Here is a 142,498-nt window from a genome sequence, read left to right as displayed (position 1 = left end):
ATGTATCAAAATGCATATTTGGTGTTTTTGAGCTCGAATTTCTGGGACATGATCAAACCATCTGGTACCACACCTCGTCCAGACAAAGTGCAAGAAGCTGTACTCAATTTCAAACAACCGGAAACAATAGAGCAATTGCGTAAATTTTTAGGTCTCATAAATTTTTATCGCCGTTTCCTACCACATGCAGCTGAGACACAAGCGCCACTGCATGATCTATTGAAAGGTTCTACAAAAAAAAAAAGAAAGACAAAACAAAAGTTGTGTGGTTGCAACGTAAGAATAATATTGCATTCCCGGATTCATATCAGATCTGAAGGACAGCAAAATGAAAACAAAAATCATTTCTAACAAAACACTATTTTTCCACTATTAACAATTAAATACCTTTAACATTAAGGATTAAGTTCATTGGTTCGCTCGACAATTTTTCCGATATAAACATTTTATGAATCAAAGTTTTATTTCAATTAAATTTTCCGATCTCACCCAAAAGATCCAGCAGTCCATAGTTCTCAATATAAAATTGAGCATTTCAGTCGTCTGTTTGATGCTGCAAGAATCATCAGCTTTCCTCAGGAACCGGACTCGTCAGTTATGGACGCAAAGCTACGCCGTAGATGATTCAACAAAGTTCCACGAGTGGTTGTCCACTGGTAGTTTTGGCAAACTACATCACCTCGAAGCCTTAGTGTATTGTCGTAGAAGATCGCCCAATATCCAGTCTTCATCGGACGTGCTCGATCACCACAATTCGACATCGTGTCAACGTTAGAATCAACAATGACTGCCTTAGGCAAAGGACTCTTATTGACCTCAACGAGATCGCCCCCACTTGGTCTGCAATAGAGCTCAAAGTAAACATTATTTTGTAAAGTACCAGCCAGTAGGAGTGCCTCGGCACGATCAATTAGCAATTTCACATCATGTTATCTTCAATCGGAAAAAGTAGCAGACCGCAACTGACTTGACACAAGTATTTATACATTAAGGAACCAGTATTTTTCACGGCATAATCGGATTACCTGTACCTTACGTCTCAGGATACAAGAAAATATGCCATGGTCGAGATATCAGCGAAATTTACATATTTCAAATTGAAATAATCGGCAGTCCAAAATGACGACAAAACAACCGAGATGAGTCGTTCACAATCGCCAATCGTACGGTAATCGCGATCAACCTCCGGGAAAACAAAGGTAATTATTTATACATATTCTGATAACCCAAACCACCGATCAATTGAATCAAAAGGTGGATTTTTACGCTGGGGATCTAATGATACGTTACATGGTCTACATCAACTTTGCAAGCATTTGAAGATTGTAAAAAGCTACTAGCTGATTCCGCATTGTGCTGGCACATCCATCCCCATCTGCCCACTTAGCTCTACACGTAGATGCTTCCAACTATGCTATAGGTGGTGCACTGCACCAGGTGACGAACAATGGTCTTCAACCGCTTGGTTTTTTCTCATGTAAACTTTCATCCACCAAAACACGGTATAGCGCATACGATCGAGAACTTCTTGCTGCATATTCTTCCATACAATTTTTCAGATACATGCTCGAAGCTCGTGAGTTTATACTTCTCAGTGACCTTAAATCACTGTGCTATGCGTTTCAACAAAAAAGTGAAAAATGCTCACCTAGACAGCTAAGACATTTAGATTATATATCGCAGTTCACAACGAACATTTGCTATATTCCTGGATCGCAAAATATTTCCGTTGATATCTTATCACTCATAACAGCCATTTCAGTTCCTGGACCTCTCGATTTTACTGCTATCGCTGAGCAACAAGAGGAGGGATAAAGAACTAGAGGAACGTCTAAAGAGCAAATCAGCTTTGCAATTGAAGAAAGTATTTCTTCCCGACGCAGCTAAAGTGCTCTGCTGCGATTTATCAACAGGTGCAGTTCGACATTATATTCCAGAAAAATTTCGATATGATGCGTTTTGGAATATTCACAAACTGTCACACCCAGGAATTAGACGTACCGTTGATTTGGTCTGAAAGCAATTCATTTGGATATGTCTAGCTAAAGACTGTGCTAAATGGACAAAAGTGTGCATACCATGCCAACGATCTAAAGTGCACAAGCACATGAGATCCACACTTCAATCGTTTTTGTAACCTTCCCAATGCTTTCAATTCATCCGGATATCATTGGCCCACTGCCCATTTCCAATGGATATTCTTATTGCTTAAAAATGATAGACTGGTTTTCACGATGGCCAGAAGCGGTACCTATCCGTGACATAACAGCAACCACGGTAGCTGCAGCTTTTCTTTCCACCTGGATTTTTCGATACGACACGCCTTTAATGGTAACAACTGATCAAGGTCACCAATTCGAATCGCAGCTATTCCAGGAGCTGTCTAAATTCATTGAAGCAAAACGGGTTAGGATAACTGGATACCATTCACAATGGTATGTTGGAAGAGTGGCGGCGCGTTGAAATGCCATCAAACCCATAAATGGACTGAAGCATTGCCTACAGTTCTTCTCGGTTTTCAGTGCTCTCTGAAACAAGATTTGGGGTGCACACCTGCAGAACTACTATACAGAGAAACTTCATGATTACCTGGTGAGTTTTTCCAAGCATGAGCTAATTCCAACTCAACTGACGCTTCAGAGTTTCTGCAAATGCTGAGAACTCACATCCAATCTTTCCAGCCACGACCAATCAAATGGCATGGAGGACATCCTACATTTGTTCACCATGATTTGAAAGCTACTTCTCACGTTTTTGTAAGAACTGACATTGTGAAATGTCCTCTGGAACAGCCATTTGAAGGACCATACAGAGCGATCAGCCGGACCGATAAAGTGTTCAACGTGGACATAAGAGGAAAAACAGTGTCAGTGTCATTTGATCGGCTTAAACCGACATTTCTCATCAATCCGACTGTGGAGCCGGTACCTGTATCTCCAGATGTACCAACTGCAGTTCCGACTGACAGATTCACAACTGATTCTGATGTGAAACCAGTCAGGACCACTCGTTCTGGACGTACTGTCCACTTTCCAGATCGCCTTGTGATCACTGATGCTACTCCATAGTACGCGATCACCTCTTACTACTCATGATCACTGGGGAGGGAGTGTGTGGTGTCCCACACAGAGGACCCCCAAGAGTCAGGTCAACGACCTCGAGTGTTTCATGTGATCCAGAGTACTGGAGACGACCGTCGTCTGGAAAACTGAAGCAGAAAGTCACTACACACGAAAGCGTGAGGTTCAAAATTTCTATGGCTGTTTTCCTTTTTATTAAACCATATAATCATGTTTCGTCGTAATAAATGTTTATTCTGAAGCAGTGACTGTCAGTGACTGTGTGTGGTGACTCCGCACCTTCAAATAGCATTGAAATTAACAGAAATTTATTATAATAACATGGAAAGGGTTTTTTTCGAATTTTTTTTCAAATATTTTTGCATTAAAAATAAATTTTTGATTGTCTGGGATGTACCATGAGCCCCCTTCCATGATCCACGAATGTCTCTGATCCTACCAATATGCGTTAGGAGGTAGAGGCCAGAGCTGATGAAATCTTACGTTTTTTTATGACAGTTTATGGAGAAATGTTTGTAAGCGGGATTCACTTGTAATATTTAATCTAGGTGCTTATTTATTCACACCTGAACGATTTCAAATTATAAAGGCTACAAACTATTGGATGATGCTGAGGCTTATGTTTTCAGATATTATAGAGAGGCTATGTTCAAAAGCCCACCTTCTGAAGCAGGAATCAAGAGCTAGGGGGCTTTGCTCAATTTTTCGTATTTTTGAGCACTACTATAGTGAATTTGTAGACTTAAAAATAAAAAAATGATGAGAAGCCCTGTTTAGCCTCACCCTGTGGGGGCCCCCTGCAGTGGCATATTTATATGGGATTTAGAGGGCCATAGCCCAGGGTGGCAAGTTCAGAGGGGCATCAAATTTGAAGAGTGATTGATTGGTCAAGAAAATTGGGAGAAGAGAAGAAAATTTTATAACCTTCAATAAATCCACCTCTGTCTAGATAGCTACAGTGACCAAATAGTTATCTAGAGAATTTGCAAGCTCGTGAGTGAGCAAAAGAGTTACCTAGTGTGGCGTGCAAGCATGTGAATGACCAAAAGCGTGACCTAGATAATGTGGAAGCATGTGAATGACCAAAAGAGTGATCTAGAGCAGTGGTTCTCTCAACCTTTTTGGAACAGCGGCCCGATGAATCAAATTTCTATGAGTCAACGGCCTGGTCTGGAATAGCTTACTTGTTCATAAGTTAATAATTAATAAACAACCAATTACCTTTTGATTACGAGCTAATTATTTAATGAATTAATTAAAAACCCATTTAATCAATTAATTAAACCCTTCTTTAATTGAATAATAAATTTAAACCCTTCTTTAATTGAATAATAAATTTAAACCCTTCTTTAATTGAATAATAAATTTAAACCCTTCTTTAATTGAATAATAAATTTAAACCTTTTTAATTAATTGATTAATTAATTTAATCCATTTTAATTAATTGATTAATTAATTTAATCCATTTTAATTAATTGATTAATTAATTTAATCCATTTTAATTAATTGATTAATTAATTTAATCCATTTTAATTAATTAAAACCCATTTAATAAATTGATTCCATTATTATCTTGCGGAGTGATACAACATTTTTTTCGGTAATGTATTAATAACGTACAGAAGTCAAAACATAAACGAAGCATTTCATCAGCAAATGCAATAAACATCCTTATTGCTTAAGCGCTGGAACCTGGGTACTGAGGCTGTTTGAGAGCCCAAATGTATTTTATGAGGTGGCTGAGCCACCAATAATATATGTAAAATGCAACGCTCTGCTCCCTCTCCTGCATAAGGGCTTGAGCCCGTATATACGGGACAAATGGCAACTTTCAACATTTCGGCACCTTTACCTCATTAAAAAATTCAATTGATCACAAATAAATCTAAACGTCTTAATATTCAATTTTATAGACTAATTTCGCATGGTGTGTAAAAATATGAAGTTTTCATTCACAGTGGGCAATGGAATTTTTTTGTGCTGACATCGACGCAGCACTTATTTATTAGCACTTTCTTAATAACTTAATTAGTGTAAAATATATTTTAAGATCAAACTTTGTATTTAATCTTAGCTAGAAAGAAGGTAATGATAAAAAAAATTGTCTACATTGTAACTCACCATAAAAGTCAGCTGAAGAGCAGAAAATTGATCATTTTTGGGCGAAACACTTTTTGGTATATTCACGATAGATGCTTATGTTAAATTGTGTAACTTGATAAATTTCAAAACTTTGATCACGATTTTTCTACTCTAAAACTTAAACTTTTCTCTATTTTTTAACAAACATTTAGATTTGTGAACCTATCACACTAGAAAAGAAAAAACGAAAACTCGCAACGTAATTCACTGCGTTTTTGCAAAGAAAACAGTATTTGAGTTATCGCCAGTAGTTATGTGCACCTTGATGACCAATTCAAAATACACCATTTTCTGTATACAGCAAGTGCTTCACTGATTAGTCGCTGGCATTTGCCACGCATATGTAAAATACTTTGTTCATTTCTGAGAACACATACTAAATTGTTATGATAAGACTGCTAGAGGTTTTTACCACTGGTCATAAATAACGGGTCCAATGGTCGAAGGTGGTTTTCTATTGCCCGGAAATTCCTAATCACTCACAATTATTCCCCTTTGAAATTATGCAGCTTGGTCACTGGTGAGTAGCACAGATGTTTCTCCAAGAAACGTGGGATATTCAGTTTTCTCATGGCATTATTGTCTTCAGGACATTTTCTGTGGTGCCGACAATGGCAAACTGTGAACACGCAAACAACAGGATCATCTGGTTGTCAAGAGAGAGCCCTGAAGCAGTAGGATATTTTCGGGGAAAAGGGACAGAGAGTATGGAAAAACATTTCCCACTCCTGCTGTATTGTTTGGGTCTCATGAAGACGGATACTCAAAAATACGAAAAGAAAAAAAAATACAATTAAAAATACTTGTTTCGAGCGGGAGGGGAGGACCAGAGACATGTTTCCCTTCCTTTGGGCATTGCAACAAAACGAAGGATTTTCAGTGCGATAATGGGAAGAGGGATGCTCTAAATTCTTATAATTTACTATTGTGCAAGCCTTTGTTCTGGAACTCTAGGAGCGTTTTTCATCTTTCCCCTTGTATGATTTTTAGACTGAAAAATTAAAATAATATGTACCATAATAGTGAAATAAACCAATTAGTTATTCGTGGAAATGCTTTGAAAAATGAAAAGGTAATGAATATATTCTCACGGCCTGGCGGTTGAGAAACACAGATCTAGAGCATGTGCAAACTTGAGAATGACCAAAATAGTGACAGAGTTTGTGCAAGCATGTGAATGACCAAAAGAATAGCCTACAGAGGAGGGAACAGGTCAATGATTGACCTAGAGCATGTGCAAACTTGGGAATGACCAAAATAGTGACAGAGTTTGTGCAAGCATGTGAATGACCAAAAGAATAGCCTACAGAGGAGGGAACAGGTCAATGAGTGACCTAGAGCATGTGCAAGCTTTTGAATGACCAAAACAGTGACCTAGAGGGTGGAAAAGCATGTGAATCACCAAAAGAGTGACCTAGAGAGTGTGAAAGCATGTCAGTAACCAAAAGAGTGATCTGGAGCGTGTGCAAGCTTGTGAATGACCATATGAATAACCTAGAGCATGTATAAATGATCAAAAGAGTAACCCAGCAAGGAACCATGTCAGTGAGCAATGAAAAAAGTGACCTAGAGCATGTGCAAGAATTGGAATGACTAAATGAGTGACTTAAAGAGTGTGTGAGCATGGGAGTGACCAAGAATGACTTAGAATCACAGATGTACTTGCAGGAGTGGAGGGAGGCCAAGTGGGTTATTGCACAGGGTGGCAAATTTTAGGAAAGTGCAGTCAAGAAAATTAGACTAGAATTGGGGAAAGAGGTGGCAAAATTTGTGTAGCCTGCAAGCGGTAAAATCATAAATGCATCTCTGGGCCCCTGTTAATGTCATTATCAGTGAATCCACAAGAGAATGCAGCTTCATTCCCTGGGAAAATTTCAGATATGCTACAAAAGTTGTAGAATTTCTTTTCTTCACCCACCTATTTTTTAAAACTTTAAGATTTTCACTTACCAAAAATAGCTTCTTTTCAAAGATCTACTCATTTTTTGGTCCACTTCAAACTTGCATGTTTCAGGATTGAAGCCAAAAGAAAGACTAGAAACGGATGATTCATATTATTCCATGCCTTGTGCTTCATTGTGCGTTACCAAGAAAATTGAAGGGTGTACGTTTTTGCCACTCTCCCTTGCAAAAAATTACATGTGCCTTTAGGTGCTAGGGGTATGTATGGGTGAGTTGAACCGGAAAGGCAGTGTGACGGCCAAATCGCATTCCTACACAACCTTTTTGGCGGGAATACAACTGATCCTCCTCTGGCTATGGCTTCTTTTGTTCTTTTAAGACTTTACCACCAGAAGGAAGCTCATGGTCACACCTCCTAGGGTGCACAAATTTGAGAAAAAAGAATAAAAAATGAGTTAACCAGAATTATTTTTGTTTGAAGGCTCTTGGGAGAGGTGATTGCCCCTGCCCGGATTCGCCACTCGCCACAACTCCAAGGGCCATGTGTGTTTTAAGGCATACTAGGTTCGTGTTTATGCTATTGACGACTGTCGTCGTCTTTGAAAAAAAACAGACATGCATGAACATATGCAGGCCATTCTAATCGTTGTATCCTTCGGATGTAATGTAACTCCAGGAGATATTTCATAAAGGGTGTTCAACATTCAGTAGAGTGTGGGCCATTTCATTGATTTTGAAATGTGTCACGGGTCACTTAAGCTGACCTGTAAATATGTCTGGGTCAATTGAGTACTCTAGAACTGTGCCGCGGTGATCTATAAATTTTATTCGGGTCACCTAAATGATCTGGGAATGTACCGCAGCACACTTAAACATGGTTCGTACGGTCCTTGAAAACCTTGAAAAGTCCTTGAAAAAAAAAGTTCATTTTCAAGGCCTTGAAACTACTTGAAAATTGATAAGTCCCCTTGAAAAAAATTTTTTTTTTAAGAATTCTGTGTAAGTCCTTGAAAAATTTGTTTTTTTCTGAAATAGTTTTCGCCACTTTTTTTTTTACTCCGTAAGTGACGTCCTATAAGGCTTTTTCCCTGTGCCTTGCACAGAGAAAAAGCCTTAGTGGCCAATAACCCTGGATAATTGGATTTAAAGCAAGTTTTTTCCCATTATTCTTAAGCTGGGTTTTCGTAGGAGCAGGTTCTCTGTACCGCGTGCAAAGTGAATCACCCAGCGTGACACGCCGTCCACTCACCAATGATATAAGTTCGACTGTTTTCCTAGAGAGCGCAACAAGCCTCACTGCAATTTTACGTCGGGTGTGATTGGCCGACTGCTTCTGGAGGAGTCAAATGCGTTGTGTGCCACTCGTTTTACCGATCTTCTCTTCATTTTTGTTTTCTTTCACTTCCCTTCATCGAGCTCGATGCTTCCCTTCAAGCCAGAGTATGCAAATGACAGAGTAGCTGATGCGCCACGGTAGAAATACACAAACGCGTAGTGTGATTATGTAACACGTTTCTGTCGACGCGAAATGATCCAGTTCGGTTTATGCGGTGCCAAAAGCCTATGTTGGAATGTTTTTCCCTTTTTATTCTCTGTGCACGTGGAACCGCTGGGCCCGACGCAATATGTAAATCGCGGGCGGCGTGCTCTCACCCTCACGGGAGCTCGGCTTTATACTGTAGGCTGGTTATTTTCCGCATGTATGTCGGGATTGTTTTTTTTTTCTCTCTGAGATTGCCGGTTGTTATTTGTCGGCCGTTTTATTTATTTTTTTTATGATCGTAAATGATCTTGTTTTTTTCCTTGCAACTTTTTGGAATAAAAGCTGGAGTTCAAAATGAACTTCCGATCGTTGTTTTTTTTCTTCAGCTCAGTCGGCACGCTCTGGCCCCCAACAACCCACTTCTAGGAAAACCCGGCTTTATGGTAGCATGTATCCTGCGATCGTATGTAGACGTATTTGAAGTCGTTGGAAGTCATTAAACTTTTGTACTAGGTATTTTTTCTGGAGGACTTGAGAAATCAATATCTTAGAAAAAAAAGTTTCCTAATTTTTGCCGAAATAATTTTAGCCTTTCAGTCCGTAAGTGAGCGAAGCTTCCTCTGATTACTGTCAATCATAGGCGGAGATTGACTTGGAAGTCTGGGGGGGGGGGCACGATGATGTCAATTCATATATGCATATACCGTATACATTAGATCAGTCAACTTCACGTTTCACGCTAGGCCCCCCCCCCCGTATCTCCGCCCATGCTGTCAAGAAAAATATTTATTTAGGAGTGATGTGAAGGTTCTTTAAAGAAAGAAAACAAAAAATGAATAGCAAGTGTGTGTACTTTTAATTTTTCAATTACTTGTGGCTGAAAAATCCCTTCTATCAAGATTGGTTGCTGAGTGTGCCAGACAAAAATGCCGCCAAATGCGAGCTGTTCTTCAATGGGTGAATCGGCGCTGAAATCCATTGAGCTTATATTACTGGAGGGAGTATGACGCAGGGCCATAACTAGGATTTTTGTATTGTCTTGCCGCTCCCACCAATTCGGAATTCGATAATTTTATAACGGTGTTCACCTAAAAATTGCCACCCGGGGCAGTTGGTCCCCCCCCCCCCCCACGCCCTGTAGTAGAACTCCTTAATACACGTTGATGTCGCGGTACCCTGTACTACCGATGCTGGTATGACGTCAGTGGCCTACATCATTCCTTGGAAGATCACGTGACGCGTTCATTGAATGTCGGCGCATCTCCGTTATTTTCTAATGGCATCCATAGTTGTTTAAAACAATAAATGAAAGAAATAATTTCAGTATCGATGATATGATTCCAAAATTAATGAAAGATAATTCCAAAATTAATGAAAGAGATAGTTCCAGAATTAATGAAAGAGATATTTCCAGAATTAATGAAAGAGATAGATCCAGAATTAAAGAAAAAATTACAGAATTAATGAAAGATAATTCCAAAATTAATGAAAGATATATCCGAAATTAATGAAAGATAATTCCAAAATTAATGAAAGATAATTCCAAAATTAATGAAAGATAATTCCAAAATTAATGAGAGAGAATTCCAAAATTAATGAAAGACAACTTCAGCATTGATAAAAGAGATTATTCCAAAATTGATAAAGCAATAATTCCAGAATTAATGAAATAATTTTAGAATCAATAAAAGAAAGAATTTCAGCATTAGCGAAAGAAACAAATCCAGAATTGATGAAAGAAATTCAGAATTAATGAAAGAAATAATTTAATCTTTTTCTATCTTTAGAAGTTCTTTTTTTTAGTCTTTAAAAGAAAATTAATTACAATATTTAGAGACTAAACTACGTTTCAATGGGGAAATTGACAGGCACGAACTGTGTTATTCAATGTGTCATATGTTTTGTATGATATATATGTGTATGTGGCCTCCTTTATTCATTACAGATGACGTGAAATAAAGTAGGTAGAAATGTAATCTCTGAAAGTTTTAATCAAAATTAAATATGTGCCTATTCATGTAAAAAATATGCATTTGTTAAAAAATTCCTTGAATTTTTAAGTTATCTCTTGAAAAGTGCTTGAATAGTCCTTGAATTTTTTTTTCGTTGGAAGAGTACGAACCATGTTAAAAGAATTTGGAACTGTTGTGCAGGTTACTTCAATGATCTTTAAAAGTTTCATGGGTCAATTGTGTGTGAGTGCTCTGGAACTGTGCCGCGGTAAATATGGTGCGACGTATTTACTGATGTACATTAGGGTGGGTCGAAAAATATGAAGTTTTTATTTTCAAATCACTATAGTGCGGAAAAGTTGCCTCCTTTAATAAGAAGGAAAAAAGCGTAAAAAATTTTAAAATCGGTTGATATCTTCCTGTCGCGCATCGAACTTGAAATTTATGGAAATTGACGAAATCGAACATTTTTCTTAATTTTTTTAATATCAGTTAATATTATATGAACAATGCGCAAAAGTTTGTTATGCTTATTTTAAGGTTCAATAATGCAGAATAAATTAAAACATCATTAATATTTCAATGTTTATCGGTCTCGCAACGTGTTCGAAAAATAGGAATTATCCAAATTTTTGCAAGTTTTGTTGTTCAGCTTTTCGCCCTTTTTGTCAGAACAAAATGACCTAGAATTCATCACAAGGAGGTGGCTGTACATCGAGTTCCCCCCCTCCCATCCAAACAACCATCGTATAGGCGTATGTATGTAATTTACATTAAATTTCAAAACTAGTCACCAAAATTGATGCGTTCAATATCTGACTTTTGGGAGAAATCAGGCATAACTGATCTTGATAATAGCATAGATCTGAGGTATACATCTCTAGATGCATGTCTACATGCTTTAGTTGAGTCCTCGATAAAAAATTTCCTACATGTCTCGACTGCCTGAGTCTGTTGGAGAAACTTTCCGATGCCTCTGCTGTGGTTAGTGTCAGAATTGATGAATGATATATCATCATCACATACTCCTGTAGTAATTTCGGAAGGATACAACAGACAATAATTCCAGTGTAATCGGTAGCTTCAAGGTTTGTCTTACGAAGCACGAAGTGTCTAATGGTTTTTCCTTCAGAGGCCGTTTATCTTGCTTTTAACCCTTTATATCCGACATTGTGAAAAGTAGAATAAGAAAATTATAATAAATTTAAAATAAAAGTATAAATGTCATGACAATAATAAATAGTTATCATGTAAAGTATTTGGTAGGTAATTTTAGTTCTAATTAAAGACAAACAAAAACGATGTTTTCGAAACAACAGTCAGTTTGAAACAAATTATCCAACCCGGTACTTCAAATTACCGTCAGGGTATAAAGGGTTAAAGTTCATCTATATGCAAGCTTTCTCGAACGTTTTCTCTGCCATCAACGATCATAGCCAACATTAAATTTTCTGGGTGTGCAAACAACGCATTACGTTCAATTATTGGATTAACAACTTAAAGTATGTCGTCAAATAAATACAGCAATGTTTGAACTGCTGGAAAAACTTATTTAGCGTGTCACTGAAATACTTGTTCTTATTGATGTGGAACCACACCGGCATTTCAAGATGAAGAGAACTTCCTGTTCGCAGAAGGATTTGGCTAACTTGAGTAGGCCTACGCCCTTACCTCTCTATTGACTGCATTTAGCCATCTAGGATGGGACAGACGACCACGATCTCGAATTGATGAATCCTCTGGACAATGTCCCGACTTCATTGCTTTGGATATATCTAAAAACACTGCTGATCTTTGCTCAGCATCTTTCTGTCTATTTATAGAATTCAACAATATACAGATTCGTACTCCACCACAGAGAGCTTTCACATCCAGTAAGCTGTTATCCAATGGGCCCAGAAAAAGATTTTGGTCCTGTGGATGCACCATCTATATCTGCGGTTCCCAACTTTGAGGCGCGAATGTGAGCCTATCCCCTTGTTAAAAAGTCTTGCCATAGAGAGCAACAGACCTACAACGGTACAAATATTCAATCCACTTCACTCACAATTTCACGAATAGAGATGGTAGCACTAAAAATTCCCACACAACACTGCATACAGCTCAGACTGTCAGGTACACACGATAAGACTCTGTAACGAAGCTATACTGGAAGAGATCTCGGCAGGGCATTCTCCGGTGGCATAGTCCTGGCGTTCATTAATTCATTGCACCATTATATGCTGAAAAATATGACAGGGAGGGAGTTCGTTGGAATGGAGTAGATAATAGAACTCAGGCAGTCAAGAGACGTGCCTTACTAGTTACAGAGGCCTCAACTAACACACATTCCGGCATGTGCCGATTCGTTAGAAATTCCGTAGCGGAATGTGTACGAGGTGCATGTTCGGTTAAGTAGTAGTAGTAATCAATTTTTGTAACTAGTTTTAAAATAATTGTAATAAATTGTAAATTACACACACACGCCTACTTTGGATGGTTGTTTGGGTGGGGGTGGAACTCGACGTACATCCACCTCCTTGTGATGAATTCTAGGTCGTTTTGTTCTGACAAAAAGGGCGAAAAGCTGAACAACAAAACTTGCAAAAATTTGGATAATTCCTATTTTTCGAACACGTTGCGCGACAGATAAACATTGAAATATTAATGATGTTTTAATGTATTCTGCATTATTGAACCATAAAATAAGCATAACAAACTTTTGCGCATCGATCGTATAATTTTAACTGATATTAAAAAAATTAAGAAAAATGTTCGATTTCGTCAATTTCCATAAATTTCAAGTTTGATGCGCGACCAGAAGATATCAACCGATTTAAAAAATTTTTACGCTTTTTTCCTTCTTATTAAAGGAGGCAACTTTTCCACACTATAGCGATTTGAAAATAAAAACTTCATCTTTTTCGACCCACCCTAATGTACATGCAGGTTACTTGAATGACACTTAAATGTGCTGCAGGTTACTTGAATGACATGTAAATGTGGCGTGGGTCACTTGAACGACATGTAAATGTGGGGTGGGTCATTTTAATGACGCATAAATGTGCTGCAGGTCACTTGAATGAATTGTTAATGTGCCATGGGTCACTTGAATGGTCTGGAACTCTGCCATGAGTCACTTAAGTGTTGCAGGTCACTCAAGTGATCTAGGAATGTGCCACAGGTCACTTAAGTGAAGTGGAACAGCAGCTCGGGTAACTTGAGTAATCTGAAACTGTGCTGCAGTGATCTGTAAATGTGACGTGAGCCACTTGAAGGATCTGAAACTGTGCCACAGGGTGTCTTGAACAATCTGGAAATGTGTTGCTTGGTTCATTTTTACAAAATTAGGTTTGAAATCGTGGGGAAATCAGATGACTCCGGGGTCACATTTGGCCCATGGGCAATGGATTAAATATGCATGTGTTATATTTCTATGGCACCTTGGACTTTTCAAGTAACAATGGAAATTTGATTAATTTCTTTTTAGTTTTGCTATTTACATTGCTTTTGATCCCACATTCTGTGGAATTGAAAGATTTTTAAATTTGTTAAAAAACTTGAGTTTCTTGAAATATCAATAGATAATACTGTAATTAAATACAATACAAATACAACGCCACAACAGGCAAATTGCCCAACGAGGTGGCTGACTCAAGAACATCATGGATCCCTGAGCCATTTTTTGGAGGCCCTACCTACTACTACTACACCACACATGTGCCCGTCCACACCCCCCCCCCCCAGGAACCCCCCAACAAATCGTTACAAGCGGGAAATGTGCGTGTATGTGTAGTGAAACCTGACGTGAAGTTTTGTTGTTTCTCTGCAATGCTTGTCATGTGTAGTGCTGCCATCTGCCACTAGTTTTTCTAACTATGAGTGAAGTGTTATGATTGAATGATTTATTGTTGTAGGACTGTTGCTCTCTGTGGCGAGACTTTTTAACGGGGAGATCGGCTCGCATTTGAAGTTGGGAACCACAGAAAACCAACTTCAGCCGACCACCACTGTGGGGTTCGAACCCGGATCCTCGCATCGCGAGTCCGTCACTATAAAATATATAAGGTGTGAATCTCAATGGCAGAACATTTTTAAATACCATGGTAATTTCAGAATTTCATTTTTCCCCTTCTATTTTTTTCTTATTTTTGTCAACAGTTCCTTTTTTTTTTTCTTCACATTTTCACTTCTAGGCCTGTATGTATTTAAATCATAAATTGCATAATTAAAATTCAATATCAATCATTTGAAGTTACCAATAATTTTATTTTCAGTTAAAAACACTCATTTTATTTATAGTTTTGATGAATTTTAAGAAAATTGATATTCGGTCAAATCACTATTCATCCCATCTATTTCAGTTGCTCTTGCTTTGTATATTATTCAAACACTTATGAACAATGTGGATTCCTACCAGGAGTCATTGCTAGATCTGAATACTCTTAGGCCGTGCGCATAGTGCAACGACCAAGAGGTACGGGAAGGCATAATAGAGACTAGCGACAAAAAAAAACAATTGTATTGTTTTGTTCTACACCTCACATACTCGAGAAGCAAGAAAAGGGAGAGAAATAGACCACTCAACGAGGTGCGGGATTTGAACAAACATGTTTGTTTTCACCTCGATCTGCTAATTGGTCTGTTTCTCCTTTTTTTTTCTTTCTCTCTTCTACAGAGGGATGATCATCACACACTTACATTTTAGAACCCCTCCTATAATTTTCTCTATCCTCCTCTTTTTCTATGTGCAGATATCCCTTCCTCCACCCATGCAGTTTTTCTTACTATTCTTGTAACACATACCTCTATCCTCCACTATGAGCACAGCCTTAGGCAGTGGTGTATTTACAGTGAATGACCAAAAGAGTGACCTAAAGCAGTGCAAGCATGTGAATAGCTGAAAGAGTGAGCTAGTGTGTGAGCATCTTAATGATCAAAAGAGTGACCTAGAGTGTTAGCAAGCATGTAATTGATCAAAAGAGTGACCTAGAGAGCTAAGAACCAAATCAATAAGCGGTCAAAAGAATGACGTAGAATGCATGCAAGCATGTGAATGAACAAAAGAATGACCTAGAGCATGTGCAATCATCCAAGACACTATGCAAGCATGAGAGTGACCAAGAGAGTACGCTAGCATGTAAGTGACCAAAAGAGAGTATACAAGCATGTAAGTGGCTTAAAAGACAAACATATTTACAGGGGATCAGGCCAAGCGGGTTCTAATTCGAGGAATGGATGGTTAAAAAATGGACAAAGAGTGGCAAAATTTATGTAGCCCACACTGCTCTTAGGGCAGTCTCTAAAAAAAAGAATATGCCTAATCAAACATATGTAAACTTTTAATTATTGGATCTATATTTTAAGAAATACAAATAGCTCTGGAATGCTCTCGGGTCTGGTACTGAAAACACAAAATAAACACTTTCCTTTGCCGGAGCACTCTCTCACAGGTGTAATTGTATTATTCACAGTCTAAGCATCCAAACACATCAACTCTATGGATTATAAGATATAAGAGGAAAGTTTCAAAGATTTTCAAGCTAAAGTGTGAAATTTTTCCGAACATCTTTTTAATTGTCAGTCACCATTAATTATTGATTTATTACAGTTTTAATTTTAAATTGTTGGACATGTAATGGACATGTAAAGTAATTTTTTTATACAAATACCACAACAGGCAAATTGCCCAACGAGGTGGCTAAAAAAATTATGCCCATAAAAAATATGGATTTCAAATATAACCATAATAGGCAGACAATTGAATGAATGACGTATTTGAACCCAATATTGCAATTTTGGGTTCAAATACGTCGTTCATTCAACTGTCTGATCTAACCCAAAAGGTAATTCATTTTCTATAACCAAAATACCCAATATTAAAGCATATATCAATAAAAAAAATTATGTTTTATATGTATAGACACACAGAACGAATTAACTTGTAGTATCATAAAAAAGTGTACAGTTGATGTGATGGAACCGCCAGTCTTCATATGTTGAAGAAAAGCTTGTGTTTGTTCTTTTGCTTATCATTTCTTATTTGTTTACTTTCGTGGGGGGAAGAAAACTTGGTTGGTTGGGCATTGGCTAACATACAAAGATACAGGGTGCATAACAAACAGAAGGGGGGGGGGCATATATTTTACTGGTGAACTGTTGATCCTAGAGGTATACTTTCAACTAGAAAAAGTTTCCAAATAACATGTAGTACTCAGATATGGTCATTCATGTTTCAAGGGATTTTGTATAGTTATTGAATTAAAAAATTAACTTTTTATATAGTCTTTGTGTGCCCCAAAACCCAATTACAAAGTTGTTGCCATGTCTCTCCTGATGCCAACCAAAAACTTCCATGTATCTAAGTGCAATATTCACTGAGATATTTGAATTAGAAAAATGAAGGAAATTTGGGAAAAACACTCTAAATGCGGAAAAATTGTTTTACCCACATTTAACACTGTTTTTTTCCCCAAATTTCCTCCATTTTTTAAATTTGAATATCTCAGTGAATATTGCATCCCTAGAAACATGAAATTTTTTTTGTTGGCACCAGGAGAGTCAGGACAAAAACTTTCTAATTGGATTTTGGGGCACACAGGGACTGTAAAAAAAGTTACAGTCCAGTTACAGTTTTTTTTACTTTAATAACTATACAACCCCTTGAAACATGAATGACATATCTGAGTATAAGAACTGTATATTATTGTTTATGTTAATATCAGTAACTTGTTTGCAATAAAGTGGTCAAATAAAATTCATAGTTTCCTGATCTGTTATTAAAGAGTTTTTTGTAATTCAAAATTTAAATGTTACATCCTCATGCCCAGGCTTAGTTGTTGAATACATTGTATCGAAATATATGTGCTATCATGAATATGATAGTGGTTAAGGCTTGCTTTCATGAGTTATGTATATTATGTTTGCATAATTTGTTTTAAAAAATAAATTTATTCATTTATTGGGTTTATTGCTTGTAATAATTGAACCTAGTTGTTTGTGTGAAACAATTCAGCAGTTAAAGTATACTGAAGAAAATTTTAGTAAAAAATGACAGAAGCAAATGAGCTAAAATCTTCATGGACTGGCAGAAATACATTTCTAATATATAGAGGCATAGATGTATTAATGTTTGTCCTAAAGTTATTAATTGCTTTTTCCCATCTCTGCATCTAATGACTTCAAAGTTATTTGCTTCGTTTAATCCAGTATTGCCATAAGTAGAAGCTAGGGGATCCTATGGGTTCGCTTGAATTGGGGGGGGGGGGTGATGAGAGGAAAAAATTGGAAGTGGCTAGGTTGCCATGCTAAGTCTCAAATGCAATGGTTTTTTTTTTTTTTTTGCTGCTTAGTGTCATTCCCGAGGTAGTATTCAGTGCATCAATCCTGCCATTTAATAGAAGGGGGGGTCAATGGGGCTCGAGTTGATAAGGGAGAAAAATAATTGACGACATTTATTTATTCTGAAATTATATTAGCATAATTTTTCACTTTTGATTAGTTATGAAATACCTTTTTCACTAATCCTGAAATTTTTTTTGATTAATTACTGATTTTAAATTAATTAATTCTGTCTTTCATCACTTCATCACTTAAATTTCATCACTTAAAAGATATTGTAATTATTTATTTCGGTAATTCTGAAATTATTTTCCTTCTCACTGCATTGTATGTATCTTGAAATAATTTCTTTCAATAATTCTGAATTTTCATCAATTTGCTCTGGAATTATTTCTTAAATAAATTCTAGAATTATTTATTTCGTTTATTCTAGAATTATTTCGTTCATAAATTCTGAAATTTTGCATGTAATGTAATTACATGTACATGTAATTTCGGTAATTACAATGTAATGTAATTACATGTACATGTAATTTCGGTAATTACAATGTAATGTACAGGTAATGTTATTACATGTATATTTAATTTCGGTAATTACAATGTAATGTACAGGTAATGTAATTACATGTTATTGAAAGAAGAAAGAAATGCTTCAGTATTTCTTTTTCTTTCATAAATTCTGGAATTATTTTTTTCGTTGAGAGAGAGATTCCAAAATTATTTCTCTAATTTTCTAGAGTTAATCATTTTTCAGTATTTTCAACCATTTTCTGAAAATGATCGGTGGGTTACGACAAAAATCTCCAAGGGCCAATAGCTGGGGGGGGGGGGGGGGGAGAGAACTTGGGGCCTGCCCCCCCCCCCCCCCCCCGAAATGTGAGAATATTACTAAAAAAAGAGGAAAAGATGGTCAAATTGAATGTTTACCCCCCACACCGAAATGCAAGTGGTTCCCCCCCCCCCCCCTCCGAACAAAATTTTTGGTTACGGGCCTGAGCATTTACCACAGCGGTTTCTTTTTTTGTCACATCTTTTACTCTGAAAACAACAGTTTCCCACCTCGTCATTTCTGATCATTGGCGTACGCAATGGGGGAGTTTGGGGTTCTAACTTCCCCGAGCCAAGATTATAGACGTGCGTCTGCAGCCTGCGGTAGACCCAAAACCAGCAACCAATCAAAAGTATCATTTATGACCTCATCAAAAAGGGAGATCCCCCTCCCTTCCTCGCTTAGCGGTGACTTGTCCTGCTTGGCGACTTGTATCAAGGTTTCTAGAATATATAAAGTACTTGTATGTCATGTTGGCGAGAGAAATTTGTGGCGTCTGTAAAAAAGGATTTCAAAATTTAAATACCCCCCATTATTAAGGAAACACGTGAGAAATGCCCACAAAATTTTATGTGAAGGTTCCATTTCTTGCTTTGAAGAGAACCGTTCTGCAAAGTTTAGAACATTTTGTGATTACAGAGAACATTTGAAAGAAGTGCATTCTGTTACGTAAACTTAACATAAAATTTCTGTTACGAGGATATAATACATCAAGAACAAATGAGTTTTCCTTCAAAAAAATTATAAACATGGATTTTTTTTTTAATTAAAAAAAAAAATCTATGAAACAAAAAATTAAATTTTATAAGTCATTTCATATTAGCTATTCATGCGAAATCTGCGTTAAACCCCTTACTTTTTTAGTTTATTAATCACCTTTGCAATTTAAATATTGAAACAATTAAGTTTTATGTTTTTTCTATTTGTACCGCCTGGTCCCCCCCCCCATTTGCGGCCCTGTTGCTACGTTACCTTCTCCTCTTACTTGCCACTCCCTTCTCTGGGGAGAAAAAAAATTCTTTTCCGTGTGTATTTCTTGGATTTAAAAAAAAAAAACTTGATTTTCTATCATATTTATTGTTGAAAAAAACCCTGCAAGAACCTATAACTAGGCTGAGGCAATCGGGGCACTGTCCCAAGGCTCCGAGCCGAATGTGGCCCACAAAAATTTACACTTACTAGGGGTCTGTTCATCCAAAATTTGGGTCCGCTTTCCGGACCCTTCACAAAATTCCGTATCCGAGAAACGAACCCTTCACGAAATAAAAAATAATGAATCCATAAATTTGAAATTTCATTTCTTTTGCTATAGATCAACTAGATTATTTCGCTTCCCACAAAATTACTCATTTCATCCAGGTTTAGGTTCACTTGTATTCAAGGCCATTAGTTAGGGTCCCGACATTTCCAGAGGGGTGCGGGATAATCATGCGCTCAATGCTCGGAAAGGCGGATCAGTGGGTAAAGCGCACTCGGCATCATAGGCGGATATAGAATTGGAAGTCTGGGGGGGGGGGGGGACACGATGATGATGTGTCAATTCATCTATACATCAGTCGACTTCATCTTTGATGCTGGGGGGCAACGCCCCCATGCCCCCCCCCCCCCGTATGGAACTTAATCCATTGAGAAAAAAAACCCGATCCACCAGTGTGGCTCCCCAAAGAAAAACTTGGAAACAACCCCGCCCCCTAAAATTTGCGGACTCGTAGATTGTCACCCACGACATGTAACCTTCATTGACCCATCCAACCCCAATCTTGCTATAACCCATGTCTGTAAAACTTAAGAGCATCATAAGGCCCACCCCCACATCCTGAAGCAGGGCCCCTAGGCTGGGATCTTTCACGGGCCCCTTTATGATGAATTTATAGTTGCAAAATCAAAATGATGAAAATCATCCCGGACCCCAGGGCTGGAGCCTTGTCAGCCCACCCCTTAGGGGGGCCACGGCCCCAGACCGAGTGATGTTATAGGACTCCCACTACCTGATTGCAAGTACCAGAAGTATAGGGCCTAATTTACATAAATACTTTACTTTCGGAAATAATATACCATTTCATATATACCGACCAAATACCATAACCCAATTTCATATTTTCGTACCCCTCTATTTCTCAAACAATCATCACTCGAACTCCTTACCCCCCCCCCCCCCACCTTGTCATTAAAGTCAGCAAACTAGAACAGTACGATGAAAAAAATCAAAAAAATATCAAGTACGTCAGCCTCGCTTGTAATGACTAGAGCCCGGGAGTTTAGGCACTAAAGATGGTCGAAATAGGCAGACAAAAAGGCACTAAAAATGGGCACAAAAAAAAGGCATAATTTTTGGAAGGAAGAAGAAAAAACTATTTATCTATCTATATACATATATATATGTGTATATATATAAAGAGGTATCCCCAGTAGCACATCGATATAGAACGTCGTAGAGATTTCGATACCGTTCGACGTCGTTAACCGATGTCGTTCTACGTAAAAATGCCCGCATACATTTGTCTGTACAGTTCGACGTAGTGAATCCAACGTCGAACTATATCTTATCTGACCCGACACCGTTTGACGTAAGAATGCCATACATTTGTCGGCGAAGTTTGACGTTTACGTTATCACAATATAAAACATATGTCGACACAGTTCTATTTCGAGAAGACGGCCCTTTTTTCATCCTACGGCACACTTGAATTCAAATAAAATAGAAAAATATTTTTTTTTTTTAATTAGTCGCGAAATTGTTTTAAAAACAATTTACTATAATTGGTCACAAAAAATAATAATTTAAAACTCAGCCATTCTGCTGTTTATTTAATTTTCACAGCTAGCGACAAAGGCAACTAAAATTCTTAACGATTTTTCGAATTGGCTTAATGAACATAACCTCAAAATCTCAACAGAAAAAACACAATTTCTCTGTTTCACAAAAAATAAATATCCCCCTAGGATCAAAATTAATGGTAAAAATATTAAATGCGTAAACAATCTCAAATATTTAGGCGTAACCATCCAAAAAGACCTCGGCTGGCAATCATACATCAATGAACGCAAACTAAAAGCGACTCGCTTCCATTTTAAACTAACTAAAATAGCAGGAAAATCCTGGGGCATCTCACAAAGGATTAGGAACACTATCTACAAGACGGTGGTCGAGAGATTCTTGGCCCATCGCGCCTCAGCTTGGTATAGGCATCCAACCAAAAAAACACAACAGGCTTTAGATAGTGCACAGAGGAAATTTCTTTTAACAATAACCGGAGCCTATGACACAACAGCTACGCTCGGACTCCAAGTGATCACAGGCAACTGCCCACTACACCTAAAGCTCCAAATGGAAGCAGTCTACACAAACGCAGTTAGGTTTAGGAAAAACATTCAACCAGAACTTCTAGACTTTGACCCCAATAACTTTGAAGCACGGGAGCATGGCTGGCACCACCACCCCTCCTGCTCAACTATCCCCAATCAAATTTCGATTGACGGCCACGATATAAAACTAGCAAACACCCACATATACACAGATGGCTCCAAAACCGATGAAGGCGTCGGGGCAGCCTATTGTGTACACACAAACAATACAGAAAAGCAAACGTGGCAAGCAGCGCTAGATAAAAACAATAGTAACTTCCAAGCAGAATTGTTAGCGATAGAAGCAGCTGCACAATACGCAACGGGAGCAGAAGAGCGAGTTCTAATAATAACTGATAGCCGCTCCTCCCTTCAAGCACTTCTAGATCCAACAAATAGAAACACAATAGATCGTGTATTAAGGCGGCGTCTATTAAATAACCCAAACATTTTCCTAGGTTGGACCAAGGCCCATGTAGGTAATCTTGGAAACGAGAGAGCAGTCTCACTAGCCAAAGCTGCAATCAACTGTGACAATAAACTTGATAACCCTTTCCCACTAACGCTCCTGAAGCGACAACTTAAACAAGCAACCCTCCAGAAATGGCAGCAAATTTGGGACCAAGGAACAACAGCTAGGAAAGTGCACGAAATTGTCCCTCGAGTCACATACAACACTCTAAACTGGAATAGGGAGGTGACTATCTTCATAACAGGACACGGCCCATTCCCTATATATCTACACGAACGGAAACGCCGCCGAACAGACAAATGTGCCTGCGGTATGGTGGGTACTCCTGTTCACTATGCAACAGAGTGCAAATTTACAAAACATCTACACATGTACAAATATTCCGAAAACAATGGTTCACTCAAATAATCAAAAACAAAAACACAGCAGCAAGGATTACAAGCCTTGTCAGATATATACACGCCAACGAAAAACAAGAAATCTGTCCACCAGATTTATAAAATAATGTTTTAAATATTACAAAAATAAGTGGGAGAAAAAACAGAAATGGATAAAAATAACAACAAAAATCATATCCACATGACTGCCACTACTAATACATGATATAGCATGTACTAACGGGACCCTAACAAGAATTTTTATGACATTCCCGTTACAATGATGTAAATGTGATAACCACAAGTGTCCTTCATGCCGCTATTCTAGCTAGGGTGCTAGGCGGGACGACATGAATGGTTTCATAATAACCATTACACATGTAGTTTATATTATATATATATATTCTTTTTTTTTAAATATAAATATAACCAGCCAGATCGAGTCAACCAAAACACCAAGACCGAAGCTGATCCTTAGCTAAGGCTCTCTCCAGACAATCCCCCATTTAAATCAAGCCCACATTGCTCACCAAAATAGGTTTAGGACGAGACGACTCGACCTGGCAGTTATATATATGTATATAAATGTGTGTATTTCTCTTTCCTCCATTCAAGTTGTCCATGCATTTCATGTCCATAACACACGTGCGTACTCATATTGTCGGATTCATGTTGCTCACCGAATAAGGTGCTAAGCGAGATGCCATGGGTGCTCCCTAATTGTGTATATTCCCCCACACAATACTTCTATTTTGTATATTTTCATTAAATCCACCGGAGCGAGTGTACTCAACCCAATAAAACTGATGCTGGCTTCTAGTCGCAAGTTATCAAACCCATTTGCTCACCAATAAGGTGTTAAGCGAGAAGACTCGCTCCGATGGAAATAATATATATTATTTCACAATAAGATTCTCATTTCTCTTTCTTTTTGTATCCTGTGTATATGGCAAGTGTAAGATAGCAGACGAGATGGCTGGGGGGGGGGGGCTCAATTGCTTTTAAAACATACCACCATCCTAATATGTGTACATTCATCTTAACTAAACCCCGAAACTTCTCCTAATCCCATCTCGTCTGTAATCACCACAAAATTTGTTAATCGCGACAGTACCCAATTGTCCGGGGAAAATATGTTGTAAAAAAGTTTGTATGTTTGTTTTTTTTTGACACTAAATAAAGTGTTCCAGACTCTGCCACGAAGCTGGGCTGGAAGAGATCTCGGCAACGGGATAAGTCCAGTAGCATTGTATCCATTGTAGCACATTTTTGTATCCTGTGTATATGGCAAGTGTAAGATAGCAGACGAGATGGCTGGGGGGGGGGGCTCAATTGCTTTTAAAACATACCACCATCCTAATATGTGTACATTCATCTTAACTAAACCCCGAAACTTCTCCTAATCCCATCTCGTCTGTAATCACCACAAAATTTGTTAATCGCGACAGTACCCAATTGTCCGGGGAAAATATGTTGTAAAAAAGTTTGTATGTTTGTTTTTTTTTGACACTAAATAAAGTGTTCCAGACTCTGCCACGAAGCTGGGCTGGAAGAGATCTCGGCAACGGGATAAGTCCAGTAGCATTGTATCCATTGTAGCACATTTTTGTATCCTGTGTATATGGCAAGTGTAAGATAGCAGACGAGATGGCTGGGGGGGGGGGGGCTCAATTGCTTTTAAAACATACCACCATCCTAATATGTGTACATTCATCTTAACTAAACCCCGAAACTTCTCCTAATCCCATCTCGTCTGTAATCACCACAAAATTTGTTAATCGCGACAGTACCCAATTGTCCGGGGAAAATATGTTGTAAAAAAGTTTGTATGTTTGTTTTTTTTTGACACTAAATAAAGTGTTCCAGACTCTGCCACGAAGCTGGGCTGGAAGAGATCTCGGCAACGGGATAAGTCCAGTAGCAAAGTCCTGGCGTTCATTCATTCATTGTTTATTTAATTTAACGTTAAATCCGAGTAAGTTGATAGTTTACAATGTCTGCTTTTGCTAGGTTGAATTTTGGGCAGGGATAGGTTTAAATATCTTCTTGTAAGATTTATTATTTATTTGTAATAGATTTCTGTATTCCATAGTATCAAATGAAATGAAGAAAAGATTGCTTTCACAAATATAAAAAGCGAGAAAACAGAAGTATTTCTACGCCTTTTTTTTTGTGCAATTCTTGAAAATTCTTCCATTGTGATAACAGAAATGAACCATGGAGAATATTTAGGAAAAAAAATATTGTTTTCTCTCAATTGCTGAGTTTCCTCTCTTACACATACATCTAATTTGTACTCAGTTCACACTGTTCAGTAACACTTCTACACACACTTAAGTACTCAGATACTGTATAATCAATATTTGCGGCTTCAAACTTCTTTTAAAAATTAATCTGATAATTTCATTAAAAAAATTTTATGGCACAACTACAATTCTCACGCAGCACACTACTTCCAGACCAGAATTAAATTTTTCTTCCCGGGCCATCTGCGCGCTTACAAACTGTAGCCACTGGGGCTACGTATGAAGGGAAAGACGAGTTCGTATGTGTAAAAATGTATGTGGAAGGAAAGGGTTTGACAAAATCGGTAGTTATGGTCTCATTCTCAGTCTCATCATATTCGAATTTTCGAAGGGAAAATGCCGGCAGCAACCTTCTTGTGTTAGTACTATTACGATCATGTTTCGCTGAGAAGAAAGCTCGGATGCGATAGGGTATCTTCGCTTCTGCTCGCACGGGATTGGTCGGTGCGGTTCTGCTACATGATTGACTGGACCTGTAATCGATATAATGGTTAACAAGAAGGTAAAAATTAGAAATAGAATTATGGTGTTATTTTTCAAAGTTCAGAAATAAGTAGGAGAAGTCAAAAATAAATTTAAAAATGTTTTTTTTTTTTAAAGATTATTTGAGCAAACTTTTTTGGAGTTTTTTTTTGAATTTTTTATAGAAAAAGATGGTGAAATTAAAAGAAGAAAAGTTGAGAAAATCCGATCAAATAAAATTTCTTGGAATAAAATAAGTTCAGTGAGAGCTCGCTATCGTCAGCCTTTCACTAAGATATTTCTCGCCTCGACGAGAAATTTGTCGATGATAGCTCTCCTGTCTTTTCCAGAGTCATCTTCATGATATCTTCGAAGCAAGACTTCGCAAATTCATACATTTGGAATGTAGAATTTTGACTGACCGCCGAGTCAGAAGTTCCCGTCGTGTCATCTGCGGGTGCTGCCGTAGGGGTCTCGGCATTGACTTCTGCAACCGTCTCGTTGAGCGGGCTGCTGGTGGCTGTCGGCTTCGAAGAAATTTCGAAGTTTTCTCTCACGTCCGTAGAGTTGGACTTTGTTTAGAGGTGGAATTTTTTGGGATACTTTCTGCTGGTTTTATAGAAGTTTTCGTGAAACTCGGTGGACTGAGTGCTGAAGTCCGTAGGGCTGGACTTTGATTTTTTCGTCGCCTTTTTTGGGCGATTTTCACCAAAGTTTTTCTTGGTATCAGCGCTGCTTAGTCTTTTTTGCCGGACACTACTTGACTTGACCTGAATTGAAATTTGCTCGCCGGCTCCATGGCACTAATTCTTAGGCCATTCTTCCAGACTTATAACACGGATGCCCTGCGTACGGGATCTAATATGTATGTGTAATGTGCGAATGTGAATATGTGTGTGCAATGTAAGTGGAACGAAAAAACTGACTTCTCCGGTATACAGAGAATCAAATACAGAACAGATTATGAGTACATACAGTCTTTCAAACACCATGGTATTTCTTACAAAACAGGGGAAAAACCGTTAAAATTACAAAACCAGTAATTTATTTAAAAAACCAATTAAGAACCAATTAAAAACCATCTCAGCCGTCACCAAAAAACCCCAAATAACGAGGGAGGAAAAAACCATCAACTTCACTCGACAGACATAGGCCCATATTGCCCCCCAAGAGCCAACAAGTATTTAAAACCAACAATCAACACCAAAAATTTAAAACACATTTTACCAAAACCAGAACCTCTCATAAAACAACCCACTTAAAAATCAGAGAACCACTAAAAATTTTAAAAATCCCCAAAAAGTTTCATATTAAAATTTAGAAATCCCAAAAGGATCCCTCAACTTCCCGTGTACAATTCCTTTCAAATGTCTCAGCAGTCCCACAACCCCGATCGCGAGTACGGCAAGTTGCTCTGCATTTTTCAAAAAATCATCTCTCTTCAATCAAGAGCCCTAATATTGAATTTCAACACTACGTTTCTTCACCACGGCTCCACTGGCTTTTCACCATATCATTCGGTTTACAAGGGACGAAAGAGCAAATTCATTGGTCTCCCGTACCTGATAATAATTGCCGGGTCGTAATTTACTATTTCAGAGAGGTGTCCAAACTCAGAGGTTTTTAATGCCTCGTACTGTGATTCCGCTAACTTCCTAAACTGTTCGAGGAGCAAATTTTGTCCCAGATCCCTACGTATGTCTGCATTGCGCATGTACCAACATGCACCAGTGAGTCTCCGATAAGTTTTGTTTTCAAATATCTGCAGTAGGCTCAGATTTCCCTTGCGAGCAAATGCCCAAACAAGGGAGGCATAAGTGATTGTTGGCCTAATTACACTATTATAGAGGATTAGTTTATTTTTGAGTGACAATCTACTCTGTGGAAAATATACCCTATTCAGCATACTCAAGTTTTTTATAACCTTCATTTTCACAAGCTCCGCATGTGCCTTAAAATTTAGTTTTCGATCCAAATATTTTATTTGTGGTTTAGGTCTGTTTCGATCTGCCCACCTCAAGCTGGTAATTTGGGCCGGAGGGGGGACCACATGAAGTGACACTTCTCTGAGTTCAGCACTATATCTGAGTCAGCACAATAATCCTCCACAGTTTCCTACAAATTGTCATATGCCTTTTGAAGGTCACGACAGTTTGTCAACAGCAGAACATCGTCTGCGTACTGAGAAATTAAGCCCCGCTGTGGACCAGGAAAATCATTGACATAAAGCGAAAAAAGCTGGGGGCCCAAAACACTCCCCTGGGGAACAGAAGCCCGCACCGGTCTTGAGGAGGACAGGCAATCCCCAACCCTCACCATAAACTTTGTTTTCCAGATAGCTCTCAATAAAATAAATCGTATCCGGAGGGAAACTCATTTCTATCAATTTTGCCAGCAATGTGGGATGATCAGTCCGGTCAAAGGCCCGGGAAAAATCCAGGGCCAGCGCACAAACATATTCCTTGTTATTGACTGCGTCTATTAAGAACTCCGTCGTCCTGAGGAGCTGCGTAACGCAGGAATGCTCTCTCCGGAACCCATGCTGCTCCGGCTTAAGGATTGAGTTTGTATAGCAGAAGGAGACAAGCCTAACATTATAAATCCGCTCAAAAAGTTTAGCAATATTGTTCAATAGGGAGATGGGACGATAGTTTTGTGGAAACAGAGGATTAGTATTTGGTTTATGGATGGCCCTTATCACGGCTGTTTTCCAGCAAGTGGGGAAATAATTTAATTTAATCATATAATTAAAAAGTTAGTAATCGAATCAATTACAGAATTTGGAAGAGCTTTTAAAGCAGAGTTAGATATTTTATCAATTCCTGATGCTTTTCGAGATTTAAGCTTTTTAATAAACTGAGTAACCTCAGAGTTAGTAGTCAGTGGAACAGCATGAGCCCCCGAGGGAGCAGGGAGACACGACTCCCGGAAATGATCAATTTTAGCACGTATCCGCACGGCCGTATCTCTGTCCTGAATCCCATTCGGGAAAAATTGTTTTTCAAACTGATCTGCAAATGCCTCTGCAATATCAGAGGGGGTAAAAACAATGCCACCATGTTCGCTATGAATTCTACTTGCAATTTCCCCTTTAGGTTTACAGATTCGTAGGGCCCTCCAGAGCGACCCATCCGCCAGCTCAACCTCCTCCATAAAATTTCCAAATCTTTCATTTACATACGCCCTAATGCCCTCCTTTATCGCATTTTCCATTCTTGCTAACAATCTTTTGTCGGTGACCCGCCGATACCGTTGCCATCTTTTCCTTATCCTATTTTTCTCCCTGATTCTCAGCAATAGATCGCTCGATAACCCATACTACTACTACACGATGGGGGCATGACACCCACGGTTAATGTTGAATCCAGTAATTTGTCTGTGTTACCTGACCCCCAGGAGGTGACAGCGGATCCTGGGCATGGGGATGTTGAAGGCTTTCGGGCCGTCGCGTATAAAAAACGTAAAAATAATATTCCGCCCATTGTGCTTTCTGAATGGGGTAGTCAATGGTTGAGGGACTTCGGAAATTAAGAAAATATGTGAATTTGTGCCCGAAACAAAATCGACGTCAAATTCGGTGACGGTTAGGGTTTTTTCGGAAAATGATTACAGAACGGTGACCAGGATTTGCAATGAGAAGAAATTTAGATTTCATACTTTCCAGATTAGGGAAGACAAAAATTTGAAGGTAGTGGTCAGGGGACGAAATAACCGAGGATATATCGAGTCAGGGCCTAGAGGTGGTTAAGGTATCAGTTATGAAAAATTACCGCACTGGGCAGACTCTCCCTATGTATTTGGTCGAGTTTACCCTAGAAAATAAGGATATTTTTAATCTGGTGGAGATTGCGGGCATCCCAATAAATATTGAAAGATACAAGGGAAACAAGAACACCCTTCAATGTCGGAACTGTCTCCGCCTGGGACATACCACGCATACGTGTTTCGAGGCACCTCACTGCGCTTATTGCGCGGGCCCCACGCCGGAAAAAATTGTAATAATAAGGGGAACCCTGGAATGAAAAAATGTTTTTTGTGTGATGGAGGACATTGTGGTACTTTTGGGGGATGTCCCGTGAAATTACAGCGACAAAACCAATCTAGAAATGTACGCATAATAATTCCCTCCCTGCCCTGAGACCCAGGGGTGATCTAGACGGTCGAACCTTCTCAGATGTAATAAGGGGCACAAGTTGGGCACCTTCAAAGGAATTAGGGAGTGATAAACCTGAAAATCTGTTAATAGATGATGCCAACTCCGGGATGGCTGGAGCCCCCGGTATGGAGGTGGCCCCCGGAGGAAATGCTGAGCTCCGGAAGGAGAGCGAGAGGATAAGGCCTGGAAGGCATCCACTTGACAGGGGGGACTCCCTGGCTGAGGGAGATTCCGAGCTTGCTTTGTCAAGGTGTATTGAAAATGGACGCCCAACAGAGGTTGAAGGGGCCCTTACTGGTATCTTGGAATTGGTAGAGAGGGCAGTTGTGGAGCACGTGGGGGGGGGGTGAGTTTAGGACTGCTGGTGATATTGTGGATGGGGCGCCCCCGGGCGTCGAGTCCCTTGAGCAGGAAATTAACATAGGTTGCGAGTTGGAGACAATTATTTTATCTGCTACTAAGATTACGGCAGCGTTTGTACTGACGCCTGAAATTGAAAAAAAGCTGGCTCAGCTTCTGAGCGGCCTTACTGAGATTCTCATCGCAGTATCAACTTCAAAAAATTAGTGGACAGGCGAGACTGAACCGCATGGCTGTGGGCCCTTTGACCATAATGTCCTGGAACGCAAATAGTGTAAAGAATAAGATTAGGGAGGTAGAAGAGAAATTATTCGAACTAAATGTGGATGTTTTCTTGATTCAGGAAACCTGGCTGATACCAAGTGATCGAATACGGATAAATAGGTATTCATGTGTCCGGAGGGACCGCTTACACAATAGGGGCGGGGGAATTGCAATTTTTATCAGATCGAATATACCGTTTACGACCTATGACCTGATTGATTCTGCCTCCACGGAGGCTTTGGGGGTCACGATTAGAATTAATGGTATTGATCTGAATTTGGTCTCCCTGTATAAGCCCCCCAATTATAATCTGGATTTTTAATTTGCTGTCTTTCATTTTCCAGTCGAATAAGCCAACTTTGGTTGCAGGGGACTGGAACCTGAAACACGAGGCTTGGAATAGTAACATTTCGACCGCAAAGGGCACGCCACACCTTGTATAGATAAACTGTGAATAATAACATAGATATTAACGCTCCCTTGGGCCCCACGCATTTTCCATCATTTTCTTTGTTCAGACCTGATGTGATAGACTTTGCCCTGTCAAAAAATTTTGATTCGGCCATCTCGGTGGTTACTAAGGCGGCATTGGTTTCCCCCCATAACCCCCTTTTGATCAAAGTGGATTTCCTGATCCCTCGTAGGGTGAAGTATATGTATAAAACGGATTGGGGGTCCTTCTCGGAGGATATTGCCCAAATGCCAATCTTTACCCTGTCGGACCCGACCCCCTCGGGAATAGAGGAGGGAATGGTGGCTCTAACGGATGGGATCAGTGGGGCCATTGGGCGTGCCACAACAAGAATTAAAGTTAAAGAGCACCAGTATGGGTTATCGGTGCCTGAGTGGCATGGTGGTAAGATGCTCGTCTACCATCGTGAAGGTTGTTGTTAGGGTCCCAGGTTCGAACCCAAGGGAGGATATAGATGAGATATTTTCCCTAACGAACTCGAGGCGACCACCGATAGACAGCGCCTTCCTTCCAACCCATCTCACTAATGGCAGTAAATTGCAATATAGCGATAATATGGCCAGAGTTGGTGTTTGGTATTTATCAAGTCTGATGCCACACCGTCCACGGCCTCTCCCGAGCCCACTGCAGTCTCTTCTCCACTCACAGGGGAGGGCTCAAATATTACATTTAGTCCCATATCACTCCTAACATTTTCATCTTTCGCCGGCGAGGGGCTGACTTCATGAGTCGCCCTATTTTTAGATTTATAGCCAGCACTTGCACCCTTGCCCCTTTTATTTGAACTACGTAATCGCATTCCTATGCTTTCCCGAGGGGCCACACCACGGGGATCTCTCATTTTTTCTTTTCTAAATTTTCTAGCCTCTAAATGTACACATAGCTCCCTTTTAACATTTTCTAAAAATATCACAGTACCATGAATAAGTTTAGTTTTAGACACCTCTCTATCCGAATCCTCTGAGTTTATAAAATCAGAAAATGTACTTAACAAAACATCAAAATTTACGGCCGTACAACAATCGGCGTTCTCCACGATCAAGGCCGTGTTCTGCTGAAGGTCATAATAATGACCCAACCAAGGTTGCACGAGATCAAGAAGCGCTTCCCGATCCTCGTAAAAAAATTCCTGGGTTTTAGCGCACAATAAATCAAAATTATTTTGCGGGCCCACGCCCTTAAGGGAGTCTATTGCGGGGCAAATTTTTACCATGGCGCATGAAACAACCAAATGCACTTACCTTAAGAAGATCCCCGCTAATTTTTCTCAGACATCCAGGGCCACCTCAACTTCCCAAGCCGGAGGAGCAGGCGAGCCAGGTCCACCAAGGTCAGTCGCACCGAGATGTCAGTAAATGCCACCACAACCTAAAAAACAAAGGAGGGGGAACCAAGCGATAGGTGCAACCTCAGGTGCCCCTAAAAGAGGCACCTCCCGTAGCAGCACGGCAACTCTTATTCAGCGGAGTCCTCCAACTATCACTCGGCGTCGAAGCAGTCCCAAGTCCTTACGGCAAAATCTCCACCTTCACGGCAGCAACGACGATCTCAGGAGCAGCAGAAAAATGCGACCATCACCAGCGAGATCCGGAGAGCTATATCGTGTTTTTTTCCCACCCGGACACTACTTGAAAAACTCTGATGTATAAGTATACCGAATGCGGGTTTTTGGCAGTTCCTATCTTTTTAGACACTAGCTGCCTTCAAGACCAAGGTGAAGAGAAAGACAAGGGTGTTGATGTATGTTAAAATGTGAAGTGCATGTATGTGTAAGTGGAAAATCAATTTAGAAATTTTACATGGCCTCAATATAATTTTGCCTTAACTCAACATGTCCGGACGAACTTATTAGTACTGTTATTGAAGGAAAAGTGAAAAGGGGCCCCCCGAGAACCGTGATCAACTTCGTGGTGCTCGAGCGCCATTGGTCGAATCAAGACGTTTTTTGATTGGTCGCCGTTTCAGGTTAGATAGGGAAAGAAGGGGGGTGGGGGTGGGAAAGGATGTTAGTTTGGTTAGGGGGGGGGAGGAAAGGTGACATAGGAAAGAAGAGAAGAAAGAGTTTTTTGGTGGGAGAAGTACAAATATATACAAGTGGATACAAGTGAAGTAATGTAGCAATTGTAAATGCGGAACACTTTGCCAATATGATGTCAAATTATTTTTCAGAAGGCCAAATTTATGCGACCACAGCAGTTCGTAACGTTTGGAGCCACGAGACCAGTTGAGATCAATTCATTATCTGGTAGGGAGGCAAACACCAGTTAGATTTATTTTTGAGAGTTTCTGGCTGGGTAGAAAGGGATGACCCATTTTGTTTTTATGTTTCAGAAAAATACAATATAAATCTATCGAATTCAGTAGATGATGATGTATAAGTAAAGTTCTAGTTAAGTTTTGTTATCAGGGGACTCGATCCTGAAGCGCCCAATGAGGACGTTACTATCTCTTTACAGGAAGCCGGGTTCCAGCCAATCACGACTCAGCAGATGCGTCGACGACGAGATGATTAATAAAATTAAGCGTAAGATTAAAATTTAAAGGATAAAAATCATAAAAGGGGAATGAAGAATGATGCATTCAATGAAAAGGGAAACTAGCTCAGCAAAGAGAAAACTAGCCAAGCAAAAGGAAAGTAGCCAAACAGCTAGTGTTCCGGCAACCTTCGTTTCGACCAATCCGGGCGAAGAATCGGGACTCTCGAACATTTAATGCTGATTGGTTAAAAACCGCAAAAAGAGCAAGGATGCCCATCTGTGGAGCATGAAGAGAGTTTATGTAAACTAGAAAAAGCTGTCGCCCAAGAACACTTCCCTGAGGGACCGAAGCAGTTATGTTTCTTATAGATGATAATTTGTCTCCAACTCTCACTTGGAAGGTTCTTCCAATTAAGTAATTGTAAAAGAATAAGATGAAATGTGGAGAGAATCCATAATCAATCAATCCAGGAAAGCCGCTGCAACAAATTCATAGTTTTTAAATGCTTCAGTGATAAAATCGGTAACTCTAATGAGTTGTGTGACACACGAATGCTCACGCCTGAAGCCATGTTGCTCTGAGCGAATGATCTTATTAAGTGTTAAAAAATTTTCAAATCTGGAGGCGATGATTCTTTCAAAAATTTTACTTCCATTTGATAAGTTGCTGATTGGCCTGAAAGAGCCAGGAAGCATCGGATCAGATCCTTTTTTAGGAATTGCCTTAATAATAGAATGCTTCCATGGTCTAGGAAAGTGATGAATTTTTAGTGCAGCATTAAAAATGTTTGTCAAGAAGAAAAGTATGTTTTGTGGAAGATTTTTCAAAGTTAAATTTCCAATGTAGTCAAAGCCACAAGCTTTTTTTGTGATTTTGCTTGGAGATAATCTCTGTGACCTCAATAATGTTAGTTAATTCAATGTTCTGATTATGATGATGCAAGGGCGTAGCGAGGGGGGGGGGACTTGGGGGTCTGGTCCTCCCCCCCCCGAAATGTGAGAAAATGACCGAAAAAAGGGAAAAAGATGACCAATCCATTGTTCTGTCACTTTGGTCTCCCCCCCCCCCGAACGAAATTTCTGGCTACGCCCCTGTGATGATGTAAGTGATAATGAATGAATTCAGCAACTCTTCTTCTGTGACCAATTTGGGTGTTTAAGGTCTGAACATGGTTGGGAGAGAACTGTTGTTCAAAAGTATTTGCAAAAGTTTCTGCAATTTCTTCTTCAGTTACCACGATTTCATTTTGCCCAAGTAATTTATTGACAGTGTGTGTACCTCTGGGTTTGCACACTTTCCACGCTTTCCATATGTTATTATTTTCATTGGAAGCATTTTCAATGAAATCCGTGAACCTGCCATTTACATGATGTTGAACCTCTTGTTTTATTTCTCTGTTTAACCTATTAAGTGTTATCTTATCTGAACGTCGTCCATAACGTTGCCACAGACCACGAACATGATTTTTATGCCGAATTTTTTGCAGGATTTCTTTTGGAAGACCATAATTATGTTCAGGAACAAGGATTTCAGTGGAAGAATTTTCAATCGCTTTTTGAATTGTGCTAGTGAAGTGTAAAACTGCATTATCTACCTCCTGAGCAGTTGCTGAATCAAGAGGCATAACTTGTTCATTTTGAAGAATTTCTTGGAATTTAGACCAATCAGTTCTTTTCATTATACGTCTTCTGCGTGGGTATAAAAAATTTATTTGAAAGAAGATAGGGTATGTGGTGAAGTGGGAATGTGTTTAGTAAACATATTTATTTCATGTAGAAAATTTTTGGATGATCCAAAATCTATGACATCTGGGCGATGCCTAGGAGTGGATGGAATATGTGTGGGAGTTTTAGAGGAGTGAATATTTACGAAATTGTTAAGACAAAACCTCATGAGTAATCTGCCACACCTATTTGACCCAAGGCTGTAAAATATTCCATTTTTGCAATTCCAGTCACCTCCAATGAGAACTGTCAACTTAGTACTGAATATATTATTAAGAAGTGAAATATCTAAATTATTTCTTGGAGGTTTATACACAGAACAAAAAGTCATAGTAGTTCTGTTGACACACAGGTTTATAGCTATGACCTCCATTTGTGTTGAAGGAGGGAGAGAGATTTCATGAAAGAAGAAGGAATTTCTCACATATATTGCAACCCCTCCACCCCGTCCATGTAGTCGATCCTTTCGAACACCAGTATATCCATTTATTTTAAATTGTTGGCTTTGTAGAAGCCACAACAAGTTTCACTGATCATCAAAATGTCCACTTTATTGTTGAAAAGTTCCTCTTTTAATTCATGAATTTTATTTTTGATGCCGTTGGCATTCCACGCCATCATAACTAATAGACGTGGGGGTGCTTCTCTATTTGTACTAACTATATATTGGGCAATAAAAGAATAGTAATTAAAGCTTGTAGAGCTAAATTAATTTTATGTGTTGATAAACCAGCAGCACTCAAGAATTCAGTAAAAATTTCTCTCAGCTGTTTGTATTCAGTGTAGTTCAAGATTTGATTTTTTTGTGAAGTATTATAATCAGATTGTGACCTTTCTGATATATTTTCTTGTACGGTTTCAGTACAGGGTAAGTGCTTATTGTTTACTCCTATACTATTGTCAGAAACATCATCATTTATTTCCATAGGAGTTTCAATGAGTGTGATATTTTGATCAACGTTTTCTTTATCGATTCCTGATATTGAAGTGATATTATAACGATTTGTATGTAGCATGAGTTGATTTAAGACTTCTCTAAATTTTCGCATGAATTTCTGTAAGAGTCAACTTGGCTTCTGATACAGTTTGCACCATATCCTTCCCCGAAGCAAGTGGGTGGATACCATTTCTAATAGTATTGTGTAATTCTTTTTGCTTCTCAATGTTTATTTTTACTTGTTGTTCATCTACAGCTATAGTGGGATTAATAATTTTCCATCTCTTTGTGCGAGAAGAGGGACTAATTGTGAAGATTCCAGTATTTAGTGGTGAGTCCTCTTTTCAAGTTCATTATTTTCAGAACTTTTGTTTGGGAAGTGAGTCTGTCGTTCCACCCTTGATAAATCAGGTGGCACAATTGGAACAAAAATGCGACCTCTATTTTCATTTGAAGTGGGTCTGGATGGACATCCCGAAAAACTAGAGGTATGAGGGCCACCACATTGATAGCATTTTATTTTTGTTTGGTTACCTTTATCTTTGCAAAATCGAGTTTCATGAGAGCCACTGCAAAAAGCGCAAACAGGGGCTTTCCAGAAACTAAAGAAGCGGTGACCGAACTCTTGACAGGATCTACATTGTAGTGGACCCTGTAAACCTCTGTATCTCTCAATTTGAATGCCAATATCAGCTATTTCTGTAATATTCGCAAAATTTTTATCAGATATCGGAATATCCACTAAAAATAAGGGAAGGGCTCTGCCAGTGTGGAAGTTTCTCATATAAGAGACCTTGATTGGTTTAAATTGTTTGGATTCGATGTGTGTTTTTATTTCATCAGGGTAAATATTTGCTGGCAATCCCCTGATGACAAATTTCAATGTACGTTCTCCAGCAGTCTGATAAGTGAAGTACTTAAATTGTTTTTCATCAAAGAATTTTGTAACTAACCTATAGTCGTTTTCAATGTAGACTTGAAAAATTAGTGTGTTGGTTGTTGTCTTGAATTGTGGGGGGAACTTCATATTGTTTTTTAATTATAACAAAATCTGTGAGCCATTGATCACCCCAAGAAGAGAGTACAATTTGAGGAATTCCCCTATGCCCCATCATTCTTGCATTTCCTGGAGCTCTATTTGCAGTATTAATGGGAACATTATCTTTTCCATTAGAATTTCTAGAAGGAAATTTATCATTTCTTTTCTTTTTACACTTTACAGTGATAAAGCTATTGTCATTTGTGATTCCAGACTCTGCATCATTATCAGAGGAGGGGGAATCAGGAATTGAGTTAAAGATGTGATCGTTAGATAAATTCCTATTGTTGGGAATATTTATGTCTAAATTTTGTGTTTCGTCAGGTGCAGTGGAAGTGTGCGTCAGGTGCACCACAATTTGTTTGTTGATCTTCAGGGATATTTAATAGGCTTGTTTCTGGAGAAATTTTATGTGAAGCCGCCCTAGTCATTAGTCCTTGTTTCACTGATCATACCATGACTACCTGATGAATTATCAGAACTGCTGTTGTCTGATGTTGTGGTACTTGAAGAATTATTGCTACCACTTGATGAGCTATTTTTTGACGAAGTATTATCCCCTTCAGATGTATTGTCATGCACAGAGCATGAGATGGAGGGCAGTTGATCATTTGTGTCACTGACTTCTAAATTGTTATCGTTAAGTTTATGGTCATTTACACCTGTGACCTTTTGAGTGTTGTCATCTATAGAATCCAAGGATTTTTTTCCCTTCGTTATCCCTAGAGCTATCAAAGGATTTAGTCCTATTTTTCTTTTTTTTTTTAGCTTTAGACTTTTCAACTCTAATCGAATTGCTTAGGGGGGTAGAAGTAAGTGGAGCATCATCAATTTTTTTTATAAACATAGCTGATTGCTTGTGTTTGCAAGATTCCAAATTCAGAAAATCAAAATAAGTAATTGCATCTGAGAGAAAGTTCTCAAATTTTGGTGATTTGTCCTCTTTATTAGCTGTTACCCATAAGACATAATCTGCCATGACGATAATGTCAAATTCTCTAGCCAAATTGCAATTGTCACCCCAACATGACTAAGTTCATCACCCTCAATTTTCTTTTTTTTGACAAAACCAAGCAACAATTCCTGAAATTTGTTTTTGAACGCCTTAGATTCATTAGCTTCCACGAACATAATTTTTTTACCACATCCACATCAGAGCTTGCAAAAGGGCATATTCGGTCCATATTTTACACGTATAATACCACTTACCTTGTAATTGGTAGATATATCACAAGATATCCAGAGAAGAAAGCACAAGGGGCAAATTTGGGGCAGACATAACACTGTGGGGGGGCGGCACACTGACATCATCAGAAGTGACACCTTGCTGACACACAGACACCAGGCAGGAGGAGAAAACCACTGTCGAACTTTCCAAATAGACGTAGAAAGCACCACAGCAGAAATCCACCGGTCCCACGGTAACGAAGACGTCGAAGTCCGTAGATTGAAAGATGATACAACTCCGTAGCGTTATGATACTAACGCTATCCTTGGAAATCTTCGCAATGGAGATTCAGCGAAGGAGAAAAAACACAACCGCTCTCGATGAAGGCAGCCACCAAACTCCTGTTTCTGTTTATTGCATTTCCTTTTTCTTCCATTTCCAGCAAGTGTCCGCAAACGGATAGATACTACCATAAATCTCCCTTGACTTAACGTGCAGAGTGAAACGCTGATTGGTTAAAAACTTGAAATTCAGGTTTTTTGACTAATCAGTTTTCACACTGCATGCGCTACTTCTAGGAAAACCTGGCCTTAAAGCCGGGTTTTCCTAGCAGCAGGCTTCCTTTGCCGCGTGCAACGTGAATTGCCCAGCGCGACACGCCGTCCACTCACCAGTAAGAAAAGCAGCATGACTGTTTTCCTGCAGAGCGCAATACGCCTGACGACAGCGTTTTACGTCGAGCGTGATTGGACGACTGCTTCTGGAGGAGTCAAATGCGTCGTGCGCCGCGGTTTTGCCGATATTCTCTTCACTCTTGTGTGTTTTCTTTTCCTTCCCTTCAAACCGGAGCATGCCATGGAGGAAAGAATACAAGGAGGTGATGTCAATCACGAAAATTGAAGCCGTTGTGGCAACCCTATGGGCTGACAAGTAAGGGCCCTTTCACACGGAGTGGATGCGGGTCCGGAAGAAGTTTTAACAATTGGAATATACTGCGCCTTTCAGACGAGCCGAAAAATCTCCGCACCTAGGAAATGTTCATGCGGGTCCGGACGTCGTCCGCATGTGTCAAAACCTAAGTGCGGGCTCCGCATCCGCACATAGAAGTTTTGACAATAGGTTTATTCGGAGCTATTCAGACGATGCGGATGCGGAGCGAATTCGTCCGCATCTTTGGCTACTTTTTGAAGGTGATTTTTCACGGAATTTTTTTAATTATTTGCCATAAATACCCTTAAAAACACCATATGATGGTCCCTGCTCATTAATATAATGTACCTACATACGTGTATCCCTCCGTTTCCTTCTGAGATTGAGATATAGAAACTTTAACTGCCTTTTGTCCATATTTCACAATTTTATATAATAAAACCTGTCAACAACGGCTACTGACGGGACCAAAACTATAAGCCGTTCTGTTCATTACGAATATTTAATTGACTACATACTTTAATAACTTTTAAATTTAATTTAAAAATTTTAATTTTTTTCTTTTTAAATTTTTAAAATTATTTAAAAATATGAATATCTGAAATATTATTTTAAATATTTGTTATGTTTTTAAATTTTTAATCTGTTAATTTTTTTAAACTTTAAAAAAAATACTTTTATTAAACAACGTTATCCACGTACGGTGTTCACTCAGGGCCGGATTAAGACGTTTGAACACCCTAGCGCTTGAATATTTTTGGTGGTTCCCTCGATACCTACAAGTATATTTTACTCAATATTTAGTCTGTAAACTAAAAAAAATGAAATTTTATATTTCAGAAGTGACTGATCTAAGGATGGGATTTCACTCTAAAAGGTTTATGAAAGTTATTTTATAAAACTTGAAAAAAGCAACTAATAAATTGCAAGTGCAACCGATAAATTTATTAGTTGCTTTTTTAAAAGAATTATTATAAAATTTTTATAGTGTAATCCGTACTTGAGGCCGGGATTATACTATAATGTTTTGTAAAAGATCTTTTATAAAAGTTAAAAAATTCAACCAATAGGCGCATCGGTTGCATTCAAGCAAATGCAACCGGTGATCTTAATGGTTGAATTTTTCACGTTTTATCAAAGAGCTTTTACAAAACTTTTATAGTGTAATCCCAGCCTAAGACAGAATTGTGATGTGAATATTTCTAAGCACAGACATTTTGAAAGTCCCAACCCCTCCTATTTTTTTATACTTGCAAATTCTTTGATATTTGCTGAATTTTTTTTTTTTTTTTTGGAACATCGAATGTTTTGGATGTTTTTGGATTGGATTTTTCGAACATTGGATGTGTTTTTGGAATTTTCTTTCATATTTTTTCGAAAAGACAGATTTTTTTTCAAAATTTTTTGAAAATATTTTAAGATATTTTCTCCCATCGACTACTTGTGAGGATCGGAATGGAGGCATCTTTAGGCTCAATGATAAAAACCACCAAAGAATGCCTCTAGGCTGCCTATGGGCACTGAATCAGGGGTGAAGGAGAAAAATAATTACAAAAATTGCGAAAAAACAGTTTTTATGCACGATTTTCGAACTAAAGATGCGGGCGATTCGTCCGCATCTTCAGCGCTCGTTTGAAAGGGTATGCGGACCCGCATCCGCATCCGCTCCGTGTGAAAGGGGCCTAAGCCCAAACAAACCACTCTTTTCCCTATACTTAACATGTGTTTTGCCGGATCGAATTCTTTTAAAATATTAATAACTAAATAAATTTAAGCACCATGACTGTTTAATGCATCTTCAGGTAATCTACATGATCCAATAAAGGAGAAAGATAAAAGTTTATCCTTGTATAAGGGGTTTTTATATTTTTAATTTATTTTTGAAAGGGGTAGATCATTTTTCCCTCTCAAATCGTCACAAGTTTTTAGTTCAGTGCCTTCAATTTATTTTAAAAATTCGATGTATCACATTAATTTCTATGGAAATATGATTAATTAAAATAATATGAAGCTCCAATAAAATGCAATTTTCATATTTTTTTCTTTTAGCTGTTTATTTTGCCTTTTTGTTTCGTTCATCATTATCATAGATCCGGCACATTTCGAAAGTGTTTCCGGCCCGTGGGCGCTCGTCTTAAGCTTTACATGAGGAAGTTTGATTTCTGAATCAATCCTGAGGTGCTCGAGCACCTTCTGACAGGGCCATAGCTAGGATTTTTGCCACCCGGGACAAACAGCATTTTGCCGCCCCCGTGCCTCAAAGTACTGGAAGTGCTCGAGTGTCCTCCGCCACTGTGTATTTATGGTTTTGCTGCCTGTAGGCTGTACAAATTTCGCCACCCTTCTTCCGTTCCACTCTCATATTCTTGAATATGTATGATTGAAATATATGCCGCCCATCCGAACCTTCCGCTATGTAGATGTAGTATTGAGAAAAAAAATATTAAAAATAAAAAACTTTTTTTACGAGCCGCGATAAGTCATCTCTCTGGCCTATAGTATTTAGGAAAATAATCACTTGGGCTGTTTTTTCCCCTCTTCATTTTGTACCTATTACTTTGCTTTTAAAGTGGTATGTGTACGAAAATTTGACAAAAAACAGTTTCGAATTGAATTTGAAATCTAAAATTGTCTGTGCTCGAGTTTTTGTTGTTCTACCTGGACTGGAAGTATTTCTACAATATGTTAATATAAACAGTTGAAAGGCATTATGTATGCTAATGTTTTGCATATATAATGTTTTTCGCAAAAAAAAAAGTCAGATTTTTTCAAACACCGCTTGTTCAAGTGTCTTTAAACATTGTGTCTCTCTCAGCACTGAGGTATTACATGCTTTGGCATAATTTTTTTAAAAATTAAAATGCCGAGAAGGAATTTTGGGGCACAAGATATGGGTAAATTTTGATTATTTTTGCAAAAGGTTCCATGTTGTTGAAGTTAATATTCGAAAACAAATAACAACTAAAATTGTAAAAGCTCTCGTTCGATTGTATAAATACATCCATATAATTTGAGGGGAAAAAATCGAGTTCCCAAAGTAAATAGAAAATTTTTAAATGATTTTTAAAAACGGGGATGTTTCTCATAGGAAAGCATGGGAAGCCAGGGTTTGTTTGGGCTTACTTGGTCCCTTTAACAGAGCGATCACTGGCTTCATCTGGCAACCCAGATTCCCCATGCTTTCTCAACGGGCGCGCTGGTCGCGTCACCTCCTAATTGAGTCGCGCAAATTCAGTCACGTGCAGCGTTCGCGGGTGGGCGGGACCCGAGTGAGATGACGTCAACACACCCCACGCGTAGCGAGGGGATGCGCATATTCGAACGCGTTTCAAGTGCACGAGCGTTTTCAAAAGGAAACGATTTCGGGGCCTGCAAACTTGGCATTTGGGAGGTTCCTGGAGCCTGGATCAGGGGCGTCGGAAGTGTTTCGAACCTGTGGGTGCTCGTCTTGAGTTCCATATAGGAAATTTCGATTTCTGAATCAATTCTGTGGGTGCTCGGACCTGTTTTACAAATTCTCGTGGGTGCTCGAGCACCCACAGCACCCCCGGCTCCGACGCCACTGGCCTGGATATTATATATTGGTCAGTAAAGTTTACATTAATGAAGGCATAACATTAATTAAAATATAAAGTACGGGAGTGCGCTGAAAAATATATTAAAATACCGAATACCGTATATAAAAACGTGAACACAAAGAAATAAAAAATCAGCATTGATGACCATTCGAAATTAATGAATAATTAAAAACTATTGAAAATTCAGATTTTTCTGATAAATTATTCCTTAAAATAACATAAATAATGAATTTACATAAATTAATGAAAACTATTTACATAAATTAATGAAAACTATTTACATAAATTAATGAAAACTATTTACATAAATTAATGAAAACTATTTACATAAATTAATGAAAACTATTTACATAAATTAATGAAAACTATTTACATAAATTAATGAAAACTATTTACATAAATTAATGAAAACTATTTACATAAATTAATGAAAACTATTTACATAAATTAATGAAAACTATTTACATAAATTAATCGAAATTGAAAATAGATAAACATTAACGTAAATTTAGGAGGGATAAAAATTTTAATGAAAATTCAGGGTTTATGAAAATTAATGAAAATATAGAATTTAAGAAAATTCAAAATTTAGAATGAATCACAATAAAATTAAAGATTATTATATAATTAACAGAAATTAGAATGAACGAATATTCCGAAATTAATGGAATTTAATTGATGGAATTTTTCCGAAATTAATTTCCGATATTAATCCCATAATGAATGAAAATTTGGAACTTGTGGAAAGTTAAAACAAATGAAAGGATTGATCATAATTAAAAATTAATAAATAATTCCAAAACTGCTGGAAATTCATGTTTAATGGAAAACAACTAGATTAATGAAACACCAGAATTAGTGAAATTAATAATTAAATTTCAGATTTAATGAAATATTATTCCTCTATCGATCGATAAAATATCATAATTAATGAATATTCGAAATTAAAGCCGAATTCAGAAATTTAATGGGAAATATTTCGTAGGCTATTAAAAAAATAAAAGTGGATTTTTTCTCTAAAGACTAATAAAAATTATGGATGCATAAAAATTAATTAAAATTCAGAATTAATGACAATTTATAAAATTTGGAAACAATCACAAAATTAGTGAAAATTCGGTGTATCAATGAAAATCCTGAAATTAATGAATTCCATAATGAATTAATAAATTAATGAATTCCATAATGAATTAAGAAATTAATGAATTCCATAATGAATTAAGAAATTAATGAATTCCATAATGAATTAAGAAATTAATGAATTCCATAATGAATTAAGAAATTAATGAATTCCATAATGAATTAAGAAATTAATGAATTCCATAATGAATTAAGAAATTAATGAATTCCATAATGAATTAAGAAATTAATGAATTCCATAATGAATTAAGAAATTAATGAATTCCATAATGAATTAAGAAATTAATGAATCTCATACTGAATTTTGAAATTAATGAATCTCAAAATTAATTCCGAAATTAAAAATAACTCCATAATGAAAGAAAATTTAGAGCTAATGAAAAGTCAAAACCTTGGAACGAACAATAATATTTAATAAAAACTCAGAACGAAATAAAATAATTCAGGAATTAATTAAAGAGATAATTGATAATACCGTGGTTATGTAAATAACGTTGATATTAAACAACATTTTTCATAAGAGAATGCGAACTATCAAAATGACGGTTTGATTTTTAAAAAACCCCTACCGAATACGAAGAATCGTGTCGCTAGGAAAACACAAACGCGTAGCGTGATTATGTAACACGTTTCTGTCGGCGCGAAATGGTCCAATTCAGTTCACGCTGCGCAAAAGACCTATTCCTATAAAAAATAGGAATGGATATAAATTATAGGAAAACCCGGCTTAAAGTATTGTTACACTCTCGACGTTCTAGAAAAAGGAAATACGGGTCGTATGGTCATATTGCATTGATGCATTCAAATCCGCCCTAAAGCCCTAGGTAAGTATAAACGACGTATAATGTCTAATGTGTTGAATTTGTTTTATTTATGATATATTTTTGAAAAGAACAAGGTTTTGAAGTTTAGCGACGCTATACCTCGGTTGAAGCAGTCAGATGGTAAGATTTTTACGCACGAATATGCCATTCGGTGCAAAGCCTAAATGCTATATATGTAAAAGCAATACGTCAATTCTATGGAGAAGAAATGAGGACGGGAGTGTTATATGCAACAATTGCTCTTTGAGAACAGCAACGATTAATAAACACAAGGATAACGCAAGTGAATGTCCGTTCACGTTTCGAAAGAGTACTCGGGTCAAAAGTTCAACAGTTAAACAACAAGCTAAAGCTGGTGGCAGTAATGGAGCTAGTGTTGCATCAAAAATCAAGAATCGAAGGCTGGCTGTAAGAAAAATATGCTCCCGCACTCCAAATCCAATCCTTATTCCCAGCACCAGTTCATCCATGTGCTACAGAGGATCCTATCTTCAAATTGGGGATGTTGTATCACTCGTCGATTTCGAGGAAGGTGTATTTTATGCTTTAATTAAAGGGTTTTTAGAAGACCAGTACTGTGAAAAGTATGCAATGATAACCTGGCTGATACCAACAACAAAGAGTCCTAAAGACGGTTTCGATTTGAAAACATATCTTCTTGGACCAGAGGATGAGAATCCGTATAAACTTGAATTTCTACAGTTTGTTTGCCATTGTAATTTAGATTACTTTTTTGCTCGAGACATCACTTATCCCTTGTGGCCTCCTAAACCAGAGTTTGATGTCATGTTGACAAGATCTGGACCACAAATGATTCCACACAAGGAGAAAGAGAAGTCATTACCATACCTGGGTCCTCGACCTTTTGCTGCTGAATGTTAAAAAGATATTCTTTTCCTCATAAATGCAATTTATATTTAGTTAAGTATTCTGTAATTTCTTGTTGGTTTTTGTAAAAACATATCATTATCTTCTTGGACCAGAGGATGAGAGCCCAAAAAAATTGAATTTTTAGTCTTGCCATTGTAATTTGGATTATTTTTTGCTCGAGACAGCTTATCCCTTGTGAACTCCTAAACTAGAGAGTTTGATGTTATGTTAACAAGATCTGAACTGCAAATTATTCCACACAAGAAGAAAGAAGTCATTGCCATACGTGCGTCCTCATCCATTTGTTGCAGAATTTTAATTAACTGTCAATTCATTTGAACTTTTTTTTTTCAGTGTATAAATAGCATAGACATGTTTGTGTTTGATGGAAAATTGTTTTCCCCACATTAAAAAAAGATTTCGAAGAGAACAAATATTCCAGAAATAAAAATTACTAAGTGTTATAATTTTTTTTCTGATAAATACAATGAATATTTAGGTATGTTATTTTTCTGTAATTTTTTTGATTTTTTAATTTCTAGATACAGTGGAACCTTTATGAAACCTCAAGAGATTTCCATTATAACCATACCATTTGGCACTTTTTTTATCTTGGCAAATTTTCTTGGAGTCATACATAAGCACGACTGACTCAGCAGCCATAGTGGAAGTAGTAGTTATATGTAAACTTAGAGTTGTGCCAAAGGTGTGCAGAAAGAAACAAGTCAAAATGTACTAATTCAGTGTTGAAAATGGGTGGTATGAGTATAACAAATGAGTAACTCTTTTGAGCATTACCAGCTCTGCAGTCGCAAGCACTGCATATATCTATCATTGAAAGAGCACCATTAGGGGTCATTCAAGTATTATGTCAGCATTGAGGGGGGAAGGGGGTCGGATTTGATGGCAAGGGGGGGGGGGGGGTTCGAAGGTTGCTTGCTTATGTCATCAACCCACCCTTTTTGAAGATATGAAATATTCTAAGCTGCTGATGAAATTTTGCTGACCAGAGGGGGGGGGGGTCAAAAATTGCTAAAAATCTGCTTACGTAATACTTGAATGGCCCCTTACAGCAAATCTAACCATACAAATAGATGAAAAAAATGATTTTAATCCTTGAATACAATTTGTACAAGGTGTTTAATCGGGACATTGATCAAGTGCTCATCAGCAACAGGTTGAAGATGTCTACTCTAGAGACTCAATAAAACAAGGTGCACATCAAAACACCAATCATCGATGGAACCATCTTCTGATTCCGTTCAAGACAGGTTTCTGTCAAGAAATCGTAAATACAGTGGAACCTCTTATTAGGGTAGAGAATAGCTATATATGTTATAGCTGATGTAGTATTAATCCTTTTTCGGCAAGAAAATAAAAGTTGAAATAAATTGCCAAAGGCAAATAAGGATGTCAATTTTTTTTTTTAAAAAAAAAACCTTTAAGACAAAATGCAGAATCATCTAGGTTGTAAATAAAACAATGTTGAAATATAATTTTCTTAATTACACTATTATTACTATTATAGGATGTGATGATTACCAATTTTACATTAAACACTTTTACCCCTGTATTCTCTTGTTCCTTCAATGTCTACCATAAATACTAAATGTATATTAAGCAGACCTTTCTGCATGAATGCAGTATAACATAGCTCAATAAAAAAAAAACTGAAAACGTCAAAATTTAAAGAAACTGCACAAATCCCACAGTAGTATATACTAAAAACTAATGTGCATTGCACAGAACAATTTCTGGAAGGATTTTAATAAAAGAAGGAAAAAACTATTGTGGGAGTTTTCACCGCAGAACATTTTCTGCAGCCGAGGGCTCGTTGCAGAACAATGTAAAACATTCTGCTTTGGGGTGTACAACCTCTGGCAGACTGTCCCTACACTTAAGGCAAGGAAAATGACTGATTCAAAATGATGGACAGGAAACTTCTATAAGCCAGTATGATTGCCAATCAGCGTTCCTTATCCTGATTGTTTTCCACATCACTTGGAGCAGCAAAACCAGTTTCTGTTTTGAGGTGGGTAAGTCTTCCCCAATTTCTAGGTACCTTATTCCTTGGGCACATTGGTCTCTAAACCACACAAAAACACTTTATCAAATGTTGCTTGAAATAAGCAATGCTGTTTTGGAAGTCCACAGCCAGACATTTATTTGATGAAGTTGAACAACAGAGATTGTGACAAATACAAGGTCTCCATTGCAATTAAATTTGATTAAAACCTACTTTTTTCTATGTGTGATTGACAAAATTTTTGGAATTTATATCAATATGTCTACTACGGAGTCTCAGAAAAGTGAAATGCAATTTTTTTTGTGGTCAATGGCAGCCTCGGATTTGTCAAGATTTTTTGGTTGATATTGTTTTTCTGTGTGGTTTTGTAGCTTCAGGCGTAAATGCAACCTGGTCTCCCACTGAATAAATTCTCTCAGCAGAGTGCTTGCAGGCCTTCGATACAATACTTACATAAATATGAGAATTTAGACATTGGCCATTTTCACCTCCAATGTGGAAGACAGATGACAGCACTTCTTGAAAAAGTAACTCTCCCAGCATATAACATTAGGGCCACATATAGGTGTGTGCAGGATTTTCTTAAGGGAGGGTTTTCATTATTTTTTTCCTTCCAAAAATGAATTTGTTTTTTAAAATTACAAAATAACACTAATCTCATCTGAAGGGAGGGTTTTGAACCCCAAACACACCCCCCCCCGCATACGCCAATGGAGCCACACATGTACACACATTTTCCAGCATGCATCAAGTTGTTGCAAATTCCTCAAAGGAATATTTACAGAGGTGTATTGTACGGTTTAATGGTTTTTATACAAGGTGCATAGCCAACAGGTATGTGGTATTTTCATGTTTTACGAGGTTGTATAGTTATTAAAGTAAACGCAGTCCCTGTGTGTCCCAAAACCCAATTAGAAAGTTGTTGCCATATCTTTCCCGAAGTGCAATGTTTGTTGAAATATTAAAAATAACGGAGAAAATTTGGGGGGGGAAAACAACATTAAATGTGAGTAAAATTATTTTTTCGCACTTGGAGTTGTTTTTTTCCCAACTTTCCTCTGGTTTTTGAATATCTCAGTGAATATTTCACTTTAGAAACGTGTAATTTTTTTGTTGGCATCAGGAGAGATAGGGCAACAACTTTCTAATTGGATTTTGGGACATGCAGGGACTGTATAAAAAGTTAATTTTTTTTTATTTGAATAACTGTATAACCCCTTTGAAACATGAATGACATGAGTACTACACATTATTTAGAAACTTTTTCATATTGGAAGCATACCTCTAGGATCACACAATGGCTCGCCAGTAAAATGCCATGCACCCTGTATATTCCACCTATCAATCCTGTGTTACAATATTTTTCTCCAGTCAAAAGCTTGAACATTCTTAAAAAAAATTAGGAACCAAGCAAATTTTTTTCTCCAAGAAAAAAATGGCCAAAATATTTTTTAAAGCTTCTCCCAGGCATTGGTGTTTTTTTTTATGTTGGTGAAAACATTATTAGGTCGGGATTACACTATAAAGGTTTTCTAAAAGTTCTTTTATAAAATTTGAAAAATTCAACCAGTAAGATTATCTGTTGCATTTGCTCAAATGTAACCTATGAGCTTTATTGGCTGAATTTTTCAAGTTTTATAAAAGGGATTTAATCAAACTTTTATAGTGTAATCCCAGCTTTACAGGAATCTGAGAATTTTATCTGCACACCTCAATGTAGTTATCAATCATAGAAAATTTTTAGTGCCTCAAAGAAAACTCGTTACAAACAAGCCATTTTTTGATTCTTGAAGTAAGTAATCTCCTAGTGTTTTAATCCCTTTACATATAGTTGAAGTACTGGAGATAAATCTCCAAAACTGGTATTACTGCTAATACACATGGAAAGAAAGGAAAAAAAGATGAGAAAGCAGGTTTTCAATTCTTTTCCTTTACAACTTTATGTGATATATATACTAAATATTTTTTTTACCTTCCCAAACTGTAGGGAGGTAGAAAAGATAATGCTGAGGTAAAGGGAAATCAATTCCCATTAACAAGGTAACCCAATGAGGATTCTTGACAGAAGGGAGAGAGAGCCATAATGTATTTCTTCTATCTACTCAGGGACAAGATATATCATCCCATGATACAATTCTTTGTAAGAAATCACCTCCAATCGACTCTGTGATGAATTGAACCTGAATGAAATAGTTGTTATCCAATTTCGAATGGCTGCATGCAAATAGTTTTTGATTCAATCAGACCAACTCTGGAAGTATCAACAATTTATCATAAATTGCACAATTAGTTTTATACTAGTTCTTACGTTCATTAAAAAAAACACCTTGTTGCACAAAAAAAGAAAAAACCCACCATAGTTTGATCAAATAAGTTAATGAAATTTTATTGAGACAATATTTACATGTGTATGAAAATATGTATGCTATATATCAATGGTTTTAAGTAAATAATAGGGAAGACATATTTTTAAATAAGAGTATTCATGTCAAATGTATCAAGCACATTTATTTTTGTCGGAACTTACAATGCTGATATTTAAACTACAGAAAGTTTTAATGCAAAAACAAGATTTTCATAGAATTTAAATTTTAAAATATCAAATCACTTGGTTTGCATGAATGTCTATATTTTTGGAAATAAGAAACTATATAAATTATAGATATTTCTGATAGCATGGTTCTCATTCTGTAGGAAGAAATGTCTTATTAAACATGCATGTATTAATGAAATAAGTTCCAATATTTTGGTTCTCTTCGACATGAATTACTTTTGAAGTAGCTGATTTTCCTAGTTATTTTAAATAGATTGGACTTATTGAAGATTCATCGTCTCTCTTCCAAAACAAGCATCACAAACTCCTTCACTCAACAACTCAAGAATCTTTTCAACCTCTTCATGAGTTTTAAAATATGGTGAAAGTGGCATAACTAAGTTATCAAGATTTGGACATTTTTTCACAAATGTTTTTAGTTCACAAGACCCACTTCAATCAATACTGATTGCAATTTTGGGTTGGGATTGCTCTTCAATAAGATTTCAAGTACACCAGTAAAATTTTTGTCATTCCATCCTCTGATGAGGAGTTCATCCATAGTGTGCTTCCTCTTGTCCACTGCATGTTCCAGAGCCCTCAGACTGACATTCTGATTCTCAAGTGCAACATCAAGAACTCTGAGCTTATTGGATGGAATTTGCTACAAATCCTGAATTATGATATTTTTCATTGAAATTCACTTGTAAAATTTCTAGAGCTGTCTAGTTCTTTAGTAAACTATACAAATGCAGTCCATGAAAATTGTATCTTCTTGCTAAGAACTTTTTCATGTCATCAAACCCAAAGCAATCTCTTTGGTCCTCTCATCCACTTTTAAGTTTATGTATAGGAAACCGAATGTTCACTCAAGTTATATTAAAATCCAAATTGAGAAATTGAAATTTTTCAAGTGATGGGCACACATCAGCAACAACTGCAATCAATTGCTCAGTTTCACTAGAGTGGATATAACTCAGGTTTAGATGTTTCAATGTCGGACCACAAACGCTAAAAATCGGGTGCAGTTCATAAAGCGCGACACGTCTATAACTAGTTGTATCTACGCTTTGCAGTCAAACCCCTTTCTCAAAAACTCTATACCTCGAAAAATGAAAAAAATTCTTACATTTGCTGTGCTAAATTAATGCATTTTCACCTCTCTGTCTCGCAAATTAATTTTCAAAAACTATCTTGAAGGCCAAGCCCAATAATAGTGTTGTGTTTTCTTTAACACTTTGTTAGCCGAGTGGATAACACATGGGTATTTATTTTGATGAGTATTTATTATTACGTTAGACTTAGATAGATTACATACATATAGATAGGAAGAATTTATAAAGCGGAAAGAGCAGAACATTTAGACATCTTGTCTACTTGATGTCCGAGGTGGAACTCACTAGTTCCCCTTACACAACACTAGGTGGCGTTGTATGTTCTTATCAGTTTAGTTCTTTTAGTCATTTCTTATAAGGACACCACATTCCTCCCCGCTAATTTAAAGATCCAACCGGACAGGAGCTTTCCTGGTTCGTTGGGAACGTCGCAAAGGAACGGGAGTACTGGACATCGCTGGTGGCTTGCTGGACGTCGCTGGTGCCTTAGCTGGTGTTGGTAGATCGCTACTGATCTCTGCCGGAGTTGTCTGTTCTTCTGGAGCAATCTGTACTTCGGAGTCAGCAGCGACAGGAGTTGATGAAAGTTTGCCTGGAACTCGGGGTATCACCAAGCTTGGCTGGACTTGATTGCCAGCTGCTCTCATCTGGTCGATGTGACGTCGGAAGAGAGTTCCATTTACATCTACAGTGTAGTGTAGAACTCCGTCTTTGTTGAGAACAGTTCCGAACTTCCACTTGTTATTGGCGGATCTGTAATCTCGCACAGCCACACGATCTCCTGGCTCGAAAGTTCGGTCATAGAAGTCTGTGACCTCATTTCTGATTCTTTCTTGAACCCTGTTCTTGATATTTGGCAAGACTAGGTCTATCCTAGTTCGGATTTCTCTTTTTAGGAATAACATTCCTGGGCTTTGCATGGTAGTCGCATTTGGCGCTTTTCTGTAATTCAACAGAAACGTGCTCACTTTTTGGTAGATGTTTCCGGGAAATCTTTGCATCGCCCGAAGGGATTGTTTTAAGGTGTGAACGTATCGCTCTGCCTGCCCGTTGCTTGATGGTTTGAAGGGAGCACACGTTTTGTGCTTTATTCCATTATTCCTCATGAATATTTCAAACTCGTGTGATGTGAACTGAGGACCATTGTCACTCACTAACACTAAAGGCAGTCCAAATCGAGAGAAACAGTCCCGTAGGCATTCAACTGTCTTGAACGTGTTTGTTGATTTCATCGGGTATACTTCCATCCATTTAGAATGAGCATCGACTACGATCAAAAACATATGCTCGAATATGGGACCTGCGAAATCTACGTGAATTCTCTCCCACGGAGCACTCGGGTATTCCCAATGGTGTACCCTTGCTTTCACCGGATCGGACTTGAATCTGGAGCAATCTGGACAGTTTTTAGCAGCTTTTTCTATGTCGCTATCAATGTCCCTCCAGTAGACGTAGGATCGAGCAATTGCTTTCATTTTAACAATGCCCAGATGGCCTTGATGGAGTTCATCAAGAATTTGATTTCTAAATTTCTTCGGAATAAAAACTCTTTGGCCATGCATTATACATCCGTCCTGCAAGGTATACTCGGCTTCCTTCCCTCCTAAAGGTTCACCGAATTTCAATTTCCTCAGCAATGGACCCAACTCGTCATCATTTTGTGTCTCTTTTGCTAAATGTTGAGCTTTCACTGGTAGTGTTTCGATTTGATTCAACTGGAAGAGTTCTATGTCATCCTTGACAACTAAGTCTTCCGACCTTAAAGGTAATCGGGAAAGACAATCTGCATTACCATGGTTCTGTGTGTTACGATAAATGATATCGAATTGATATGCTTGTAAGATCAAGGCATAATGCAGAAGTCGAGTAGCCGTCAACACTGGTAGACCTTTCTTCGAGCTGAATATCGCTACCAAAGGCTTGTGATCTGTTATGAGAGTAAATCTTCTGCCTTTCAAGTAAAGCATAAATTTCTTTACTGCCCAGATAATTGCCAAAGCTTCTTTGTCAATCTGGGAGTATCTCTGTTCCGTTTTCGTCAGCGTACGAGAAGCGAAGGCAATTGGTCTTTCTGTTCCATCTGGTAAGACATGTGATAGAACTGTTCCTATTCCCACTGGAGAAGCATCCGAAGCAAGAGTAAGAGGTAGTGTAGGATCATAGTGCATCAAGATTCGCTTTGAGCAAATTTCCTTTTTGATCTTCTTGAATGCAGTCTCACACTTTTTAGACCAACGCCACGGAACGTCCTTTTTTGTCAGCTCATTGAGAGGATAGGCAATGGTTGCCAGATTAGGACAAAATTTCCCGTAGAAATTTACCATGCCCAGAAAACTTTTTATTTTCTGAACGTTTTTCGGTGCGGGAACTTTCAAAATTGCTTCAGTTTTCTCATTTGTTTCACTTAGGCCATTTTCATCAATTTTGTGACCTAAGAAATTTATTTCTTTTTGAAAAAATGTGCTCTTTTTCAAATTTAACTTCAGCCCATGCTCCTGACATTTTTTGAAAAATTTTTCCAAAGCCCTGAGATGTGACTCGTCATTTGTTCCGGTCACTCTGGCGTCATCCATAAAAACTTTTACACCATCTATTCCTTGGAATAGCCCATCAATGTACCTCTGCCATATTGCTGGAGCTGCATTTAGGCCGTACATCAATCTTTTACAGGCGTATAACCCCTTATGAGTGTTTATGGTTAGGAGTCGTTGACTGTCAGGGTGCACTTTCATTTGCAAATATGCATGACTGAAATCCAATTTTGAAAATCGTTTACCCCCATTTAAACATGAGAATATTTCCTCAAACGTTGGTAAGGGATGCTGAGGCACCTCTAGCTTAGGATTTAATGTGACAGAATAATCTGCACATAACCTTATGGATCCGTCTGGTTTCACCACGGGAACAACTGGTGTAGCCCAATCTGAAGTTTCAACTCGCTCGATAATGCCTTCTCTTTCAAGCCGGTCTATTTCTTTTTCAACCCGGTCTTTTAATGCGAAGGGCACAGTTCTCGCTCTACGAAACTCTGGGGTAACATTTGGTTTTAGCTTTAGTTCCACTTCATGGTTATTTATCTCACCCAATTTGTTGTCGAAAATTTCTTTATAATCATCCAACAATTTTTTGAGATCCATGTCATTAGCGGTCCTCACAGCCTTAAGAGAGTTCCAGTCTAGATTGATTTTGTATAGCCATTCACGGCCAAAAATCGTGTCTAAATTTTCCCTCACCAAATATAAGTTCAAGTGCAACTTTTGCTTTCCGTACTCCACTTTCACAGTGACATATCCCGCTGGGACAATTTTTTCTCCATTGTATGTCCGGAATACTAAATTCGTAGGTTGAACTTTTTTCTTCGAGATTTTTCTGAATCTCTGTAAGCTCATTACTGATACTGTTCCACCCGTATCAACTTCCATACTCACTGGTTTATTGTCTATGTTGACAGTAACCATCATCGGAGGCTTTTTCGGCTCTTCACTCAATGCCCACTCTAACCCAAACATGGAAACGTCATTTTTGTTTTCCTCAACTGAAATCTGTTTCTGTTTGTTAGGTGCCGATTGAGTCTTCTTTGCCGCGTAGCAGGCTTTTTCTATATGCCCGATTTTTTTACAGAAGCGACATTTGCTAGCAATAAATCTGCAGGAGTCTTTATCGTGATTTGTCCCTGTGCATCGTATACACGGCGGATATTTGACAGCGGCGGCAGAGTAGTTTCTGTCTTGCGTGGGCAGTTTCGTTTTCCTCTTCCCCGCTTTCACTACCTTCAATTTTGCCGGCTTCCCGATAATCTCATTCGCCCCCTGAACAGCTTTCTCCATCGCCAGCGCGATCTTTATTGTTTTGTCTAGCTCGATGTCGTCTTCCTCAAATAAACGATCGAGGATCGCTCTATCTCGGAGCCCACTGACGAAAACATCCCGAAGCATGGTGTTCAACATCTCTTGTTTATAATCGCACGCGATTGCGAGATGTCGCAATTCGGCTATATACGAACTGATGCTTTCGCCTTCGTTCTGCTTTCTGTTTATAAACATGTGCCTACTCGGTATAATCAATGCTTTAGGATTCAAATGGTTCTTCAAAACATTCTTTAAAATGGCGAATTCTTTCTCTGATGGATTGTCCGGAGACAGTAAATTTTTTAACAAGTTGTAGAGCTTTGCAGAAATGCTCGAAATTAAGACTTTAGCACGTTTTTCTTCTGGGACATTTTGAATGTCTAAAAACGCCTCGAAACGTTCTATAAACGCATCGAAAGTCTCTGAAGCTTCATCGTATTTATCAAACGAAACCGTCACTTTTTGGTTTGTTGACGTTGAGCCTCGTTGCTCTTTGAGAGCTTCCATTAGAGCTTGATTCTGTCTTATTAACTCTTCAACTAAATTTTCCATCGTCAGAGATGTATGAAAAACTTTTTCTCCTACCTTTTGCAGTCTTCGAGTAAATACTCTATCCAACTTTTAAGATGGGCCTCGTCGCCACTTGTTGTGTTTTCTTTAACACTTTGTTAGCCGAGTGGATAACACATGGGTATTTATTTTGATGAGTATTTATTATTACGTTAGACTTAGATAGATTACATACATATAGATAGGAAGAATTTATAAAGCGGAAAGAGCAGAACATTTAGACATCTTGTCTACTTGATGTCCGAGGTGGAACTCACTAGTTCCCCTTACACAACACTAGGTGTCGTTGTATGTTCTTATCAGTTTAGTTCTTTTAGTCATTTCTTATAAGGACACCACAAATAGTAAAATTAGAACACAGAAAAATTCCTTTTCTTTCATGTAAATCAGGTTTTTCTTCGAATGTGACAGAACCTGATAAGAAATGATTATTCACATTACAGCCCATTGTGTTCATGGGTCTTGTCAATTATAGGCGGATACAATGATTGATGGAGAGTGGGTGCCATGTGGATAGCTTGTTCAGCATAGCAAAAAGTCAGCCAACAGGCAATTCGAAATTGCTTCAAGAAACTGTGGGTTGTCAGTCATCTCAGTGATGGAAGATCAGATTTGGTGGTTCACTTGAATTTCAATGATTCTCAGAACAATGTTGAAAATGAAATTTCAAAACATTGGTTAGGAGGAAGTTAGGAATTTCTCTCTCTCTCTCATTTTCAGATTTTGTGGAAATGGACAAGTTTACTACAAACTTGCAGCACCTTGACTGATACCAAAATTATTATTGATTGTATGGACGAAAATGCACCAGAAGAATTAGAAAAAAGTGAAAAATGCTTAAACACATGCTGTAAAAACTTTACACCATTTTCTGGGGCAAACTGAGGAGACATGGCCCGTAATATTTGCTGCTCTTGTTAGTATAGATGAAATTATGAAGGCTCAAAGTGCAAAACATGCATCAATCTAACCTTACGGAGTATTTTAAATAAGGTATGTAAATAAAATTGAATTGTAAAAAAAAAATTCAAACATATTTTAGTGTATTTGCATACACTGTGGTTGAGCATTGATTGTGTAACCAATAATTTCTATGAGGCTTTTTGGATCTCGTGATATTTCCTTTTTTGAGGGACACACAAGCATGGCCCCCCACATCTCAGAGCAGGGCCCCTAGGCTGGGATCTTTTGCGGGCCCCCCGTCCAGACTTTTCACGGGCCCTTCTATAGTTAATTTATAGCGTGAAAAAGGCAAAAAATGATTAGAATTGTCCTGGGCCCCAGGGCTAGAGCCCTGTCAGCCCCTTCCATGTGGGGGCCATGCACATAAGGTAACCAATATGGTGACTTCCTGTGCGATTCATGGAAGAAACAAATCTAAATTAAAGAAACAGGAATTAACCGTTTTTTCTTTTTAATTGGGAGCTAGAAATTCCGAATTTTTTTTTTAACTTCAAGTTATCGATCTGCCTGTTTTTTCTTCAAAAAATGCTTGATTAAAGCTGCGGAAATTCTCCGATGTAATTTATATGGACCCATAATTGAAAACATCCTAAACTATATGGATTGATGCAATTGGATAATATAAAACAATACGGATACATTAATTCTCATTTTCCCGCTTGAGAAGATATAAATAAAAATTTGAAATCAATGTTAGGGGCCATTCAAGTCAAGTTTGACCCCCTGTAAGCAGATTTTCAGTCATTTTTGACCCCCTGTCAGCAAAACACTGACCCCCCGTCGGCAAGATTTCGTCAGCAGCTTAGAATATTTCATATCTTCAAAAATGTGGTGTCCTTATAAGAAATGACATACGGCCGTATTCACCGTCCAGTTTCAGAACGCGATCCAGGTTCTAAACCGCGTTTCACCTCAAAATTGCTATTCACCGCCCCTGAATCGAGATCCAGGGACCAGCTTTTCGAGCCTGAAACTGAACCTCCGATTTCGGCGATCCAGCAGGGTGGATCAAAGCAACACCACACTAGAAATAATGCCTCGGAACTGGAATGTGACGTCAGCACGAATTGGCTCAGAGGAAAATGCATTGGTGGCAATCGGCTTCACTGCAAGACTTTTCCCTTTTTTTTAAAATGCGATGTTCGTGCATTTTTTTTTTTTAAAGAATTACTAGACAGATTTAAAGGGATTTTTAATTTCGCGATAAATTTAAAAATAACAGTAAAGTGAGACCTCGCTACAATGATACTCAATATAACCCTCCATAACATTTTTGAAATCTGGTTTGGAATTGCCGTCTAAAATGTTTAACTCCTCTCAAAAAAAAAATTCACCATGATAAATCCATCTATAAAGATATTTTTTGAAGAAATTTTGAAATGGCACAACCATCTATATTTCGCTCTAAATCACAATGAAGAACCGAATTTAATAAAACTAATACATTATTGATCAGTTGATATATTTATTTTAAAAAATAAGTTTTATGCCGTGAAATAAATACTTAACTCATTTTATGGGGACACTGATAACTGATTCAGAAGAGATGCCAACATTTTAAATTTGGTAGTAACTGATAATATGCAGGCGGCAAAAATCTTGTTTTAACTCTTTTCTAATCTCCTAGATATATCTCATGGGAACAATGAAAAAACCTGGAATTCCTCTATAACAAAGTTATTTCTCCAGTCTCTAGGGGAGAGAGTTCCTTATAACAGGATTTAACTGTACATGTAATCTTAATGTAATGATCTCTCTGCAACAATATTTTTTCTTGGTCCTCAAAGTAATAGCATATGCATTTTTAATGGTGATTGTTGGCAGCTCTTAAATAACATTGCCTCATGAAAAAAATGCAGCAAAACTAAAATAATGCTAGAAAAGATTACTTTATCTTACAACAAATACTTCAGTTTTTTAGTGAAATCTTTGGCAGCTAAATATTCAGATCTTAACATTTAAACATTACCTTCTGGTGATTTAGGAATTTTCTCCATAACAAACAAGGAGGGGAGGGAAACCCAACAAACTAGTCAAGTACAACATTAAAATATTTTTATTTCATTTATTGACACAAATTAAACTGCACAAGAGGATGGTAAATACAATGAATAACATGACAAATATTATGTACATAATGCAATGCATATAACATACCAAAAATATTAAGTATAGCATGCCATAAATATAATGTATATAACATGCCAGAAATGTAATTGTAACACGATGCAAAAAGTATGAAGTATGTGACACGATGCCAGAAATTTAAAGTATAAACACAATGCCAGAAATATAAAGTATAAACACGATGCCAAAAATATAAAGTATAAACACGATGCCAGAAATATGTAGGATGCCAAAATATAAAGTATAAAACACGATGCCAAAAATATGAACACGATGCCAAAAATATGAACACGATGCCAGAAATGTTTACCACAATACTCTATAAATACAACTTATAACACAATGCCATAAATATGACATACTAGCTCTAATACCCACACTGCCCAGGTTTCCTCCATATAATGTATAATATGATAACAGAAATATAATGCATAAAATGTTAGGCAAAAAAATACGATGGATAATACAATGCCAAAAATGTAACAAAATACAATAATGCTATATAATATTGCTGTTAAGAATCTGCTACAAACTCTAGGTTGTGATCTGATTAACCCTCGTAAGTAAAGAATGAATGGTGCAACAGGCGCGGTAGCCCAGGCCATGCAGAAAATGACTGTGGTGCGACAAAAATCATCAAATGAATATGGTACAAGAAACAAAAAATTTAATAATTGCATATGCTATAGTAAATTACTTCTTCAATGTTTGTAATTTTCTTTTTTTACCATTGGCTGCAATACTTATTGTGTTGTTTTTAATAATACAATAGTTTTTTAACAATGCATTGATTGATTTTTTGACAACAATCTTAAAAACATCATTGAATGTGTGCTTATTTGAGCATGGAGTGAAGTCAAAGTCGCATTCGCTTAAAGATAACATAGTTAGTTCACAAGCTAAATCTCTTTGGTTAGGACATTTAAGAAAAATCTCTTCAAGAGGATCAGAAACTAATTTTTGCACAATTACATAACTGTAAACGACAGCATTTGTAACATCAGGATGAGGATATGCCAGGCCTCCTCTATCTAGTTTGTTGATAAATGCATATGAATTATCATAACATATTAGTTCCCGTTCAAGAGAGAGCTTTTCACCACAAAATTTACATTTAAGAAATTTCAAAATGGAAAAAACACAATAGCCTGCTAGATAAACAATTATAGGCAATATTTCTTCACATTTTTCAATATCATTTCCATCAACATATATTTGAGGAAGAAGATTAGCAATGGACGCAGAGAAATTTGTGATATACGTCAAATTGTCAGAGTCTACATCAAAGTCATCTACTGTAACAGTACCACGTGAACCAGAATTGTAAGAAAGTTTCATGGTGCTCTGTAATCTTAACTTCGACTCCGATTCATACACCTGTCTTATAGACACATGGTACTGTGATCCTGCCAACTGTCTATATTTACCAAATTGTGCCTCTAATGGATCACTCTGAACAGATCCTGGTAAAAAATAATCTTTTTTTAAATCTGTCACACAATGAGCACCAAGCTCTAACAACGCATATGTAGAATGTCGTAGGGCGTTATGGGTCTCTCTAGACAGCTTCCCGTTATCTAAAGAATATTTCTCCCATCGATCCAACCAATCTATAAAATTATTTAGAAACACAACATTGTTATCACTATCAGTAAAATACAATGGTTCTTTTTGAGGATCATTAAAACGTGCCCCTTTATATGGTGTTTTTACATTGACAACATTCCACCACCATGAAATTATTTCTATGAATTTGGCAGTTCCTTCACAGTTTGCGATATTGTGCTTAGGACCCAATTCCCGAAGGGCTGAGACAACAAATGGATCAAACACCTGCAAGGACAATTTAACATTCTGCTTTTCTAAGCTTGTTGGATACAGAGCTTTTAAAGATAACCCTCTGCAATACTTCAAAAGATTCTCACCTTCTGTTTCTCTCAGCTTGCGAAGAGAACCAAAAGAAGCACTATACATTTGATGTGGTTCTGCCAAATCAAAATTAGGGAAATAAAAACTGTGATCATTACATTTTTGTGCAATCCAATTATTACGGATGCATTTTAAAATGTGTACACAATCAATGACATAAAACAATGGGGCTATTTCTATAGATTGCAATAGCCTAGCATCATTGCATGGGTGAGGATAAACAATATTGACTTGATTAGGGGTACAAAAAAAGCTCATTGCTTTGCTGTTAATACTGTTGTTATCTGTTACAATACACAACACATTAAAGCCAATGGTGGTTAGTCCATTGACCAATTTCCGGATTACCGAATGAAAATCTGAAGCATTAAAATTATGCACTGGCAAAATATATACTACATCTTTATATTTTGAGAAAAAACTATTTACCATGAATGCATGGGCTGATGTAGCAGCTGCAGTAGAATTATATGCCATGCCAACTACGTTACCACCTTTGTAGTCAAAAAAACTTTTTATATGGATTTCATCTACAATCAAAGATACAGTTTTATCGGCTTCTCCCAAAGAGGCAAACTTTTCTCTAATGTATCGCAGGTAATGAAGCCCAAACACTTCCTTCCCAGGATTGGTATTCAGTTCACCACAAACTTTTTTTATCGTGGAGGGGTGAGGCATGATAAAAAAACAATAAGCTCGCATGAAACGGTAGGCATGGGGTGAGATGGAATGTAAGAGACTAAAAAACACAAGATAATGTGATTTGTACGTTCTTTTCGTCGTTGGAAGCAGAAAATTATTCATCTGATGAATGCAAAATTCTAGTATATCTTTCTGCTCCGTATGAACTCTTGAATGCAATAGTTCAATACATTCAACAATGTGAGAGTAATGTGTCATTAGTATCGGTATGTCCTTGTGCCAGTGATTCCAAACAGTCAACTATGTCGCAAAAGAATTTCAAACTGTTGCTCTTTGTTGGTAGACTGTGCTTACCAATCGTATTCATCTTACAAGATGCAATAAAAACATTAACCTCAAAATCCGGTGAAACCACAACAGAGTGAGTTATACAAGGAGCAACATTAGGACTATTGCTTACCCTTGCAATGATAATATCCTTGCTATTTTTCAATACATACCATTCTTCATTCAGATGGATTTGGATTTTTTCCTTAAGTTTTTCGTGACATGACAAAAAATCTTTTTCATCTTCATTTTGCTTTGATTTTAAACTTTCAGCAATAGCCACTGCAAGTTGCTCATTCTCTTTAGCTTCCTTCTTTTCATCCAAGCTCATTCTGCAAGCTTTTGCTTTAGACAAATATGAAGGGGCACCAGGTATTATTGTTGGAAAAGCCCCTTTTCGTAGACGAGGCTTATCCAGCTTTGCAATAACTAACTTGCCATTCTTGGTGTCAAACATCTTGGATTCCCTCTCTATATCTGTCTCTGCAAAATGCAACTCACACGCCTAAAGAAAAATGAAAAAAAAAAATATCTTGGTTGAAAGAATTTTCACTATTAAATGTTTTTCATTGTAATTGAGAAAATAAGAAGTAATGAAAACAGAGCATAGTAACATTGCACAAAAATTTCTCTCCAGAGCTCAATAAATAAACATGTTAAAACACATTACGGGTCGGGTCACCGTAAGTGGTAATAAATTTTATTTTTATTCAAAGACCATAACATTAATTACTACTCACCCGAGAATGCTTGGTTGGAATAAAATCTTTCCTATGAACAAACCGAATCCACTTTTCTCTACACTCGCCTTCTTTAGGAAACCCAAAAGTTGCTACTTTTGATCCTGTTTTGTAATTGCCATTGCAAAATGGCATAATACATTTGTAGACCATTTCAAAATTTTTTCAAAAAAAACAAAAAATATGTATACATAAGCCTATATCTCACGAATACTACCGCGTGTTTGAGGTGTTGGTTTGACTCCGTGCCACAAGCAAAATATCCCGCTTCACTTCGGCCAACATAGCGTGACGTCACACAACCCATCGTTGCCAGTCGTGAGGCATTATATTTAGTGTGGTGTTGATCAAAGCCGCTTGAAAGAAACTCTTTTAAGAACTAAACTGATAAGAACATACAGAACATACAAGATACACAACGCCACCTAGTGTTGTGTAAGGGGAACTAGGGAGTTCCCCCCCGGACATCAAGTAGATAAGATGTCTAATGTTCTGCTTCTTCCGCTTTATAAATTCTTCCTATCTAGTATGTAATCTAAGTCTAACGTAATAATAAATACTCATCAAAATAAATACCCATGTGTTGTCCACTCGGCTCACAAAGTGTTAAAGAAACACATCAAAAAAGGGGTGGTTGATGACGTAAGCAACTTTCAAATCTCCCTCCCCCTTGTCATCAAAAGTCATCAAATCCGAAACCCCTTCCCCCCCCCCGATGCTGACGTAATACTTGAATGACCCCTTATTGCATGAATATCCACCTCAAAAGTGGGTCTGGCTCATTATTTCAGCCACCTCGTGGGTATTTTGCCTGTTGTGGCGTTGTATTTGTATTTAATTTTCTAGGCTTCGTATCTCTAAGCAAGCTCAATATTTCGAAAACCAAAGATTCAATTCAATTTTTAAAATTATTGATGTGGCGAATCTACGCTAAAATCGGCAATTTTAACATTGATCTCTATGGAGATCATCCAGTGAATGTCCCTCAGGAGTGATGCTGATGGTGATTATGACGTCTGTTCGAAAAGCCTCATAGCATGAAGTATAAATATAGTACGGTAATTTTCGTTTTTAACAACCGAAGTGTTTTTGCCATTTTTCTCTTACTAAAAAAACTCTATTTTTCGAAAACTCTCTATCTCGAAATTTTTCTCGGTCAGTTTCGAGATAGAGAGGTATGACTGTATTTGAAAGCACAGCCAAAACAAATCCGACAGTTCAGATTTGTTTTGGCGCAGTCAGATATCAAGAATGTCCTCTCGGAACACCCCCACGGGGTGAACACCCTGCGGTCCTTACCCGAAAAAAGTAGTTGAGCGCCGATTTGTCCTTAGCTGGCTGGTAGTTCGACTTTTCGATACTATTAGTTGTTAGATCGGTTACTGCTGCTACAATGGCAGGTTATCCAGATTTAAGTGAGTTTGAACGTGGTGTTATAACGCACGAGAGATGGGACATAGCATCTCCGAGGTAGCGATGAAATTTGGATTTTCACGTACGACCATTTCACGAATGTACCGTGAATATCGGGAATCCGGTAAAAAATTAAATCTACGACATCGCTGCGGCCGTGTACCCTTGATGACTGCACGACACAAAGCTTTACGCCTCGCCTGGGCCCGACAACACCGACATTGGACTGTTGAGGACTGGAAACACGTTGCCTGGTCTGACGAGTCTCCGTTCCAATTGCTTCGAGCTGATGGACGTGTACGGGTATGGAGACAACCTCATGAATCCATGGAGCCTACATGTCAACAGGGGACTGTTCAAGCTGGCAAATTTTTTCTAATTTTTCCTACCAATATGGGAAATTTCCCACGAGTTACCAGGGCCGTCTTAAGAGCATCATGGGCCCCCCGGGCCAGATGGTTTTTTGAGGCCCTGCCTGGTAAATTCTAGAAAATTTCAACTGCATCTCATTTTTGTGAGGCCCTCTTCTCTTGAGGCGCCTGGGCCCATGCGTTAAGACGGCACTGCGAGTCAGGGCCGCAACCATGGCCCCCACATAGGGGGGGGGGGGGCTGACAGGGCTCGGGACGATTATCATCATTTTTTTGCTTTTGCACGCTTTAATTAACTACAGAAGGGGCTAGTTAAAAGTTTGACCGAGGGGCCCACAAAAGGAGCAGCCTAGGAGCCCCGCTACAGGATGTGGGGGCCATGGCCGCAACTAGGGGGATGCAGCGGGTCTGGTGCCTCGGACTAGAAGGGGGCAAAAATTTCATTCTAACCTCTCGTTCGATATTATGAGGGGGCGTCAAAATGCGTGCTTGACCCGGCTGACCAAGCATCTAGAGTTACCAACACTGGTCCGGATCAAAAGATGCGGTTCAACTGCCGCCAGTCTGTCAAACTGTAGTTAGTGTATTATTTTCTAGACGGCAGCACAAGTTCAAGTTTGTGCTACTTTTGACACTGAGCAAAGGAAAGGCTTTTGAATATGATTTGGCTGGAAGTTTTATATGGATCTGGCAACAAAGGTTCCATCAACTCTTAGCAATGTAAACACAAACACGCTTCGTTAAAATATCGTGGATGAATACAGCACAAGCTAGCTTTTACTAATGTTTTGTTTTATTTTTCTTAAAAATTCAATCACTTCAAAAAACATCGTCTATGCAAGATGTCAATATTCGGGAAAGTGGAGGACGAAAGCCCATTGCTATTAGTTCCCTTGCCCGTTTTGATAGAAATTTTAAAATACTGTGATATCCAGTCTTTGGGCAGATTAAGCCAAACTTGTAGAGTGTTGAGAAATTTTATACAATTAGAAAAATCAATATGGGAATCCCATTCACAAAGGTGCCTTGTGACCAATCAGTTGTACAAGTCCTTCAAAAAAAAGTTTGTGCATACCTCATTATCGTTAGGATAATTTAAAACTACTTAGTTATGCTGCTTTTGAGCTCAAATACTTGCAGTTTATTAATTCCTTCTCGAAAATTTGATTCGTAATGTCAGTGACGTGGGCAGTGTTATGTCTGCCATGTTTAGTGACATGGGCAGAAATATAGAGAGTTAGGGAAGGGAACATAAATGATGCTCCAGCATCAACCATGGAGCACACTCATCTAATATATAGGCTTACATTTTTCAACCCCTGCAAAAAATTATTCAATAATAGGATGAGGAGACCAAAGAAATTTATTACAAATCAGCGAATGAACTGAATAAAATTGCTAGAACTGAATAAATTGCTATGCCTATAAGCCTTATTAGATATGCATATAACCTTATTATAGGATTATGCTTGTATAATAGCTTCAGTGGTATTTACAATCACAACAAAAAACAATATGTTTTGAAAATTTTTTTAATATTAAGTTTGCTAGGAAAAAAAGTCGGGGTTGAAACTGGGTGGGGGGCAAGGAGGCAATTTTTAGGATAGAATAAGAATGCTGTGATAAATAAGGGAATTTAACAGTGGTGGGGTGGTAAAAAAATCATGTTCCTCCCCCTCACAAAAACCAAGTTATGATTCTAAAAAAAAAGTAATGTACAAAAAAAGTAATGTTCTAAAAAATTTTACTTGATAGTAACATGTATGTTATGTTCTGAGGCTCTGTGTTATCTAGTTACTTACTCATTCTCAAAAATCAAAGTGCCAAATCTGATTATCATGGAGGCTCCTAGACCATGCTGGAGCAGAATCATGCATTAAAACAGCCCCAGAAATTCCTATATACAATCATAGTACTCAAGAGACAGGAGAAAAGTATCCTTATACAGGATTTATTGTTGTAAGTAGTATATTAACACTATGGAAAGTGTGCTGGGACCAGAAAGTAATAGTTATATAGACTATTATGGAGCAGGGGGTTTGTTCTCAAACTTTTCCCACCTGCAACACCCCTTTCCCTAAACAACGTTTATCCGCAGCTCCCCAGAGCAATTTAACAAAGAATCTCTTCAAGAAACCGCTGTCAGGGCAGATGCTCTGCGACACCCCCGGAAAAAAGTTGGAGGCGCACAATTTTTGAGAACCCTTGTTATATATAGAGGGTATTGTTACATAGTAGTTTAACCCTATATATATATGGGTTTGAACAATATCTTCAACTCCCATCACAACCTTTGGACATTCCTTTTCCATAATAAAAAAAGTAAAACAAATTCTTAATTTGCAATAAAAATAAATCTAGCTTCCAGTTTCTTATTTTGAAAAACACTGCTGAATCATCATTCAAATAAAAAAAAACTTCTATTAAAGCAAGAGTTGATGTTATCTGGTATGAAGGGAAAGATTTTTTTCTCAAGAAATGGGTGGGCCTACTTCTTCAATCAACAGAGAAAAAACACTTCTTAGTTATGTGAACTTGATTCTAAAATTTTTCTTGAAATCCATATTTGGTCAGGTAGACTCTTGTTAAGAATGAACAGGGTGGTAAAGTCCCAGTATTTATGAATTAGATAACTAAATTTTTCGCCGTTCCCACCAACTTGAAATTATCTAAGTTTGACCATAATTTGTGAATGCTCAAAAGTTGTAGCTGCTGATCAATCTTATATTTGCTTATAGGCCTGCCCTCTGTTTTTATGGGAATGAAAGATTAAAGTTTTTTTTTCTGCGAGCCTATCATTTATCGTGTAGTTCTTACATTATTGTTTTTTAATGTTTAATTTGTCCAGCATCTGAAAGATATATTTAATTTACATGGTTTCTATGTTCAGGTCATTTTCAATTTTGACCCCAAAAGAAAAGTGTAGAATTGAGCATAACTGGATAAGCCAATTGTATCATGAGAGTTTCATTTGGGAAGTACCAAGAAAAAAGAAGTTTTTGAAGTAAGATACATATTTATACATATATATATAACATATAAATATAATTAAAATTTTTAATTAGAGATATTATTTAAGCTAGAGGATAATGCAAATTAAGTATAAATCAAAATGGCAAAATGTTTCTGAGAATCCCAAGGCCTAATCCTGAAGCATTTAACCCCTCCCTCCAGTTTTGCAATGAAGTACACTGGAACAGGGCCGTCCTTAAGAGCATCATCGGCCCCCCACTCAAGTGATTTTTCTGAGGCCTTATCAGGCAAATTCTTGAAAATTTCAATTGGATCTCATTTTTGTGAGGTCCCTGATTCCATGTCTTAAGATAGCACTGGAAGTATAAAGACCTCAAATGCAGTAAAAAATGATATCAAAATAAATTTAACAAATAAAACTTTCAATAGTAAAGATATTAAAATAGGAATGAATGAGATGGAGAAAGAGGTTATATATTGTAAAGATGGATGGTAAAGAGGAGAGGCTATGTTTGAATTATCTTGTGTAGTAAAATCTTATCATGAGACCACTCTATGCACTTGAGGGCCTCCTGGTTGTGCCCAGTTGGACCCAGGTATTATGATAGCTCTGAAAATTAAATACCCTTTAGTAGATGTGGGAATAGGGTTTTTCCCCCCTCTTAAATTTCTTCCCCAGTATTCATTCAGATTTTCCCTAAGTTTCATAACTTTTTTGATGAAGTAGGCAGCTCAAAAGAAGGAACTTTAATAATAGACACTCTATGCTTGAATTATGCCTACAAATTCAAAAATTTAAATGTTCCAGTTTTAAACAAATTCTTTTTTGGTGGATTTTATTTGCTGATATTTTAAGTTATTAAACTAAATACTTTTCTTTCTTCTTAAATTGAATAATTTAGTATATGTTGGTACACACCCATAGGCGTACACAGAATTTTTTTTGGGGGGGGGGTTCAGATTTTTTTCCTTCTGAGAGGGGGGGGGGTTTAAGTTTTTTTCTCCACAAACTATAATCTTGGCTCGGGGGGTGGGGTGGGGTTAGAACTGCAAAACCCCCCTTTGCGTATGCCATTGTGTTAGTATGAATTGTAAAAAATTCTATTCCTTTACAGAATTCTTCCTTGGATCCAGCTGGAAAGAAGCAAGTTATATTATACCACTCATAATATATTAAAGTTTGTTGAAAGATGTGGACCTGGAGTATTTGGCAGGAACAGTGAACATGGTCATTTTGATGGCCATACTGAAGATATTTCAAAATTCACCTGCACAGACCAGCATGTAATTAGTGGAGGAAGGTATCAATCAACTACATTCTTGCATGGTAAAAAGAAGTTGAGTGCACTTATAACATATCTTGAATATATGTATAACATGCATCGTGGACATAACATCCTTTGGTATTACCCAATTTTTATCCCATTCATTTCTATATGTATTTTACCTCTGTTATTGCATGAATTGCTAAAATCATACACTGTCGACATGACATACAAAAAAAAATTCCCCCAAGAAAGAAAATAATTTGGGTATGATATACTGCAAAAAATAAAATAAATAGTAAAATAAAAATTAAAAAAGAAAAGAGAAATAATAAAAAACTGTTTTATTTTCAACAGCGTGGCATTGTTTACATCATGCATTTTATACAGGTGATGACTGGGACATAATTTCTTCAACACTAATAAAGTAATTCCTTCACACGAGCAGATTGTTAGTAGGATCTGGCAAGTGGCCTTGGTGTCCCATATTTTTCAACCCCAGGCGCAGCAGCAGCAGAGCAGGTAGTAAATAACAGCTTCCTACTATAAATTTTGAGGAAATCACAACAAGCATTGTCAACACTCTCAGAAGATGAGATCTTATCTATAAGGGGCGTTGGCATTGACCATAGTCCATTCCAGCAACCGCTAGTATTTGTAGAGGTGTTTCCACCTTGATGCACCATTTCAGTTTCAATCGGTAAACATCTAACACCATACTCATATGGCAGAATACATTAGCAGGGTGTGGTTACTATTCCTATCTGTATACAGGCTTGATGAACTCATTGTATTCATTGGCTCATGTGGTATATACACTAAAAAATGTGGTAATAGCAAAATGAGCAAAGAGAATCATTGTTAAGTTGTGTTGCAATATAGATGACGGATAAACACCTGTTGTGAAATGAGTATGACAATGAAAAATTAAAATTTTGTTTATGTAGTTGATGACGCTGTGGTGTCATAGTCTATTTACAAGAGTCGCAAATGCAATCTTTCTATTCTACTATGACACAGTTGAGGTGGGCCCACAAATAACAGGGCACACATTATTTCTAGACCTTTCCTCCATCTTACTAAACTTTCCGTCTTGAAAAGATACTCTAGCCCAACTCAGATAATACAAATACAAAGGTCACAACAGGCAAAACAAAGTGGCTGAAAAAGATGCCCATAAAAATATGGATGCCAAATATATATAACCAAAATACAGCAACCCAATATAAAAGCATATATCACAAAAAAAATTAATACTATATAATACAGTGCCCATAAAAAAGATTACGGTTGTCTTATCTAAGTATGGATAGCCTCTCGATTTATCTTACTATGTCTATCATACTTCTTTTTAAACGTGCCAATTGTGTTAGAATTCATGGCCTTCCCCCCAGGGGTAAGCTATTTCATTTATTAACACCCCTATTAGAGAACTCCCTGCTACACCACACACTGGAATTGCCCCTCACAAAATGATACTGGTGTCCCCTTGTCGAAGCAGTTGGTTGATGTGTATTATTATGGTGTTCAGTCGTACAGTCAAATCCTGTTATAACACACTCCAGTAGACCGGAGAAATCACTTCGTAATAACGAAATTTTGTTATAAAGGAATTCCAGATTTTTTTACATTGTTCCTATGTAAATTTATCTGGGGGACCAGAAAAGTTTTCGTTAAAACAAGTTTTTTTTTTCGTTATACCAGTATTTATTAAAACGGGAATCGACTGTATTCTATATTACTCGACACACCATCTGTAAAAAAATAATGCTCCATCCAACTAGAGAGAATCACTAGCCAAAAGCATGATGAAAATACAACACTTGTGATGTACATTGTGCTTAGTTTCAAACTATTGGGCAGATTTCCAATAATTAAACACTTTTTAAAACTTTCCTAAGTAAATTTCTGAAAGTGGGAAAACAAGTAGTCTCCTATAGCAGCTGTGAAGATGGTAACAACTGAGCGACACTGACTCTACAGCATCATGAGGGCATGTTAAAGATGTTTATCACTGTTCCACTTGGAGGCCATACCTGAAGGCAGAGAATACCTTGCATTCCATATTACCCGAATATTCAATATCACTGGAATGTACTATATATATATCCTGGGTTCTGCATATCATGTATAGCGATAGATTTTCAAAATTATTCAGAAGATATCTACCAAAACCTATATTCATGCTATATTATATTTAATTATATGCTGTGTAAGCTTACTTTGTCCATGACGGTCTGAATGAAGCATTTTTATACATATATAGTATACAACTGCTATGTTTGTTTATAAAAATACACTTTTTCGGAATATCCACGAGATATGTTATGAGTGAACTTAACTGTACATTGATTTAACATTGAACTTTTTTCCAGGCAAAACACAAAACAAAAAGGGGTTGTGTGTCAGAGTCACATGTCAGAGGGCTGTGTGCAGGTGTTTTTAATGTAGAATAGGTCGTAACCTTCATGTCTTGGGTACACTGCATGAATCAAAATGATTTTACTGTTCAAATTCATTTAATTCTATAGTATATTTGAATGTTATAAAACACAATGTCTAAGAATATTTGAGATGCTAATGTAGATGTAGTTAGGGCCGCAACTAGAAACCAAAATTTACTCTGTCACTTGGGGCCATTATTCATTTTGGCCTCCTACCTCTCTGTGATTTTTAACCAAAAAAGAGTAAACTCGTCGTCCTTCCTGGTCCAGCACCCAGAGCACTAGATCCCTCTCCCCCCTTCTTCTTTAGTTGAGGCCTTGGATGTAGTTAGTTTTTGTCAAGACAAATCTAAAGGTACCATTCTTGATATTGGGGATGCTAATTTAATTCCAATCACTGGGAAGGAATCTTTCTTTGCTGATAAGAAAGGATTTCTTATCTGCAAGCTGCTGCCACTTCCTGCCCATCAGGTGTTTACATGACTTTGGGCTGGTCTAAAACTTTGAAACTTGCTCTCTTTAAATTGGTTATTACTTTCCTAATATGTTTATTAGTTTTAAAATTATAGCTGATATTTACTTGACACCTTTTTTTAACACACTGATTTTGGCTTGGGGCCTACCTAAGACATGAATCGTGAGATGTATTCAGAGGCGTACGCAGGAAAGGTGTGCATAGATGGCTGGTGCACTCAAAAGAATCAAAAATTTGAAAGTATGCTGGTAAAAAACTAAAATTATCAAAAGTGAATACTTTATATGCTGTTTTAATGAATTTCTTTTGATTTAAAATGCTTTTTGAAGATTAGTAACCTAAAATTTCTCTAAGAGATTCCATGTGTCCTTCTGGTCTCGTATATCCACCAGTGTCTCCGTCGAAGGTAGATCTTGCGTACGCCCCTGGATGTATTCTATGCAAAAAAAAGAAAAAAAACCAGTATTCTGTTATGTTTGTCTTATCTCATAGGGACAGACTTATTTGTGTATGGGATAAAACAACTCTGAAACTCTTATCCAAGACTGTCAATGGAAGTTATGAAAGTGAAGTTAACTCTGTAGCCTGCTTCGATGAAATTGTAGTCTCTGGATCTAGAGATCATACTGTGAAGGTGTTCTAGAAATTCAAGCTTTCAAAGTTGCTTATAATACATTATACAAAGTAGCTCACTGAAGTAATATTTTTTGTGATGCTTATTAATATTTTTTGTATCTCTGAACTGTTGTTTTCTATTAGGTATGGTCTTCTTTACCTCATTTAGTATACAGGTATGCCATTGATGTTTTAGACAATGTTTGGGATGTTACTACCTTATATGATGGAAGGTAACAATGAAAATTCATTTTTTCTCATATATCTAAACTATCTAGTCATTTGTATGTCTTTATTATTTTTATTGAAAATTAATTTGAGCTATAATACGTATAATTAAAAATTTATACTGTAATGAAATGACAATACAAAAGTGTTGGAGAGCTCTGATTTCATTCTGTTATGGGGCATACATGCTCTGCCTGTGACCTCTGGGTAAAATGTGGCCCTTGGAGAGCTTTTATGTTGTTGGCAACATCAAACTTTATATGGTTAGAGTGAGATAGATGGTTTTTTTCTCAGCCCGAGATATCAAGGAAACAGTTATTTTCTGGATATGATACTGAGGTGAACTCGGAAAGAAAAGTCATCACGTCTCCGCCGGGACTCGAACCCAGGCCCTCTTGCATACCGGGCAAGCATGCTACCATCTACACCACTGGAGACACATGACCCTGCCTTCCTTATTTCACGCACTGTGGCGTGAGACGCTGAAGTAGAGGCATTAGTAGCCTCTCTTAACTTAAAAAAAAAGAGAAAAAAAGCACTTGAAGTTGCTGACAAGTTATTGAATCACTTAATTTGCTCATACTTTTAAAAAGATTAGGTTAAGTACCCCAGTTCTAAATAGAAAAAAAATGCATTTGTATACTATAACTATGGGGTTGTAAGAAGGTAATTTTTATAACAAGATAATTCATATCAGTATAAGATTCATCCATACTGATGCGTTCAAAATTATGACAAAAATGTATATACAGTGTACTCCACTTAAAATTATAATAATAACGTGATCCTCACGTATTCCCAAAGGATCAGCATGATCCGTCCAGGGAATTTGTTAGTGTTAATAAACATCTATGCCCGAACCGGGATTCGAACCCAGACCTGCACAGCGAGAGGCTAGCTCCTTAACCACTCGACTGCCAGGCGGCTTATGACATTGGGATTGAGGGTTTCTGATAACAATAACCGAGTGATAACTATTTAAGAAAAAATTCTGGTTGTAACTATACGACAACCAATACAATTTACCCAGTTCAAAGGGACAGCTCCATTTTTCTTTCTCATATAACTGGTTTCAAAATATAAAATCATGCCGTGTTTCATTTACAGTGGATCCCGCTCATAACATTTTCCAAAAAAAATCATCAATTAACGTTGTAAGAGGGAAAACATTTTAAATGGGGAAATCTAATGTGAATTAGAGTTGGAACCACAAAAATAAGTTGTACTAAGCAGGAAAATGTTCTATGTGGGAACATTATAATCGGGATCGACTGTACTTTATTTTTTTGTCATGTTATTGTAAAACAGGATTTTTATTTCATTTAAGCTGAAATACTGTTTTTTTCTATTATTCATCCATTGTGAGGCATTAGAATGGAACTGCTTAATGTGCTTCATGGATTATAATACATTTTTTAATGCACAGTACGGTTCATAGCTGCCTTAAGAAAATATTCCAGCTGAAGAAAGGTGAATCTGTTCAACTAAAAAGCCATTGGTTTATACGACAAATTATAGTTTTTACAATTTATGTCATTGTTTCATGTTGCTTTTTTATCACGCACAGTTTTAGTTTTTGACATGACAAAAGGACATTTTTCTTATTTTTATATTTGTTTTGGCGCAGTTTGACCAACTTGGTCCTTGCGCCAATAAATTCAAAATCCAATCCCATCCAATCCTGTTCAACTAAAAGAAACTGAAAGGTTTTTTTAATATCTTACACTCTTGCTTCCAATATAAAAAGACATTGCAAAAGCAGTGCTATGTGTATATGGATCATAGTGGCTATCCTGATTAGAACATTGTGAACTGTACCAAAATTTTTGTCCACTAAGGAAGAGGGCATCTTCTGACCTCCTGCATAGTCTTGCACGATAAATTGATGAGAAAATTGTGGAGAAAAAAAATGAGTGTGGTTGAATCTTAGCTTGAAAATATGTAAAAATAAAACACTTTTGATGAAAAAAAATTGATAATATAAAACAAAATCCTGATAACTATAAACAAATTGTTTCCTATGTTATTTTGGTCTGTTCTGTACTTTGTGAAAGTGATAAGAATAACCAATTGATAGCATTAATTACATTATTCATGATTATAATAAGCAGTGTGCGTGTATCTACTGTACTGTATATACAGGGTGTCCTGTAATTGCTAGCATGGCTTTTATCTCATCAACCTATTATCATGGCCTATGATGCCGTGATTTGGGAGACTCAAGTGCCAGGAAGGCCTTATGACAATTTGATCTCTAAAATTTTGGAGAGAGTACGTATGTGCAAATTGATAGGCAGGTGTTTTTAGCTAGATAAAGGAAGGCCTATGCTGTTGTCTTACTTTATGGAAATTGAACGAAATCTCAATTCAAAAACTGGGCATTAACACGAGTTCTTATTTGTAATATTATTAGTTTCTCTGCTTTTGTGTCACCCTCAGGGCCTCATGACAATTTGATCTCGTTAAAATTTTGGAGAGAGTACGTATGTACAAATTGGTAGGCAGGTATTTTTAACTAGATAAAGGAAGGCCTATATGCTGTTGTCTTACGGATATCAAACAAGATTCTCCTCCAAAAACTGTATCCCAACCCCTACAGCGAGAACAAATTTCAAGAAAAATATGGTTTTCTTCTGGGGTATTCACATTTGGAATTCTCTGCCATTGAGTGTTCAAAATAAATCCTTAGCATTGTTCAAAATGACTGTATTTAACCATCTTCTGGATGAAAATCCCTTGGAATGAACAGTGTGCTCATGCTCATCTGTACATATGTACAAAAGCACTTGTTATCATCACAGAGATTTTCTTTTCCTTCACCCCCTTCCTCTTGCCAAAAAACTATTTTCTTTAAATCCTATCTTTGTAAATGTTTCTCCCTTTATACATTGATTTTTTTTTTTTCAACACCTGTTCTCCATAACCAAACTGATGAAGTGACAATACCAGATTTTCTAATCGGCATGGGGTCTTCCGCATTCGTTTCCTTATCAGTACCCCTGCTTTTACCCATACTTTTTTATCTTTCCCCCACATCAACAAACCTTGTGAAGTGACTCACTTGGTGGTTCTTAAAAAAAGTTTCTTTTTGCTGACTCATTCTTCTGAACTAATTAAACAACAAATTATGAACTTTTCACAGAAACTCAGATGAAACTCCTTTCATTGTGAAAGCAACTTTCCTTCTGTTTCATTAACTGTGGTTAGTAAAGTACTGCAATAGCAATGTCACAATAACAAATTAATGAATGGGAAGACAATAAATGAAATTTAAACAAATATTATGAAATGAAAAATTTATTTAACCTGATATTAAATTTTCTATATCAAATAATAAATAATTTGACAGGTAAATTTAAATGGAAACAATAACTCAATTTGGTTATGTAGATAGTCAACATCAAGTGTAGATTTTATTTTTTTTAATTTTTATTTTTGTCTAGCTTTTTCTCTCCCTTCTATATTATTAAAAATTTGTCATTGAATTAAAGTGAAAAAAAAACCGTAGCATGAAATTCTCTTATATCAGCTTTTGGTTGCTATAATTCCCTTTTTAATTTATTTAATAAATATATTTGCATCTATTGGGGCGATATACTTCGTTCTTTTTATCTTTCAGGTCAAAAGAAATAGAAGATTTATGTGTATCAAGTTCAGAGATGTCATAGGGTTGAGAGCATTTTACTAGCTTTTAGCTACTGCTCTCTTCCCTGTCCCAGCTGTCTTCAATACATTATTACTTAACTGTTCTACCGTGTGTCTATTCAAATATTTTTCTTTCTCTTTGCATTTTCTTTCAAATATTGTAAAATATGTAATTTAATTGTAGACTCTAATTTGTATAGTATTATCATAATTGACTGGGGACAAATAAATTATGTTATGTTACTTTATGGAAAGTGAACGAAATCTTAGTTCAAAAACTGGGCATTAACACGAGTTCTTATTTGTAATATTATTAGTTTCTCTGCTTTTGTGTCACCCACAGGGCCGCAACAGGCAGACACTCCCTACTCTCTCTTAGTTGTGGCTCTGGCCAATCTCAATCTTTTGATCAAAATTTTCAACTGTATACAGTCAAATGCTCTAGGATTTTAGGATCTTCTACCAGGTGGTTGGTACTGGGGAAAAAATTGTACTAGTTGATAATTTTTTATAATGTCCCCCCCCCCCTGCTCCTGATGCCCTAAGCATGTGCTTATTTTGCTTAATGCTTAATCCAGCCCTGCATCTGGACTGATTGATATATTTGATAAAATTATTCATCATTCTATAGTGAAAAATAACGTTTTATTTTCATTCTAAAGCTGATAGTGGTTGAAATGAATTTTTGAATGCATGCCAACATGAAGTAGAAAAATATAATTGGTTTCATGGTATGAAAATTAACTAAAAAGCAAATTGAGCTATGCCATGCAGGGTTATCATCCTCATGGGGGAAAAAAAAAATCAAGATTTATTTTTTATTCAGTTTTCTGAAAAATGTTATGATATGCATTTTATTTTCTGTTTGAAACTGATGTTTTATTTGCCTTGTAAAAATTAAGAATATATTTTAAATGTCCATCAATATTTAATTATTATTTTTCAGTCATTGTATATTGAAACTGAGATTGTATGAATTAATATTAAGTAGAAAAGGTATTAATTTTGTTGTACAGGTTTATAGTGGTTGGAACAGGATCCAAGAATAATGCTCATCCTTTATTGTTATATGACTTAGAAACGTTAGTATTGCAATTTGAATTTAATATTTGAATTACTGAATCTTACTTTTTTTTTGGTGAGAAACATGAACTAATGCCACGCTTTTTAAACATTAATAACATCATGCTTGCTTGAGAGTTATTCTAGCCCTTTTTACAAACAATTATTGTTTGCAGTACTAAAACCTGCATTTGCATATCCATTATAAAAACTTTTTTAGTCACACAGTAAGATTTTTTTCTTACAACAAAAATATCTATGTCAGAAATGTCATAAGTGGGGTCTGCAAACTAAAGAAGAGATAAAACATTGTATAGACCTACAAAGATGCTGCTGAGAGAAAAATTCCCTTCGACAACACAACCTAGAGATGTCTCTTACCAATCAATACTGGTGTCCCCTTGTCAAAGCAGTCGATTGACAGCGGATTAATAATTCATGGTCTATCCTATCCATACTGTTAAAATTTTGAACACTTCTATCATATCCTCTAGACACCAATCTGCAAATGTAAACATATTCAAAAAATGAAGTCTCTCTTCATAACTCAAGCCCTGTGCGCCAACAAGGATGCGTGTAGCTCTTCTCTGCGCCCGTTCAACCAAGTCTATGTTTCTCTGTAGGTATGGTCTTATTATTTGCTCATGCTCCAAAACCTTACAGCATACTCCAGTCCAGAATGAACTAAGCCTTGGAAAACACGGAGAGAGTTTCTTCTCAAAATGAGATTGAGCATTCTATTTGCTTTTTTGTCAACCACTGAACAATGTTCAGAAAACACGGAGAGAGTTTCTTCTCAAAATGAGATTGAGCATTCTATTTGCTTTTTTGTCAACCACTGAACAATGTTCAGAAAACCTAAGATGTTCGTGACTGCGAATTCCCAAATCGGTGACTCTAGTTGCATCTGGGATAGTGACACCATTCAACTCGTATGAGAAGTGTGGGTTGTTCAAAACAAAATGAGTGACCATGCAACACTAAATGTCATGCTCCATTTATTTGCTCATGCTGCAATCCTGTTTATGTTGGTCTGGAGCAATTCCCTATCGCTTTGATTCCTGACTACCCCCATTAGCTTCATGTCATCTGCGAATTTGCGAACAATCCCATCGATACCCTGATCGAGTTTATCGATAAAAACTGAAAAAGTATAGGGCCAAGGACACTTCCTTAGGAACTCCACTTGCGACGCCTGTCCAATCAGAATTCACCATAACCCATTGTGTCCCTAAATGAGCGGCTATAATACCTAATTTTCCAATTTCTGAGGGTTTTTTCTCCTGCAAGTTATGTATTGGAAATTATGGTATTTTTTGGCTATCGATCCACATTCAGAGTCAGTGTATTTACTGAATAAATTCGCTTTATTCGGTGAACATGTGCCTTTTTGAAAAACCACATAAGATTGGATTGCCCGTTCATGTTGTAAAATATTTTCCACGATCGTTGGCGGAAAAAATAAACAGAATCCTTAAAAATTCTATCATAATTATCCAGTTTTATCATCTACCTGCTATGGGGTCATGAGTTTTACATTGCGCCAATCCAGGTTTGGGAACTGCTACTGCACAGTGGTGGGTGGCTAAATACGATTTTCTAATGTTTTATAACTTTGAGTTGGCTATTCCTTTGAAAAAAAGCTCTGTTGCCTGGTCGCAGAGGTGGCTCTTGGGCCATACAGCTATGTGAGCCGCTGCTCCAGGAGGGGTGCCAAATTTGAGATGAAAGGGAGAAAAGAAATTTTTGATTGCCAAAAATAAGTAAAAAGTACTTCTGTCCACTCTATGAGAGGCACCAAACCCGAGATGAAAGGGCGGAAAAATAGTTTTAGGAATTTCTCTTTTTTTAATAGGGGAAACAATTGGGATGGGTGTCAAAAACAGGCCCTGCATGGGTAAATATTTGTCTTGAGCCATGCCTGCCATGACAATCAGCAAACTTACAACACATACTTTAAATTGCAAATCCACACATAACCAATTTGAAAGAGATAGATAGCATCCCCTACTGAACACAAGACTCTCGCAACGCTTGACACACTCATTGTTAGGTTTCACCAATAGGGCGCATTAGTGGTGAAGTCATGACAGGCAGCACTGATTCCAAACAAACAGGAACTGCGTGTGATTATAAAGGAAAACGCCATAGTACATAGGTGAGTCTCTGTGAGTAATAAAAAGCTTTCATAGCTAATTAGAGACAAACTATTATTACATTTTTAACATTGCATGTTCATGAGTTTGAAGTTTTCATTCCAAGAGCTCACAAGTCTTATTTGTGTGATCAAATTTTTTTTTAGAAAAATAATTTAAACTCATCTATGTCCTATGGCATTTTCTTTTATAATGCCCTGCAGCTCATGTTTGTTTGGAATCAGCGCTGCCGGTCATGACATCACACTGTCTAATGAAAACTCACTATATACAAATTGGACATATCTCTAACATTCATGTGTGAAATACGTGGAAGTTAAATGTTGGTAGAGACTATAGCTGTGGACCATCAGAGAAAGAAAATAAAATCATTTCAGCTGGAAATCGCTCAGCAAGGATTTGTATGAATCAGGAGATCATCATCAGAATCATTTGCTTTGAATTTAATCAGAAAATATTGTGAAAGAACTGAGATTTTTTCCAAAATGAAAAATTGATCTGAAGAGAATTTATAGATTGATTTATTAGTAAATATATAATGTGCCTAACTTGATTATATTTGTTTTAAGTGTGTTAATTCCTCAGTGTTGATGGGTTTCTTTGCAACTTTCCTCTACCAGTAGAATAGTTAGCAACGAATGGAACTAAACCTAGTCATACGAGTAAATTTTTTTTTCTTAGTGAATTCTTTGGACAGAACATGTTTTTTTAGAAATCAAACATTTGTTTGATTCACAAGGGTATGGGGGAATGGGTACTCAAACTTTTTTTTTTCCGAGAGGGACTCGCTTTCACTCAAAAACAACCCACATTTTGCCAATAACCTGGGGCCCGGGACTCTGGTAAATTACAGCGGAGTAGCATCTCTGGGCCTATATAGGGTGCCATCATGTATTATTACAAATTGATGGTGTGGATCAAATGAAACAAGCACATATTTAAAAGTATTTAATTGCGCATAAAAATTACAAGTTCATTCATATTAACATTGCAGAGAGCGACCTTTGTCATGTGCGTTCGAGTCTGTGTGGTTGAGTTGAGTGTCTGTGTCACTTTCTGTTGCCAGATCTGTTTTCTTTTTTTTCCCAGCACCACTGGATTTGCAAGTCATGGATACACTGGATATACACCACACCTATATATATATATTTTTAATCCACCCTACTTACCGATGTTAATATTGAGACTGAATAGATTTTGTAGTATGATACTGTTTGTTAATTTTGAAATCTTGACTAATTTTTTTCAAAAGGATAAAACGTTTGTCTTTTATGACATAAATGAGATTACAATGACCAATGAGACACATTAGCAAAACTTTTTCCTTGAAATAAAAATTCCCTTTAAAACAAGCATTCAGCATTTCTAAATGCTAAATTGTGGCATAATATGAGTTTTTCAGAAATACAGCAGTACAAAAGACTTTGAGACTAGGTGAAAAATTACAAGTAGGAAAATGTAAAAATAAACCGACAATAACTCTGGTAAGAAATGATACCAGAAAAAATCCTTTAAAAATTGACTGTGCTTTTTAATGAGTTCACAGTATTATATATATTTGCATTTTGCTGTACTTTGGCGTTATATTTAAAAGCTTCATGAATAATTAAATAGGGTTGTTTTCAGGGTTGGGTTTTTGACATGACAAGCATCTAAAACTGGTTTAAACCATCAAAAACTATTGAAAACCGTCAAAAACTTAATTGAATGCTTTTGGATATTATTTTGAACACAATAGGTTGATGACATGATGCAGAACTTACTTTTTTTGTACATTGCATTTTATTTTTAAATACTAATTTATTACAATAATTAAAACTAAAATATTAATTATAATTTGCAATTTTAATTTTTTGATGGCGAGAGTGTAGACCAGAGATATATAAGTTTATGGTCCATTTTATCTAAACTGCTAATGTTATTTAAACTACTGATTACCTGTGTTCAATTTATTAAGCAAAATAGAGCTGTTTATTCAAAATATGTGTAGGTAGGAGATCAGAGGATTAGGTTTTTGACCTCAAAAACTTAGTATTAAAACATTCAAAAACATGTCAGTATTGCCATTCTTACTTTTACACTTGGAATAAGTTATAGGAGCTTTTCTTAAGTATCATATGCAATCAGCACTGCTAAATTAAAGGACATTTTAGTTCAATTTAGTATTTTTATTGCTAGCTATATTCTAATGTTATGCACAATAAGGGTATCGTTTTAAGTATCAGTGATTATCTAGAAAATTTAATAACAGAAATTCCAATACATTATACGTATTAAACATTACATATATGGTGTAAAAAAAAAAATTTTAAACACTAATCTGTTATGAAAAGAGTAGAGCAGTTTTTTTTATATCAATACATATATACTGTATAAGCAGTTAAAAAAATTTTGGAAGGTCAAGAATGATCTTGAATTGAAGAACATCAAATAGTTCCAGTTTTTTCTTCAGCTTTTGTGTTATGCCCTATTGAAATTGTATATTTTACATGAAAAATATACGGGGTGATTATAAAAAAACTATCCCGACATATGGGTCCCTAACTATCATACCATTCACAGAAACTGAATGAGATTTTGGCATAAGGTATTTTGAGGTATGCGCTCAAGAATGATATGAAAAACAACAGTGTCACTCTAACAGTTACGGTTACAGTGAGAAAATTTCGAAAATAGCAAATGGCAACACCAAGTTTTTTGTATTGGAATGCGATCTCCATACTGAAAAACACTAAATAGCGTTGGAATGGCACCTGGAGCACAAAAATCCCCGGAGCTAGGCTAGGAAAAAGTAAAAAGGACTTTTTCCAGACCGTGCACCAGAAAAGGCCGTGCACCAGAGCATTAATGTTCGTTTCATTCGTCACACCGTTTCTTCGGCTGAGATCCCAGCCTGATTAGTCCTCCACAAGGTCATGTGGAAAATTTGTGAAACACAATAAAATGCTTTATTTTATGCTGCTTCTCTGTCCTTATTGGTTGTCCTCACTTGTAGCCTATCTACCGCCGGTGATTTTCATGCTACAGTTGCCGTTTGAACGCTATTTAGGGTTTTTCACAATGGAGATCACATTCCAATACAAAAAACTTGGTGTTGCCATTTGATATTTTCGAAATTTTCTCACTGTAACCATAACTGTTAGAGTGACACTGTTGTTTTCCATATCATTCTTGAGCGCATACATCAAAATACCTTATGCCAAAATTTCATTCAGTTTCTGTGAATGGTATGATAGTTAGGGGCCCATATGTCAGGATAGTTTTTTTATAATCACCCTGTACATATATTGTCCAAAATAATTCTGTTGAGAGCAGAAAATTATTTTACAATCATATTAAGTATTTATTCTTTGTATAATATAATGACTTTAAACATTACATGCAATCAATGTGTGTATTTTCAATGGGAATTTTTATATTGAAAAGCAATATTTGAGGTTTTTGACGTGACAGTTTAAACCATCAAAAACTACCATGCATCAAAAACCTGCCAATCCTGGTTGTTTTCCATGGAGTTCAATTTGTAAAGATGAACATGTGACAAAATCTTTGCCAGCCTAACAATATATCTTTGTTTCAAAGGAAGTTTAGATAGACTTCTTATGAAATCTGAAGTATTAAGATGTCTATGGCAGTGGTCAATATTTTTTTGAACAGCCAATGTTTTTCTGAGTGAAAATACACAGGCAGACTATTTTTGTGAACAAATCAACAGAAGAGAATTATGATAAACCAAGCTGTGAACAGAAAACTGTCTTCAGCCAAAATTGTGAATGATTTAAAATTCCCTTGTATCACTAGAACTGTGTGGTCATTAGATTATTAACATGTTTTCATCCAACTGCTGACATCAGAGTTCACAAAAAAGCATGCCATGTTAGGTAATAAATGTTTATCACTTTATGTAGTCTTTAAATCTAAGTAATCATCTGGAAGCTACCTTCAATTTTGAATGAAGTGCATAAAGACTTCTTAATAATTAATTCATTGAACACAGTTGTACCGGTATGAAGGAGTTTCAAATCATTTACACTTTTTGCTTAAGGCATTATTTTGTTTACAGCTAGGTTTATTTCAATTCTCTTCTGCCAATCTGTTCCATTTTCATTCAGAATAACATTCACTACTTTTCAAAAAATTATTGATCATTGCCATAGATCTCTTAATATTCTTTCTGCTTTCACAAGAAGTCAATTTACACTTTCTTTTAAGCAAAGTTTGTACCTTGTTAGACCTGACTTTTGTCTTATCAAAACAACCACATCGAATGATTCGTGATGCTCTTAAATATATGCAAAAATTTTAAAGAACCTGAAAAGAAAGATGGGACTTTACTTTTTTTTTCCAGCTGCGTTACATTGATAAGTGAAAAAAATATTTAATGGATTATTAACAAGTTTTCATCCAAATGCTGACATAGTTCACAAAAAAGCATGCCATGTTAGACAATAAATGCTTATCACTTTATGTAGTATTTGAAGTGATTTTTTTATATCCCTTCTTATCAGATTTAATCCATCATGTCTGAAGGGGGGAATGAAAAAAAAGTTATGAATTTTTCTTTTCCCTTTAGTCATAATGCTTCACTTAGGCTTAACATTTTTTCTATCATTGCAGTAATCATATGAATAATTTTTTTGGGTTAAAGGATACTCGTGTTCAAGTAATTGCTTAATGACATTTTAGTTCGAGAAACTATTTTTCATTTAAAATGACAAATAGCTTCAAAAACTTGCTCAGTTAGTAATTATAGGACTGTTTATAATATAAAAACCTTCATTAATGAATGTGATATTTATTTGTGAACTAAATTATTATATATGTTTTTCTAGTGGTGCTTTAGTCAGCTCATTGGGTTTTAAAAAGTTCAGAGATGGAGATGGAATTTTTCATATATTTCCAGAGTCTCAAAATGAAATATATACCGGGAGTTATGATAGTATTATTCATTTATGGGATATACGATGCCCAGATGTATGGTAAGTCAAGGATCACTGTGTAAATCATAAATTTTTCAGTTTTTTTTCATCATTATTCATATGTACGAATGTGATCTTTATCATAATAAATGTTATTTATTTATTTATACAATATTCTTTGGCCGAAGCCTATACAAGAGGGTGCGGTGATGGGATTTGACATAGACGATTGATGCTACATACAAAATCAGAGATTGAAATACAGTCTACAGAATTTGATGGAAGGTTGTTCCGATCAATAATTGTATGGGGGAAAAAATTAAATTTGAAGCAATTTGTGGATGCAAAAAAAAAAGATTTCAATATTTGGGAGTGATTGAGTCTATTGGAAAAATGTGAAGAATTGATTAAAATGTGGTTAGTGTCAATGTTAAAATAGTCGTAATTTTGAAAAGTAATGATAGGCGAGCGATATATCTACGGGAAGTAAGTGGGAAGATAATTAAGTTACCGTTTGAGCTGTATGATGGAAACAGAGGAAGACCAGCAGTTTAAAATACAGCAGGTAGATTTATTTTGGATAGATTCCAGCTTATCTATATTGCTTTGTGTATAGGGATTCCAAATTTCACAGGCATAGGAGAGGACAGGAAGGATATAAGGTTGGAAGCATAAGATGCCAAAGGTGGCGGGTGGAATATTTGAGATTACGACAGAGGAAAAAGGTTTTTGAAGGCGTTTTTGAAATATATAATCCGTGTGGAGGTTCCAACAAAGGCCAGCAGAAATTATCACATCCAGGTATTTGTAATGGGAAACCTCTGTGATTAAAGAATTATTGAGTAAGGAAATTTGAGGGGAGATCTTTCATGGGTAAGTTCCATGAAAACTGTTTCGGAGATGTTTAGGGGTGGTTGCCAAGATGAGCACTATTTGGATATAGTGTTAAGGTTTTGCTGGAGAGAATCTTGGTCGGATCTGCTGTAAATTCTTTGATAAATAAAGCAATCATTGGCAAAAAGTTTGATGGAGCAATTGATTGATAATGATAGGTCATTAATATAAATTAGAAATAATAGAGGAGAGAAGACTGATCCCCGAGGTGTACCAGACTTGACCCAGAGGTATGAGGAGTTTTGGCCCTTGAAACAGACAAACTGACTGCGATCAACAAGGAAGGCCTCCATCCATTTCAGTAATTGAACACATAAGCCAAAGTTTTGGAGTTTAAGAAGTTTACTATGGGGCACCCTGTCAAATGCTTTGGAGAAATCCAAGTATACGATATCAGTTTGTAGGTTGTTGTCAATACTATTAGATAAGCCATGAATGAAAAGGGCTAATTGAGTGGAAATGAATAATGAAGATATAAAGCTGTGTTGGTTAGGAAAAAAGTTAATTGAGTCAAGGTGTGAATGGATTTCCTTGGCAACTATGTGCTCGAAAAGTATGCAGCAAGTAGAGGTGATGGCGATTGGTCTAAAATTGAAGGGATTAGAGGGATGACCTGATTTGTGAATAGGTATTATTTTATTAATTTTCCAGTTGAAGGGCAAGCAGTAGTTATTCAATGAGACGAAGATAATTAAAAGATAGTTGGAAATTTCATCTGCACAGAATTTAAGTATATGGTTTGGGACCTCATCTGGGCCAGTGGAGTGTGGTTTCAATTTTTTCAGTAGATTCGAAAGGCCTTCTTTGGAGAAAAAACCGAACTGGAGTTATGAAGGGAGTTGGGAAAAAAATATTGAGGTGGCGTTGTTGGGATTGGAAGAGAAAAAGAAGCGATCATTTGATCATTTTTATCGCACCACGGTCATTTTCTGCACACGAGGGCTAATTAGACTGGGACCTACAATTTATTGCTGATTCCGAACGGCAGGCTTGTTTTTTATACTCATCGAGAGGTTGGTGCACTAACCCCTCGATGGGGGACTCCCTATGGTAGCAATTTTTTGCTGCGGCCAAGTCGCCGTTTTTTTGTTGTACCCCTGTGTCAGGAAAGTTTTCTGACAAGGACGAACCGGGTATCGAACTCGCGACACCTCTAAACATCCTTTGGTACTTTAGGCGAGTATCTTATCGACCAGGCTACTGCACCCTAAACAGAAGCGAAAGCCTGATTGAATTCGGAGACAATATCAAGGGGAGAAGTAAGAAGTTCAGAGTTGGAAATTTTGAGGGAAGAAGGCCCGGCAAAGCATTTTCAGCATTTTCACGTGGCACAGAAAACTTACTTATGGGGAAAACCCAGCGTAAGGTGTTTTCATTATATCAGACCTTTGGTGTATTTCATTTTGCTCGTAAAAAAAAAAAAATTACGCAAAACAAAGTTTTTTTTTTTTTGAACCAACATAACATTATAGGGCTTATGATGAATGGAAAACAATTAAGCACCAGCCCAAATTTTTTATGAGCCAAGCATTTTTTTTTCCTGAAAAGACAGCAAAATTAGTACTTGAAAAATACTTTTCTGGGGTATTTACGATAACAGGTTTGAACATTCATAGATAGAAATGTATGTGTATATTTAAATATTTTTTCCAGTTTTCTCTCTCACAATTCAATTTATAAGTACATTGAAACATTAAATGATTGAATACTTAAATGACTGAACCATTTAGAAGTGTGCTTTGGCTACAGGTTTTGACAGTTGAAGTTTTTATCTTCTAAAAATGTATTGAATTCAGTTGAGTGTTTCAGTAGATTCGAAAGGCCTTTGGAGAAAAAATCAAATTGGAGTTATGAAGGGAGTCGGAAAAGGATTATTGAGGGGGGTTGGGATCAGAAGAGAAAACAGAATCGGAAGCCTCATTGAATTTGAAGGCAATATCGAGGGGAGAAGTAAGAAGTTCGGCATTGGAGATTTTGATTGAAGAAGGACTGGCAGATTTAGGGCGAAGAAAATTCCAAAATTTGGCTGGGTTTGTAGAAAGATAGTTAGGCAAGGAATTAGCTAAGTAGTTGGTTTTTTGATGTGAAATAAGATCTTTAAGTTTACATGTAGAGACCGAGATTTTGCTTCGGAGAGGAAGGGGAGTTGTTGAGTTTCAGTTTGGAAACATTGTGGCAAATTCTTCTTTTCAGATGGATGGTATTGCGGTTGATTCATGGGTTGAAGAAACATTTAGATGAGTATTTTTTGAGGGAACAGTGGCTTTACATTTATCAATTACAGCTTTGAATTTACTCCAGAGAGAATGAATGCCATTAGAGGAAGAGGAGGAGATGAAATCAGGGAGATGAGTATGAAGGATATTTTGCATAAGAGGAAAAAGTTGTTTTTTTTAAAATTAAGTTTAGTAGTGAGTTTAAAGGAAGGAATGGTGTGATGAAGGAAAAAATTAACAAAGGGAGCTTTGTGGTCGGAACAACCATCAAAAACAGAGGAATCAGATACCGGGATTTTGTTGGAAAAGGCTATTAGATGTAAAGTAGAGCTAGAGAGGTTAGATATTCTAGTTGGCTCTAAAATGGTTTGGAGAGATTAAACTTGAGGAAAATATATAGAACACTATTGTTGATATTGTGATTGCCTGTGAAAGGGACTACATTTTATGCCAACCTATTGCAGGTAAATTCCAATCACCGGCAATAATTATGATGTGAGAGTTACAAAAATTATCTATAATTGATTCAAGTTTCACGAAACAGTTAAGATCTGGTGCAGGCGGTAAGTAAAGGGAAAAAATGGCTATAGGGGTGCAGTTGGGATAACCCCATTCACCACCAACGATTTCTAAATTGGAATCCAGGGGGATTTTGCTAAGGGGGATTGAGCTATTAAAGACGAGGGCAACACCATTTCCACGGGAGTTTGCCTTTGCAGAAAGTAGAACAGTTAATTCAAATATCTCAGTGAATATTGCATTTAAAAACATGGAATAAAAAACTAGTTTTTTATTTTAATAACTACACAATTCCTCACAATATAAATAACTTGGGTCTGAAAAAAATTGACAGATTAGGGGTGTCTGTCCAGCAAAAATTCGGGTCCCGTTTCCGAACCCTTTACAAAAATTCTGGATCTAAAAACAAACCCTTTACAAAATAAAAATTAATGAAACCATAAATTTGGCATTTCTTTTGTGATGGGTTAAATATATTATTACAAAAAATAAGGAAAATTTTCTCAAAAACAGGACCCTACAAAACAAGTCTAGAAAAACCCCTGCAGATTTTGTGATGAAAACAGATTAATAATAACAGATCAATAAATTAGGTCAGATCAGTGTGCTTTCATGTAACTGTTTCAAAAAAAACATGAAATTTTTGGAAAACGCTTGTTTTAATGTTCTTTCTATTTGTACAAAAAGTGACACTAAAATTTATTTTAACACTAGAACAGCCGGATTTTAGACCAACCTAAAACTCTTGTTAGGGGTCAACTTGACTCCTATAAGAAATGCTTGCCCTATTAAAAGTAACCGTTTTTTGATTGATGACTGATGTTGAAATGATAATATACAGAAAGACCTCATTATAACGTTGACTGCTTTTAACGTCACCCTGCCCATAACGTCCATTTTTTGAAAGTTTTGCTGTCATAATTGGCAAAAAGTTTTACTCGTTATTAAATCACCTCGCTTGTTAGTAATTTTATTTGGTGTCTAGAGGTGATGTTATACCGAGGTCTTACCTGTTTAATGATTACAGAGGCAACCTGTTTCACTATGTGCTTTTGCATGAGTACAAATTATAATAGAGCAAGAAAGGGCAATATGACTCAACGCATATTATGAATTAGTATATGTCTCAAAGCGAAATTATACTCATGAACATGAATGAACCCACAATATATTCTAAAGTTTATGAAATCCATAGGCTTTCTGGATATTATGCTGAGGTGAACAGGAAAAAGTGTTGTTTCTCTCCACTGAGAATTGAACCCAAGACCTCTTGCATACTGGGCAAGTGCACATACCATTATACCATAGAGAGACAATCCTTTTCTCCTCAATAATGGTAAGTGTGCTTGCTTAGTATGCAAGAGGTCCTGGGTTCGATTCCTGGTGGAGAGAAACAACACTGTTTTCCTGTTCGTCTTGACATAATATCCAGAAAGCCTATGGATTTCATGTATCGTAGCTGAGCAAAAAATCATCCATCTCTATTCTAAAGTTTGTTAGACATCAGCACAAGTTGAACAATATGCATCCTTGATGGAGAGAATGACAGCAACACATTTTCCATAAAATGTTTTCTAGCATCCTTCGCAGCTGTCAGAAACCTTATTTTGTCTCTTTCACAGTTGAAAGGCACATTTCTTTCGGTTTTTTGGTGTGTAGTAGAATTGGAGGGCATTTTTTGTGCAAAGCACCAGCACAAGCAGAAATCTTCAGCGTGAAACTGTGTAGCCTGAGGAGTCTTTGAAAAGTATGCAAGCATTGAGTGACAATGCCAAGGATTTTGTAGAATACATTCCACATTTTGTAGTGTATTTCCTCACCATGTCGTCTGCTACATCTATGCCACATTTAGTGTTGTAATAAGTAGCAATGTTCGGCTTTTTTTGTGTTGTCATCTGCAGACACATTCGTGTCCAAGGTGATAAGAGTTACGACATTCTTTTTGTTCTTGCACCTATATATTGTGAGTGTGTTGTTTAAATTTCTTAGTGAAACAGGACAATATTGTGGCGTTGAAGTGTCACATGCAATTGTGGTTTTCTTAACAGAAGGTTCATCTACAACTGTGGTTGCAGTAATACCGCTCTCCCAAAGTTGTGCATTGAATGGTTGCTCTTTATCTTTGACCAAGTATGGATAGCCATTCAAGACATGTTTGTGGATATGACAACAGTTGCTAACCAGAACTTGATGCAAAACTTGTCTGGCTTTTTTGCCATGTATTGGTTAAATTTGCATCGTTGTTTACATGGTAACAATTGCTCATTAATGATTATTTTTGGTCCAGGACTATGTGCTAATAAGTTTTCTGTCAGTTTGTACCAAATGTCTAAGAGGCCAGAGTAAACCTGTTAGTAGCCAGGCACTCAGCTCTGATGCTTCAGACTTCCAAGTCTAAGATACCACATGATTTCATAGTACCAATTGCATGAAATTATTTATTTTAATAACTAACATAGAAATACAAAAATTTGTAACTATTCCCTGAAGTATTTTAAGAGAAGCCAGAGAAAATATTAGCTTTAACAGTCTATTGTGTGTTGAGATAATGCAGGGAAAATTGGAAAAAGGGTCAAAATAACCCCAACGGCACTTCTAGTGTTAAAATACGATTGGTTCTTTCACTGAGATTTATAACTTGTACAGAAGTTGGCTTTGTAATTTAATTTGTGTGGCATAGTTTTTCCAGTCTCTCCTAAACTCACTGCAAAATGTTTAAGTGAGTTGGCTCTCTCTTGCTGGAATTAGTCCTTTGTATTATATGAATAAATGAAAATTAGTGGTTCGCTCAAAGTTTAAAGTATGCTTGTATTTTCATCATCGTTTTCGTAATTTTTCTAAAAATAAGCATGATTGTATTCACTATTATTGATAATTTTTGTTACTCCAATTTTTTAAACTAACATTTCCATCTTCAATTTCTTCAATCAATTTGTTATCAATCATTAAATTGTTGTAAAACTTATTTTTCCATTTTTACTGAATGATATCCAATGGCACAAAAATTCTATAAAAAATTCTTTGGGAAGTTGATTGAGGATTCTAAGCATAAGGATTGAAATGCTGTTACAGGTACAGATTTATATTCATTACTTAATTGAAATCTAATAGTGCTTGCGGTTTAAGCTCAATATAAAGAGACAAGAAAATTAAAGTTTTAAGTTATTTGACTGAATCAGTGAATATTAAAAAAAAGCACGTTGAATGGATAATATAAAATAATTTACATGAAGATTTCATATCTTTTTTTGTGTAGATAGCAGATAATAGAGTAAATTAAAAACTTGATATATACATGTTAAATCAGAATGAAATTGATTTTTGACATCCCAACTGGTTGATTATCCTAATATAATGATCAGACTGATAAATAATTCACATGTAGGTTAACAACTTTTGTTATTTATGTTTGTTTCAAGCTTTTTGAATATTTTTCAGTAAATAAGCACCTGGGATGTATAGGCCATACCCAGAAAATGATTGATTACTGTGGAGGGCCTAGATCTTATAGCAATTACAGAATCTTGGGCAAACAAAGAGGGATGTATCATTCCTACATCTCTGGATATGATAATTTTTCGGAAATGGATCTGATTGGAAAGGGGGGTGAAGTCTTGATTTATGTGAAATCATGTTTGCAGACCAGAGGATGTAACATACAGAATAGTGATATAGAAACTACATAGGTTGAGCTTGAAAATGAAAGCATCATAAGTGTTTGTAGAAAAGGTTTTCACAGAGTAGGGATCTACTCTGTGAAAATGGAAAAAGGATTCTATATTCTCTGAGAGAGAGTAGGGATTCTACATCTCTAAGCTTCACACTGAAATTTCATACATTTTTTTCATCTGTACATTTATTTCATATAATTATTGGTAATAAATATACGCATTCTTTGTTTATAAAAATGTTCAAAATAAATACATTTACAAAATATGTATACATAAATTTGAAATTGTCATATACAATTTTCAGTTGCTTTTGATTGAATTACAGGGTGAAGAAGTGGGATGAGCCTAATGATTCGGCAGTGTTTTGCATAGACAGTGATAAGTCATTCACATTTGTTTGTGGAACAGCTCGTCATGGTGTAGTTCGTCTCTGGGATAAAAGAGCTTCAAGAGATATAAGAGTGAGTAAAATGAAAGACATGCAGTTGTCTTGAAAAATGATAGGTTCCTTCATATTAAAAAAAATTTCTTCTATAAAGTAATATAATTTTTCCCATTACTAGTGGTAAAAATATTATTGTAAGGGTGTGTATAAAAATGTTATAGGAAATTTTTGACTTCAAATCACTCACCTTCATTATTCTGAACCATGGTTTGTGTATTTATGCAAATTTGGCATTGTATAAATACATCCAGTGTATATTAATTATATTGAATTTCTGCAGGATTCCAATCATTGCTTGTTTCAAATTTCATGCTCATGGAGAAAAATTGAGGTGAACTAAAGAGACAGTGAGAGTGTGTGTGTGTGTCAGTCTTTCACTGCTTCAGCAAGGACAAAATGTTATTTAAGAAAAATGATAGTCTGGTTGGGTAATTGTGTGACTTCTGAAAGTTATGGCTTTGAAGATATAAAAAGTTTTTTGCAACTTTGAAATGCTCATTTAAAGGAAAAATCTTGTAGGGGGTGGCATAGAAAATAACATCATGGCAATTAATAGGTCTTGTTAAGGAGTTAAAATTTTAGGCATGAGAGCATATTCAATTTGGCTCTTGGATAGATCTAGTGTTCTATGTTCAAATCCTGATACATAGAGTAGTAAAGAAGGCATGGGTTATTTTTCATTTGTTCTTCATGTTCCAACGTGACAATACTACTGTGTATATTGTAAGTTTCATTCTTAAATGGTTTTTGGACAACAGCTTTCACATTATAGACTACCATCTTGATCTGTACTCTTGAACCCCATAGAAATTAAATGGGTAGACTTGTTAGGGAAGCAGAGGCATCTGAAGTGTTATGCACCTATGGGTGCTTGGCTTGAGCTTAATGGCAAATTACTCTGCATGGCAAATTTTGATTTTGGAATGAATTCTAGGAGTGCTTAGACTGATGGTAAAGAATACTGTGGGCGGTGCACCCTCGGCTTCAACACCACTGTAGAGAAGTATGTGGAAAGGTTGAAGTTACAGTGGTGCAAGTCACATTTTCATCAATTCTGACTTAAGACGAGAAATGCAATCTAGAAGTGTTAAACTGTTGAAAAAAAATTCAAATCTCTGATTCACTAGTTTGCGACTAGGTCGTGAAATCACAAAATTTTTAACATGGAAACCAATTTACAACAATTCTAGTAAAACCTTGTTTTTCACAAAATGAGTGGGCTCATGATAACGGCTTCTGTTTCTCCGCAGACAAGACTGTCGCTGTGCACTTTTGTAGGCGTCGAGACCTTCATGATGACCCACAATTCTTTCTAAACAATGGCCAAATACCAATTGTAGAAAACACTAAATTCCTCGAAATCACATTTGACAAGAAACTTACATTTAAACCTCATATTGCGCAATTGAGAGCTCGTTGCATGAAGACGATGAACCTTTTGAAGGTCATCTCGTCTACATCATGGGGAGCAGACCGTAAATCGCTCCTCCACATATATAAGGCTCTTGTAAGATTGAAGCTTGACTACGGTTCCATTGTGTACAGGTCAGCGCCTCGGAGCTATCTGAGTGTGCTCGACCCCGCCCACCATTTTGCCCTCCGGATTTGCTCTGGAGCTTTCCGGACATCTCCAATGGAGAGCCTGTATGTCGAATGCAACGAGCCATCACTGACATTAAGACGCCGGCAACTTTCCTTGAAATATTATATCAAAATGAAGTCTTTACCAGATCATCCACTTCATCGTATCATTTTCAATCCGTCATTTCATAGACTTTTTGCTGCTCGCTCTTCTGTGTTCCATCCTATGGTCTTCGTGTGAGGGCACTCATGGAAGAACTACAAATAAACAATAGTCATGTGGCCCGAGTTGCTGGGCAACTGGTACTATGGAAACAGTTTCTATGTCTCTATCATCATCATATCCTAGAACCACCACAGCAGATGTCATATATCGGCAGATATTCTTTAAAGGCAGGGGTAGATACAACTGGTACTTCCCCATATATACCGATGGCTCCAAGAGCCCTGGGCATGTTGGTTGTGCCTACATCTGCTGTGAGGAGACATCTTTCAAACTACCTGACACCTTCTCTATTTATTCTGCAGAACTGTATGCAATCCTTCAGGCTCTATGTCTTGTATGACGCAAATGCCACCGACGATGCATAATTTATAGTGACTCTCAGTGCATTGAAGGCACTGTGTTCCTTCACTTTCCACACTCACCCATTCATTCATGCCATTTTTCATGAACTACATTACCTCACTCATCATGGTACCGCAGTAAAATTTTACTGGGTACCAGGTCATGTTGGAATACCGGGCAACGAGAAAGCAGACACTGCAGCTCGAACAACAACTAACATTGACAGTAATCTTTTGGTCCCTACCAGTGACCACTTCCCAGTCCTCCGAGAAGTGATGCATCACCGCTGGCATTGGAATAATCAAGTAAATAATAAATTACATGTCATCAAGCCCACACTTGGCCATTGGCGTTCAAGCTGCAAGACTAACCGAAAGGAGGAAGTTCTGCTTGCCCGGTTACACATAGGACACAGTTGCCTTACACAGTCATATCTATTATTACGAGAGAGTCAACCAGACTGCCCCATTGTCAAAGTCCATTGACCATTGCTCATGCTTTTACTTGTTCACATCATCGTCATCATTTTACAACCGCTTTTGGTCATAGACATCTTTCACCTTGTGACATTTTAAATGACCATTGCGATGCATTTCACATTTTTTAATTCATCAAAGCCATTGGTTTTTACAATTACATATAGTTTACAATCCACATCATTGTTTTACGTAGGCCTACTTTCTTGACATGACAAGGACAATTTTCCTTTTTTTATATTGTCATTGTTTTGGCGCAATTTGACCAAATTGGTCCTTACGCCAATATGTTCGAAATCTAATCTAATCTTTCTCAAAATGAGTATTAATTGACTTACCACTGTAACTTTAACCTGTCTATATATGAAGGTGTCAAGAAGTACAGCTGTACAATAAAATTAAAAGATATTTTATTCAAATGTAAAAAATCTACAAAACAAATTTGAAAACTTGTTAAAAGCAAACTGAAAAGGATTTATGATTTGATATTAAAAAAAGTAGAAAGATTTCCTTGTCAGCTCAGCAAGCAGAATTTCTCAAAAATTTGTTTTCTTTGTCAACAAAATCTCTTGTTCACATTTTGATATTAGGAAAAAAGAGACCCCCCTTTCCTTTGTCTAGCTCAAGGTAGTGAAGAAATATATTTACTGTATAAAGAATATAGTAGGGCTTGACAAATCCTATGGGAGTAAGAAGGAGAATTCAGCTATCCTTTTGGAAATGTAAGGAATTCTTAAGGAGGAACCTAAACATGAAATTAAAAACAAGGCTCTTTAGGTGCTATATATAGCCGGTCCTACTGTACACATGGAAAACCTGGACATGGAACTAAGAAATCAAAAGATCAACTCATTTGATGTTTGGTGCTACAGAAGAATGCTAAAATTAAAGTGAACTGACAAAATCATCACTCAAGAAGTAAGGAGGAGAACTAGAAATCGTGGCGCTTTGATAAGAAATGCTGTGGTGAGGAAGTGGAAGTATACAGGACACATCGTAAGAACATAGTGGAAGCGGCGAGCAAAGCGATGAATGAGAAGGAAGAGAAGCGAGATGAGAATATAGCTGCGAGCAAGGAACATAGTACACATAGTGGCCATTTAATATAGCAGAGAGTATCGAATATCGTTCTCGCAATCACCTTGGTTTTTAAATTAGAGAATGCTTAAAAATTTCATAATTATAAAAATCATTGCTCAGGGAACAATTTAGAAATAATAGTGTTGTGAGAATATCTATCACTATTTTTAAATATAGCTACGGAAATATTCCTCATATTTTGGTCGCTTTCCTACCTTTTCTCACGGCACTTGAGTGCGAATCACTTCTTGGGAAATCAATATTTTCTACTAAATTTATGAGTAAAAAAAAATCAAAGCCCCCCCCCCCCCACCATTTAAATTTGTATTATTAGTATAGGTGGAAAATCTCCTCTCCCCCCTCCCCCCATGTTCGAATATTGTTTTTTTTTATAAATATTTGTTGGTTTCATTTTTTTTGACATGAGAAACGTAATTATTAACACACGAAAATCCAGCATAAAAAACATTTGGTACACTTCCAGTGTGGAGATATTGATGGTACACAGAAAATAACCAAATAAATAAAACTTGCCAATTTTTCCACAGAAACATACATGATTTTTAATTTAGACTACTCAAATACATTTTCCCTCACGGTGCATGATAAATTAGCTTAAAACTCAAAATATAAATCATTTTTAGTTTTGTTAAGCACGTGCACACGAAAAAAGTTTGATGGGAAATATATGAAAATTATATTCGATACTTGTTTTCATTTGATCGCCCACACCATTTTGAAGTACGTCGAGAACTTAACATCAATGATTCCGGTGACATTTTTGACATCACTACCGTTTTTTAACAGCAAAAACAAGCCCTTTGATGGCCATCTTGAAGCTACACACAGGCGAGCAGAGTGAAAAAAGTAAAATACCTGGAATGCGCTGCTCTTATCTGTTATCGCGGAATTCCCACTCTGCTGCGGTGTGCCACTATACGCAGGTGCATTGGAATCAGTGTGTTTGATTTCGCTGCTCGGATCTCTTCTCTCATCATTGCTTTGCTCTCCGTCTCACTATGTGTTCAGCCTAAGAGGGTCTGCGGGAGAAGACAGGACACTGATATTAGAAGGATACATGAGAGGATACAAGAAGAGAGGAAGACCAAGAAGAATGTGGATAGAGAACCTGAAAGAGTGCCGTGGACAACAGTATCGTTTGTGTTAAAGAGACAAGCTCAAGATCGAGTGGGATGGAAAGCCATGATTGCCAACCTTTGAATTGGAGATGGCCCCATATGATAACGATGATGACAAATCCCAGTTTGTCATGGCACTCCATGGCACAAGTTTGATGTTGGCACTTACAATTTTCTATACGTAAATACTCTGGAAAAAAATAAATGTAGTTCTTAAAATATTCGATTGATGCCTAGATTTTTTTTTCCAATTTGTTAAACCCTGTAATATAGAAAGTATTTCTCTTTTTCTTGGTTTATTGTTATTTGAGTAGAAAGGCACTTTTACATGCTCAAAATTAAGAGAAAACATTTTTCTTGAAAAAAGATGTGCTATTTCTAATGCAGATCAGTGAAATATGTTATGCTAGCAAAGGAGTTAAATACAATGGAACTTTTGATTAATTCAGATTTTTGGATAATTTGAATTTTGCAAATTTCCTTTGGGAGTTTCTTATTTAATTTAAAGCTAAAATAATCTGTTCAGATAAGGATGGCATCACTGCTATTCATAGAAGGGTTCAGACAGCTGGATGTTGTGGCGATGAATTTCAGAAAGAAAATTCAACTGCCTCTGAGGGGGAATGTAGAACCACCATTCCAAATACAACAAATACAAATACAAATGCAAGGATTCCCTTGCAATCCGGGTGATTGTAATAGACTGTTACATTACAGAAACACACAATGAGTATTTTTCTTTCTTTAGAGTATATGTATGCTAAACAGGACTGTACAATAGACACTCAGACCTAACTCCGTTAATAGCTCATATATACTGACATATACCACCGCATGGCAATGTAGATAGAGATGTGTGATGTCGCTCTCTGCTGTTCATACAGAAAACTTGATCTTGTGAAGATGAATTTTGAAAAGAAAATAGTGGTCTAAAAAGGCCTAGCACATTTACCCAGGTTACAAAGGGACAGAGTGGGTCTATTCCGCTACAGAGGCAGTGAAATTCTATTTTCAAAATTCACCTTTGCAACATTCAGGTGTTTAAACCCTTAACTGTTTAATTCAATTTTTAAAAAAAAATATGGTATTAGATAATTAATGGTTATCTTAGACTCATGGGTGGAGATATGGGGGGATTATAGGATAGGGCAGGGGAGCAGCATCATTGATGGAGCCAACTAATATAATATGCATGTAAATATATGTATTGGTATCATCATCATAGTGCCTCCCCCCCAAACTTTCCTAGTCTACTCGCATGCAAAGTAACACATTGAAATCATAAGCAGATTATATGTGTGAGAAAAACATGTATATTTGTAAAATGGGGGCTTTTGAATCACCTGTTCCATGTGGTTTGATATAAAGCTCAACATGTTATAGGGCCAAAAGTCTACTGTACATAAATTCTACCTATGATATAATAGATTAAAGTGTATAAGATTTCATATGGAAAGTTCATTGGTTGAAAACTTTCTTGCATCTTCAAAACCATATTAATCAATACATTTCTTCTCAAATTTCATTTAAAGAGATCAATGGAAATAGTGGCAGCATCGATAAGGACATTCTCAAACTTTTAGTTGTGAGAATGTTTATTTTTTTCAGTTAGCCAACTCAGACTGAAGGATTTTGTATTAGATTACTTTGTTGATAATGTCTATAGCATTGCATAGACAGATTTAAATTGTGTGAATTCCTTTTACACTAATCTATGCTTTCTCAGCCATAAAGAGTAAAAGTACAGTTTTATTTATGTCTGATTAACATTAGTGTTAGGTCCCTAAACAAAACATTTATTGCAGAAAAATACTGCATCCAGCTTGATGCAATGCATCAAAAATTAAGAGTTAAGCTGCCTAGATTGGTCAACAGAAACTAAGTTTTATTTTTTTTTGTAACAACGTGAGACACATGTCAAGCACAACAGCCAAAAAATTACATATTTTGCATTATGAGATTCTTCCTCACTTATATTCTCCAGACCATCTGACCGCTTGTTTTAGACATTTGGACTATTTTTTTTTTGGTATATTTTATAAAGAATTTGGTATATTATAGAAAAATATATTTTATAATTTTTTCCCTACAGGTATTCTATATGGGGAAGCGTAGACTCTGCCGTAGGGTACAAACACCTGTGTATTCTGTAGCGTTTGATGCTCAGATATTGTGTGCTGGACTAGATGACTGCATATCATATTGTGATTTTTCATAACATGTTATTTTGATTCTGTATAAGAAGATGTAAAGAGTGCATCAAAGTTTTTAAAGCCCAGATTAAATTATAAAATTTTGATAAAAGATCTTTTACAAAACTTGAAAAAAAATAACCAAGAAGCCTGTTAGTTACGTTTGCTCGAATGTAACTGATACGCTGATTAGTTTCATTTTTCAAGTTTTATAAAAGAAATTTTCTAAAACCTTTATAGTATAATACTAGCCTAAGAACTTTAAAAATCAATGCTAAAAAATAAAGAAATTGCGTGCGATATATATATGTTTTTACAAAAATTTTGTAAAAAATAAGATTTTTCAAAAATAAAAAACTGAAATCAAATTTGATTGGTAATGGAAGTCGCTAATATACCCAAAATATGCTTGTGAGATTGATTTTAATTTAATCAATTGTTATATGGTTTTTTTTGTTTTGTACCAACAAAGGTTTTCATCTTGCAAGGGTAACATTCACTTGTGAACTTCTTCTCTTTGTTAGCACCCTCTAACTATCTAGTTTCAAAATTTATCCTATTTTAAAGACAATTTGGTGCAAACTGCAATTCAGTATCATAATTTGCTTATTTTTTTTATCAGTTTTTAATTATTTTACAAATTTTTAATGTTCTTCATTTGTTAGTCAGTTCATTTATTTACAATAACTTGATATTTTAAAGTATTAAACATTTTTTGAATTACTTATGTGCCATTTCAATATCAGAATGCGATTGAAGGATTTATTAATCCACTAATATAAAGCTAATTATACATGCTGTCTTAAATTGTTTGTTCAGCGGATATCTCTGCAACGGTTGACTGTAGAAACATATTTCCAATTACAAATATTACATTTGAAAATATAGAAATTTTTGTGAATGACTTCTTGAAGCAGGATTTGCATTTCACCAATGGAAAGTTTTAGCATACAGGGTCTGTACAAATTCAAGTTAATTCTTTTTACATTGCAACCCTTAAAAAACTTATGACGCTTTAAGTAACTAGAAGACATTTAAAAATATTTTGTAATTGGAAGTATGTTTCTAAAGCCAATTGTTTCAAAGAGATGCCCACTGAGCAAAAAATTTAGTATATAAAAGTTAACAGAAACTGAAAAAAACTTCCCTAAGTCCCTTGAGCTCAGAACTTGAATGTTATATCAAACCTTTTCATAAAAGATTATAAACATAAGGGGGATACAGGTTCTTTGAAGGAGGAAGGTGCTGTCCACACACCTGCACTCTCCCACCTACGTTAATAACGAAAATTTTTGGGGAGGTAGCCCCCACCCCTTGTATTTGCCTATGGGCGTAGGCATATTGAAGTTTACAAAATCTTCAAAAGGATGAACAAGATGGTTCAAGAGTTATTTACTCACCATCAATCCAGTGCTTCGACGAGGAAAAAACATCAATCTAGATTGCGTAAGGACACATGCAAGCTGTGGAGCCATAGGAAATTCTTTGCAAATAGAGTTGTGAATATTTGGAATTGCTTAAATTCCATAGTAGTTGATTCTATCACAATCTACATGTTTAAATCCTACTAAAATGCAGTGCCAATTTGGACCAAGATTATCAATATCCATAATAAATCATACATGGTAAATTGATAATCATGTGTACAGCTTCAATATACAGTAAAATCCAGATAAGTCGTCACCTCATGTTATCGAAAAGTTATGACGGCTTAAGCGAAGTGCCATCAGTTTCAATGCATAATATTGTGAAAATCGTATAAATTTAAAGTAACATAACATTTATTGAAATATGAATTAAAATTTATAGATTGCAAAAGAAAAAATTGAAGTTTTTACCTTTTTAGAGCTCTTATTACTTAACTTATTGTGTTAAAATATACTGGAACAGTTTGGCTTATACTAATTTTTTTAATTTAGACTAATCAGAGCAACTGCTAGATTAGTTAGCTTTCCTTCACGACAGAACTACTGCACATAAATTTTACATACACATGAAATTTAATCTTAGTGTTTTAATTCTTTATCAGTATTCATGAAACAACTACAAGCTAATCTTGTTAAAATTTTTCAAGGTAATCTCTCACATGCTAACTACAAGGTAATCTTGAACACAGGGTCTACTTTGAAGGATGTGTGGAGGGCCCAGGGTAGGGAAAAGCACACATTAGAAGAGCTCAACTTTGGAAAAAATGTCTGGTTTTTCCAACAAATATAATTTGTTCAAATTTGAAGCCCTAAATTAGTGAAGCCCATGCAAAAATCAGGTTTAGCTCAAACAGTCCCTCATGTTTCAAAAACTTTAGTCTTCAAATGAACTTCCCCAGCATAACTTTTGTTAGGCCGGTATTACACTATAAAAGTTTGATAAAAGTCCTATTATAAAACTTTAAAAATGCAGCCAATAAGGGCAACGGTTACATTTTCTAGAATGTAACAAATAACCTTATTGGTTAGATTTTTCAAGTTTTATAAAAGGGATTTCATCAAACTTTTATAGTGCAATACCGGCCTTACTCAAACTGTTCTGTTTTGGTACAAAAGGCTTTTATGGTGACTGAGCATACGGCAAAATAGCTTGTTAACAAGCTATTTTTTTAAAGGAAGCTATAGAAATTCTGTTCCTCTGTCTCAAACTTTTTCATGGTGACGAGTTAACTGAAATTAGCGTTGAAATTAGTCATCTGCAAAAAATTTCATATTTTTAATTACAGTATTTATTGAGGTATTAAAGATGAAAAATTATGTTTTGGCAATGTATTGCTGTTAGAAAATTTGTGTTGTCTTGAAAATTCAAATATTTAGGGAAATAAGCAATACAAACAAAATAATCTCAACTATTACTTATTTTATATAGATTATTTTATTGCGTATTTGAAATGTTTATTTCAGATACCCCATGACTGAAAAAAATTTGAAATTGAGTTAATACTGGTTTCTTGAAGTTGATTGATTAGCGCTTCATTTGGTGCAAAAAACCCACAAAAAAAAAGGTTTTGCATCCCTGAAATATTCGTTTAGTGTGGTAACCCCACAAGCGACATCACTTAGCGGATTTCCACGTTAAAAAGTAGTAACAGTTGGCAGCACAGACATCATTGGCGAGATTTGTAAGATCTAAAAGGGATCTGATTATTTTCCATTTTGAAAGTTTGTCTTGAGGGTTCTAGTCTAGTGATAATTTTTTGTTCTGTTTTCAAAGTTTGAAAAGTGTCTTTTGAATCACAATCAGATGTGGAAACTCTGAAGGAAAGGAGATTTATTGTCAATCAGGCACATACAAATCACAAGTTTAGGGCAAAGAATATGCCACTTACAAAGGTAAGTGGCGTAAGTGGCATTACCTTACCTCTTCCTGACAAAATCAATTACAAATTTTCCACCAAGTGTTTCAAACCTGGCACCAAAGTTCTGAGTGAAATTTGGAATAATTTTTACTCAGTGTTTAGAAAGCAAAAATGTACAAGATAAGTATCTTTGAAAAGTGGTGGTCATGCTGATACAAGAAAAACGTCAACTTTGATGAAACATCAGGAAGGAGCATTCGAAAGGAGAAAAGAATCCACTTAAAATATTTACATACAAACACTTTGTATTCAGCCATGGTTTACCATAGGAAAAGTGAAAGCAAAGACGTTCATTAATGGCTTGACTACGTCAACATTTTCTTTGAGAAAGATCACTTGTCCTCCTGAACCCCCAACTACGAAAGCCACTGCTTTTTCCTTCCAATTTCATTGATTGGTTGTATTGTGCACCTAGTGAAGTCAGTTCATTGGCCTTCCTAGGGTTAGGTTTGTCTTCTAAATAAAAAAAATGATCTGCAAAAGCACTTGCTGAATATACCACAGACTATGTTGAATTCTACAATATGATTTTGAATTGGCCGACATCTGAAGTTGAAATAAGATTCTGACTGCAGCATAGTGAAAAATATTACATAAGATTTCTCAAAATTATTTTATTTCTGCAAAGTATCTGTAATGGACCAAAATAAAATCCAGTGTTATTAAAAAGTCAATTTTGTTGATTTTTACCCCTAAGTACTATCATAAAAATTGTGAAACAGTGTTGTAAATTTATTTTATTGCAGAAACACCATAACTGCAGAGGCCAGAATTTTTTTTATTCCCCGCCCCTGAACTTTAATGAATACATCGCATTTCCATTTTATGTATAGAATCATCCTTCGCATTCAGGATTTTTTTAGTGAAAAAATATTTACTTTTAGTTAAGTTGTTTTTTTAAATATCTTAAAATTTTAAATTCTGGACTTATGGGTGTGGTGGGGGGGGGGGGGTTCTGAAACAAGTGCTTCATTTAGAAGATAAATACTTTTCATCCCTCCCGGAGACAAAATTAAAAATAAGTAATTATTGAACCTTTTGAGGACAAAGTGAAATGAAAAAAAAAAGGTATTGTAAATGTCTTTTAAGGTATCCGACTACTTTTAAAATGCAATTTTGAAGGAAAATATTTTTTAGAAGAACCACATTTCTTGCGATTCCAAAACAAGCCTCGTTTTGTTTATATGATGCTTAAAACCAAATTATGTTTACAACCAAAGCTACGTCCACATTAGTGTTGAGTTTTTACATACAAGTATTCTGTGAATAAATACTTTAAACATGTTTTACAAAGAATGTAATTTTTTTTGAGATTTTACTTGAGTTTGAAATAGGATTTGTAAAAATCTGTATTGCATCATTACAAAATTTTAATGATATGCTGCCATATTAAGATTTTGTACCAAAATCAAAGGTCTATCATGCACACTTGTTTAATTACAGTGTCATATTGTCTGCATACAGGATATGTAGAATGAAATGTTTAAAAATTCACACGTACATCAACAGATTTAGGTATAACTTATAAGTATACCATACACAATTCTTTACATTTTGGTACTAAAAAACCTGCATCACATCACTAGCTAGATCTATAGTGAAAAAAACATTTCATTCATAGAATTTTTTTTAATCATTTTCAATATTACATGAATTTTACTTAAAGTTTGACATAAAAATGACTTTTTCATAGAAAATGTGTGATATAGGTAGTCCTACATTTGTTTTCACCATTTTGAGACACTTTCTATCAAAAGTTATGATATATATTAAAGTTCACTTTCAGTACCATTCTATGAAAGTGGCATGAATGGGAGTCAGATACTTTAAGAAAACAGTAAATGTGGTGGTTACAACTTCAAATGAGTGGTCATGTGAGAAATACAAATAGAAAGTTGTTTCGGTGTGAAAGGCTTGACTCTGAAAAGGTTTTATTATCACAAAACTATTTTATTTTTTACTCATAATGACAACTGCATTTTTTTTACAGAATCACCCTTTTTTTCAATAAATGATGATTGGACACTACTTCTACTTTTGTATGTGTATTCTCCGAATGCCCTCTTTTCAAGATAAATATAACTCACGTTATCCATGAACCAAAGGGGTTGCGATGATCAAATCAGCTTTTTACGAACAAAGAGTATGACATCGTGCAAAACAGAAGAGCGTTTTGTTCTGAATTCTTCCCACTGATATCAACAGGTCTTTGAAAATTAACCCTAACCTTCAAAAGTTTGAAGTTGGTTCTTCGAAAACAAGCAACCATTCTTTTATTGTTTGGTTTATCGCGAGGAAGCTACAAAAAAAAAAGTTAATCTTATGATCACTAGAAGAAAAGTTGTCTCCAACCGAAATATGTTCAACAAGATCCTTGGAACTAATGAGAATCAAATTCAAAAGAGAAGTGTCCTTGGTAGCTTCTGATACAAGAAACTATCAAGCACCAACTTCAGAAAATCTCATTGATCCGTAGCAGATAGGTTCTCCTGATCGATACCTGGATAATTAAAATCCCCTAATATTACTACCCCCTTATGCTTACAAATGTACGAAATTTCTTCATGAGGCTAGGAGATGTAGTTTGAATCCAGATTCGGTGGGTTATAACAAACTCCTACAATTAAGCTTATGGTGCTTTTTTTTTTTCAAGCTCAATCGATGTACTTTCAATATCATTTCTCTGTACGTTACACTAAGAGTAATGTACAGAGCTGACGATTCCCCCCCCCCCCCATGACATTTGAACCCCTTATGACCTACTTTGGAGTCAAATTTCAAAAACCCCTTTTTAGAGTGTCTTTTCATGAAATAAAATTATTGTGATTATACCCATACGTGCAAGCTGCTGAAGTGCTGGAATGATCTGGTAGCTCAAAAGAGATTCATACCGTTCGCCATCGACGGTACATGTAACAGGACCAATCTCGAAAAAGAATGGCCGCTGCCGTAAAGATAAACGGTGCCGTCAACCCGCACCACGCAGTGACCTTTGCAGAATGAAGAGGCAAGGGTTGCTTTGCGAACGGACTGACATATTCTGCAATTTTGAGTATGGACAGAACCTTCGAGATGGAAATGGGCTTCGTTTGTACACAAAATGTTCCATGGCCATGCATTGTCCACTTCCATTCGAGCAAGGAATTGTAGGGCGAAAGTTTGTCGTCAGGCCATCATGAAGCAAATCCCGAACCAGTGCCATCTTAACGCATGGGCCCACCCGGGCACCTCGAGAAAAGGGGCCTCACAAAAATGAGATCTAATAAAAATTTTCTAGAATGTACCAGATAGTGCCTCAGAAAACCCCCTTGACCCCCATGATGCTCTTAAGACGGCCCTGTCCTGAACGTGCATAATTTCAAATGACTAGTACTGCAGGATGTTTCGCAAAAGTTTGCGAACCGTGCTGACAGGCATGTCTAAAGATCGGGCCCCGTGCACTGCACGTTCCCATGCCGCTGCTAGTCTCTTCCTACAATGCTATAGCCCACAGAATAATAATCTTTAGTCTATGCTACAGCCACATCTTCCTTTGACGTCGAAGCAATTGCTTTCATCCTCCCTCTGCCAGATTTCACGTCAAATGAACCGGCCTCATCGAATGTATGAATCATCTTACGCAGACCCTTGACGGACATCGGACCAGAGATTTTCCTTTTACCCATTAATGTCGGAACTTCTTCAGAGCAATTGATGCAGTCACCGTTTTTGTAAAACAGCTTCACAAGCAGAGCCCGATCCTTCATTGACAGAGTCATGACGAGCTTCTCAGACGCAGATTAACGGGAACTGCATGTGTACCCCACTTTCTGAAGCAAGTGTAATGTGCGGTGCGCATGTCACGTTTTTTAATTTGCATATTAAGACGAGTACAGAGCCATCTATTGATTATATTTTGAATTATTTTTTCGAGTAAGATAGATGGTTTTTTCTCCCCTTTTTTCCACCACAGATATCAAGGAAACAGTTATTTTCCGGATATTTTTTGCTGAGGTGAACTCGGAAAGAAAAGTCACCACTGTCTCCACCGGGACTCGAACTCTTGCATACCGGGCAAACATGCTACCATCTACACCACTGGAGACATGGCCCTGCCTTCCTTATTTCACGCACTGTGGCGTGAGGCGCTGAAGTAGACATTAGTAGCCTCTCTTAACTTCAGGAAATGGCCCCCTGGTGGGACGGTTTAGAGTAAGATAGATGGCTTTTTTCTCAGCCCCAGATATCAAGGAAACAGTTATTTTCCTGATATTTTTTCTGAGGTGAAATAAGGAGGGCGGGGTCGTGTTTCCAGTGGTGTAGATGGTAGCATGCTTGCCCGGTATGCAAGAGGGCCTGGGTTCGAGTCCCGGCGGAGACAGTGGTGACGTTTCTTTCCGAGTTCACCTCAGCAAATAACTGTTTCCTTGATATCTGGGGCTGAGAAAAAAGCCATCTATCTTACTCTAAACCGTCCCACCAGGGGGCCATTTCCTGAAGTTAAGAGAGGCTACTAATGTCTACTTCAGCGCCTCACGCCACAGTGCGTGAAATAAGGAAGGCAGGGTCATGTCTTCAGTGGTGTAGATGGTAGCATGCTTGCCCGGTATGCAAGAGGGCCTGGGTTCGAGTCCCGGCGGAGACAGTGGTGACGTTTCTTTCCGAGTTCACCTCAGCAAATAACTGTTTCCTTGATATCTGGGGCTGAGAAAAAAGCCATCTATCTTACTCTAAACCGTCCCACCAGGGGGCCATTTCCTGAAGTTAAGAGAGGCTACTAATGTCTACTTCAGCGCCTCACGCCACAGTGCGTGAAATAAGGAAGGCAGGGTCATGTCTTCAGTGGTGTAGATGGTAGCATGCTTGCCCGGTATGCAAGAGGGCCTGGGTTCGAGTCCCGCCGGAGACAGTGGTAACTTTTCTTTCCGAGTTCACCTCAGCAAGAAAAGAATATCCGGAAAATAACTGTTTCCTTGATATTATTTTTTTATTTCGCCAGACAAATTCCCATTGCCTCACGCATGTTCAGGTCAAATTTTAGGTCATTCTGACTAGTGGTTCTTTACAGCTTTTTTAAATCAGAACTTATAATTCTCCTGTACATAGATTTTAAGTAACCATCGGTGTTGTATTCAATAAAATACATTTATTTTAATGGAAGATTACACTTCAATTATTTACCTCTGAATATCATTTTCAATTTGTGTTTTTGATTTTATCGGAATTTTCATCTTGTGCTTAAACTTTTGAGACTGACTATAACTATGATACTGCATTACAATGAAATTTCGCTGCAACGACGATACTCGATATAACGATAAATACCTGTACAAAGATATTTTTGCAAATCTGATTTAAAATTACCTATGATATATAATTAATGTTGAACTCCTCTCGATACTATATCTTTACTACGATGAATTCCTCTATAATAATTATTTTTGAGGAGATTTTTCATCAGAAGTGCATCAACGGTATTTTATTACATCTTACTCAAAATTGATTTCAATATATTTTAAATTTCGCCACCTGATTTTGTTCTTCCCTAATAAAACCGGTATTTGATAATCACCACTTGATTATCATAAGGCTAATGAATTTGTCGGTATTTTTGGGTTTTGTGCAGTTCTCTGCAGCTTTCTTTTCTGCTGAAATATAGGAAACACAATAACAAGGGCAAAACAATAAGTGCATGTTATTAACCAACAATAACAGCATTTAATTATCTAAAAAAAAAACCAATTTATTTAAATTATAATTTTTATGTGGAAAAAAAAAAATTAAATGCTCACGAGTGCATTTTCTGGTGTTACTATGTATGTTATTGCCTACTAAAGTCCGAAATTGGCCAATTCACGACGGGGTCGGCCACTTCGCGAATCGGGCAATTGACAATTAAATATTGACCCGGCCAATGTCCGAATTTCAGACATTGGATGGCCAGTTCGTGAAGTGTCCAATGATCCCTGGCCAAAGTCCGATAACAAAATACATGATTCGGGATAATCATCAAGTTGGCATATTTTTTATTGATAATTATGTCCACTTTAGTTATAGCAACCCATGAAACCGCAGTCACGATGCGGTAATTATTTTTTCTCCAAAATTTGGCAGAAAAAACTAATAGGTTTATATAATTATTTTTATAGTTTTTTTTCCGAAATTTCACTTTTTTCCCTCTCGTCACGGGGAGCAAATCCAATACACAGCTGCTACATATATAGATATGTATCAGCTGTGTATTGTATGTACGTTGGGAATTAAAAAAATGGATTTGGCTAGAGGTGCCGAGAGAGAGAGAGAGAGACACACACCACACACACACACGAAGAAAACATTGAGAGGGCTGAAAGTCCTCGGTCGTCCCGTATATACGGGATTTAAGTGCGTACGCAGATGAAGGAGGGTGCATTGCATTGCTTTTTCAGAAATTATTGGAGGGGTTCAGCCCCCACCCTTGCAAAATTTATTGGGGGGGGGGGGCTAAAATGGCGTCAGCTCTTAGGTTCTAGTGCCTATAGATTTGGCTCTTACCGGGCCGTCTTACATCAGCACATCGAGTTTTGGCCAGGGATCTCAGGCCACTTCACGAAATGGCTGGTCGAAGTCCGAATCATTTCTACAATTCAGACTTTGGCCAAAACTCTTGGCCCTTTCGCGAATTGGCTGCCCTTCGGGCTTTGGCAGAAACATATATATACCAACAACGACGATTTAGAAGTGATAACACCAGCATAAATTTGGTGATGCGGGATAATCACGTTGCTCTCGATACAACGATAATCCCTCTACGACGTTATTTTTCTTCGTCCGCAGAGTATCGTTATACCGGAATCGGGGTGGGAACTAGAGTGGGGGGCAAAGGAGGCAACTGCCCTCGGGTGACAAACTTTAGGGTGAATTGTTGTAAAATTTTTGGAGGGATCGAAAATACCGTAATAAAATCATCGAATTTTACAGCGGTGGGCAACAAAATCACATTTGTTTTCCTCCCCCCCCCCCTCCGAAAATCCTAGTTATGGCCCCGATTTCACTGTAGCCTAGATAACATAGGTATATTACGGTGAATGCGATAAATCTGTTATTGTGCATAATAACCGGTTATCATGTATAATCATTATCTTCTCTGTAAGTTTGATAAATTTATCATTTTTACCGGGGCGATTATGCATAATACCTAAGAGGTGTTAGTGAATTTGATAAATGCTAAAACACCAGTTTTACTCAGAGGCGAATTTAACGGCGAGCACACCGGGCGCCCCGACATTTGAAGGGGCCCCCAAAAACCCAACTTCACAATTTTTGATTTAAGGTGCCCAATATTTTCTTTTGCGCCAGGGTTTTCGACCGACTTTAGACCAGATGACATTCGACCATTGTTGTTGTGTCCAATTCTTATGTTCGTGACACCATGTTCGTCGTTTCAAGGCATTGCATGGTGTCACCAATGATTTTGGAATAGTCGCTCTACTTTGTATGTTTGCTGCATGCAGTTCACGGCGGATAGTTTTTGTCAATACACCTTCTCCTGTAGATGTGTGTTCATCTCAGATATTATCTGGGATGCTGTTATCTTGCGCTTTCTGGCCACAATCCGCTTCAAAACCCTTCTGGATCTATCAGCCATCATCGACTTTCGGCCACTGTTATGCTTGGTAGATGACGTCTTTCCCTGTTTGCTATAGACTGTCATTACCATCGTCACAGTACTTCTCCCGACTTCATTACTGTTGCCCCGGCAAGACGGGCTCCAACAATCATATGCCTCTTTCGAAATTCTTGAGGTCAGCCATAACGAAGTTTTAACGCCCCAATATACATCGCATCCGAACGCTACGACTATATAGACTGATGTGTGCACATTATCGCCCATTAAGTGGAACTCTTCCATACTAGAGGGCGGGCGTATACGACAGATTCCCTCGAGTGTTGTTTTTGCACAGGTGTTCACATTATTTTGTCCAACCCCTGTATTTTACAAATACTTGAAATTTATCGCGTTTACCAACGATTATGCATAATACCCTAATGTAACTGGTGAATTTGATAGATATGAAAGGAAAATTCCCAAATCAGTTTAGCATGTTTGATAAATATTGTCGGACCCCGACTTAACGAACTCTCATTTAATAAATGAACTATTAAAATCTTGATTTCATGATCAAAAATTCGTTAAGTAAAAAATGGTTAAATGGAAGTTCGTTATATCGGAGTACGATCGTAAAATTTGTTAAATAGCAGTTTATTATATAGGTGGACGATCTTAAAATTTGATAAATTAGTGTTCATTTTATCGGGGTAAAATCGTAAAATTTGTTAAATAGAAGTTCGTTATATCGAGGTCTGACTTCAGAATTTGTCAAATAGGAGTTATTTAAGGATGTCCAGAGAAATTCGTTAAATCAGAGTCCATTATATACGGTTCGAACTCACAAGTACGGTCATAATAAATCCCATCACGGCAATGGGACTGATTTATTATATTTATCAATACAAAATGACAATGGGCGGAGATACGGGGGGGGGCGTGGGGCCACCCCAGCGTCAAAGGTGAAGTTGACTGATCTAATGTATATATGCATATATGAATTGACATCATCGTGCCCCCAGACTTCCAAGTCTATCTCCTCCGATGAAAATGACGACCGGCAAATGCGGTGAATTTAGCACGATTTATCATGTTTACTAACAACGCTTGGGTATTATGCATAATCACCGGTAAAAGTGATAATTTTTTCAGCATTGATCAAATTTACCAACCACCCTTGAATATTAAGCATGACTGCCGGTAAAAGTGATAAATTTGGAAAAACTTATCAAACATACCTAAATGTTCTGCGATTGTGCATATAGTTACTACTTAATATCTACAACCACCGAATTTATCGCATTTACCGTAACATATACAGGTATCCCTCGCTTTACGCGATTTTGAGAAGTTCATTTTAGAAACTGCGACCCGCAAAATTTGTTCTGTTGTTTGATTTAATCCTGAAAATGGGCATGGTAATTAGAGGTATGATATAATTAAAATGAAAAAATCCAGGGTCGTAGTGTGACTTCTTAGAGCCCTGGGACAGGCTTTTTCTTGACCCTTCCCCTCCCCACGGAAATTATTATTATGCAAAATGAATATACATTTTTTTGTGGGGAACCATACAACTCGGGGTGCCGGGGCAGTGCCCCGCTTGCCCCAGCCCAGTACGGGTCAGTCAAAATCTCTGTTGACGTAGATGAGACAAATGTGGAAGAAACGCTCAAATCCATCTAACCAGATCTAACTAATGTGCATCTTTGGGTTACAGATCGACAATGTCATCAGAGTTTTAATCGAAGAAATCGATCCTAATGAATCTATAATTGTTATGTTTGCGAGGGATGTTCAGAATTCATTAGCTCTTTGCCTCCAAAGTCTTTACGAAGAGACGAAAAATGCTGCTTGTCAGAATCTCAATTTCTTTCATTAAAACATTACCAGCCTGTCATATCAGGCACTTCAGGAAAGAAAACATTCGCACTCACTATAATCAATCACAAGCAGTGAAGACAGAAGTAAAAAGTAGCAATTAAATGTATTCATATAGCCTTTTAAGAGTTGACGAGATTTTATTTTTAAGTTTGAATGATTATTTCATTCATTCAAAAAAAATTATTTTGCTGCGGGGAGTTGTTATTCTTTTGATGATGTTCTTTGATGATGATATTCTTTTGAATATTTTCTTCTTATCCTTCTGAAGAAAACCCAATCCCTATATTACCCATGTTAAATTTAACTCGCTAATAGAAACGATTGTTTTGTGGAACCAATTAATCGCGTAAAGAGAGGGACGCTTGTACACAGTATGCAATATATAAAGGTATAGGGTAATAAGCCCTTGACACGTTTTAAAAATTATAAAAAAAAAAATAACCCAATGGACATAAAAAGGTGCGGTTTGTGCTAAAAATATATTATGGCGTAGAGCAGAGGTCTTCAACCTCCCAGTCGGGAGCGCTGCCTGAATGAATGAATGAACGAACGCCAGGACTTTGCCACTGGACTTATCCCGTTGCCGAGATCTGCCTTCGTGGCAGAGTCTGGAACAATATTTTGTGTCAAAAAAAAGAAGAAGAAGAAAAAAAACCATTCATCCGGAGCTCTGCCTGTACCCATCATCAAAAGAAGAGCACCCTTACAGCATGTTTGACATGCAAATGCATGAAATCAGGATGATTTCAATTCTTGAATGCACAATTTGTACAAGATGATAAATTGAAACGTTGATCAAGTGCTCGCGAGCACGAAATCGGACACGAGCATTGAGCACTCTGAGTGCTTCAGAGAGTACCTGAGTGCTCGCGAGCAACGAGTTGAAGATGCCTGGCGTAGAGAGAGTTTACTTTTTATATATATTAAAAAGAAAAAAGTTCAAAATTTCCCGCACAGATGGCACTGTATCACAAAAATTTTACACAAAAAAGGGCAAAATTAATATTTATTGATTCGCGATTATTGCGTTTAAAACAACGATGTTGGTTACAACGTGTCGCATCAAGATTCTCTTTGCCATATCCCTATAAGAAAAAATCAAGTGGGGTTAAATCAGTGATTCTCAAACTTTTGTCACTCACGTCTCCCTTATCCTATTCATGGTTCATCTCCGGCTCTCCAGAATAGTTCAGTATAGTTCAATAGTATATTCAGAATAGTTCAATAGTAGATATTGTGCTTTATAAAAGAACCACTTCAAAATCTATACAGGGTGTTCTGTTAATGGATCGACAAACTCAGAGGGTTGTTAGTAGATATCAAGAGGAACAAAAATTGCAATGGAACATGGTGTCGCAAACCACGTTGAGAGGGTGAAAATCGCTAAAAACGCATGCAGGTTTCGACGTCACGCTGGAACGACAAAAAGGATAATAATAACCACAAAAATATTAATTTGATTAACTACTGCAAGAGTTATTGGAAGTGGCGGCCGCTGACATCATTGCACAGTCTGCACAGTCACAACGCACAGTGTACAGTGTAAAACGACGTAAAAACGATTCCAGACCGCCGTGTGCTGAACATCTAGTTCAGCTACAACCGCTTATGTACTTGTCGACGGAGAATCGGCAAACCGTTGCAGCACGGTTTCTTCCGTTTGAGGAGTGCGTGCATTGCGCGGTCTCCCTGCATCTCTCACGCCGTGCTGGGTGGAAGGTCTCCGTCTCCCGTAGTAGTTGATTGATCGTGGCGAAGGTAGTATGGTACGGACAAAGCCTCATCGGATATTTCTGTTGGTACATTCGCTGTGCTAAGTGTCCATTGCCATCTGCTCGACCGTAAATCAGATACATATCAGTGTATTCCTCGTTCGCGTAGTCAGCCATCACGATACTCATTGAAACAGACATCTAACTGCTGCGCGTGCTTACTACCGCAATAGCGCTAATTTATGTAGTCCACAGCACGTGATCCTACCCCGGCGCATGCTTTTCGCGAAGCTGCTTACGTCAGATAAGGTGAGTGAATCCACGAACGCATTCAGCGATCAACTAACATCCACCTTCCGTCTCCTCTGGACCCAGAGCCTGCATGCGTTTTTCGTGATTTCACCCTCTCAACGTGGTTTGCGACACCATATTTCATTGCAATTTTTGTTCCTCTTGATGCCTACTAACAACCCTCTGAGTTTGTCGGTCCATTAACAGAATACCCTGTATAAGAACACACATCAATATTTCCAGCTCGTCACGACGTCCCTGACAAAGGCTGGCGATGCTCCTGGGAGCCGCGACGCACACTTTGAGAAACACTGGGTTAAATCTATAGAGACCGAGGTGGCTACAACAGAGGGTCCTTCTCGTCCAATCTATCTTCCAGGAAATTCCTGATTGAGTGAATCAATTTTTCCTCCAATATGAAGGAGCACCGTCTTGCTTTTAGAAGATATTTGACTTCATAATTTGTTGAATATGGTAAAAATCACGTCCAAATAAAATTTTTCTGTTTCATTAAACGAGTTTTATGACGCAATTCATGATAAACATAAAATGTGCGTTGTTTCTCTAGCATTTCATGTTATGTGGAGTGTTTTTTTGTAATACAGTGCCATCTGTGAGTGAAATTTGGAGCTCTTTTCTTTTAATTTATCAAGAAAACTCTACGCCATGATAAATATTTTTAGTGTAAACTACACCTTTTTATGTCAATTGACTGATTGTTTTATCGAATTTTACAATATGCTATAGACTTTTCATCAACCTCTTATATTTAACCCCTTCGCTTACAAGCGATTGACAAGAAATTCGGATGATCCGTATTTGACGAATCGGTACCAACCACACGTTAGAAAAAATAAAAGAAGGAGAAAAAAAAAATGGAGGAGAAAAGGAAGACAAAAAACCAAATGAAAGAGTAAAACAGTATAATAGATAAGAAGATAAGAGAGTAGGTACAAAGTAGCTTTCTCTTTTCCCTTTCACCCAACCTGTTCTCTTTCACAATTACATGTATATAGCAGAAACATACATGATATGTGGAGAAAAAAAATCACTATCAGGGTATAGAAAAAGCGAATAAGAAAAAGAATAGGGTTCCGTTACAACAAAGCTTCGCAATGATGAGGAGAGAAAAAAGAAAACAGAGAGAACTTGTTACTTGTTACACTGGCGTTTGGACGCAATATTATATCCTTGAACGTAAAGTGGTTAATATTTATAGATGATATATGAAGAGAGACTACATTTTTTTTCTTTGGAAGAGAGTCAGTGTTGGGGATATACGATCGAGGTATTTAAGACTGTAATTCGATGGATATGATCACTGGCGACTGCAGGAGGGGGGGGGGGAATTCCTTGAGCTGATATTGTAGTGTTTCTTACAGTAAAAAACACCTTCGCAAGAAAATAAGGATGAACATACGCCTCCCTCCCTTGCAAATCATGCGTACGCTTATGAACCAATGTTATATTGTCAATCATATCGTCGACTAGGAAGCACCAGTATCGTTTAGTTCGCTTCCGAGTGGTGTGGTAGTAAGATGCTCGTCTACCGCCGTGGAGGTTGCCGTCACGGTCCCAGGCTCACTACCCGGGGGAGACTATAGATAAGATATTTTCCCTAACGAGATTGAGGTGACCGACGATGCACATGGCCTTATTTTCCAACCCAACTCATTAATGACAATAAATTGCAATATAGCGATATGGCCAGAGTTGGTGTTTGGTTAGGGACAATTCTCCAGAATGTGTCCAGGGCATATTTTTTTCTAACAGTATTATGCAAGGAACATCCTGCTTTCTGTTGTAGTAAATTCCCACACTATATAGGCACCTTTAAAAAGAAATATGATAAGTATGATGAGAGTGATCCAGAGGCTATCCCTACTTAGATGCATGGGTGGAGATAACGGGAGTTGGAGGGGCATGGTCGAGTGATCATAGTGACAGACTCGCATCGTGAGGACCCGGTTGGTTGAAGTTGGTTTTCTGTGGTTCCCGACTTCGAGCCGATCTCCCCGTTAAAAAGACTCCGGTTGCCGGGGTTAAAGCAGGGGTTGCCTTCCTTATCTCTCCCGCTCTACCTCTACACAAAGTTTCGCCGGACTCATACAAAAATGAACCAAATTATAACAACTGTTCAGTTTTCATTTGATCCGTCCTTATAGATCTCGCTCTGAAAAATCATTTACAAGAAAATTTCATATTTTTAAATCCAATATTTATCGAGAAATTATTAAATATATAAAATCACTACATTTTGGTAATTTATCACTGTGCTGGCAAGTTTTCATTGACTGAAAAGTTGCTATTTATAGGGTCTGTACACAAATAGAATGAACTCAATTTCTTTTTAAATTTACGTTTTGCGATTTGTAAACCACATCCTCAATCATTCGCAATAAATGATGAAAACTTCGAAGTCAAATATCTCCGTTAATACTGAATTTAAAAATATGCAATTTTTTTTTAAATGACTTCTCAGAGCCGCATTTACTAATTGGAAGTTTTAGCACGCTGGTCTACATAAAAGTTGAATTTCCTATTTTATTATACAAACTACCCCTCGGGAAATTTCAGACACTTTGAGTAACCGCACGCCATTTGAAAACTTTTTGTAACTGAAAGTATGTTTATAAAGTCAACAGTTGCAGAGATATCCGCTGTGCAAACAATTTGGGGCAATCTGTGTATGAATTGACATCGTCACCATCGTGCCCTCCTCTCCGCCAGCTTTTTAAGTCCATCTCCGCCAATGCTAAGATCAGTTGTTCTCAACCGGTGCTCCGTGTGTACCTAAGGGCAAAAAGAGACTTACGGGGTCCGCCAGAGAAATTATATACTGAAAAGGGTTCTGCGAGTCAAAAAAGGTTGATAACCGCTGGCGTAGATGGCAACCATAATTTTTATGGGCAGTGTACGATCCTTTATAATTTTTTTTAAATTATTTTCTTTGAATATTTGGGAATTGTGTTGCTGTATTTGAGCTCCACGATATTCATATTTTTATGGGCATTTTGTTGATATTTTCTCTTTTTATACAGTGAAACCTAGCTACAACGATACTCGATATAGTGAAAAATCCCTCTACAACGGTAACTTTTACTATAATAAATCCCTCATTAACGATATTTCTTGAGGTTTTTAAAAACCACTACAATGATATTTTAATAGATTGTTCAAAATCATTTTGAATGTGATTTTAACTTAGTCACTTGTTTTCGTTTTTTTGAATGCGTCTATTACACTGAAGAGCCAAAAAAACTGGTACACCTGCCTAATATCGCGTAGGGCCCCCCCCGAGCCCGCAGAAGTGCCGCAACACGACGTGGCATGGACTCGACTAATGTCTGAAGTAGTGCTGGAGGTAATTGACACCATGAATCCTGCAGGGCTGTCCATAAATCCGTAGGGGTAAGAGGGGGTGGAAATCTCTTCTGAACAGCTCGTTGCAAGGCATCCCAGATATGTTCAATAATGTTCATGTCTGGGGATTTTGGTGGCCAGCGGAAGTGTCTAAAGTCAGAAGAGTGTTCCTGGAGCCACTTTGTAGCAATTCTGAACTTGTGGGGTGTCGCATTGTCCTGCTGAAATTTTCCAAGTCCGTCGGAATGCACAATGGACATGAATGGGTGCAGGTGATCAGACAGGATTCTTACGTACCTCTCACGTGTCAGAGTCGTATCTAGACGTATCAGGGGTCCCATATCACGCCAACTGCACACGCCCCATACCATCACAGAGCCTCCACCAGCTTGAACAGTCCCCTGTTGACATGTAGGGTCCATGGATTCATGAGGTTGTCTCCATACCCGTACACGTCCATCAGCTCGAAGCAATTGGAACCGAGACTCGTCAGACCAGGCAACGTGTTTCCAGTCCTCAACAGTCCAATGTCGGTGTTGTCGGGCCGTGGCGAGGCGTAAAGCTTTGTGTCGTGCAGTCATCAAGGGTACACGAGTGGGCCTTCGAAAGCCCATATCGATGATGTTTCGTTGAATGGTTCGCACGCTGACACTTGTTGATGGCCCAGGATTGAAATCTGCAGCAGTTTGCGGAAGGGTTGCACGTCTGTCACGTTTAATGATTCTCGTCAGTCGTCGTTGGTCCCGTTCTTGCATGATCTTTTTCCGGCCGCAGCGATGTCGTAGATTTAATTGTCTACCGGATTCCCGATATTCACGGTACACTCGTGAAATGGTCGTACGTGAAAATCCAAATTTCATCGCTACGTCGGAGATGCTATGTCCCATATCTCGTGCGCCGACTATAACACCACGTTCAAACTCACTTAAATCTCGATAACCTGCCATTGTAGCAGCAGTAACCGATCTAACAACTATGCCAGACACTTACAAATACAAATACAACACCACAACAGGCAAAATGCCCAACGAGGTGGCTTGTTGTGTTATATAGGCGTTGCCGACAGCAGCGCCGTACTTTGATTGGTTCCATATCTCTTTATTTGCATACGCATGCCTGGACCAGTTTTTTTGGCTCTTCAGTTTACATCGATATTTTGCACAGGATCTCCGAAAGCGCTAAGGAAGTGGTTGGTGTTGCTACTTTCTGTGTATGACAAGACAGTGCCACCCAGTAAACAACTTTACGGGGCAATGCAACTAACTGAATTTTATTAAGTTTTATTAAAAAAAACCCCACTCAACTTCACCAAATGTAAATTTCACCAAGTATTTCACCATGAGTGACAGTTAACACACGACATAAATTAAAAATTAACATAAAAAATAAAAAATAAAAAAGCACATACACAAATAAACTGAAAAATTGACGATGAGTGCCGTATATTAACTTTTAATTAAATTTTAAGTATTTCATGTATTAAAGATCGTTAATTAAATGTAATTTAAGAAACATTTTAAACAGATATTCAATTTCGTTGAGCCGTATTTAAATTTAATCAATTAAATCATTTATAATAAAATACGTTTCACATATATAAAAGAATAGATTATCGTAATGCCACACACACACAAACAAATGGGACTTACCAAAGGCTGGTCATTACCATCCTTCTTGTGGCCGGTGTCAGTCCAAAACGGCTCTTGGAACTACATTTTCATTACGATTTTAAACTGGTCCCCTGCTCAAGAATCGTGATCACCCCAAGGAACTATTTAAATACGCGAACCCTACACACGAGAAGCCGCAAAGGAAGTGAGGGTAACTAAGCGATACTTTTACGTTAGAAAAAAGTTCTAGTCTGATTGGTTAATTTAAGCAGGGGAATGGAATGATATCTACATTTATGTTTTAATGTCTGGACGCCATTCAGTATACACCAAGTTGTGGCGCACAAGTTTTTGTCATGTACATGAAAAAGTGGTAAGCAAGAAATGATTGAGAAAGAGTATTTCTCTGGATTCAAATGAGAATAATTCTGCCTATGGAATTCCAGAAGTTTAATTATTTTGCTGAGGGAAAATGGCGTTCGATACCAACAATGTCATGCGAGAAGTTGACAACAGCATAAATTTGATGACATGTGATGATAATGTTGCTTCTCGATATAACGATAATCCCTCTACAACGTCATTTCTTCTTGACCCGCAGAGTATCGTTATATAGAGGTTTCACTGTAATTATATTTTTCTATCTTCTCTTTTTCACTTGTTTTTCGAGTCACCTTTGGGGCAATTTTCCTGTTGTGACTTTAAAATTTGTATTATTAGTATGATTACCATAATACATAAATAAACGATATGCAAATTATAGTAACGAAGTCAAAAACTTTGCTTTCTTTTGTGAAACTTAAAAATTTACTTTGCTGATAATTTTTTTAACCCTCGGATGTTTTGACATGATATTACGTCAGAAGGTGTATGGAAGAAATGTGAAATACCATTTCTTCGCTGCTGCTGTTATGTTGAGTGTGTGTGCTGATTTGTGATTATAAAATAACCTCTATGTGAACTTTTTGTGAGAGTGAAAAACTGAAAAGATTTTTTCAGTCACAAAAAAATATTTGTTTTCTCTGCTCATCTTTGTTTATGGGCCGTTATATGTTATTAATTTAATAACTTTGTGAAGAAAGGACTTGAAAATGTACTGTGACGCTGATGCAATATTTTTTGGAGATGATTTGCTAATTAGAAATCACGTGAAGTCCTAATACTATGAATAAATATTACCGGTTTCTTAGTTTTTTTTTCACGTTATACTGCGGTATGTGAAGTAACAATGTTTGTTCATTATTTCTGTAAATCGGGTTGTTGTTAGTGCAGTAATATAATGACTTATTCCACCTCGATTTACACGATTTCAGAGTTACCCGATTTTCGTTATGTTCGACCGCGTTATGGGATCATAGCTGAGATAGAAACAATATTTTAATTTGGATGTGATAATCAGGTAAGAATAATGGTGAGATTGAATTATTGTCCATTCAAGCAAAATATCGCGTGGGACCAAGTTGAGTTGATGAGAGAGAGTGTGTGTGTGTGTACTCTCTGCGGTAGCAATGTTTTTCTGTGGCCATGTCACCGTTTCTGTTGTACCGCTGCGTCAGGAAAGTTTCTGACAAGGACGAACCGAGTATCGAACTCGCGACACCTCTAAACATCCTTTGGTACTTTAGGCGAGTATCTTATCGATTTGGGCTATCGCGCCCCATATTGAAAGTTATAAAGAAGTTGAGTTAAACGTAAAATTCGGTATAGAAATATAACACGTTCACACACCTTTTTCCCGTTTTGATTTTTGGAGGGTATATTGAGAACTTTTTCTGGAGCAAATTTTTTGCAGTTAAGTCGACGTCTTTACTGAATGGCTGCTGGTTACCTACTGAAAGTAAAGTGGTGGCAAACAACTCATGAAAAAGTTATTAATACCAAGTCAGTTAGTTGAAAATAAGTGGAAGTGAAAGCAGTTGATTATGCTTGCAGAAATTTCTTCCAGATAGAACTGAATCTTTTTAATTCTGGATTAAAGAAACTCTTCGTTTAAGTTTACAGTACAATACTTCAAGATGCTGCGTAACATGAAAGGCAAGTGTTGGGAAGGTGTGGCAAGTGTTGGGAATGTTGGGAAGGTGTATAATTCTTCCTGTCAGTTCTACTCACCGAAGTTAATACTTTTGGAGACAAATACAAATGCAAAGCCACAACAGACAAAATGCCCAACGAGGTGGCTGATAAAAAGATGCCCATAAAAATATGAATGTCATATATTTCAAAAATACAGCAACCCAATTAAAAATGCAATTAACACAAATTATAAACAATATATACACATGATAAAATATTATACAACGCCCATAAAGAATAATTATGGTTGTCTTATTCTAAGAATGGATAGCTTCTCGATTTACCCCAACATGTTTATCGTATTTCTTTTTAAACGTGTCAATTGTGTTGCAATTTACTACCTCCGGGGGTAAGCTATTTCATTTATTAACAACCCTATTAGAGAAAAATTCCCTGCGACACCATAGCCTTGCATTGTCCCTCACCAATCGATACTGGTGTCCCCTTGTAAAAGCAGTCGATTGGCGGTGTACTAAAAGTTCATGGTCCATCCTATCCATCCCATTGAAAATTTTGAACACTTCGATCATATCTCCTCGACACCTGCGTTCATCCAATGTAAACATATTCAAAAAATGAAGTCTCTCTACATAACTCAAGCCCTGTGTGCCAATAAGGACACGCGTAGCTCTTCTCTGCACCCCTTCAACCAAGTCTATGTCCCTCTGCAGGTATGGTCTCCAAAACCTTACAGCATACTCCAGTCCAGGACGAACTAAGCCTCGACAACACATCAGTCACGACTCACGGGAATGTAAGAAACTCGGGCTGTTTGGGCTCATTGGGCTGAAACTTATTTTATCTTTACCGATGAATCCTTATTTAATTTTCAAAGTGATAGCTATCGTCAATGCAGCTAGAAAGAAAGTGGAACGCAGTATCAAATCGACGTATCAAATTTTCCTGCAAGACTTCATTGGTGTGTGGCTGAGATAATTTCAATGACCATAAAAAACCCTTGCATGCGTTCCACATAGCCGCCCTTAGCGGTATGTGGGAAGAAAACACTGGTATAAAATGGTTAGGGACAATCCCAAGTTATGATGTGGCTTTTATTTCTTAAGAAAGAGTAAGAGTAAATGCCAAATTTTAATTTTCCTCTCATATCTCGAGCAAAGATCCTTGTCCCTTGATCAAAACAGAAGCTTTAGCTCCGGGTACTCTGATCACGGTCCTAACGGAAGCCCTTTTAGCATGAGTGAACTCCCTGGCTTGAGTTACCGATGCCTACCATGGACAAGCATCCCAACTAAATTATTCCTCGTTTTTTATTTTATTTACTTTATCCCTTCAATTTTGGGTTACTGTATTATAGGTATCAACGGTATCCATAATTGTTATATGCATTTTATTCTAATTTCAGTCACCTCGTTGTGCAATTTTCCTGTTGGGGTCTTGGTATTTATATATAAAGGCTGTGGGAAAAGACTTGTCGTTTAGACACCCATTGAGTGACGCCAACAAGAGATTCATCACCAAAGAACCAACACGAAAAAACGAAAGGTTAAATGTCTCTGTGTCCAAAGGTAAGAAACAAGTTAGGAATCAAGTAAGAACAGGTAAGAAAAGGGGGAAAATGAATCGGGGGAAATATTACAAACGGCATCAATCAAAGCCAAAAGGGGGAAGATGTTGCAAGCACCACCATCACCATTACTACAACCTGTTGCAAGCCATAATGAGACCAGATATTAGAACGATGTTAGCACGCGACTTGCACGCGCTCGGAGAAAAGAAGATTCTTATCCATCCCATCATTTTGGCCACGGGTTACACATATTATACAAAGCTGTATTTTTTGTCTTATATATATATATTCTTTCTTGTATGCCTAATTTTTCTTTTTTTTCTATCGACCGACCAAGCAAGTGGCCATCTTTTAATGATGATAAGGTTCTCGAAACAACACTTTAATAACTCGGATTGCAGGGAGATATATTCGGACGTAATTCATAAGTCTACTTTCTTACTTGACTTTCTTGTGCTACGTTCTAGAGACGTCGCAACCAACCAACCACCTGCCGAAGAATCTTGACCTCAGCCGATTTCTTTTTCCTTTCTTCTATGTATTTATGCACATTTAAAAACGTGCTCAAAGGGGGTTCATTAAACCATCCTCGAATTTCTGCTTGATTTTTTGCCGACATTGAGAAAGGTCACGAAATCAGTTTGATTTGCAACAAGGGATAACACAAAAAAAAGAAAAAAAAAACAACTGATTATGGAGATATCTCACTTCTTAAGTATTTATTAGTCAACTGAAATTTCAAAGATGTCGTCGAATGTTAAATACTAACTATAAAATACTAATAATTATTAAATACTAATTATCAATGAAAAATGTCAATTCCTTGCAGTGGTTTCCGACGGGATTCGTGATCAATGTTTTTGATAGAACGTGTCTCTCAAAATGGTCATCTCTGTAAGTATCCGCAGTGACTTCGCCCCCCTTTCTAATTCAACCACACAGTTCCAAATCAACCAATATCAGTCAGGATACGTCCAAATGGACCATATATTTCTTGTACAGACCGAGACATGCTTTCGGTGCTATGGCGCTCTTAATATTAAATTCATCGATTAAAATAATATCATCAATGTCTCCAATTAAATTGCAAAAAGAAAAAAAAATCGACTTTTTTTACTATTGAAAAATATAGCAAAAATTAATGTTCAACATGGCGTCATAATAATCATCTACTAGATGTAGTCGAGGGAAAGAGAGAGAGAAATAAATGAGCGCGCGGCAGCTGAATTTATACTTTGATGGTCCGGTTGCACGTAGTAATAAAGATTAGCAATTTGATGAAAACTGGACACTTTACATTCAGGTGAGTGCAAGTGTCGCGTGTCAGGGACCTTTCTTGTCTATAGATTTACTTCTTCTTTCGTTTTTCTTCTGATCTATCATCTTCTAACGTCTAGAAGAAAGTGGAAAAGAAGGAAAAATATTTTTTTTATCCCATTGACTAGTTTGACCCCGATTCAAGAATAATTGTCGATTGAAAATAGCCGCTTAGGTCGTCGATCTGTTGCAAATAGTTCGTAATAATGAACATTAACCAAGAATGTCTGTCCTACGAAAGAGACAAGGTGAAAGATCGAATTTCGTCGGATCATTACGAAATACCCAATACATCATCTGCGAATCTAGACTCTCTCTCCTTTACCTAGATCCTATTACGGTCGATCCCAGTTATAACGTTTTCCAAAAAACCATCATGAAAAACGTTGTAAGCGGGACAACGCTGTAAACGGGAAATCTCAACGAAAATTAGAGTTGAGACCACGAAAGTAAGTCGTATCAAGCGGGAAAACGTTATAAGTGGGAACGTTATGAGCGGGATCGACTCTACATACTGTCTCTCCATTTATTTTTTAATTGACAAATAATTTTACAAATTCTCCGCTATGGAACTCAAGAGTATCGTGAAATATTTAGAAGATAATATTATACTGTATATTATTCAATTTTGGATAGGGGTTTCCCAACCTGTGCGTCAATAAAGTGCTGAAAGATTCGTTAGGTATCTGAATCCCTGCCCACTTTGACTGCCACTCCAACTCCTTAGTAAAGTTATCGGGTTTAGAGGTTAGAATACGGCATGGGTGTCGTAATGACTAGAACTGATGGAGTTTGACCTGGAATGGCTGGAATTCGAGTAAATATAACTTACCCCAAAATGTACGGCCAGGACATCACAATATACGCAAGGGCTTACACATGAACGCAAAGCATAAAAATCATCATATCATTCTATAAGTAAATAAATACATCGTTTCTCGGGAAGCATTTTCTTTCGTAGTCTTGTTTATTGCGCCATGTGTTAAACGGCAATGTCACTAAGTACCACGAATTATCATCCAAGCCTTTCCACATTTGCATTGCTGAAATAAGTTACTGCCATGGGATTTTTAACACGTCACTTTTTCGATATGAGCAGAGATAGAGGATAGGAAACCTAATACGTATTAAATGTTGTTTCAAAATTAGAAAACGCTCATTGAATAGATCAGTATATTATAACATCCCGGTGGAGAGAAACAACACTAAGTCACCGTCCAGGCCCACGGGTTTGAATCCGGGGGGCGAACATCGAAAAACAAGTTCTTTACCTACCGAGCCTGGGGACAACACCGATATATGGCGCCTTCATTTCCCGCCCTACTCAACCGGTTGGAAATTGCCGTATTTCAGTATGACCGGGAATTGGTGTGCGATAAAGTAGTATAATGTGACATGGTAGCTTCGTGGGAGAGTCAGCTTCATTTGTTCATAAATTTTCAATCCAGAATTAGACTATTTGAAAATAAAATTTGATATGGCAAAAATTTTCTCTCAGCTCATATCAAGGGAAGAGGCCAAAAAATGACAGAATAAACGGAAATTACTTATCATAGAATGTAAGGGGCCGTTCAAGTATTACGTAAGCAAATTTTTAGCCATTTTTGCCCCCCCCCCTTGTCAGCAAAAGTCAGCAAAACGCTGACCCCCTCCCCCCTTTGTCAGCAAAATTTCGTCATCAGCTCTACCCCTCTGAATCCTAACTCATGTTTTCATAAAGGGTGGTTGATGACGTAAGCATTATCCAAACCCCCCTCCCCCCTTGTCATCAAAAGTCAGCAAATCGGAACACCCCCTCCCCCCCATCGATGATGACGTAATACTTGAACGGCCCCTAAACAACTGAATGCAAATATTTGTGGGTTGTAGGTGATGTTTCGTAGAACAGTATCTAGTATCACTGATATCCAATAGATGGCGCAGAAGGTAACTAAAAACTTGAGTTCTAGAATTTTTCGCACAGATAATTTTTATTACGTTCAAGAGCTACGCTTCCGCTTTGAATGGTTAATTACTATGAAGAATTTTTTTTCTTTTTGACATATATAATCATATCAACACTTGTTATATATAGTTTAACTTTCTCACTATGATCAAGAAAGTTAAGCTCAAGTATAATGTAAGGACGTGCGGCGCCAGAAACTGTCTGATAAATGGCGGTCACGAATCGTGGTTTTGACCTTGCTGTTATTATTGGGAAGAGAGATGGAGAGGATTTTTGCTTAAGGGCACATGATGATGTCGAACTGTTTTAATGTTCATTAAACACTCAAACGTTTGCGGTCGCTTAACATGAAAATATACTTTTCTGGTATGAAAACCTGTTGCCAAAATACAAACGTATACTTTTTCCAACTTTTTGTCTCAAGTACGAAGGGTAGTAGCAATCATGTCTCAACTGTACTCATTTATAACTTAGGTTTAGGAACTCGGTGATTTTAACATGCTGTATGTATTTATTTGGAGCTGTGGTATTTGGGCTTTGAAGTCTAAAATAACAAACATCACTCGTTGCATTTATAGGAATTTAGTATGCAGCATGAGATTTTTCAAGGTAATGAGCAAAACATGCATGTAGATTGAATTTGTCATTTTAAGTATGGTGACAGGAATGTCACAGAGAATCGCGGAGGTGATCACAAAAAGTTGAACATGATCGAAGTCGCAAAAGAAGCTTTCACGCATTTGAGGTCATGGCGCACGAAGTCTTTGTCGGCTCTTACTGAAATCCAATAATAATGACGACTACATGGCACGAAATTGTAACCAAGTAACTGTAAATGTACAAGAATGCAAAATGAGTTCCACGCGAAATGATTCTAGAACAGTTGGTGAGACATGAGTTCACTCACGTCACAATACGTTCCAGAACGTATGAATCACTGCAGAAAGAACTTCTGATCCTGTAAGCAACAAAGAAGCCCTGTGGAGCATACAGTCGCCCTGGACCAGACATGGATCATAAAGTACAAAAAGTTGTTGGACTGGAGTTAAAAAAGCATGTTTCAAAAAATCTGCAACTGTAATCTGTCTTCACCAGCAAGAGAGAAAAGACTGTTCATACGAAGTACGACTGGATATCAAGCGGAGTAGACGTTGAAATTCGGAAGAAAAAAATTAATATGCCTCCGTGGGGAATTGAGCCACCAACCTCTCTCTGTCCGGGCAATTGTTTGAATTGTTCTACCATTAAGCTACAGAGGACTGACATTTTCCTTAGAGCAATGGTTCTCAAAGTGTGCGCAGTGGTTCCTTGTTGTGACACCAACCGTTGTCAGGGGCGCCGCTGTGACTTGTCCTGATTAATGTGTGCTTATTCACTGCCATGAAGTAGTTCTTTGTTAGACTATTCTAGGGAGCCGCAGATACATGTCCACTAAGGCAAGGGAGCCGCTGAAGACAAAAGTTTGATAACTACTGTCTTGGATCATATATGAACGCTAAACAGGACCGCGCATGGGCATCCTCCTAGCTAGGCTCTAGATAATAGCTCTTGACGCCAATAGCCCCCAGATGGAAACTTATACTAGTGCCGTCTTAACGCATGGGCCCATCCGGGCACGGCCCAGGGGCCTCACAAAAATGAGAACTAAAGAGAGAAATGAGTTTTCGAGAATTTTCCTGGTAGGGCCTCAGAAAAACCAATTGACCCGGGGACCCAGGATGCTCTTAAGATGGCCCTGACTTATACAGACTTACGCGCGCGATGTCTCTCTCCACTGTTAATACAAAGTACGAGAGATTGGATACCAAGCAAAGATGAAGCGCGAATTCCAACGGAGGCATGTAAATTTTTTCTTCCGAACTTTACCCCTCCGCTTGGTATTCAATCTTTCGTACTTCGTATTCACCATCAGTCTTCGGCATAAGATCCTTCTCGAACATTTCAGCACTATATATATATATATATATATATATAGTATATATACTGTAATAAATACAAATACAAATACAACAGGCAAAATGCCCAACGAGGTGGCTGAGAAAAAGATTCCCATAAAAATATGGATGTCATATATTTCAAAAATATAGCAACCCAATTAAAAATGCAATTAACAAAAATTGTAAACAATATATACACATGATAAAATATTATACAACGCCCATAAAGAATACTTATGGTTGTCTTATTCTAAGAATGGATAGCTTCTCGATTTACCCCAACATGTTTATCGTATTTCTTTCTAAACGTGTCAATTGTGTTACAATTTACTACCTCCGGGGGTAAGCTATTCCATTTATTAACAACCCTATTAGAGAAAAATTCCCTGCGACACCATAGCCTTGCATTGTCCCTCACCAATCGATACTGGTGTCCCCTTGTAAAGATTACCCCCATTAGCTTCACATCATCTGCGAAATAAAAAAACTAAGAAACTTAAAGAGAGGACGGATATACATTGCCCATGAAAATATAGTTGTCAGCCATCTAAGAATGGATAGCCTTCAATTTCTCTCAAAATGAAAATCACATTTCCTTTTAAACGTGTCGATTATAGGTGAGTTTACGACAACGTAAGGTAAGTTATTCCGTGCATTCACAACCCTTTTAGAAAAAAACACTTCCTGCGACATCGCGGCTTTAAATTGTCCCCAACCAATTGATACTTATCATATAAAATCATATCTTAATATGAAAATCGGAAATACTTCGATTATATCTCCCCGATACTATGCTTTCCTAATAAAATATATTGAGAGAATAAATTATTCTTTAATTATAAACGTTTTTTTTTATAAAAGTTAAATATAAAAACACTGTATAAAAGTTTGATAAAGAACTTTTACAAAACGTGTAAAACACAACCAATTACATGCGCTCCAATGTGCGATTATTGGTTGTATTTGCCAAGTTTTATAAAAGAAATTTTATGAAACTTTTGTAGTGTAAGCGAGGCCTTACTCGTCTTTTGGCACACTGGTTGCTGTGTTCTGTACGTTCAGAATAAAGTTAATTTTATCGACGCTTTTAAATTCAGTTTCTATTTTGGGAACAAAAAAATGTCTGCAGGTGTAAAATATTTTCGGTTCAGAGGGTATCACTGTAACAATTTTGGGTTTGATGGAGCCCGCGCTATCTCAGACTTTTGGCTCCAACTTTTCTTTCGCCAAGAATATTAGTGATTATTTACGCTGATTAATGATATTCAGCTGCTCAACAATCAATCCAGTGGTCAATTGTCAATCCTTGATTGGAAAACTGTGCGTTTCATCAACATTTTCCCGGATGCCTTCGAGAGACTCCCATCTCACTGAAATTTTGATACCAGTCCTTGAACCTTGAACCTTCACTCGTACATCGGGGTGCCATAGATGAGACTTTAATAGCTTCATCATCGCTTTGCCAATTAAATGCAGCAGTGCATTGAAGCCATGGTTGGTATAAGAAAATAGGTATGAAGAAAATTTAAGAGTCATCTCACACCATTTCTAAGATGGCGAAAAATTTAAAAATGTGGCTGGAAGTACATCTTTACCCAAGGGAATTAACAGCCACCTCCAATGGAACTAATGGTTATCATATATTGATGATAATTGATTGCTGCTAACTAATTATATGTGTGATAATATGCTGCAATATGAATAAATGACGATAGGTAAGATACTGGAAATGTGCAACATGCTAATAGAGACAGGCGCCGACACATGAAGAAAAGAATAAAACATTGGAGGAGCTGAAAGTTGCTGGTCGTCCCATATATACGGGACTCAAGCGCGTACGCAGGAGGAAGGTGCATTGCATTGTTTTTTTTAGAAATTATTGGGGTGCTCAGCTCCCTTATATAATTTATTGGGGGGGGGGGCTCAAATGGCCCTAGGTTCCGGTGCCTATGAATAGGGATGTAATTAATGATATTACATCCTAACATTTTCATATTCATATAGCATCCTATTAATGATGCTATATGAATATGAAAATGTAGATAAAAATAATAATGGTAAATAATACTCAACTTGTGAGATTAAATAGGGAATATATAATATGTGTGTCATGAAGTATTTACAATGATATATGCAGTGTATCAATTCTGATAGAGTACCAAAAGTGAGAAGTTATATATAGCCATATAATACAAGTACATGTCAGAGACCTGGAACATTGGGTCTGCACATCTCGAGAAAATTTTTAGGCATTTTAAGTCTAAAAGTATCAGTGCTATTATAATTGGAGATTTCGCGAAGATGTTCGCAGTTAGAGCTGTGAAGAGAATCATGGCAGTTTCTGGAGAGCCTTTTGTCATAATCCATGATTGTTTCAATCTTGTTATCTCTGCGTATATATGCTTATTTTTCATGAACCGGGGGGGGGGGGGGCTCTAGTAAAACTTCGGAGTGTTACGTTTTGCAAACGTTCAAGAGCAATAATAATAGGATTTCTAGCATACATCCAGGTAGGCGCTGCGTAAAGTAATGCAGGACGTATGATCAATTTATACAAAATGAGTTTGTTGTTGATAGAAAGAGGGCCGTATTACATTTGCAAAGTTTGCTAAGGACCACTCTGGCTTATTTGGCTTTTTTTAATAACTTCAGAACAGTGATGGGCGAACGAAAGACGTTTATTGAAAATTACGCCAAGGTATTTATGTGTATCAGATGGATGAATAATGTTTTCTTGCACGTTTATATATGCTTTTGGGGGGAAAGCTCAATTTTTCCAGTTGCCCATATTAAAACAGTTTTTCTACCACTGAATTGGGCCCGACTTCGAAGACACCACTCTTCAACTATTTGGATCATCTCTTAAAGAATTAATAAGGCTTTCTTTGTCTTTTTATCTGTACAAATTATGGCATTATCATCAGCATAAAAGTATCGGTAATTCCTTTTGGCGCCACTTGGAAATCATGCATGTGCAATTTATGAAGCAGATGGCCAAGGACACTGCCCTGAGCAATTGAGACCCTGATAGGTCTAGGATTAGATGTGGTATCGTTTATCTGGACTCAAAAAATACGTGAATAAAGATATTGTTTGACAAATTTAATAAAGCAGAATGGTAAGTTTAGGAAAATAAGCTTGTATATCAAACCCTCATGCCGAATTTGATACCAGTCATAACTTTGGACAAACCTCATCAAATCAAGTTATGAGAAAGATTTTTCTATTTTGAAGAAAATTTGATGGCAGCCCTGTTTTGTTCGCATCAAAAAGTTACAAGGCAAGAAATCTCAAGACGATTGATCGACCGGAATTTACAACGGAATGAAAACATTGGAAGGCTTAGATGATATTTCGTAGTATTAAATGTCCTCAGTGTCCAGTAGATGGCGCGACAAACAAGATCACCAGAAATAGAGATGTAGAAATTCCGTGTAGATGGCAGAACGGTGATCGGTGAACTTGACGAACGAGTTAGATCCGTGATGGAAACCTTAAACTTCGGAGTAATGATATTTCGGAATAAATGATATTTTTGGAAAACTGTTTCAAGATGTAATTAGCCTATAAATAATTGGGTGCAAATTAAGGAATCGCATATTTCATAACATGTAGCGATCAATATCGTTGTTGTGTTTCATTACGAGACCGTAGATCAGAATTGAAGGTGCTAAAAGTCAGTCACGATCTTCTAGAAAAGTCAAGAACAACAACAAGAAGTAGCTTGTGCTTTACGGTTATCACGATCTCGCAGTTTATTGGTTCAACCACAAGAAAAGAATGACCGCCTATTTCAGAAGGAGGTTCTTTTCTCGTTGAAATTTTGCAGGTTGAGATAGGAAAAAAAAACTAGTTTACTAGAAAACAGGCAGGTGTTATTTTATTTGGTATCTGGAGGTAAATAAATGAAAGTAGGTCACTAATTTCTTATTTTCAACGAGTCGAAGGTAAAAAAGGAGTGGTTCCATTCGGTCCATTTTCTCAAACTTTTAGTCCAACCTCCATTTCGACGCCCATTTTTCTCCTCGATCATTGCCGTCAATACTAATTAAACCAAATTAAGCAAATAACCGAAATCCTTCAGTCTCTATAAAACGTGTTCTTCTCGTATGTTAACTACATAATCAACAGCTACTTCCTGTTATGTTTGTTACTCGAAAAACTTTTCTGTCAATATCATGGAGGCAATTTCGGTTTATAGACGATTGTTTAAAAATCAATTTATCTATATTAAGACCATTTGTTATCACCTTCTTCTAGAGACGATTGTTTCTATCAAACGAGAAAAAAACAAACAAACAAACAAAAACGATAATCCATTGTTTCGTAATGAATTTGTTAATAGACGGGAAATAAAAGAATTCTGTTACAGAAGAATTTCTCGAGATGAAAGAAAATATACAGGTGTAACTAGTGATTGTGTTGTAATGCTCAGTCACGGTGGAGGCCTAATGTATAGTAAAAAGGAGGGGCCTAGAGAAAGAAAAATGCTTTATAACACGCACGTCAATACTTTATAAGGAAATAACCATTACATGGAAGTAGCACCTGCTCCTTGCGGTTTTTTACTAAATTATCATCCTTCGTCTAAAATCACGTTTTGTTTTTATTACAGAGGCACGAGCCCTTTTTTTTGTTTTAGCGGTTCCGTTACAAATAGGATTAAAGAAGCGAAACGTGTCCGCACAGAAATCGAAGGAAAGAATCGACATTAAATTTGTCTTTTTCTTTTTGGTCCTTTCTTGAGCCTGGAAAACTTTTTGGATATTTGTGACACACACTCACTCAATCACTCACGCGAAATTGTCGAATCGTTCGTCGTGTTTATTGGATACGCATGTTTATCGCACGCGTTTGAATCGAGGCTGGTTATGAACCTACATTCAACATGAATATTCGATGGGTCTGAATTGAGAAAATTATGCTCATAAATATTCGATATGTCTGAATTGAGCGTAACGACCTGATGTGTCTGAATTAAGCATAATTATTCGATTTGTTTGAATTAAGCAGGAGCGTACACAGGATTGACGTTTGGAGGGTGCACAAAAATTTTCTTCCCTAGAAATTTTGAGTCCACCACCCTTCAAAAAGCATTTAAATTAACAGAGATTGGTTCATATAGATATTTTCTTTCGATAAATTTCAATTTTTTTCACCGAAATATTAATTTTTTTTAAATTTTCAGTTGGCTTGGGGAAGTGGGGGGGCACAGGACTTCTGAGCAACCCCCTGCGTAAACCTCTGGAAATAAGCATAATTACTCGATGGTCCTGAATCGAGCATCATTTCTTGATGTGTCCGAATTGTGCATCTTGTTTGTCACCGCACTTGATGCTTCTGAATTGTGCATACGCAGTCGATGCGTCGGAATTGCTCATCCGATTGCTATCACACTAAATGCGCCGACATTGTCCATCTAACTGTTATTGCACTCGATTCGTCTGAATTGTGAATCCAGTTCTTTACCGCACTCGATACATCTGAATCGAGCATAAGTAGGCTTACCTGACTTAGTTGCGTACGCGACGTGTCTAAATTGTGCATGCGCTTTGTCACTGTACTCGCTGTGCCTGAATTTTCATAGTTATATGAAGAAATGTCACGGAATATCAGTTTAATAGTTTTTGTTTCGTTTTTATATGCAATCGTGTTTATGTAATTCTATATTATTCTACTAACTACTCTGATGTATCCGAGTTTTATTTTTCTACTACATTTTTCGAATGAGGTTCTTACTGTGGTTTTCGGCCTGTTATTTGATTTTGCCTGTTGAGGTGTGAACATATCAATGAATTACGCGCACTCGGTTCGTCTTAATTATGCTGCCGATTTGCAATCGCAACATAACGCGTTTGAATAATGCGTGTAATCTATCGTTGAATTACATGTTTGACCTCAACGATTTCAATCTATCACTGTTCAAGCAATTTACACTACTGTGTTCTTCTAATTCTAACTTTACTATGTACTAGTTTTCTCCAAGTTCACTACTAATTCTAACACAATTGACACGTTTAAAAAGAAATACGATAGCATGTTGGGGTAAATCGAGAAGCTATCCATACTTAGAATAAGACAACCATAAGTATTCTTTATGGGCATTGTATAATATTTTATCATGTGTATATACTGTTTCTAGTAATTGTTTTTTTTATTAATAAGGGTTGATGCAATTTTCAAATATATGACATCCATAATTGTTATGGGCAACTTTTTCTCAGCCACCTCGTTGGGCATTTTCCCTGTTGTGGTGTTGTATTTGTATTTGTTTCATCTCCAAAGAGGAAAGCAGTGCTAGAATTGTGTTTGTGAAACCTGACACGGTGTGTAGGAAAAGTTTGGTGTCGAAAAACAGCTAGATTATTAAAATTTTAGACTGAAACTCTCAAAAATTTTAGACTTCATTTTCCGTAAATGTATGGAATAGCTTTTCATAGCCGATTTCATTTGATAGGTGCATATATTTTGCACCTAGCGAATTGGTATCAAACTTTCTTTTTTCTCGTCTTAATATAAAATTTAATCTCATTAGGTTTTTTTTTTTAGTTTCAGCTACAGATGGCTCTCTAAATAATAAAAACCATCTTACCTAACCCGATAATGTGTCTCATATATAACCCGATGAATTAAAATGAAATGGAAATGGCCAGTCGTGATGGCATTGTTTTTTTTTCTTCTGATTCGAAAAACAACATTGCACCTCTTGATCAAACGTGGCACCTATAATAAGGTTGGTGGTATCTTCGAGAGTCGTAACCCTGCTTTCGGTTACACATCTGCCCGTGGTTTACGTCTGTTTTGACCCGCTTTTACTGCTGATCGGGTGACCTTTGAGGTAAAAAAGAACAACAAGGAGAGCAATCAAGACAAAGAATGATGCTTCGAGCAAAAAAAACACTAACATTAAGCTTTTTCCCCAAGGCAATATGTGTACGTATACTCACGCATGTATTTAAAAATAGGGGATAGCAATAGGGACTTTTTCAGCTGCTCTTTCTTGTCGAGTGCACTATGGCGTTCCTTCGTACCTACAGGACCCTCTTTCCATTCCGGGACTAAACACGACCCTTCAATCTCTCTCTAATCGGGAACCTTACTATATATTCCTAAACACTGTATTCCACTTTTTTTTTGTTATCCTAACGCGCGCGTGTGCGGGCGCGTGTAAGCTTCCGGCGCGCACACCTGCCGTATAGATGCGTAAAGTACGCATGCGTTGTCGGCGAGATCGCCACGCGAATACTGTGCAGATGGCGCCCAAAAAAAAAAAAAAAAAAAAAGCGTACATGTGTGCGTACATTTCGTCACAGGTGATTGGTAAATGGCGAACAAGAGTCACGGTTCGTTTGAGTCTGGATTTTGCCACTTTCCGAGTACGTATGCTTGATAGGATTATTACATTGTGGAAAGCAAGTACAGTATAATGCTGTATTGTGCAGGGTATACCTGTGTAACTGAACAGTGAATAATTTAGAAGAAATAAAAATATTTCGAAACTTTTTTTGATAATTCTAACTTGCTCGTTTTTGAGTAGTTGTTATTCTGGTTTTGAGTTTGAGTTGTTTAGATATATGAAGACAAATACTGTACTGTACTGCTGCACGCGTAAGACTGAGAAGTTTCCAGTTTTTTGGATATCCAGATATGTGCCTCTACAGCATCATGGGCTCAGAGGCGCATTTATGATTTCGCCTGTGGGCTAATCACAATTTTTCCGCCCTTCTCCCATTGTAGTCTTAATTTTCTTGACTACTCTTTAATCGAATTCGCCACCCTGTGCTATAATTAGCTTGGTCACCCCCCTCCTGCAAGTACACCTATGTCTCTAAGTCAATTTTTTGGTCAGTCCCATGCTCACACACTCTCCAAGTCACCTTTTTTAGTCATTCACATGCTTCTACACTTTTTTTATCACTCACATACTTGCACATGCTCTAGGTCACTCTTTTTGTCACTCATTGACACGATTTCTTGCTTTATAGGTCACTCTTTTGATCATTTACACGTTTACACCTGCTCCATGTCATTTTTTGGTCATTCACGTACTTGCACACGCTCTAGGTCACTCTTTTGGTCATTCTCAAACTTGAACACGCTCTTGGTCACTCATTTCCCTGATTCCTTGCTCTGTATGTCATTCGTTTGTTCATTCACATGCTTACTCACGCTCTAAGTCACTATTTTGCTCACTCGTGTACTTGTAAACCCTCTAGGTCACTCCTTTGGTCACTCGCTGACCCAGTCTCTTACTGTCTCGGCAGAGGCGGATTTATTTAGGGTTATACAAACTTTTCCGCCCTTCTCCCATTCTGGCATAATTTTTTTGGCCCCTCAGTAATCAAACTTGCCAGCCCTCTGAACTTGCCGCCCTGGACTATAGCCCGCTAAGCCCCCCCCCCCTCCGGCAAATGCGCCACTGATGAGCTCCTCTACTAGAAAAAGGTATCACATATCTATCAACATACATATTCTCGGAAATGTGAGTCAGATCTCATTTTCCGGGAGTTAATTATGTACCTGAAACTCCTCCCCCCCCCCCGGCCAAGCCTGGGTAGGCCCATGCGTTTGGCGGTAATCATCAATAAATGATGATATCGAGGAAACTGGAATATATATGGATTCCAAGTACTAAATAACCGTTCTGCTGAACAGTGCTGTAGCAACATTTATCCTTAAACATTTAGCATTAAACAGCTTTCGTTTCAAGAGATGGGGATTTGGACCTTAGTTGGGACATGAATGTCTTTATCAACACGTTCGGTATCGTCTACATCAGAGGTCTTCAACCTTTTTCCAGTCACGAGCACTGCCTGTACCCATCATCAAAAGAAGTGCGCCCTTGCGGTAAGTTTAACATACGAATGCATGAAATGACGATGATTTCAATCCTTGAATGCAATTCTTCCAAGGTGTTCAATTGGAATGTTGGCCAAGTGCTCGCGAGCACACGAAATCCAACGCGAGCACCGAGCACTCTGGGTACTTCAGGGAGCTCCGTGTTGCTCGCGAGCAACGGGTTGGAGATGCCTGGTCTACATCAACTGTAGGTTTGGTATAACGGGTACTCGCGGTTCAAAAGATGACAGTGATATAAAATCTCGAATTTAACCAGTCCGTGTCTATCTCTAATCCTTTAACCTGCGATTGCAGTTAAACTCTGTCGGTGACTCCACAACGATATCTTTTCTTGGTCCACGGAGTATCGTTATACCGGTGTTTCACTGTATACAGTCGAATCCCGTTATAACGAACTCCAAGAGACCGGAGAAATCACTTCGTTACAACGAAATTTCGTTATAAAATAATTCAAGGGTTTTTGTATTGTTCCTATGTAAACTTATCTGGGGAATCAAAAAGTGTTCTGTTTAATCTGATTTTCGCTATATCGGTATTCGTTAAAACCGGATTCGACTGTATTTTATTTGACCAACTTTAATCCTAGTCGTAAATATAAAATTCCCTTATTCTTGCTCTTTCCAAGGCCCCCATTCAATCATTTATACATTCAAACCGAATAAAACTTCGGTCTATCGCCATGGGTAATTTACTACCGACTGAGTTGTGCCGGAAGCATGTGTGTAAGTGTGAGTGTCATGTTTTGTGTCATTTTGTGTCATTTTTAATGTCGTGCTTTGATATTCAGTGCTGACATCTATGAGTGAAGTGTATTGATTGAATATTTGTACCGTTGTAGGCCTGTTGCTATCTGTGGCGCGACTTTTTAACTGGGACATCGGCTCGCATTTGCGCCTTGAAGTTGGGAACCATAGAAAACCAACTTCAGCCGACCATCACTATGGCACCGGTAGGGTCCGAACCCTGGACCTCGTGATGCCCGCCCCCATTCAATCAACGTCAGGTCCTAAAAACATCCTAACTTTGATTCAAGTTGCTCGCTAAATGCTTCATGGAAGATTTAAATCAGAAATAAACGACGGTGTTCAAGGCGTAGGCGGAGATAGACATGAAAGGCTAGGGGGGGGGCACGATAATGAAAGTAAGTTTGGGGGCATGATGATGATAGCAATTTATATACATGCATATACCGGCTCCGTCACTGACGGTGGACCGCGATGTATTGGGAGACAATGCCCCCCCCCCCCCGTATCTCTGCCCATACATTAAAGCAGGTACCATATCAACGGTTGAATGAAGAATTAATGACAATAATGCATATTTTGAACCTTTCATGTACCAAAAAAAAATAAGTATTCAGAAACGTTATTGCATTTACCATCAAAGAAATACAGAATCACAATATTAAGAATATGAATGTGGAATAACACGTTCTTGTGGAATTTTGTTATACCAAATTCTTCAGGTAAATTTTAAAGCCCGACTTTAATAAGTGAAGCATACAGGGTGGAAACAAGTTGAATTTCAGCTACAGGATGGACGCGAACAAGAACCCGCTTCTCAACAGGAACTTCGAATCATCAGTTTCCGTCATACATAACATAAAAAAAAAAAATTAAGAAAAGAGATGTGAGACCCGTTTCACTTCCTGAGGGACCTGCTGTAGAAATACGCAGATGACTATACACACACACACACACACCTAACCAAGCACCTTCTTCCGGAGGGTGCCATCAACAGGATCCTTACATGAACAGAGAATCAAGGAGGAAACGTTCTTTATATTCTAATAGAGATTCAAAACTACCCCTTTTTTTTTTCCTTTATATTTTTTCCACCTATAATTCTGGAGTCCTATGATGTATCTTGCCCTTCATGTCCTTGAAGTTTCCATCCGCCAAAATACAGTTGCCTACACGATGTTCTCTAGGTCTTAACTTATCACGCTTGACAGATGCAATATTTGACTTAATTACATTCATCAGTTGTCCACCAAAAACCACGCCGGTGATTATACGCGTGGAAATGATCAATAACAGTTAAATAAAGAGCAGATGTTTGATAAAAAACAAAAAAACTTGACTCGTGTTCACGATTCCGGTTGGAGCGCGTGCCACCACAAGAATGCGTGACGCGTTTATCTGTCCGTTCACCATAAGTAGGCCTACTTATATGTGTATACAACAATTGCAAAATACCAAAACTGTCCATATAGTGAGTTTGAATTATGCGCTGTTATTGATAAAATGGCAATGGCAATTTACATTATCATTTTATCCATTTTTTTGTTTTATTTGGGATTGATTAAAAAGTAAATCTTATTTGGTGGATGTTGATAGTTAAGTCACTATACAGGGTGTTCTGTTAATGGATCGACAAACTCAGAGGGTTGTTCGTTTGGCATCATGAGGATCAAAAATTGCAATGGAACAGAGTCGCAAACCACGTTGAGAGGGTGAAAATCGCGAAAAACGCGTGTACGTTTCGACGTCACGCTGGAACGACAAAAATTACAATAATAACTACATAAAGATTTACTTGATTAATTATTACAAGAGTTGTTGAAAGTGGCGGCCGCTGACGTCATTGCACAGTCTATAACGACGTAAAGACGATTCCCGGAAACGCTCGAAGATACCATGTATGTTTTGATGTCTGTCGCAGCGACGACAATCCGCACTATGAGATCCTCCGGTGTGTCCGCGGGATATTGCTGTTGATACATCAGCTGTGCCAAGCGCCCATTGCGATCTGCTCGACCGTAAATCAGATGCATATCATCGTATTCCTTGTTCGTGTAATCAGCCATCGCGATAATCATTGAAACAGACAACTAACTGCTGCTACACGTGCTTACTACCGCAATAACGATAATTTACGTCGTCCGCAGTGCGTGATTCCACCCCAGCGCATGGATTTCGCGAAGCTGCTTACGTCAGATAAGGTGAGCGAACCCACGAACGCATTCAGCGATCAACTGACACCCACCTTTCGTCTCCTCTGGACCCAGAGCCTGCATGCGTTTTTCGCGATTTTCACCCTCTCAACGTGGTTTGCAACACCATGTTCCATTGCAATTTTTGTTCCTCTTGATATCTACTAACAACCCTCTGAGTTTGTCGGTTCATTAACAAAACACCCTGTACACGAGGGTCTTCACAACCTTAGATATACAATTAATCAATATATTAGGATTCTTACCCTGCTGCGGGTAAGAATCCTAATGATATAACAATCATTTAACGGACTGAGCAGAGCCGAGAATGATTGTGCTAATGTACATTCTTATAAGCGATAAACAAAAGTTAATAGTAAGCTATCACTAGTTTTTCTGTTGTTACAAATTGTCATTCAAGCATTCTTTAATACGTTAGTTTTGTTTATGTTTAGAATCATATTCCCGTATGGCTCACACAAGCTGAGTCCTAGTGTTTGTGTGTGTGATTAGGTTTTCAAAATAAACTTGTGGAAAATTGCGAATATAAATGTACTAAAGTACTTAATTTTTTTTATTGACTGATAAAGAACAACAAAGCGTCAATTTCATCGGGAAACAACGTCTCCCTTTTGTTTTTTGGAATGGGAAAAATTGAGAATGACTGCGCTAACGCTGCCAGTTTTTATAAGCTGCAGTATAAACAAAAGTTTATTGTAAACTAGCACCAATTATTTTTTTGTCACAAATGACTGACTGTTTGCCCTCAGGCAGTTTACATTACGCTATTATGGTTGATATTTAAAATCAAATGAACTCATGAACTGTGTCCTAGCGAGTACGTTTAGAATCAGTTTAAGGAATCCCAGAAATACAGCAGTACCAAAGCACCCATTAGCTGATGAACAACAACGAAATAATGGAAATGCAGTGTCTTCTTATTATTTCTAATCTTATGAGCAATCTCGCCACTGTACTAGCAAGTTGATTATGAACATAAGCAAATGTTAGAGCTAGTTTCCGATCAACTTTTGTTTTTATAGCTTAAAGAGCAATTTTTTGTTTACATGGAACCAATTAAGTTGAACTGTACTCGTTCAGTCATAACTAAAAATGCTGTCGGCTATAATATAATGTATTCTGACAATAAATCCTGTCAGACCTCACAAATGAATTCAGTGGTTTTTCTTTCCTACACCCAACTCTATTACGTTTCTGTGAAAATGCTTACATTACTATACTAAGTATGAACGTTAGTAATATTATCCAAATTTTTACGTCGTGCAACATATTTATTGTCGAAGAGCTAAAAACTATTCTTCTTCGTCGTTGTATAATGAAGCATATATACTGTGCGTATTATTTTTTTCCAAAATATGAGGAAATATAAATCTCTTTGCCCCTCCCTAACCGTGAAATCATTAACATCATTCACAGGATGTACTTCGTGGAAGCAAAGTGTTTCTCGAAACAAGCTCGATGGCTTTAACACGTCAATAAGACTTAGTTAGTCTAAAGGTGGGTTTGTCTCTGTAATAAGCATAGACGCATTTAGTCCATCGTAAAAAGACGAAACGCTACCGATATTAAATAGAAAGCTAAAGAAATGAGCACATATATATTCTGGCAGGTGACTTGCATATGAAGGTGTCAATCTCTGTATATGAGTTAAGTCATTCATTTGAAGAAAGTGGCTGCGGAGGCTGTAATTTATCGCCATTTCACGTCACATCAAGAAACGGAAAACTAACTGGTTGGCTTTTATTACAGTTTGTGGGCGATTTTTGCTTTTTTGGCAGGTTGGTGGTGGCTCTCCACCCTTATATCACTTTATCTACTGCTGTCTCACCTCTTTTCTTTCCTTAAAGATAAGATTCTTGAAGAAACTTTTCAACGTGAACAGATACAATAAATGAAATCGAGATCGTTCTTGAAAATGATGCCAATATTTCATTGAAAGTGATTATTTCTGTAGGTGAATGCGTTGTTTTTTCTCATTTCCGGTTGCTGAAATTGGAAATAATAATATTTAATCTTATCATGTATGTGGGTGACCCTGTCTGTTGTCGACTATTTTAAAAATATTCCGTTAATCACTCGTTTGTTGATTTGGAATTTGGAATGAATACGAGGGAGTGTCCCCCCCAAAAGTAACGAGCATTTTTTTTCTGGAGAGAGAACAGGAAACAGACCGACTCTTCCGTCTGCCCCGGAGTTTGGTGCGTGTACGTTACTATCTTTTGCAGCGTGGCCCAAGTAGTGTCCTCGAGGAAAAAAATCTACGCAGTTGAGTCACATTATTGTGACCACCTCATATTTTTGACGTCAATCGCGTGTAGCTGTGAAGTAAGGCAAAAGTTGTGAACTATATTGGTGCGAATTATGAAGAGAAAAAGTGCGTATAAGGACACGCGTGTTTTTTGTGTGACATCGGTGAAAGATATTTGCATTTTCGGCGTGTAGGTGTAACAGCCGAAGCTCTTTTGAAAAGTCCTGCTCTGTGAAATGAGTTTTTCTCTGAAAGTTTTAAGATGTCAAAAGAATAAATTTATTAGATCCATATTTGTTATGGGCATCTTTTTCTCTGCCACCTCGTTGGGCATTTTGCCTGTTGAGGCCTTGTATTTGTATTTGAGACGTATCAATATAAAAAAAAATTCTTTGTCGATGTCATTCATAAACAATCTTCTGAAAATTAGAATATTTTTAAATTCTTTCGTAATTAACTAAATAAAGACATTCAAAAATATAAAAAAGACTATTTCTCGGGAATATTCAATAATTCAAAAAAAAACTTGGAAACAAATAAAAAAACTTCTTGGTACGACCTCTGATAAAAGCGTTCCTGAACGTATTGATACAACTAACATATATATATATATATAAGCTATATACCCCCCTCCTCCCCGTTTAAATGCATATTTTGCCGCATTTCCAGCTACTCTTAACGCCCGATTCCAAAGTCAATCTAGTAACTACTCAATTTCTCTTATCTCTGAATCCTCCACTCTGTTTCTTAATCCAATTACTGTATTTGAGGTTGAATTCATAATTGCTGCTTTGCCATTGAGTCGGTGTTTGGATAGTGGTGGTATTGCCCTCTTCATTACCAAACATGTTAAAAAATTATATCCACCCTGTTGACTCACATATTCAATTTATCACCGACCACTGGTGTTTATCCGAATGCTATGAAAATATCCCTAGTAAACCAATCCATAAATCCGGGAATCACCGAAACGTTGAGAACTATCGTCCAATCTCGATTTTTCCAGGCTTTAATATTATTTTTGAGACAATTTTTCACTCGGGGTGAGGGATCTTGTCAGATCATACCATGATATTTTGTCCCTTATC

The 142,498-nt window shown here is 37.1% G+C and overlaps 4 protein-coding genes and 1 non-coding gene across 6 annotated transcripts; 2 read left to right on the top strand and 3 right to left on the bottom strand.

Moving 5' to 3' along the window:
• Positions 1 to 44,777: 44,777 nt before the first annotated feature.
• On the top strand, positions 44,778 to 46,077 carry LOC149084885 (GATA zinc finger domain-containing protein 1-like). Its single transcript, XM_089232620.1, has one exon. The coding sequence runs from the start codon at positions 44,858 to 44,860 to the stop codon at positions 45,620 to 45,622; it is 765 nt and encodes a 254-aa protein (XP_089088746.1). The 5' UTR covers positions 44,778 to 44,857; the 3' UTR covers positions 45,623 to 46,077.
• A 7,922-nt stretch (positions 46,078 to 53,999) lies between these two features.
• LOC149084884 (uncharacterized) lies at positions 54,000 to 55,684 on the bottom strand. Its single transcript, XM_089233815.1, has 2 exons — positions 54,116 to 55,684; positions 54,000 to 54,032 (listed from the first exon to the last, which is right to left on the bottom strand). The coding sequence occupies exons 1-2, from the start codon at positions 55,682 to 55,684 to the stop codon at positions 54,000 to 54,002; spliced, it is 1,602 nt and encodes a 533-aa protein (XP_089089941.1).
• Positions 55,685 to 60,681: 4,997 nt separating this feature from the next.
• LOC149084883 (uncharacterized) lies at positions 60,682 to 62,759 on the bottom strand. The gene is made up of 2 exons (XM_089232619.1): positions 62,431 to 62,759; positions 60,682 to 62,195 (listed from the first exon to the last, which is right to left on the bottom strand). Exons 1-2 carry the CDS (start codon positions 62,581 to 62,583, stop codon positions 61,596 to 61,598), a joined length of 753 nt encoding a protein of 250 aa, XP_089088745.1. The 5' UTR covers positions 62,584 to 62,759; the 3' UTR covers positions 60,682 to 61,595.
• A 2,145-nt stretch (positions 62,760 to 64,904) lies between these two features.
• Positions 64,905 to 100,591, top strand: LOC149084881 (F-box/WD repeat-containing protein 4). Of its 2 annotated transcripts, none has more exons than XM_089232617.1 (9): positions 64,905 to 65,277; positions 67,105 to 67,218; positions 68,303 to 68,488; positions 71,864 to 72,005; positions 72,131 to 72,219; positions 76,876 to 76,941; positions 83,910 to 84,056; positions 91,622 to 91,757; positions 98,678 to 100,591. In XM_089232617.1, exons 1-9 carry the CDS (start codon positions 65,057 to 65,059, stop codon positions 98,801 to 98,803), a joined length of 1,227 nt encoding a protein of 408 aa, XP_089088743.1. In that variant the 5' UTR covers positions 64,905 to 65,056; the 3' UTR covers positions 98,804 to 100,591. The 2 variants fall into 2 exon arrangements, with proteins under 2 accessions (XP_089088743.1, XP_089088744.1); XM_089232618.1 differs by lacking the exon at positions 64,905 to 65,277 and adding an exon at positions 65,980 to 66,173 and having other exon boundaries at positions 98,678 to 99,122.
• On the bottom strand, positions 72,579 to 72,652 carry TRNAT-GGU (transfer RNA threonine (anticodon GGU)). Its single transcript has one exon. It is a non-coding gene; the product is annotated as a tRNA-Thr (tRNA).
• Positions 100,592 to 142,498: the final 41,907 nt, after the last annotated feature.

This window comes from Pholcus phalangioides, unplaced genomic scaffold (assembly GCF_987345545.1).
Source record: "Pholcus phalangioides strain wild (caught in Gottingen) unplaced genomic scaffold, Ppha-v1.0 ptg000007l_1, whole genome shotgun sequence".
NCBI classification, from domain to species: Eukaryota; Metazoa; Arthropoda; class Arachnida; order Araneae; family Pholcidae; genus Pholcus; species Pholcus phalangioides.
Note: the sequence above shows the minus strand (reverse complement) of the source record. Positions and strands in the feature narration are given on the sequence as shown.

Bases quoted from the DNA above. Each gene is read 5' to 3' on its own strand.
- LOC149084881 (XM_089232617.1), top strand. From the start codon at position 65,057: ATGTCAATATTCGGGAAAGTGGAGGACGAAAGCCCATTGCTATTAGTT. The intron at 72,006-72,130 runs GTGTTCTAGAAA...GTTTTCTATTAG, and splicing joins CTAGAGATCATACTGTGAAG to GTATGGTCTTCTTTACCTCA. The intron at 76,942-83,909 runs GTTAGTATTGCA...ATGTTTTTCTAG, and splicing joins TTGTTATATGACTTAGAAAC to TGGTGCTTTAGTCAGCTCAT.
- LOC149084884 (XM_089233815.1), bottom strand. From the start codon at position 55,684: ATGGAAAATTTAGTTGAAGAGTTAATAAGACAGAATCAAGCTCTAATG. The intron at 54,033-54,115 runs GTGCCTCAGCAT...ATTGGATTTCAG, and splicing joins CATTAAATCCTAAGCTAGAG to TCATGCATATTTGCAAATGA.
- LOC149084883 (XM_089232619.1), bottom strand. From the start codon at position 62,583: ATGGTCTACAAATGTATTATGCCATTTTGCAATGGCAATTACAAAACA. The intron at 62,196-62,430 runs GTGAGTAGTAAT...ATTTTTCTTTAG, and splicing joins TTCCAACCAAGCATTCTCGG to GCGTGTGAGTTGCATTTTGC.
- LOC149084885 (XM_089232620.1), top strand. From the start codon at position 44,858: ATGGTAAGATTTTTACGCACGAATATGCCATTCGGTGCAAAGCCTAAA.